This window comes from Mustelus asterias, chromosome 11 (assembly GCF_964213995.1).
Source record: "Mustelus asterias chromosome 11, sMusAst1.hap1.1, whole genome shotgun sequence".
Classification (NCBI taxonomy): domain Eukaryota; kingdom Metazoa; phylum Chordata; class Chondrichthyes; order Carcharhiniformes; family Triakidae; genus Mustelus; species Mustelus asterias.
The window spans coordinates 13,283,809-13,427,987 of NC_135811.1; the positions used below are offsets into that span (position 1 = coordinate 13,283,809).

A 144,179-nucleotide genomic window follows, 5' to 3' on the forward strand; every position below is an offset into this window, starting at 1 on the left:
GAATCTCTCTGCTTACGTCACTACAGATCACGTGACGTTATACTAGAAGAGATGAAACTACATTAACCACATTAAATACATAATATAACTTCTCTCCATTATTTCATTAAATTTTATGACTTTCTACTGAGATAATCGGGTCGTTAAGGGTTAAGGTAGTTTTAGTGTCATTTGTTTGAGATAAAAGAGGTACAATGTCAATAATACTCAGTGATTAGGCTCATCATCCCAAGTGCCTAATTGATATATAGGTATCAATATTGTATGTCCTGTAAAACTCTCATTAAGATATGTGCTTATCAGTGCGTTTTGGTTGAGAGAACTGCCTGCTGGTGTGGAGTTCTAGAGTGACTGCTGGTACTTGGTACAAGTTAATTAGAAATAGTACAGGAGTATGAGTGGCATACAGCCTCAACAAATACAGAAATGACAAGATTCATGCATAAAACTTATACAAAGTGAATATAAAGTCAATAAATAAAAATGATCAGCGTGTTAGATCTGAGATAGCGGGATCAACTTACAAAATACAGCATGATACATTCAATTGAATAGAGTCATAAGGACTACATAGCTATAAAAACTGATTACAGAACTTAATCCTCAGCAAAGGATACATAGAGCTGTTATATAATTTAACAGAAAGTGACTGCTCTTTTAAAGCATCACAAGTTAAAAACGACATTAATTTGGGACATAAGACTGAATGGTTAAAGCCTCATAGCTGTTTACTTCATATAACAAGTTTTTGAATCTTAGGGGAATATAGATGTATTTGTTGTGTTCGTTGCTAGGGAGTACAATGGTTCCATATTTGGATCTGCTCAACCTTAACTGACTTCACAGCAGTTGCTTCAGTAATGAAAATTTAAAAGTGGACTTTTCATAGGCCTAGGGCCATGTGATGCAATTCACTTCTCAACTATAGACAAACAGAACAACTGATCTTGGGTCCTTCAAAAAAAATGTCCCCTACCAACCCACGCAGGGTCCCTCCCATGATCTCTGTCCCACCTTGACAACTGGTTCAACTTGGGACCAGGCCAATTTCTCATTCTCTCTCAACCAGTGAGCTGGAGCAGAGTATCTACTTTGTGCCTGATTCGGGGAGAAGCTGAAGATTGAAAATCAAACACAATTAAATATTTGATAACAAGATCTGTGAATATGATTTGGATGAATGCACACAAAATTATAAGTTGGACACAATGCAGAATCTTCCAGTAGTGCCCAATATAGCAACATTCTAAAACCAATGTAGCCAATGCAAATATAACCAATCAACCTGTAAAACATTGTGATACAAGGCAGTATAGTCTTTCTGTCTATTTTGTACTCAACAACATGACCGATAATAATTAACTGACACAAAGTCACAGCCACCCCTGAAAACTCCATGTCATAACAATCAACAGAAAATATGTTAGATAGCTGAGGATATATTTTCGAACATATGGACAGGTGCTTTACATTTATTACCCCTTATCATTGTGGTGATAAGACAAAAAATGGTGTAATTGGAAGGAAAACCTGCAATGACAAACATAATTTTGCATATTTCTCATCCACAAATACCTTTAGTCTTATAGTCACTGTTTATAGAATATATCAATTTCCCAGACTTCATGCATGGAGATGACGTGCTCTGTCATTAGTTTCAGTCACAGACACAATGACAAACTTGAACTGATGGCATGTGGTACTGCAGCAATGAGCCATTTCAGACATCATTAAAAAGATAATGAGTGTTCCTTGACTGGAAGGGTTCCAGTTAGACCTCATTTAGATATGTAGTGCCACTGCACTGATGTGTTTTCTGTAGTGCTATCAATGATGGATTTTTATTTTTGTCAAGTGAGATGGCTCCATTATTTTGTAACTCCATTATAACTTTATAAGAGAAATGGTGGGTCAGTTAGGATCCGTGTGTCCTTTAAGGAAGAAAATGAATCATGGAGTTCTTATGCAGAGCGGTTTCAGTACTTTGTACAAGTGAATAAAATTGCAAGTTCGTTTTTCATACCGACTTTTCTCAGTACAATAGGAAGTGAACCTTCAGTTTGCTCCAGAACTTGGTTCATCCAGCAAAACAAGGAATCAAAACTTACAATTACTTGACAAAGATCGTTGAAGAGCATTACTCCCCAGAACCTCTGATCATCGCAGAATGGTTCAGATTTCACCGAAGGAACCAAATGGAAGGTGAAAGCATTGCTCGGTTTGTGGCAACCTTAAAAAGGCTGGCACAACATTGTGAGTTTGGCGAGTCTCTTTGAGATCGTCTAATTTGTAGACTTCAAAATGAGACTATCCAAAGAAGATTGCTTACTGAACATGCTTTGACTTTGAAGAAAGCAATAGAAATTGCAGTGTTGATGGAACTGGCTGCTAAAGAGGCTTCACAATTTGGTGCAGGAATGAAGATCCACAAATTGGGAACTGCACATAAAAGGGTCAAAATAACAACAAGCATGTCACAGATATGCCAAAATGGGCCATTCAGAGAGTAAATGCTGAAGCAAGTCTAGTCAATGCAAGAATTGTTTCAAAATGGGTCACATTGCAAAAGCATGTTGGGCTAGATCAGCTTCTCCTGAGGAAAATATTCAGAAGAAGAATCTTGGTACCTTCAAGAAGAAGAACAAGTTGCACTCTACAAAGAATTTACAACATGGAAGAAGAGAATTACAACCGTGAAGAAGAGAATGTCCAGAAATATGAAGAGCTCCAACTGAACATCTTATCATAGAGGATGAATCACATTGATTCTGAACATATGTGGACAACCTATTAGGTTGGAGGTTGAGACTGGTGCTGCTGTATCTTTAATTCCTGAGGCTACAAAAAAAACTGAAGCATCTTCCTTTAAAACCAGTTGATGTAATTTTAAGGATCTACATGGAAGAGATTCATGGTCAATGTAGGGTTGAGTGGAAAAACAGCAGAGTTGCCTCCCAATGTGTTCCATGGTAATTTTCCCGCTCTATTTCCCGCTCTAGTTGGAGAAGATTAAGCTTAACTGGAGTGCTGTCAACAGATTGGTCGATATCAAAACAGACCGACAGCACTTTTGCATATCTATGTGTATTTGAAAATACACTTGGCTCAATGAAGGGAGTTCAAGTGAAACTCAAGATAAAGCCTAATCGTCAACCAAAAAATCTCAAAGCAAGAGCGGTGCCAATGTCAAAGAAGCATTAGTATGACTTGTTAACACTGCTTTGAGCTGGCTACAATGAGTGACTGGGTTACCCCCATTGTATCTGTCATGGAACCAGATGGTACAGTTTGTATTTGTGGTGATTTTTAAAAAATCATAAATCCAGTGTTGTGTACTGATCAATATCGAATTCCTTTAATTGAGGATTTGTTTGCTGGGTTATCAGGTGCGCAGAAGTTCAGCAAGATTGATCTTTCACAAGCATATTTACAGATGCTTATAAAAGTTTGCCTTTTGGAATAACATCCACACCGGCCCTACCCCAAAGATCGGTGGATCAGACTTTCTTACTGACTATGTATAATGATTGATGTTGCATGGTACTGTGTTTAGAATATTATTGATCCGATGCATAACATCATAATAATTTGTGGTCATAACCATAGAAGTAAAGAAAGAGGGATATTATGTATTTAAGTTGTTGCGGGATTAATTTAAGAGCGGATGACATGATTTGCTGATGATGTCATTGGGATGTTTCAGAGGCTCCTGCTTTTAGTTTCAGTTTGTATTCTGTACAGGCAACAGCTTTCAAAATAAACCTTGTTATTGTTATTTTGAATCTATATGTGAAAACTATGTGTTTTTCTTTTTGTTTAAAACCCCCGACCTCCAACATAGCACATTACAGGAGGTCACGTAATGAAATCTGCCCCAGAAATACATTCTGTTGGCACCCCTAGGGAATTCACAAAACTGGAGAGGTTGGTGTCAGACAACAGCAAGCCGGGCTGATATGGCAGAGCCTGGAGAAACATCCCTGCTCCTCCCAACCGTACTAAAATAAAGATTACCCCCAGGCATCCCCTTTAGTAGAGTGGTTAGTTCAATGCAAAAGTGATCATCGGGGAGGGGAGGGTTATTCCTATGTATGGCATAGAAATTTGCATTTTAAATGGGCCTCCTACCTCAGTTGGGATCGCTCTACTTCCCCCCCATCCCACAGGAATATGCCCAATGGAATGTTGCCATTGCTACAGTGCTGGCACAATGGAGCAATGGGTCCATTGTCCACTATATTCAGGGTGTCACCAACCTATTCCCATTGCTATTAAGGGAAGAGCGCAAAATCCTACTTCGGACAGAATACACATCAGAGCCTTGAGGATTCATTTCTCACTCTCCTTGCGAGCTTATTGATTTCCAGCACTTCATGAACTTCAGAAAGGTCCGAATTACCCAACTACAGTCTTTGCCTACATTCATTCCACAGAAGCATGAGGTAATTCAAGAAATAATGACTGGAGGTTTCACAGTTGCCGATATTAATGGCTGGATGTTAGATGGATCTTAAATGTTAAACTAGTGGGCGTTTGTGCGAATGCTTTAAGGTTTTGCTAACATCGCTAGCACTAATTTCTAGACTTTAGCCTTTAAATGCCTGGTGTAGAAAGTAAAGGCTTAGAGAACTGAGGAGTTCAACAGGTTTTGAAGCCCTGTCTATCACAGAACAGTGGAAAATTTAATTTTGCCCTCTGGTGTCACACAGCAAAGCTGTGCTATGAGTGTGAGGAACCAAATAGGGCTGGCCACTTCCCTAAGGGAATGGAGATAAAAATATAACTATAATGCAGGATGAGTCATTCTGACACACTCTTGCACAATATGTAACAAGGAAAATGTTCTTCTGTAAAAAGCCAGGATAGACTGCAGTTTGTTAATGCATTACAAATTATTTATCCTAGAACACCAACAGGCTGCAATTGAATTATTAATTAATGCTCTGTGTATATTTTTTTGTTTCCTTCTTTGAGTTTGGTAAATTAATTAAGGAGAAATTGACAATCATGAATATGTCTCCTAGGCTTAAGTAAAGAGACCGGTTGAGGTTGCGTGTCCCTGGACACATTGTCCCCTAAGTGTACTGCTGACTGAATCACAGGAATTCTATTCAATACTGTTCCCCAACAAGCTTCAAAAAGTAATTCATAGCATGAAATGCATCATGAAAAAGAATCTGTTCTATTTAATTTTTAAATGATCCACTAATTCCGTTGAATGTCTCACAGCGACACATTAATGTAGATTTATTTGAGAAGCAAGTGCTCCTAGGCCCCTTTTAATTTAACATTGGTCAATACTTGCAAGAAAGAAAACCCTACAATCCACATTTGAACAGTACATCCAGTACTGTGGAATGGTGAATGGAACAACCAAACAGCAACAAAGCATCACCAAGTAGAAGTCGTAAGAGGGGATATTGGGTTGACTGGGCCTGTATTCATTGAAGTTTGGAAGAATGAGAGGGATCTCAGAAATGTACAAAATATTGACAGGGCTGGACAAAACTGGATGCAGGGATGTTGTTTCCTCTGGTTGGGGGTCGAGAACAAGGGATCACAGTCTCAGGGTATGTGATAATCCATTTAGGACTGAGATTAGAAGAAACTTTTTCATTCAGAGGATGGCGAATCTGTGGAATTCTCTTCCACAGAAGGCTGTGAAGGCCAAGTCACTGACTATATTTAAGAAGACAATACATCGATTTCTAGTTTCTAAAGGCATCAAGGGGTATGGGAAAGCATAGGAGTATGAGATAGAGAATCAGCCATTATCATATTGAATGGTGAAGCAGGCTCAAAGGAGCGAATGGCCTATTCTTGTTCTTATTTGCTGTGTTTCTATGTTTTTGAGATGAATACAACTTTCCAGTTACTGTGTGATATTATAATCAAAAATATGATTTAAAAGCTGTAACACTCTGAAGTCTCTGACTATAACACAGAGTTGGAGACTTTTTCAGAGACGTCCAGAGGCAAGGAATTGCTCATCCGAAATTGAAACTCCCTGGGCAATTCCCATAGTGTTCTTGTGTTGGGACTTCTAAGGGTTCCCCCAGCATTTATTTCAGGTATGTCCACAGTATAACTATCTGGAGACGGAGCCATTTATTTGCATATCCATATTTAGTTGTTGGATTTGACTTGTCTTATATGTTGCACACCCATTGGTGACCATACTTTCAGCCATCTCCAGAATTTTCTCCCAAACCTTTGCATCTCTCTCTTCTCCTTTAAGGCACTCTATAAAACATTTCTCATTGGCTAAGCTTTTGGTAACCTATCCTAATGTTTCCTTCTTTTGTTCAGAGCCAATAGAGGGGGCTTGGGTGACATGGATAAGACCTTATGATCTTACCTTTCAATGTCTTCTGAGCCAACTCAACGATAACAGAACTTTTAGTATCAAAAATATGGAAAATCAGGGACAGTGGGAAGGAATAGTGCTCAGAATAAAGATTACATTTGGCATTTTTAAATTTATTTTGCACATCACTAAACATCAAGAATGTGAATGAATAAAACCTTTATTAAAATCACATAAAATTTCATTTGTGACTTTAATAAGAACTGTTATGCTGCAGAAAACTCATTGGAGGCATTCAACCATGGAGTTCTGCAAAAGATGGGTTTGCAATTGGGAAGTGATAACATGTTCAAGGACTTTGGAGAAGAAAGAGGTTGGAGATGGGTCAATAGTTCGTAAACATGTTAGGTTCAAGAATCATTTTTTCTGAGGAAATGATGGCAGATTTTCAGGAGAGAGGCTCAGTGTCCCAGCTAACATAGGGATCAGGAGGTAGCCAGCTGTTTAGTAAGAATAAAGTTGAGAGAGCAGGAGGTGGGCCGCATGAAAAAGGTGAGTTTGGAAAGGGCACGAGGGGAGATAGGAGAGAAACTAGAGACAGTTGCAGGTTCACAGCTAGTTTGATTGAAAAGCTTCATACTAATTACTAGAATTCGCAGGCGATACCAAACCATATACTTCATGCATTGATCAACTTTTTGATTGTCATAGTCCTGCTGATGGTGATGTCAGGGACAAACTTTGCATAAGTTCTCAACTGCTTTTCACGAGCAAAAGCAGTAAATGAAGAACTGGTTCTACCTGTTGTAAGTCATATGACAAGAAGCTATCAACAAATAGACTTGCCTAAACTGATTTCAACTCCATGATTTGATGTAGAAAGCGAGTTCCAGGGTGCACCTGCATCACATTAGTGATGTCATCATGTACATTGGTACACACGTAATAATACCACACGTGTGATATTGTCATCACACATAAAAACAGAGAAGAAAGACTTGCATTTTGATAGGAGCTTTCATGATAGGAGCATCTCAAGTTGCTTTATAGCCAATTAAGTACGCTTGAAGTGTAGTTACCGTTGTAATGTAGGAAACATGGTAGCCAATTTACGGACAGTATGCTCTCAAATCCAGCAACATGATAATAGTCAGATGATCTTTTTTTGTGTGTGCTGTTGAGTGGGGGATAACTTTACTGCTCTTTTTCAAAGTAGTGCCATGAAATCTTTTATGCCCTACTAGGAGGGCAGACTTTGTTTGAAAGGTGTACCTCCAAACTTGCAACACCCTCTCAGTTTTGCACTGGAATGTCAGTTTTGACTTTTGTTCTCAAGTAATTTCCTGTACTTTTTTTTCCTTTTCTCTATCGACGGAGTACAGGATAGGGATAGTGAATCTGGTGAAATGGTGCAACGACAATAATCTCTCGCCCAATGTCAGTAAAGCAAAAGAGATAATCATCGAGTTCAGGAAGGTTAGTGGAGGACATGACCCTGTCTACATCAATGGAAGTGAAGTAGAATTGGTCGAGAGCTTCAAGTTTCTAGGTGTCCAGATTCAGTGACATTCCATGGAATGACATTGATGGAAAGGGTGACATTCCAACCATGGGTTGTGAATGTCACCCTTTCCATCATGCAAACCAACTTCCCATCCATTGACTCTGTCTACTTCCCGCTGCCTCAGAGAAGCAGCCAGCATAATCATGCACCCCCGGACATTCTCTCTTCCACCTTCTTCTGTTGGGGAAAAGATACAAAAGTCTGAGATCGCATACCAAGCCTCTCAAGAACAACTTCTGCCTTGCTGCCATCAGACTTTTGAATGGACCTACCTTATATTAAGTTGATCTTTCTCTATACCTTAGCTATGACTGTAACACTATATTCTGCACCCTCTCCTTTCCTTCTCCCATGTGTACTCTATAAGCGGTATGCTTTGTATAGTGCGCAAGGAACAATACTTTTCACTGCATACCAATACATGTGACAATAATAAATCAAATCAAAGCCTGTTATATTGAACTAAAGAAAAAACAGTTTTTAACATTCTTTCCGAAGTTCTCAAAACTCTAGAATTTATTATTTCTCTACCTTTTTTTTTCTATAGTTTGAAAAAACATTTTTTTACTTTTAAAATCCAACCTTGGCATCAACTGATTCCACTTTATCTCATAGAATCATTACATAGACTCATTCTGGCATGCAGGAGGCTATTCAGCCCACTGAATCCATGTCCATTCCATCTTTTTTCTCTAGTTTTAACCTTGGTGTCAAGTTGAACCAGGAGCCTTGGTCCATCACTTTGATTTCTGAATATAAAACTTGCTCAGATCTTGCAATACATCCCCCATATCCATCCCTGACCACATACATTTATTCATTTCCCACAATACTGCTATTACTATTCTGCATCTTCCCATGATACTATCCTCCTGAACCTTTCATTAAACATCCATTATGTCGTCATTGACTTTCCATGTGGCATGGCTAATCTGGCATGATGAGTTGGCATCTTTTAAGTAGAACTGGTGTCAAACATCTAATTTACATCTACAGAAACAGCAACTATTCCCATGGAAATATTTGTGTTCTTCCGAAACATATTAATCATATGGAGATGCCGGTGTTGGACTGGGACGGGCACAGTAAGAAGTCTCACAACACCAGGTTAAAGTCCAACAGGTATATTTGGAATCACGAGCTTTTGGAGCACTGCTCCTTCATCAGGTGAGTCGGCTTATTAGGGATCACGAACTTTCGGAGCGCAGCTCCTTCATCAGGTGAGTCAGTGATCTGAAAGCTCGTGATTCCAAATAACCCTGTTGGACTTTAACCTGGTGTTGTGAGACTTCTTATTGTAAACATATTAAGGCTGGAAATTTATTTTCCTTTTCTCATTAAAATTAAATGGCAGTCTCTTGGTTATTCCCTTAGCTGGTTTGTATTGGAATTCAAAGGGTAAAATATTTCTACAGAGACATTAGGTTACAGATCTTCCCCTAAGGTTAATATGAGAACTAAAATTATACCACATATTTTACTGGAAAAGATAGATAACAGCACTTTTCCTAATTGGTTTAAAATATATGACAGGACCCTTCAGGAATATAATTTGCTGCACACCTCAAGACAGATATGAATCAATAAACAATATATATATTTTTTTCATCCTACATTTTAAAAAATCTTAAATATAAGTAATTGGTAAATTCTTACCTACAAATATAACTTTACCATTGTTCCCTGAAATTTTGATGTTCCGCTTCTCAAATGAAACTTCATAGAATCCTACAGTGCAGAAAGAGGCCATTCGGCCCATCGAGTCCGCACCAACCACAATCCCACCCAGGCCCTATCCACATATCCCTACATATTTACCCACTAACCCCTCTAACCTATGCATCCCAGGACACTAGGGCAATTTAGAATGGCCAGTCAACTAGCCCGCACATCTTTGGACTGTGGAAGGAAACCGGAGCACCCGGAGGAAACCCACGCAGACACAGGGAGAATGTGCAAACTCCACACAGACAGCGACCCGGTCGGGATTCGAACCCAGGTCCCTGGAGCTGTGAAGCAGCAGTGCTAACCACTGTGCTACCGTGCCGCCCTTAGAGGAATTGATATTGACTCTAATATTAAACTATGTTAGATTGCATGTGCATCCAAAACGTTATTGCACATGTTTGAATTGGTTCCTTGGGGTCATTTTGCTGGCTGGAGGATGTTTATTTGTGCAATAGCTGTGATTTGAGTTTCTTTAAATAGCTTCCAGTAGAATTATGGGTAGTTTATTTTCCCTCGGGAGAAGCTCAGCCTCTCATTTTAGATTAGTCTCACTGAACATCTCCTCCAAACATCACAGAACAATTAGCTTATGTTAGATTATTACATTTCACACTTGAAGTCAATGAATAGTTCAATCCCATTTTCCCTGCACACTCATAATACCTTGTACATTATTATCCCGATTCCTACAGCTATGTGTTTAGCAACTATCATTATCCAAGTGCATCATTCCTTTGCTGCAAAACATATCCTAAATCATACTTAGAGTGGAATTGCGTAATGCCAGTTTCAAAGTTAAGTTTATTATTAGTCACAAGTAAGACTTACATTAACACTGCAGTGACGTTACTGTGAAATTCCCCTAGTTGCCACACTCCGGCGCCTGTTCAGGTCAATGCACCTAGCCAGCACGTCTTTTAGACTGTGGGAGGAAAGTGGAGTACCCCAGACATGCAAACGCCACACAGACCTTAGTGACCTAAGCCAGGAATCGAAACCAGGTCCCTGGCACTGTGAAGCAGCAGTGCTAACCACTGTGCCACCATGCCGCCCCAAAGCTTCAAAGATAACTATGTAGAATATTGCTCAAGGCCTGAATTGTTACAATTTGTAATTAACTTCATTAAACCATATTTTAAAAAAAATCAAAGTTAATATAAACACATGCCATTGTTTTTTTAATTGTTAATAAATAAAATGAATTAATATTAAAGGCCTTCAAATGTAAGTAATGATCTTATAATGTGATACATGCTGTTACAAACTGCTTTTATATCAATATAACATATTACTAATATAAACACTTTAGTGTGTTATATACATTTAATGTGTTCAATGCTTCTGAGGGTTTTAAATTATATTGCCAATCTCACATTTTATATCAAAGCTTTTCTTCTTCTCAAACTTATCTCTTCAAATTACCAAAATAAACTACAAGTATTTAATGTTTTAAATTAACATGCAATGTTAGAAAATGCCATTAATTGTTTTGCTAATATTTGTGCAAATTATGCATTTTAAGTATTTTAACTTTGCTTAGGTCAATTTAAATTTGTCTCAGAATTAACATGCATTGGTGTCAGATAAAGCTCAGCACAACATCGTGGGCCGAAGGGCCTGTTCTGTGCTGTACTGTTCTATGTTCTATTTGTGTTCAAGAGTATGAGGGAATTTAATAGGAAAGTTAGGGAGAAACAGCTTACACTAACAGATGGGCCAGGAACAAGAGGGCAGACATTTAAGATATTTGTCAGAAATGTCAGAGTTGAGGCGGCATTTTCTTTCTCTCAGCCAGTTGTTATGATCTGGAATCTGAATTATGATCTGAAACTGAAAAGGTGATGGAAGTGGATTTAATATCATTTTCAAAAGATAAAGGGAAATATACATTAAAGGGAAAAAAAGTGTAGGACTATAGAGTATGTGCAGAGGAGTGAGACGAATGATGGTTCTGTGGTAGGCACTATACAACGTGGTTCAAATGCTCCTTTTCATTGAGCTTTGAAATTGCCTTTAGTCATTTTTACATAGCAGATAACATTATGCAAAACATATTGGTCCTCATCATCATTTAGATTTCATGAAAATAAATTATTCTTAAACAAAATGGATATTTAGCAGGGCCACTGATTTCTGTGGTGACTAAGTCAAATTCTCCTTTTATTACATGAAGTTCCAGGAATTTTTCATTGTTTTGGTAATTACATTCTGCTGGGGCACACCCTTTGTTTGACCGTTGCTATTCTGCCTCTGCATTTCCCATTTGGTACTTAATGACTGTTCCTGTTAATGCAGCAGCCCCTCTGCTGACCTTTTTTCTTCCAGTGAATTCAGCTGATGCCTTTCCCTCCCATCACACTCGCCCTGTAAAACTGATCACATGCAGTCCATATATCTCTCTGTCCTTGGGCCCCTAAGTAGCAGATCAATGCTCATTTATGAACATTTAGAAAACATGAAAAGATAAATCAACTCTTTTAGACTGAAAACTGCTGTTAAACAGTATTTTCCCTTTACTGATGTTGACTGCCAAGCTGTCTGTTATTTCAGTACCTTTTGATTTCACTTTAGATTTCCAAGCTTTCCTGCTTATGGCACTCAGTTTTCTTTACCACCCTGTCTCTCCTTATGTAGCTAGATAAATCTACAGCTTTTTTTAGCTTGTCCTGCCTGAAGGATACATTTAAGCTTCAAATCTAGGCATCAGCAGTGACTCATTGGTAGCACCTGCGCCTTTAAGTGGGAAGGTTAAAGGTTTTAATGCCCACTCCAGAGATTTGGGTGCATAATCTGGGGTAACACTTCAGTGCGGTACCAAGGGGATGTTGGACAGTTAGTGATGCTGTTTTCCTGATGAGATATTAAACCTGCCTTCCTCGGTGGGTGTAAAAGATTTCATGGCATTATTGGAGGAACAGGACAGCTCTCCCAGTTTCCTGGCTAACATTAATCCCTCAACTAACATTGCTAAAAATAGCCAGATTATCTGGTTACTTATCTCATTGGTGTTTGTGGGACCGCGTGGTCTGTGAATTGGCTGTTATATATTCCTGATTTGAACAAGGATATACTACAAACCTGTACAGAAAATTCCCCAATTTCATTGGTTGGCAGGTGTTTTGGGATATTCTGAGTTCATGAAAAGTGCTTCATAGAATCATAAAATGGTCAGAGCATCTCAGTGTCAGCACTCAGCAAGAGCAACTTTTTTTATTCTGTGATAGGATATGGGCATCACTGGCAAGGCCAGCATCTGTTCCCCACTCCTTACTTCCCTTGAACTAAGTGACTTGCTCAGCCATTTCAGACTGCAGTTAAGAGTCAGACTCATTACTGTGTCAGATGTAGGCCAGACCAGGTGAGGATGGCAGAGTTCCTTCCCTATAGAAACACGAGAGAACCAGATGGGCTTTTATGGCAATCGACAATTGTTGTCATGGTCACCATTACTGAGACTGGCTTTCAATTCCAGATTTATTAATTGAATTTAAATTCCACCATCATGACCCCCAGAGCATTAGTGTGGACCGCTGGATTACTGGTTCAGCGAATTTACCACTACACCACTGTATTCCCCCCTCCATCTAATCCCACTCCCATGCTTTTTCCCTGTAATTCTGCAAATCGTTTCTCTTCAGCTAATTATTCAATTCTTTTCTGAATGTCACAACTGAATCTGCCCCCATCACACTCTCAAGCAGGGCATTCCAGATCCTCACCACTCATTAAGTAAAAAGGTTTTCCCTCATATCGCTATTGCTTCTTTTGCTAATTAATCTAAATAGATTTCCTCTGGTGCATGATTATTATGTGAACAGTTTTCCCCAATATACTCTGTCCGGGCCTCTCATGATTTTGAACACCTTTATCAAATCTCCTCTTAATATTCTCTTCTCCAGTAAGAACAACCCCAGCTTCTTCAATCTATCCACATAACTCAAGTTCCTCATCCTTGGAACCATTCTCATTAATCTTTTCTGCATCCTCTCTAAAGTCTTCATATCCTTCCTCAAGTGTGGTGTTCAGGGTTGCACACAATACTCCAGTATTGATGCTGAACCAATGTTATATAAAGGTTCATCATAACATCCTTGCTTTTGTTCTCTATGCCTCTATGAAGCCTATGATTCCAATCGCTTTATTAACTGCTTTCTCAACCTACCCTTTCGCCTTCAGTTATTTGTGCACATTAACCCACAGGTCCCTGTGTTGCTGCAGTCCCTTTATTTTATATTGCCTCTTCTCATTCTTCCTACTAAAATGAATTACTTCACACTTTCTGCATTAAATTTAATCTAACTCTTGTCAGCCCATTCCACGTCTTGAAGATTATCACTATACCTTTCATAGTTCACATCATTCCAAGCTTTGTGTAATTGGCATTTTTTGAAATTGTGTCTGGTCCACCTAATTCTAGTTCATTGATCTACATCAAGAAAGTAGTGGTCCTAATACCAGCCCAGGGGAAGCCCTCCTATATACCTTCTTTTAGTCTGAAAAACTACTGTCCATCACTACTCTCTGATTCCTGTCACTCAAACAACATTATGTCCATGCTGACATTGTCCCTCTTATTCCATGGGCTTTAACATTGCTGACAAGCCTGTTATGTGTCAAATGCCTTTGGGAATGCTGATGTGCACCACACCAACCACAGTGCCGTCATCAAAAAGCTCAGTCAAGTTAGTTATGCTCTTACCAATTCTTTACTGCTTTTCCTTAATTTATCACATTTATCGAATGTCTGTTAAATTTTTCACGATCATTTCTAGAAGCCTTCCCAACACTGAGGTTATATCGACTGACCATTGTTGCTAGGCTCATCCTTACACCCCTTTTGTTATAAGGATGCTACATTTTAAATTCTCCATTCCTCTGGCACTATCCCTGTATCTAAGGAAGTGCAAAGAGGACCCAGAGGCAGTGACCACCACCTAGAAGAGCAAATGGAAAGAGTATCCTGAGGCAGTACCCACGATCTAGAAGAGTGGGTGAAAAGAGTGTTCTGCTGTCAGCATCTCAGTAAAGCAGCCTGGGAACCTGCTAGGTAGGGACTGGCGAGTATCAATTCTACCATTTAATAGTAGAGTACGAATACAGGTAAGGTCTATTGTTACAGAGTTAGCACCTGGAGCAGAAGAAGGTCCTTAGGGTTATTAATATTCTTAAACTTGCAAGTAGGAAGGGGAGTGATATAAGGACAAGTCATGGCAGGACAGCTTGGTCATGTGGAATGCTCCTCTTGTGCTAGGCAGGAAACCAGGGACACGTCCAGTGTCCAGGATGAACAGGTGTGCAGGAAATGTCTCCAGCTGCAGCTACTGGAAATCTGTGCATCAGAATTGAAGTGGTGGCTGGAGTCACTCTGGAGTATCTGTGAGGTTGAGATATTCGTGGATAGCACATTTGGAGAGTTGGTCACACCCCAGGCTAAGTTTGCACAGGCAGAAAGGAAATGGGTTACTGCCAGATGGCGCCATACCCCTCTCAAACAGATATGCTGCTTTGGATACTGTTGGGGGTAATGACTTCTCAGGGGAATGGAGTGAAAACCAAGTCCGTGACACCAAGTCCGTGGCGCAACTGCGCAGCCTGGAAGGAAAAAGCAGGGTAGGGCTATGGTTATTGTGTATTGGAGATGTGAAATGCAGGATAGAATTTGGTTAAAAATGAATGGAGCTTTATTAATGGTGTGTGATCTCTTCATTGGCTGCTTCTTCTCTTTCAGTTTCACGCACTAGGTCTGTCACACCATTTTCAGTGCATACATTAATACAGTATAGCTCTGCAAGCACCAATAGGAATAAATACAAATTCACAACAATAGTGATACGGGATTCAATTATAAGGGGAACAGATAGGTGTTTCTCTGGCCACAAAAGTGATGATGTGGAGATGCAAGACACAAAAGTGATTCCAGGATAGTATGTTGCCTCCCTGATGCTAGGGTCCACGATGTCACAGAGCGGTTGTAGAACATTTTGGAGGGGGAGGGTGAAGAGCCAGCGGTCATGGGAAACATTGATACCAATGACATAGTTAAAAAAAGGAATGAGGTTCAGAAAGCTGAATACAGGGAGTTAGGTGATAAATTAAAAAGCAGGATCTCTGGATGACTCCCAGTGCTATGCTCTAGCGAGAGCAGGTATAGGAGAATAGGTAGGATGAACAAATGGCTGGAGGGGTGGTGTTGGAGGATGGATTTCAGATTCCTGAGGCATTGGGATAGGTTCTAGGGAAGGTGGGACCTGGATGGGCTACAGCCCCAACAGGAACTGCAGGTGTTTTTGCCAGTGCTGTTGGGGAAGTTTTAAACTAATATGGCAGGGGGATGGGTATCCGTGGATGTGGTGAATGTCCCTTTAAGGGAAACTCATACTTGAGCAGGGAGTTAGAGGAGATGGAAACTGGGTTAGAAACAAAAGGCTGAAAAAGTGAAAGCAAGGGAGGATGACATGGGAATATAGGTAAAATACAAACAGTGGCTCTATTTGTCCCGAGAGATTGACTTAGTGTAAGGAAAAGTGGAAGAAAAACAACATTAAGAATTCTGTATCTTAATGCATGTAGCATTCTAAACATGATAAATAAACTGAGGGCACAAGTAGAGTTAAATGGCTATGATCTGATAGCCACTATTGAGACATAGTTACAAGAAAACGAAAGTTGGGAGATCAATATTCATGCTATTTGATTTTTAGGAAGGACAAGCCGAAAGGAAAAGGCAGTGGGATAGTTTTGCTAATAAGAGAGGAAATAAGTAAAGTTCTGAGGGACGATCTAGACTTAGAGGATGTGGAGTCAATTTCGATGGAAGTGACAAATACCAAAGGAAGAGAGTGGTAGGAGTAATTATATAGGCCTCTGAAAAGTAGCGACACTGGGAGAAAGAGTTTAAATCAAGAAATAACAAGATTAGACTTATCAAATTGGGAATGGCAGCCAAGAGAATGAATTCAGAAAGTGCATTCGGGATGGTTTCCTAGAACAATATGTTCTGGAGCTAACTAGGAATCAGACTATTTTGGATCTGGTAATGTGTAATGAGGTAAGTTTAATAAATATTCTCAAGGTTAAGTATCCCCATGAAGTAATGATCACAGTATCATAGAATTTAGCATTTAGATTGAGTGTGAGAAAATTGGGACTGAAATATCGGTGTTAAATTTAAAGAAGGGGAATTATGAAGGTATGAGGATGGAATTGGCCAAAATGAACTGGTCAAGTAGATTAGTAAGTTAGGCAATAGATGAGCGGTGGCACATTGAGGGTGATAATTCATGACCGCCAGCAAATATACATCCCAAAGGGGAGGAAAGACTCTCAGGGGAGGAAGAACTTACCATGGATAACCAGGGAAGTTAAGGAGGGTATTAAGTTGAAAGTGGAAACATATAAGCTGGTAAAGGTTAGTGGTAGGCCAGAAGAGTGGGATAAATTCAGAAAGCAGCAAAGATGGACTAAAAAAAAATCAGAAAGGGGAAAATAAACTATGAGGGCAAGCTAGTGAGAAAACAGACAAGAAGAGCTTTTTTAAGTACATTAAAAGGAAGAGAGAAGTAAAAGGAAGCATTGACATCTTCTAGAATGAAACTGGGGAAGGAAATGGCAGAGGAGTTAAATAGATATTTTACATCGGTCTTTACTGCAGAGAAATAGTAAAATATATGGAGGAGGAATTAAATGCAGTCACCATTACCAGAGAATTTGTTTTAGGCAAACTAATGGGGTTAAAGGCTGTCAAAGTACCCTGGACCTGATGGTTCGCACCCCAGGATCTTAAAGGACATAGCTACAGAGATTGTGGGTGAATTGGTAGTCAATTTCCAAAATCCTTGGATTCTGCAACTGTGTCAAAGGATGGGAAAACTGCCAAGGGGATATGCTTGTTCAAAAAGGGAAGGAGGCAAAATGCAGGAAACTACTAGCCAGTTAGTCTAACTTCAGGCCAGTTAGTCTAACTTCAGTTATTTGAAAAATATTACAATCGATTATTAAGGGGAGAATAACAATGTATTGGGAAAGTCATAATCTGATCAAGCAGAGTCAGCATGGTTTGGTGAAAGGGTAATCATGTCTGACAAATTTACTAGCATTCTTTAAGGAGGTATCAGTCAGAGTAGATAGAGGAGAACCAGTCGATGTTGTATATTTGGATTTTGAACAGGCATTTGTCAAAATGGTTCACAAAAGGCTACTATACAAGACAGGAGCTCATGATGTTGGCGGTAATATTCTGGCATGGATACAGAATTGGCTGATTAACATGAAGCAATGAGTAGCGATAAGGGGGTCATTCTCAAGTTGGAAGGCAGTAACCAGTGGAGTGCCACAGGAATCAATGTTGAGACGACAGCTCTTCATAGAGTCATACACTGGAATTTCACCCGCCATGGGAATCGTAGCGGATAGGGGGGAGACAAGCAAGGCCATAAAATCCCGTCCATAGAGTCTTGCAACACAGTAAGAGGCCCTTCGGCCCACCCTGTCTGCACCAACCATCAAGTACCACAATGTATATTAAAGACTTAGAGAAAGGAACAGAGTGCACAGTGGTCAAATTTGGGGAGGATACAAAGATGAGAGGGAAGGCAGGTTATAAGGACTATACAAATAGCTTACAGAGAGATATTGACAGGTTAAGTCTGCAGAAAATTGGCAAATGAAATTCAATGTGGGATAATGTGAAATTGTTCATTTTGGAAGAAAGAATGAGAAGGCGGATTATTATTTAAATGGAGGGAGACTTCAGAAAGCGCTAGCACAAAGGGACTTTAGGGTCCTTGTTCATGAAACCTAGAAAGCTCGCATACAGTTGCAGAAGGTATTAGGAAAGGCAAATAGAATGCTGGCTTTTATTTCAAGGGGGCTGGGGTATAAAAGTAAAGAGGTGTTTCTGCAACTGTAAAAGTACCAGTTAGGCCACACTTAGAATATTGTGTACAGTTTTGGTCCCCTTATTTAAGGAAAGTTACATTATCATTGGAGACAATACAAAGGAGGTTTACTAGGATGATTCCGGGTACGGAAGAACTGCCATATGAGGAAAGATTAAACAGGTTGGGTCTGTACTCCTTGGAGTTCAGGAGAATGAGAGGTGTTATGATTGAAATATGTAAGATCCTGGGGGATTAGATAGAGGAAATGTTGGGAGGATGTTTCCACTCATGGGAGAGTTTAGGATCGGAGGGCATAGTTGCAGAATAAGGGGGTGCTCATTTAAGATGGAATTGAGGAACAATTTATTCTCTCAAAAAGTGTTGAATCTTTGGAATTCTTTATCCCAGGAACTTGTGGAGGCCGAGACTTGAACATTTTCAAGGCTGAAATTGGTCGATTTTTAATCAATAGGGGAATTAAGGATTACGGAGATGAGGCAGCAAAGTGGACTTAGTGAGTGTTAGATCAGCCATGATCTTATTGAATGGCATAGCAGCTCAAAGGGCTGAATGGCCTACTCCTGTTTCTATTTCTTATGGTCTTGTGAAAATTGTTTTTGACTAATACATGAAGATGATTCTTTTTTAAAAAATCAGCTCATTGCCATGCACCCATACCCACTTATTGGTGCTCACACCCACTCACACACCCGCCCACTCACTCACTCACACCCACCCACACCCAACCCACATTCACTCACTCAGACCCATACACACTCACTCACTCACACCCAACCCACATTCACTCACTCAGACCCATACACACTCACTCACTCACACCCAACCCACATTCACTCACTCAGACCCATACACACTCACTCACACCCAACCCACATTCACTCACTCACACCCAACCCACATTCACTCACTCACACCCAACCCACATTCACTCACTCAGACCCATACACACTCACTCAGACCCATACACACTCACTCACTCACACCCAACCCACATTCATTCACTCACTCACACCCAACCCACATTCACTCACTCAGACCCATACACACTCACTCACTCACTCACACCCAACCCACATTCACTCACTCAGACCCATACACACTCACTCACACCCAACCCACATTCACTCACTCAGACCTATACACACTCACTCATTCAGAGCTATACTCACACTCACCTACTCACTCACTCACTCAGACCCATACACACTCACTCATTCAGAGCTATACTCACTCCACCCACACTCACCTACTCACTCACACCCACCTACCCACATTCACTCACTCAGATTCAGTAACATTCTATCCCCCACAGCAGGGTGGTCAGGAAGTAACGGCCAATCAGGGCGCAGGCTCTTGGGCGCCGCCTCCGCCTGCCGGCCAATCTAACCTGCTGACACCCCGGTGGCTTGGTCCCGCCTCCCCACTGCACGCCGATTGGCTGGCGGGGCGCGTCCGGGCGCAGCTGAGTGGCGGAGCGGCCTGTCAGTCAGTGCGGCAGTCAGGCAGGGTTCGGTTGCAGTGTGTGTGTGGCTGGAGTCAGGGTCGCCGGGCAGGAGATCCGCATTGTATGTGTGGCCAGGGGCGACCAGCAGACAGTGCAAGGCAGGTCAGTAAGTACCTCAATAACCCCGAAGTGTTTGTCAGTGAACAATCCAGGCCAGTAGTTTAGTTTTAATTATTCAGGCTCTATCCTTCAGTTGACAGTCTGACTGCTCTTATCAACCTCAGAGCTTTATCAATCTAATTATTGTATTAGGAAATGCACAGCTTTGAAGTTTGGTCATTGACTTTTATTTACAATTCATTGCTGTCTATTTCTCACAGAGACTTTGTTGAAGGTGCTTTGCTTCCGACTTGAAACTCAAGGTCACAAGTAATGAAATGCCTTGCCTCACTCAGTTCAATGTTACAGATGGCCATTTAATCAGAGTACTGGGTTCATATCTGCAGCTGGTTATCAATCCTTTCATGAAGCAAGGAGCACGCAGGTTTTCATGTATGCACTATTTATTTTATTCATAATCTACAAAAAACAGATTTCCACCCCCACCAAACAATCCCAGCAATGTTTTACAACCTTCTGGTCTCAACAGTGATTAGCTCTACCCCACCTCGACCCCTTTCTTTTCATTTCATTTAATTTTTAACTGTTCTCCTGTTTTAACCTTTTACTTTATTGTCTTTCTTTATTTTTATTTTCCCCCACTCTTTCCCCCTATTTTATCCCCCCTTTCCTTATCCTTTTTACCCCTTTGCTTCCCCCTTTTCTCCATTTTATCTCAGTCTCACCCATTCCCCCCTCCTCCCACATCTTCATCTGTCACAGCTTACCCTCTGATTTCAGCTTCTCTGCCTTTCGGCTGTTCACACCTTTTATTCTCTCTATGGACTGCCATTGGCAGCCTTTCCCCTTGTTTTTGTGGCTATGACTCATCTTTCATTCCTTCAACCTGTTGTATAAATATCTCCCACTTTCTATGCCTTTTAGCTTTGACAAAGGATCATCTGGACTCGAAATGTCAGCTCTTTTCTCTCCTTACAGATGCTGCCAGACCTGCTGAGATTTTCCAGCATCTGCAGTAATTTGCTTTAATCCAGCAACATTGTTACTTGAAGTAGGAACTGTAAGTAGTCCCACAACACCAGGTTAAAGTCCAACAGGTTTATTTGGTAGCACGAGCAACTCCACATCATGAAGTAGGAACCAGCAACAGCTTGAGATTGGTTTGCTCTTTAGATTGTTGATGAGCTTTCACAGGGGTTGTATGCATGGATTTTAAAAAAAATGCCCCATTTGTGTAATCACAATGCCTTTGTTGATTCAGTCTCCTGTGATTAACCTGCTTTGTATGCCATAATTAAAAACCTTGCACTAAAGCAATTCTGTGGTTGCAATGATGGCAAAAACTGACTTTGCTGTCATTGACATTGTGAAACTGATAGCAATGTTTTGTAGCTGCAGTTAAATGTGGAATGCTATTTGTGAACATCTGCTTATCCACAGGGCGTGGTGTTGAATAATGAATGGTAATACTCAGAATTTGCTTGAATTTTTTTTTCTTTCATGGGATTTGTGCATCAGAATATGTTGCCTATTGAACTGAGTGGCTTTCTTGGCTATAGAGTCATCAATATTACTATAAGTCTGGAATCACATGTAGGCCAAACCAAGTAAGGAGGTGGATTTTCTTATCTGAAGGACAGTATAGTGAACCAGACGGGCTTTAGAACAATCTTTAATGGTTTGTGACGGTCACCATTACAAGCTTCACATTCCAGATTTATAACTTGAATTTGAATTCATACCTCTAGATCAGTTAGACTGGACCATCAGATTACTAGTCCAGTGACATTACCACTGTACCATTCCTTCCCCCCCATCCCCATGCCTTTGAACCTTCACTTTTATGCTGTATTTTCACTGTTAAAAAAAATCCCCATAAAATGTTAGATGATTCAAAGAGGTGCATCTGGGTGTTGGATGCCATGCTAAATCATAACTCTGCTGAATAACCCCTCGAGTTATGAAAAACTAATATATTTGCAGGAATGTCAAATTTCAACATTATAATAAAAATGAGGCCTGGAACCAAAGTCCTGACAGAACCCAAACTGGGCATTAATGAGTCAGTTGTTGGTGAGTAGGGGTTGCTCTATTTATTTATTTATTAGTGTCCCAAGTAGACTTGCATTAACATACATAACATTACATTAGTAGTCGCCACACTCTGGTGCCCGTTCGGGTACACTGAGGGAGAATTTAGCATGGCCAATGCATTTAACCAACACGTCTTTCAGACTGGGAGGAAACCAGAGCACTGAGTATATAGGTGGAGTCTGATGTTGCAGCTGTATAGAACGCTGGTTAGGCCACATTTGGAGTACTGTGTCCAGTTCTGGTTGCCGCACTACCAGAAGGACGTGGAAGCTTTCGAGAGAGTGTAGAGAAGTTTTACCAGGATGTTGCCTGGTATGGAAGGCCTTAGCTATGAGGAGAGATTAGGTAAACTGGGCTTGTTCTCCCTGGAAAGACGGAGAATGAGGGGAGACGTAATAGAGGTGTACAAAATTATGAAGGGTATAGATAGGGTGAACAGTGGGAAGCTTTTTCCCAGGTCGGAGGTGACGATCACGAGGGGTCACGGTCTCAAGATGAGAGGGGCGAGGTAGTGCTGGCGGATTGGAAAATGGCTAATGTTACGCCGCTGTTTAAAAAAGGAAATAGACAAAAGGCGGGTAACTACAGGCCGGTTAGCTCAACGTCTGTAGTTGGGAAAATGCTGGAATCCATCATTAAAGAAGAAATAGCAGGCCATCTGGATAAGAATGGTTCGATTAAGCAGACGCGGCATGGATTCATGAGGGGAAAGTCGTGCTTGACGAACTTGTTGGATTTTTATGAAGATGTGACTCGTGCAGTTGACGGAGGGGAACCGGTGGATGCGGTGTTTTTGGATTTCCAAAAGGCGTTTGATAAGGTGCCTCACAAAAGGTTGCTGAAGAAGATTGGGTCACACGGAGTTGGGGGTAGGGTGTTAGCATGGATTGGGGATTGGCTATCCGACAGGAAGCAGAGAGTCGGAATAAATGGGTGCTTTTCTGGTTGGCAGATGGTAACTAGTGGCGTGCCGCAGGGATCGGTACTGGGCCCTCAACTATTTACCATTTATATAGACGATCTGGAGGAGGGGACTGAGTGTAGGGTAACAAAGTTTGCAGATGACACAAAGATAAGTGGAAAAGTGAATCATGTGGAGGGCGTAGAAGGTCTGCAGAGAGATTTGGACAGGCTGAGTGAGTGGGTGAGGATCTGGCAGATGGAGTATAACGTTAACAAATGCGAGGTTATTCACTTTGGAAGAAATAATAGCAAATTGGATTATTATCTAAATGGAAAGAAATTACAACATGCTGCTGTGCAGAGGGACCTAGGGGTCCTTGTGCATGAGACGCAAAAACCCAGTCTGCAGGTGCAACAGATGATCAAGAAGGCAAATGGGATGTTGGCCTATATCGCAAGGGGAATAGAATATAAAAGCAGAGATGTCTTGCTGCATCTGTACAGGGCATTGGTGAGGCCGCAGCTGGAATACTGTGTGCAGTATTGGTCCCCTTATTTGCGGAAGGATATATTGGCCTTGGAGGGAGTGCAGAGAAGGTTCACCAGGTTGATACCAGAGATGAGGGGTGTTGATTATGAGGAGAGACTGAGCAGATTGGGTTTGTACTCGTTGGAATTTAGAAGGCTGAGGGGGGATCTTATAGAGACCTATAAGATAATGAAGGGGCTGGATAGGGTAGAGGTGGAGAGATTCTTTCCACTTAGAAAGGAAACTAGAATAGAGGGCACAGCCTCAAAATAAAGGGGGATCAGTTTAGGACAGAGTTGAGGAGGAACTTCTTCTCTCAGAGGGTGGTGAATCTCTGGAATTCTCTGCCCACTGAAGTGGTGGAGGCTACCTCGTTGAATATGTTTAAATCACGGATAGATGGATTCCTGATCAGTAAGGGAATTAGGGGTTATGGGGATCAGGCGGGTAAGTGGAACTGATCCACTTCAGATCAGCCATGATCTTATTGAATGGCGGGGCAGGCTCGAGGGGCTAGATGGCCTACTCCTGCTCCTAGTTCTTATGTTCTTATAACTCATATCAGAGGGACGTTTTTTACACAGCGAGTGATGGGGGCCTGGAATGCGCTGCCAAGTAGGGTGGTGGAGGTAGACACGCTGGCATTGTTTAAGAATTACCTGGATAGTCACATGAGCAGTTGGGAATGAAGGGATACAAACGAATGGTCTAGTTGGACCAATGAGCGGCACAGGCTTGGAGGGCCGAAGGGTCTGTTTCCTGTGCTGTACTGTTCTTTGTTCACTCAGAGGTGCCCACACAGACACAGGGAGAACATGCAGTCTCCACACAGACAGTGACCCAAGACGGGAATCGAACCCAGGTCCCTGGAGCTGTGAAGCAGCAGTGCTAACCACTTTGCCACCTATATCATTGTTGATGGCTCCTTTCATCATTTTGTTGATGATTGAGAGTAGACTGGTAGAGCAATTATTGACCAAGCTGCATTTGGCCTCTTTTTGTGGACAGGATAAACCTGGCAAGTTTTTTACATTGTCAGGTAGCCGCCTGTTTAAGCTGTACATGAACAGTGCCGAGAGTTCTGGAATTCTGGTCTTCAGGATGTTGTCAAGGTGGTTGCTTTTATTGTGTCTGGAACATTCAACTGGCTATTCCTTGATGCCATGTGGACTGAAACAATTTGAATTCAGGATTCAAATAATGCAGTGCGAATACACATTAAACAATACACTAACCTTGCCCAATGCTGACATTCTCAATATAGCCCAAACCTACAAAATAAGTTCAAATCAAATAGTTTCAAATTCAAACCAAAGAGAAAGTTTTAATTCAAAATCTAAAGGCACATCTTCATGTTTGGTGAAAGTTCAGCAGAACAAGAAAATTGGGCATGTATATTTCAGCTGTGATGGTGGTGACCCCAGTTGGAGGCCAAGAATGATCTGATACTTCAGCCTTGTCCTTTACACAGATGCAGGGCCCTACCATAGAGAAAAGATGGATCTATTTGTGGAACCACCTCCTTCCATTAGTTATAGAAATAGAAAATCCTTGATAAACTCAGCAGGTCTAGCAGCAAATGTAGAGCGTTAACATTTCGAGTCCTTATGACTCTTCAGAGTTGGTCAGGGATAGAAATGTGATGGATTATGTAGTTGGGGAGGAGGTGGAGCAGAATGGAAGGTCGAGTAACACATTCTGCTATCTTACCTTTATGTCACTATAGCACCTTTTTCAGTCCTTGATGCTACCATTAACACCTCCTTTGTCTTGTGTCCATGACATATTTGTCAATCTCTCCTTAGCCCCGACCTATCCCTGACCTGGAGGGGTGGTGAGAGTGACCGCCCCTGACATCAAGGCAACATTTAACCAAGTGTGGCATCAAGAAGCCCTAGCAAAACTGGAGTCAGTGGGAATCAGAGTGAAAATTCTCTATTGGTTAGAGTCATATCTAGTGCAAAGGGAGATTATTGTAGTTGTTGAAGGTCAGTCATTTCAGTTCCAGGATATCGCTGCAGGAATTACTCAGGCTAATGTCCTCGGCCCAACCATCTTCAGCTGTTTCATCAATGACCTTCCTTCCATCGTAATGTCAGAAGTGGGGATGTTTGATGATTTGCTCAGCACCGTTCACGACTCCTGAGATACTGAAGCAGTCCATAGAAACATAGAAAATCATAGAACCCTACAGTGCAGAAGGAGGCCATTTGGCCCATCGAGTCTGCACCGACCACGATCCCACCCAGGCCCTACCCCCACATATTTACCCGCTAATCCCTCTAACCTACACATCTCAGGACTCTAAGGGGCAATTTTTAACCTGGCCAATCAACCTAACCCGCACATCTTTGGACTGTGGGAGGAAACAGGAGCACCCGGAGGAAACCCACGCAGACACGAGGAGAATGTGCAAACTCCACACAGACAGTGACCCAAGCCGGGAATCGAACCCAGGTCCCCGGAGCTGTGAAGCAACAGTGCTAACCACTGTGCTACCATGCCGCCCTTGAAAGTCCACATTGAAAGACCTGGACAATATCCAGGCTTGGGATGATGAGTGGCAATATTCACGCAACAGAAGTGTCCCAATGATCATCTCCAACAAGAAAGAAACTAACCATCACCCATTGACATTCAATGGCATTACTATTGCAGAATCCCCCACTATCAATAAGCTGGGGGTTACCATTCACCAGAAATTGAACTGGACTGATATAAGTACTATGGTTGCAAAAGCAGGTCACAGGCGAGGAATCTTGTGGCAAGTAACTCCCCTCTTGTGTCCCCAAAGCGTATCTACCATCTGGAAGACATAAGTTAGGAATGTGATGGAATTCTCTCCACTTGCCTGGACAAGTGCAGCTCCAACAACACTCAAGAAGCTGGACAACATCGAGAACAAAACAGCCCTGTTTATTGACACCTCTTCCACAAATATTCACTTCCTCCATCACTGACAAATAGTGGCAGCAGTGTGTTCCCTCTTCAAGATGCATGGCAGGAAGTCACTAAGGTTCCTTAGGCAGCATCTAACTCGTGACCGCTACCATCTGGAAGGACAAGGGCATCAGATGCATGGGAACACCACCGCTTGGGAGTTCCCCTCCAGGTCACTCACCACCCTGGCTTAGAAATATATTGCCGTCCCTTCACTGGGTTAAAATCCGGGAACTCCCTTCCTCACAACTCCGTAGGCACACGTCCAACCACAGGGACAGCAGCAGTTCAACAAGGCAGCTCACCGCCGCTTCCTCAAGGGCAATTAGTGATGGGCAATGCTATGATGGCCACAAAGACCACGAGCTCCCTTATTGAGCAGACAGAGGCTTGCCCAATAGGAAGCGTTCAGTGGGGGCTTTTAAACCTGTTCCTTCATCCGGACCGTTGTAGGTCCCGAGGTGTTGAACTACCCTAGCTGTGTGCCGCAGGAGCGGTCTCTTTTTTGCTACACAAAATAGGTGAGGGGAACTGGCGTTTGGCTGAATGACCACAATGGCGACGAGGGACAACCTCTGCAAGTCAAGAATCTTCTCTGGTAAGAAAAGGCTATTATGCCTCTTTTCGGGAAACTTGGACCCTATGACACCAGCGGGGAAGACAGGGCCCAGTATACTGGGCGCATCTGTTACTTCTTCCATGCTAACAATGTTGAAGGAGACTAAAATCAGAAGGTGATATTGATGATGGCCCCGGCTTTCAGTATGATAAAAATCTTACCTATCTGGATGCTCCTGACTCAAAAACTGGTAGATCTGTTTATAAAAAAAAAAATTATGACCCAAAACCCTCTGTAATCCTTCAGAAATACCACTTCAACCTGGCTGGGAGAGCTCCTGAGGAAGCTGTCACTGAGTTCTTGGCTAGGTTGCAGAAATTGGCCGAAGATTGTGAATTTGGACCGCCTCTTAATGCGAGACAAATTGGTATGTGGCAGAAATGACCTAACCACCCAAAATGGGTGGGTGAGACCTTTCATTCTGGCTATGCAAGAGATTCCACTCCCCACCTTTTCTTTAGATGTGACCTTCTCAGAACATATTTCAGTGTTGTACGCAATTGGAAATTTATTGATTCCTCAGTTCTGTATTTGTTTGCAGCGAAGTCTGAAGGCGGTACCAGAATTATTATTGGACAGATATGGGGATTGGAAAAACTAGCTCTTTAGATGTTGAGGATCGGAAGTGATTTAATTGAATTGTTTCGGGTGATTAAAGGATTTGACAGGGCAGATAGGTAGAAATTATCTCCTGTGGTAAAAAGTCCAGAAAGAGAGGACATAACTTGGGGTGGTGTGGTGGCACAGTGGTTAGCACTGCTGCCTCACAGCGCCAGGGACCCGGGTTCGATTCCCCACCTCGGGTCACTGTCTGTGTGGAGTTTGCACATTCTCCCTGTGTCTGCGTAGGTTTCCTCTGGGTGCTCCGGTTTCCTCCCACAGTCCAAACATGTGCAGGTTAGTTTGATTGGCCATGCTAAATAGCCCCTTAGTGTCAGAGGATTAGCGGGGTAAATACAGAGGTTGACAGGGATAGGGCCTGGGTGGGATTGTTTTTGCAGGCTCAATTGGCCGAATGGCCTCCTTCTGCACTGTAGAGATTCTATGAAAATAAGCTATTGGCAGAACCCGATTTGGATTTAAAGATAGCCATTGAAATAGCCTTATCACCCGAGGATGCAGAAAAGGGTGCACAGGAACTACAGGGGACATCAGGCAGCAATGCCTTGTAACTAGGGGAGGGACCTCGTATGTGTAAAAATGCCACAGTCGCAGATGACCATAGGCTGCTCTCCCCTTTTGAGGGGCAGCGCTGACTTGAACGGTAGTGATTTAACCCCAGGCTAGGGGTAAGGTTGAGAAGGCGGACCTTCATGCATAACCTTGTGTCAATCAGTCCTCAAAGGAGAGTGATTGTGTAAACTAGGTATTAAAGGCCCTCTGTCGCTATAGGAACCCTAATGTCCCCACCTGTCAGTCAAGGAAAGGCAGTGACGACACTCAGAGTATTAGAGAATATACTGCAGAATGTTGTAATTGCCAGACGATGGATTATTGCAAGCTCTGTCAAAGGACATGGCTGAGGTGAAGTTTTAGGAACAGGTAAAACATGAGCTGCCTAGGGAAAAAGCCAAGGCCAGTACCTGACCATACCACACAGGTATCCCCTCTTCCAGAGACAAGGATACCACAACTTAATCAGAACATGACGACAAAAGTTGCCCCAATAATAGAACATAGAACATTACAGCGCAGTACAGGCCCTTCGGCCCTCAATGTTGCGCCGACCTGTGAAACCAATCTAAAGCCCATCTGACCTACACTATTCCAATATCATCCATATGTTTATCCAATAACCATTTAAATGCCCTTAATGTTGACGAGTCCACTACTGTTGCAGGCAGGGCATTCCACGCCCTTACTACTCTGAGTAAAGAACCTACCTCTGACATCTGTCCTATATCTATCATCCCTCAATTTAAAGCTATGTCCCCTCATGCTAGCCATCACCATCCGAGGAAAAAAGGCTCTCACTATCCACCCTATCTAATCCTCTGATCATCTTGTATGCCTCTATTAAGTCACCTCTTAACCTTCCTCTCTCTAACGAAAACAGCCTCAAGTCACTCAGCCTTTCCTCGTAAGACCTTCCCACCATACCAGGCAACATCTTGGTAAATCTCCTCTGTACCCTTTCCAATGCTTCCACATCCTTCCTATAATGCGGCGACCAGAACTGTACGCAATACTCCAAGTGCGGCCGCATCAGAGTTTTGTACAGCTGCGACATGACATCATGGCTCCGAAACTCAATCCCTCTACCAATAAAAGCTAACACACTGTACGCCTTCTTAACAACAATAATGGTGGAATTACTAGTGAATGACCATTCTTTAAAGATGGAGGTGCACACGTTATTGCAGAACAAAATTATAAGCATCTCCAATCTGACATCCAACTCCTAAGGTTGGACAATACGAAGGCCAGACTAACCACCTACACGGGGAACCTTTATAGATAAAAGGCACCACAATGGTCCCAGTAACGTACAGGCAGCAATCAGCTCACCTCCCACTTATTGTTGTACTGGGCTGCGGAATCAAGCCTTCTGGGGAGAAATTGGGTCCAGCAGATCTGGCTGAACGGATCCGGCTGAACTGGTTGGAGATCTCCAGGCTAGGTCTGGGGGAATTGTACAAAGTTATTAGTAGATACCCTGAAGTTTTCCAAAAAAGCTTGAAAAGGAGCCAAGGCCAAGATCTATGTTGACCCCGTTGCTACACCTAGGTATTTCAAAGCAAGACGAGTCGCCTACTCCATGCTGGAGAATGTTGAAACTGAACTTGGGAACGTTGAAAGTCTAGATATACGGTAGCACAGTGGTTAGCACTGCTGCTTCTACAGCGCCAGGGACCTAGGTTTGATTCCAGGCTTGGTCACTGTCTGTGCGGAGTCTGCACGTTCTCCCCGTGTCTGCGTGGGTTTCCTCCCACATTCTGAAAGCCGTGCTGGTTAGGTGCATTGACCCGAACAGGCGCCGGACTGTGGGCAACTAGGGGAATTTCATAGTAATGTCATTGCAGTGTTAATGTAAGCCTTACTTGTGACCGATAAATTAACTTTATAATAAGGCCCATGCAATTTGCGGAATGGGCTGCCCCGTCGTCCCTGTTCTTAAGCCCGACAAATCAGTTCACTTCTGTGGGGACTATAGATTAACGGTCAATTGGATCTTCAAACTCGATCGGTACCCCTGAATTGAAGATTTGTACACTAAGTTAGCAGGCGGCAAGACGTTTTCCAAGTTGGACATGAGCAGGCCTATCCTCAGCTTGAATTGTACGAGTCCTCCTGGAAATAGCTGACGATCAGCACGCATAAGGGACTCTATGAATATACCCACTTTTAGGGTCTCATCAACACGTACCATATTCCAAAGAGTTATGGAGAACATCCTTCGTGGGATACTCAAGGTTGCAATAAACTGAGATGACGTCTTGGTCATGGGGGCTTCAGAACAAGAGCACCTGGCCAACTTAGAAGAAGTCTTGCAGAGATTTTCAAGAGCGGGGAGTTCGCTTGAAGAGAGAGATATGCGTTTTTCAAGTGGTTGAAGTAACCTACTTAGGCTACTGAGTAGATGGCGAGGGGTTACATCCAGTGGAGGATAACGTGAAGGCCATCAAGGAAGCACCAACCCCATGAAACACCATGGAGTTAAAATCCTTCTTCGGACTAGAAAACTATTGTGGAAAATTTATCCCAAACTTGGCTTCTATGCTGGCCTACTTGCATGCCCTATAGTGAAAAAACCCACGATAGTCCTGGGAAGCTCCACAAGCAGAGGTCTTTTCTAAAGTTCAACATCAGCTACTGTCAACTAACCTACTGGCCCATTTTGACCCTAAGAAAGAGCTTATATTGACTTGTGATACTTCCCCATACAGGGCTGGGATGGTGCTGTCACATCAATGGAAAGATGGGACAGAAAAGCCCATTGCGTATGCCTCCAGGATCTTTTAGGACGCAGAGCAGCGGTATTCTCAGATTGAGAAAGAAGAGTTGGCAGTTGTATTGGTGTGGAAACGTTCCATCAATACATCAGTGACATGATTTTATAGTTACCCAACTATAAACCCTTTTGGGTCTTTTCAAAGAGGACAAGGTAATCCCCCTTATCGCCTTTGCTCAGGTCCAGCGCTGGGTCTTGTTGTTGGCGGCCTACGAATATCTTCTGGAACACTGCCCTGGAACCTGGGTAGTTAATGTTGATACATTGAGTCACCTCCCATTGCCCAAAAGCCAGGCTCCTTCACCAGCATTGGAAGAGGCTGTAATGACCATGAATTTTTTGGAGACTTTGCCAGTGTCAGCGAGGCAAGTTAAAGCCGGGACCCAAAAAGATCCAACCCTATCTAAAATTAGGCACATGATCCTGCACAGGGGGGTTCCAAGGACGAGCCTCCGAAGAAATGAAACCCTACCTCAGTAAGAAAGATGAACTTGTGTTGAGGACGGGGTCCTTCTTTGGGTATCCAATATTAATGGAATTACGTCATGGCCACATGGGAGTCTCAAAAATGAAGGTGCTGGCCTGAGATTATTTCAGGTGGCCTGGCCTTGACTCTGACATCACAGACTTGGTAAAGTGACATGACCTGTGCCAGGAAAATCAAAAACGCCCTCCCTCAGCCTGCCTACACCCATGGGAGTAGCCTGGCAAGTCTTGGGTGCGTGTACATGTGGACTTTGCTGGGCCCTTTATAGGTTCCAAGTTTTTAATCATGGTGGACGCACACTCCAAGTGGTTGGAGGTATACTGCCTGAGCTCCACAACTTCCCAGGCTACAGCAAAGCTTCAGTACACACTGAATACCGGAAGTCCTGGTTTCCGATAATGGTATGACATCTGTTAGCAGTGATTTCCAGAACTTCGTGCTCTCTAATGGTATCCAACTGGTTTGACCTGCACCTTATCACCAGTCAAACCTTCTGAGGAAACCACTGGCAGCATCCATGGAGACCAGACTGGCATGGTTTTTGTTCGACTATAGGACCACACTGCACACAACATCAGGTGTTGCCCCACCTGTTCATGCTGTTAATGGGACAATGACTTTGTGCCAAATTGAGCCAGCTAGTCCCAAATATGGCAAGGAGGCTGGAGTTCCAACAAGAAAACCAAAAAAGAAATTACAATTCTGCAAGAACAGAAAGAACTTTCTCAGTGTGTGATCTGGTTCACTTGAGAAATTTTGAGGATAGTCCCAGTTGGGTCCCTGTGATCATTATGGAGAAAACAGGATCAGTATCATATAAAGTCAAAGTCCAGGTAAAACCTTGAAAACGATGCAAAGGACTTTCTCACAATGGGGATGCTGGGAGAAACTCTGACCTAAGATGGGAGGATGTTATGATGGCCATGAAGACCACGGGGGGTCATCGATAGATCTCCCCGTGGGAGTCATAGAAGTTTACAGCATGAAAACAACTTGTCTATGCTGCCCAATTTTTACCACTAAGCTAGTCCCAATTGCCCGCGTTTGCCCTCTATATGACCCATGTAACTGTCTAAATATCTTTTAAAAAAACAAAATTGTACCTGCCTCTACGACTGCCTCTGGCAGCTTGTTCCAGACGCTCACCACCCTCTGAGTGAAAAAAATGCCCCTCTGGACCCTTTTGTATCTCTCCCCTCCTCACCATAAACCTATGCTCACTAGTTTTAGACTCCCCTACCATTGGGAAAAGATGTTGACTATCTACCTTATCGATGTCCCTCATTATTTTATAGACCTCTATAAGATCACCCCTAAGCCTTCTACGCTCCAGGGAAAAAGTCCCAGTCTCTCCAGCCTGTCCTTACAACTCAAACCATCAAGTCTCGGTAGCATCCTAGTAAATCTTTTCTGCACTCTTCCTAGTTTAATAATATCCTTTCTATAATAGGGTGACCTGAACTTTACACAGTATTCCAAGTGTGGCCTTACTAATGTCTTGTACAACTTCAAGACGTCCAAACTCCTGTATTCAATGTTCTGACCAATGAAACTAAGCATGCCGAATGCCGCCTTCACCACCCTGTCTACCTGTGACTCCACTTTCAAGGAACTATGAACCTGTACTTCTAGATCTCTTTGTTCTATGACTCTCCCTCGTGCCCTACCGTTAACTGAGTAGTTCCTGCCCCGATTCAATCTATCAAAATACATCACCTCACATTTATCTAAATTAAACTCCATCTGCCATTCATCAGGCCACTGGCTCAATTGATCAAGATCCCATTGCAATCCTAGATAACCTTCACTGTTCACTATGCCACCAATCTTGGTGTCACCTGCAAACTTACGAACCATGCCTCCTAAATTTTCACCCAAATCATTAATATAAATAACAAATAACAGTGGACTCAGCACCAATCCCTGAGGCACACCACTGGTCACAGGCCTCCAGTTTGAAAAACAACCCTGTGCAACCATCCTTTGTCTTCTGACGTCAAGCCAATTTTGTATATCCAATTGGCTACCTCACATGGATCCCGTGAGATTTAACCTTGTGCAACAATCTGCCATGCAGTACCTTGTCAAAGGCAAGTACGAGCTCCCATAATGAGCAGGTGGAGACATGCCGAATAGGAAGTTTTCAGTGGGAGCTTTTAAACCTGTTAGTTCACCTGGGTAGTTGTAGGTCTCCAAGTATTGCACTTAACTAATTGTGAGCCACGGGAGTGGTCTCTTGGTACACAAAAAAGGGTGTTTGGTGCTGGGAAACTGATGTTTGGCTGAATTATTGCATGATGTGGAGATGCCGTAAATTGAGTCTGTGTCTTTATATGCTCTGTTTGTGAACAGAATTCCCACTCACCTGAAGAAGGGGCTTGGAGCTCCGAAAGCTTGTGTGGCTTTTGCTACCAAATAAACCTGTTGGACTTTAACCTGGTGTTGTTAAACTTCTTACTGAATTATTGCAGGCAATGAATACTTGTCTAGCCAGTGGCACCCACATCCTGTATATTAATTTAAAAAATCTATTTGCTTCAACCACTTCCTATACTCTGAGTTCTGTATTCCTCTGAATTCCCAACCGGATTTCTTGGTAACTATCTTATATTGATGGCTGCTAGTTATGTTCTTCCCCACCAGAGGAAGCATTCTCTCTGTATCCACTCTATCAAAACCTTTGATAATTTTAAAGACCTGTATTCGGTCATCCTTTGGTCTTTTTGTCAAGAGAAAAGAGATGCAGCCTGCCAATTCTTTGCTTTACGTATACCCATGCATTTCTGATATCATCCTTGTTAATCTTCTCTGTGCCCTGACCTGTGCTGCTGTATACTTTTTATAACCGGGTAACCAGAACCTCTTATCACTTTTGTAGTGTAGGAAATGTAGCAACCAATTTGTGCATAGGAAGCTTCCTCGTGTGTCGGTGATTCAGCAATCCGTTTAGTAGTGAAGTTGATAAAGGTATTAAAAAGTGACCGGGAAATCAGAGGGAGTTCCTCTCTTCCTCTTCAAATAGTGCAATAGGATATTTTACATCCACCTGGGACTGATCCTCGGTTTAATATCTCCTCTGAAGGATGGTATTTCTGACAATACAGAAATCTTTTTAGATTTGAACCCAGAACTTTGTGACTCAGATGAGTGTTATAAACTGAGTAACTGCTGACTCTGGGATCAGGAGGTTAGAAAGAAACATAGATCGGCCAAGTGACTGCTCAAAACATTGGCAAATAGAGATCAACGTGGGGAAGTGTGAATTTATTCACTTTGGATTCCAAGAAAGAAAGATGGAAATGCTTTCTTAATGGTGTGAGACAAGGGATTCAGGAGTCTATGTACTCAACCACTATAAGCTATTGCACAAAGATGCTGTCCTCTACTGCAAGATGGTGCGAATACAAAAGTGAAGAAGTGATGTATCAGCCATCCAAATCTTTGACCAGACCCTATCCAGATTTATTTGTTCAGTTTGGGACCAAACCTCAGAAAACATAGAACAGAAAATTCTGGAAAATCTCAGCAGATTTGGTAACGTCTGTGGAGAGAGAAAATAGAGTGAATGTTTTGAGTTTGTGGCTGGAATTTTACCGCCCCGCCCGCCACGGGAATCGAAGCGGACAAGGGGCAGACAATGGGAAGCTTCATTGACCTCGGGTGGGATTTTACGGTTTCGGGACGAGCGAGGCCATAAAATCCCGCCCAGTACGCACAATCCTCAGAAAACATAGTTTAGATATTGGAGAGGATGCAATGCAGCAGTGCCCCACAGTTTCCTTCTGGGGCATTGGAGGAAGACTCCTATTGCTTATCTCTCTCCCTCTGTCTCTTCTATTCTCCAGTTCCTGTTCCTGGCAGGGTTTGGCCCGGCAGGTGTTACCAGCTTGGGGCAGATGTCCTGGTTGCGTTGGAGTGACATAGGAAGAGACAAGTCTCCTGTTCCATTTTAAACAGAGTTAAAATCCAGGCGTTAATGTCTTCAGTTTCTTCATTTAAAGTAAGAGGTCAATTTAATTGTTTGTTATCTTCTGGTAATCATCAAGATGGGCTTCTTGGGATGTTAAAACAAAGATCATTATGTCATTACATCGGTAGTGTCCCTTTGAAAAAGGATCTCAAAGGATAGTTCATTAAGAGATTTGAAATTCCATAGGGTCCAAGAATAACACCATTATAATTAGCTGTCTGTGTGATGTAATGTTATCTTGGGGTATAAAAAATTAATTTGATTGTGGCTATTAATAGCAAAAAAAGATCCCTGTTGTTAAGATGGAAGAGTTAAGAGGATGATCCTGCAATTGGATAGTAATTAGATATACTCAGCTAACATTCACTAAAACTTATTTGCAATTGAGTATTTTCAGAAGAGTAAGTGCTGATTCCACTGAATGTTTATAAAGACAAAACAGAATGATGCATTACTCCCCTCGGTACAACTTTAGTAATTTCAATGTTATTATACTGGCCATTCACCTCAACCTGAAATCTCAGCACCACAGGATATGTAAATCATAATTGTTTCTGTTGTATATGTGCAGTATAGGGGTCTTGTTGCACAGTGGTAGCATCCCTAGCTCTGAGTTCAAATCCCATTCCAGACCTCAGTTGGCAGAAATTGTGTTTATAATGTGGTCAAACAGGTTGATTATCAGACTGTAAATCCCTCCAATACGCATGATGGTGAGTTTTCCGGTCAGTCACACCATAGAAGGCAGTAGAATTTTGCTGAACATAATCATGGAACCGCCTGCATTGCCCTCTCAGGAGAGGAGGATGGTGCTTTATGAATATGGATCAATATTACTGGCGCCAACAAATAATCCTGATATTGTGATACTGTTCTCATTGACCTGTCAGTCTTTGTTTTTTTTTTAATTCATGGGATCTTCAGTGATAGATCTAGTGGGTATCACTGGCTGGGCCAGCATTTATTGCACATCCCTAGGACTGGGGTTTATATGACAATCATTAGACTTTTAATTCCAGATTTTTATTGGATTGAAATTTCACCATCTGCAGTGGCGGGTTTCAAATGCAGATCCCCCGAGCATTACCCTAGATCACTGGTCCAGTGATAGTACCACTTTGCCACCACCTATCCCGACTGCAGCTGACACAACACTGAAAGGTTACACTTCAACTGGTGCAAGGAAAGGGTTGATAGATTGGTGGTGTTTACATTTGCAGTCCAGAAAGACCATATCTACTAAAAATGGTGGAGAGGATTGGACGGTTCAACCCTATTCCTTTGTATCCTGTGCCTGCTTTCAGGGAAGAATGGATAATATTGAAGTTCTCCATGTATTAAATTATATCTACATTGAAGAGTCATCAAGATGAGCAATTGTGTGTATATCTGATGAATCAGTTTTAGAGCCAGATTTTCATCTAGGTGTGGATGCGGTGTTTGGTGCGTGCATGACTACCTTTTCTCAGATGGGAATACCTAGTGTGTAAAACTCATACCTGCCCCTGCTGTGTTCGGGTCCTCATTTTAAGTGGGAAAACAAGGGTCAGAGTTCCTCCCGAATGTCATTTTTAGTTGGCGGTGTGGGATTTTGGATGACCATTAAAATTAGGCCAGGTTTGAGAGCTCATGAAGAAAATGAAAAGCTTCCTGAGGATTCCAGAACAGCCAATGGTAGGCTGCCTCTACTGCCACGAAACGCATGGTGGGTTGTGTGGAAAATTCCACCCACTGTGCTGGAGAACCTTGGTGGGCCCTTAAGCTAGCTCGCCTCCACACCCACACTCTGAAAGGTAAATGTGAAGTGATTTCACACCTTCAAGTGTCACTATTAGGTGATGTATTGTAATGTGGATGCGTTTTTAATGTAGTCATTCATAGAGATCTATTCTGTAAAGATAAGCTGATCCATACAATGAAGAGCTGTGTGTATTTGTTCACATCCATTGTCAAGAAAATGGTTGACAGTGGCGTAGTGGTACTTCCGTAGGACTAGTAACCCAGAGGCTCATGTCCTGGGAACATGGGCTCAAAGCAAGGTTTTTTTTCACATGTCAAATGTGTTGTTTCTCCGAGTCAGTTACATGCAGGCTTTTAATGGATGGTGCATGGTGTATATTTTTCCCCAAGGAATGTAAAAGTTTTCCAGTGATATTTCCTGTACTCTGAGGATTGTACATAGTGCATACTGAGTGAGTGGCAATGGAGGATACACGAAGGCATAGAGGTGACTTGAGGGAATGTGAGGGGACATGGAAGATTCATGGGAATGAAGAGGTGGCATTGGTGATCTGAGGGGGCATTGAGCATATGGGGAGGATACATGGACATTGGATAGCATGGGCTATCTGAGGCAATAAGGGCTGGCATGGGGAGTTGGTGGGGAGTGAGTGAAGTGAGGGTGAGGTGTAGGGGGTCTTTAAACACTGTTAGAAACTGATATACTGGCCGGAATTCATGGCAGGATCTTCTGGTTCCACTGACAGTGCACCCTTGCTGCTGGTTTCCCAGTGGCAAGGGGTGCATTCAATGGGAAACCCTGTTGGCAACGGAAGGCATGATTTGGAGATGCCGGCGTTGGACTGGGGTAAGCACAGTAAGAAGTCTCACAACACCAGGTTGAAGTCCAACAGGTTTATTTGGCAGCACAAGCTTTCGGAGTCTCAGGCTCCTTCTTACAGTGAGACTCTGAAAGCTTGTGCTGCCAAATAAAACTGTTGGACTTCAACCTGGTGTTGTGAGACTTCTTACTGGGAAATGGAAGGACCAGAGTATCCCGCCACCAGCCAATGGTAGGCTGCCTCCACTGCCGCGAAACGCATGGTGGGTTGTGTGGAAAATTCCACCCACTGTGCTGGAGAACCTTGGTGGGCCCTTAAACCAGCTCGCCTCCACACCCACACTCCTCTTGTGCTCCAGGGAGGCTCGCAAGCTGTGCTGCAAACCCAACCCCAGTGTGAAAAGACACAAATGACTGCGAAGTCAAACATGGGCTGGGAACCACAAAACTGCGCAAGTCAGGATCTCCTGAGCCCAGAGGAAGATCAACCCTTGGTCTCCATTCTAACCATAAGTAAACCTTTCAATTTTGAAATGAAAGTGGGAAATGCTGGCAGCATGTGTGGAAAAGCAAACAGAGCTAAAATTTCAGATTGAGGATCAACCTAAAATGTTAACAGTGTCTCTTCACAGATGCCATTTGATCTAATATTTCCAGCCTTTAGTTATTCTATTTCATATTTTCAACATCTGCAATATTTAGCTTTTTGTTTTATGTATTTTAATATCTGCCTAAAGGAAAGTAACAATTATTTTAAATTTTGTTCTCTGTCACATTCAGCTCAATATGTAGGACTTGCTCCAGATCAGATCCATATTTTGAATTTAGCTAGCAAGATACTTGCCTCTGCAAATAAATTTAGTTTTTAGAACCTGTTAAAAGTAGATATGCTTAAACTATCTGACATAACGGCTTACTTTATTTTGTGGATGGTCCAACAGTGCCAAATAATACACATCAGTGACACTTTTGGGTCTGCATTATTTGATTTTTGAGAGATATGTTTTTGATTTCACAGGGTGCCAGCGCTACATCTTGGTTTTGCATTGTTAAGAGTTTGTATCTCAATTTGTCTTTCAAAGAGTGGTAACTTTGGATTATGTCTCTTATTTTCTATATTTGAGGGGAGATAGCTGCATCTGATGAACTGCTGTAAACCTGCTGTGTTGCTGCTTACCTTTGCTGAATAAATCTGCCTGATAGCCTGCGCCCTAGACTGATGGTGCTTGTTCTATTGCTGTCGGAAATATTGGAGTCTGTAAGCAGGCTTATGACATATCAAGTAGAATAAATAGATACTCTGTTTGGCCCCTGTGTTCATTGCATTACTGAATAGTTGGCTAGGAGGTAAACAAACGCACATCCTGGAGCCAGGATGAACACAAGTAGCACAAATAATTATGTATAAATATATGTGTGGTTCACATAATATGTTTTATATATGTAAAGCTTCTCAAATATGGCATGTGCTTGAGAAATTGAAGATTTGTAATATATACATTAAAGAATTAGGGTAATATTGCAGTTTGATAACTGTTATGTTTTTATGTATCAAAAGTTGAGTACAATTTGCCTTCAAAGATTAAATTAATTTTACTAATGTTTAGTAACTGTAGCACCCAAAAAGCCAAAAATATCCAAGCAACCCAAAACCTTGCCTGATTTCAAGAAGAAATTAAAGATAGCACTTGAGGCTAAAAATATCAAGGGATATTGGGGGGAAGGTGGGATCAGGATATTGAATTTAATGATCAGAATGAAAGGCAGAGCAGGCTCAAAGGGGCTGAATGGCCTACTCCTGATTCTATTTTTTATATTTCTATGATCTCAATTTGGATCAGCTTGTAAAAAAGGAATTATGTACTCAGCTGAAGTTATTGTAGCTTGTGACAGCTTGCCACTAAGTTTTTTGAATTTTGTTTCTTCAGTAAAAGATGTCTCAAGACATGAGGTCTGATATCAATTTAAAGGAGCCACGATGGGACCAGGGGGCCTTCATGGGACGAGCAAAGCACTTCTTCATGGTGACTGACCCCCGCAATGTCCTACTCTCCAGTGAAGCATTAGAAGCAGCAAGGACCATTGTAGAGAACTACAAGTAAGAAAGACCCTGGGAAATATTAGCATCATGCTCTTGTCTCAACACTTCGCTTTATCAGCTATAATAAGAACATTGTGTCAAATCCGATGCAATGTAATTCTATTTAAGATACACTTAGTTTTCTATTCGATTGGAAATCTTTTTGTTCCTCTGTTTTGTTGTCTGGCCTCCCCCTAAATTATTTGTGTTGATGAAGGTGATGTGTTGCTGCACGGGAATGGAACACTATCACTGCGGACACCAAGCACTAAGTCCACTGTAGTATGGTTTGGTGGACAGAAAAACACTTTATTCTGCCCCAACCCATGCAGGGCACCCTGAGCTAGTCCCACGTTTTCCATTTAGTAGCTGCAGTTTTGAGATTAATAATTTTGCATTAAATCAGGATGGCTTCTGCAAGTGTCAGCCATTGCGCACCAGAATAAGATCAAAGACTCCTGAAACTCACCTCCTGCTCAGACTTTCATCCCATCAGTTTGGCAGCATTAAAACCCATAGTCCCAGATGCAGATGGTTCCTGTGCAACGCAACAAAACACAAACAATCTGGGTTTGGGAGGACAGTCAGGAAAGTCCCTAGATCTGCAAATCCAATTTGAAAGAATGTGCACCAAATGGTCTATCTTGCATTCTGCCCTTGAAAAAGAAAGACAAAAGCTGACCTGATCGCCATGGATCCAGCCTTGGCAGCGTTTTTGGGCCCCACCCTCAGGGATGACGGCATAAAACACGCTCCCTGCTTTTTTTGTGACAAAATATCAGGAGACCTGGAGGGAAAACCCATCTGTTTCTCTGGTGAGGAACACATTGGTTTCTCTGGAGAGAAAACCCTGCCTGTTTATCTGGGGAGAAACACATCAGTTTTCAATCAGTACCTGACATTTTTGGGAAAATTCTTCCCAAAGTGTCAACTCGGCCGGGAATTGTGTAGCCCGCTGGCTATGCTGCTGGCTTTTCCCGCCAAATTTCTGAACATTTTGGAAAAATAAAATCCAGGAGTCAGGTATCATGTGGCGGGACGGGCTCTGAATGAACAATACCGGCTTTCAAAGGATCGGGGCATCCTTCTTAAGTTACTGGTGGGGGACAATCGAGCGAGGAAGTCTCAATGGTGTAAATGCTGTTTTGGGATTCCTCTTCGATTCTCCGTGCCACCTCCATCTGCCATTCCCACCTGCTGAAACCAGGGGTGGAGAATATCCCCATTATCAGTGGCCATAATCATTGGGAATTCTTCCAATTCTCCAGGCATGACCGTGACTGGCATGTTCTTGTATAATGCCAATTAAAATCTATTAATTATTAAATACAAATAACTCACATTTTTGCAGCAGCTTTCACATCTTGGGGGGTCCCAAAATACTTTGCGGCCAATGAATTACTATGAAGCTTAGCTGCTTTTACTTTATTGGAAAATGTAGCAGCCAATTTGCATATAAGGCACTGGAAACGGCTGTTAGATAAATAACCAATTTTCTTTTGATGGGTTTGACCGCAAGTTGTATATTGGCCAGGACACTGGGGGAATTCTCCTGCTCTTCATCTTCAGGTAGTGCCATGAAACCTTCTAATGTTCTCTTCAACATCAACAGCATTGTTTCAGCACTGTACTGAAGTGTCAGCCTAGATTGTGTGTTCAGGTCACTGAATGGGACCTATGATCTTCACATTCAGTGTTGAGCCAGCTGACACTGAGCAAGAACTGACGCCAGTTAATTAAAATTAAAAATGAATCATAAAATTACTTCCCTTCCCCATGTCTCAGCTGATTAAGATACTGAATAGCTAAAATAGACCATTGGTTGATCTTGGCAAAGTGGTCAATGAGGTCACAACAAATATCCTCAGCACGCCATGGCAATCTAAGGAAAAATGGTTCAAAGGTCCCACTTCTGTTGGCTATCCAAACACTCCTGCTCAAATAGCATGTTAGCTGAGGTCAGTATTCTGACTTCCCTGGCCAAACTGCCTACCAACACTTCCCGTCTAGACTTGCATAAATAGTTATCTAGGCCTGGAGCCAGAGGACAACCAGCACTGAAGAAATTATATCCCAGCTAAGGAAGTGGAGATTAGCAGGAATGACGTCTGGCAAACTGGATACGAGTTACCACGTCGAATGGCTAAGTGTGAGGTTTCAGATATAACTAATCTGCTACGGAAACTCTTAACATTAAGATAATTCAGTCATAACATGGAATACATCTTGGCGGTTCTATGTTGCTATTGTCCCTCATTACTAGTGCCTGTTAGCTAACAGAAAGAAATTTGACCGAGTGAACATATATCATTTTGTCCACTGTTTACTATATAACTAACAGCTAGTGCCTAGCGGTGAGTTTAGGAGTAATTCGATCCTCTGGTTCTGTCTCAAGCAGTCAAATTTATTAACTGTCTTGAATCTAGGAATTAGCCACTCTTTCCCAGTGGGATGGCTGGATACATTAATGAAATTTTTAGAGGTTAACACACATTTATTGATGGGAATTTCCGTTATTTGTGGAAGCTGTGAACTGATATTTCAAAATATTTTACATACAAGCTTCCATCATCTGAAACCCTGTAGTTGGCAGTGCAGTATTTACACAACTCTGCCAGTTGCAGTATTTCACACCCTATTTTTAAAAAAATTGAAGTCACTTGGCTTAATTTCAGTAATTATAGTACAGTAGTACGCAATTCTGCCCGTTGCAGAATTTTACAAGCAACCTTTTTTGTTATTGAAACCACTTAAATTCAGTCATTTTTTTAAAAATGTGGTTGGTGTATTGAAATCTCACTGAAAGGGGGACTGTTAGGCCACCGGACAGGAAAAGTCTTTCAGTTTCATGTTCAGTTTCAATTTCAGTCAGGTCTATTAACTTAGCTACATTTTATCTTGCTCTCAAAGCATGCCACAAAACATTGTGATTTAGTGTGGCTTAACTTAAGACGTAACGTTAAAGTTAATACTATTTTAAAGTTGAAATACGCTAGAACAGGTGAAAGGATTGTCTTTGTTTTGTCGGTTGCAATAGCGCATCTTCATTACCCTGCACCCCAAACGAAAAGCCAGGGACAACAATTACCCAGAACTTGAGAGACTGCCGGTTGGGATTCATTCACGACCTTATTTTATATATCATTATATTGGAGGACTGGCTTAGATACTCGACTGCATGATGTTTGTTTTTTAGGTGCTAAACAGCCTCCTGTATGGGGAGTAGGAAGAGCACGCTGTTAATAAGCCAGAAGTGTGCCACTCGCCCTTTGATACGGGAATTTCTGAGTCCCCACTCCACACCTGTGACAGGCGTTTGCCCCTTTTATATGTGTGAATAAGGACCCCTTGATATCTGTTTGAAGTCCTTAAACAGAACGCTGCATACCACAAATGATACTTAACTGAATGTGTAAGTGGGGGATGTAGGAGTGCCCTTCCAGACACCATATTAATAGAACACAGGTCTTTGCTGGCCACAGCCAATTTCTCTCATGCCCACATCCATGCTCCTATTCACGACTTCTGAATGCTGCATGCAAAATATTGATACAACGCTGTTAGCTTTCAAATGTTTTTTTTCATAAATTGTGACCAAAATCTAGATTTGAAAAGGTTCAACGACTTAAAAATGTGAAAACTTGAAGATTTTTTGTTTTTATTAATAAGTTGGGGATTTCCCCCCCCCCCCCCCCCCATTTCCCCTGCAACATGCTCCATGGGATCCATATTTTGAGATGCATTATAAATGGGACCATGTTATTCCATAGCTGGCAGCTAACACTCAGGATCGATGCCACCAGTGCCAGGGCCAATATTGAATGTATATCTTTGCAGTTTATAGTTCTCATGCTCTAAACTAAATGAATGAAGTGGGCGCTTCGTAAAACAGCAACTTTTAATTTCCCTTTTTTTCAAGTAAGTGACAGTGTTCATAGTGGCAGGGTGGGGTTTGGGAGAGAGCTTGTGGCTACGTTTGCAGAATAAAAATTTTGGGTTCCAAGGCAGACCCCATATCATATCGAGTTCCAAGATCTAGCAGAGCCCAAGTGAATATTAAATCTGTGATAACTTTATCCAGCACAGCTCTGCATACAATTCAGTGTATTGGATTTTTCAGGCAAGGCAAAGTCCAACCAGGCCTAACTGAAGATGAACTTTGGCGAGCAAAATACATCTATGATTCAGCTTTTCATCCAGACACGGGTGAAAAAATGCTTCTGATTGGGCGGATGTCTGCACAGGTCCCAATGAATATGACCATCACCGGTTGCATGCTGACATTTTACAGGCAAGTTTCGAAAACAAAATATGTGCTTTCGTGGGCAGTTTATAATCTCATCCACTGGTTGAAGGCACAGCACTTGGAACAAACCAGTTCTATGTTTAGTCATGAATTAAAGGCCCATATATACCTACACATTATATCAGCAATTTTGGTTCACTAATGTCCTTTCGGGAAGGAAATCTGCCGTCCTTACCTGGTCTGGCCTAGTTCAAGTTACACCTCAGTGGCATCAAATGCTATTGGCAGTATGAATCTGGCTGAAATATGACCCGGATTTTTACGATATTTTTATTCTTAGTTATTTCCATTGACATAACAAATTAATAAATATTTTGCATTTATATACTGTCTCACAGGTCCTCAGGATACCCCAAAATGGCTTGCACATGTACTGTAGACAAATAAGAACACTAATCTGCACGCAACAAAGTCCCAAAAGCAGCAATAAGACAAATGATTTGTTAATCATTTTGGTAACATTGGAGGTTATGTACTGAGGGAATGTTTCTACTCGTTTGGATTAGTGTCCTGAAGTCTGTTCATGGTGGCACAGTGGTTAGCGCCGCTGCCTCACAGTGGTCAGGGACCTGGGTTCAATTCTGGCCTTGGGTGTCTGTCTGTGTGCAGTTTCTTTCCGTGTCCATGTGGGTTTCCTCCCGGGTGCTCCTGTTTCCTCCCACAGTCCAAAGATGTGCGGGTTAGGTGGATTGGCTGTGCTAAATTGCCCCTTAGTGTCCAAACATATGTAGGTTAGGTGGATTCGACATTATAAATGGGTGAGGTTGTGGGGATGGACCTAGGTGAGATGTTCTTTTGGAGCGATGGTGCAGACTCGATTGCCTGAATGGGCTCCTTCTGCACTGTTGAGATCCTATCATTCTGTGAACATCAGAGGACAGCTGACACCTCACTTTAATATCTCATCCTGAAGACAGCACCTCCGACAAGGTAGCACCTTCCACAGTACTGTAATGAAGTGTCAGCCTCATCTTTTGCTCAAATCTCTCAGCATAATTTTTAAAAACAAAAGTTGTACTTTTTTCCGATATTTGTTAATCAAAATTTAAATTGGAAAAGGTGGTTTGCTTTTGCGTCCAAAATCTCTTGTGTTTAATTTTGTTGAAAAGCCAAAACCAGGTAATTTTAATGCTTGTCTTAGCTTGATTAAGAATTAGATGTGATGCCAAAGTATTTAAACAAATGCCTTGCAAAATTGAGCTTTTGTTTTGTCAGTTTTGCTCTTTCCTTTGAGCACTCATTTGAAAAAAGGTTGGAGATAGTTGCATGGATGAAGAAGCTCTTTAATTGCTTTGCGTATTTCTTTTGCTGTTGTATTAAACAAAAATGTAACATAAATAGCATTCTCTTAGTCACTTGAGCTATATCTTCTATATCTGACTGGTTTCAGATTAATTAAAAAGTCAATTTTCTAAACAGACCAAAGTTGCCTTCAAAACAGGCTATTGATTGGTCTTTTTTAATTGTATGTCAGTTAGGTATTAATTATATTCAGGTACTGGACATTAATTGCTTATATAATGTGCAGATATATATGTATTTGGAATCAAGAATTATGGTTGGAGGTGCACGTAATGTGTGACTGTAAATAAACATTTGTCAGTGTATAAAGACTTCACTTCAGTTCTACTGTCTGTTGCCCTGGCTGAATTATACCATGGCCTTGAGACAAATTAAATATGAGCCATGAAGAAATAGAGCCTGTAATAGCCGATGTTCCTCGCATATGTGCTTGTGCATTAAGCCCTGCTTCTCTGCTCAGAGCAGAATGTCATTGGCTTCTTAACTTTTACCCTCTTTTTGACAGGACAACTCCAGCAGTAGTCTTTTGGCAATGGGCCAATCAATCCTTCAATGCAATTGTCAACTATACCAACAGAAGTGGAGACGCACCACTGACAGTGGGGTAGGTAACTCTGGATCACTTCCAGATGCACTCATGAATAATAACTGACCTCTGTGGTTTTATTTCAACTGCTAGGACACTGATTACCAATTTTTATAGACCTCTTTCATACAGTATTTGAGTGGCACAGTGGTTAGCACTGCTGTTTCACAGCACCAGGAATTCGGGTTTGATTCCAGCTTTGGGTGTCTCACTGTGCGGAGTCTGTATGTTTTCCCTGCGGGTGGTCCAGTTTCCTCCCACAGTCCAAAGATGTGCAGGGTAGGTAGATTAGCCATGCTAAATTGCCCCTTAGTGTCCCAAGATGTGTAGTTTAGGGAAATTAGTGGGGCAAATACATGGGGATATAGGAATTGGGCCTGACTATGATGCTCTGTTGGAGAATTGGTGCAGACTCGATGGGCTGAATGGCCTCCTTCTGTACTGTAGGAATTCTATGATTCTATGATCCCAATGAGCTTTTTACATCGTAGAATAGAATCCTACAGTGCAGAAAGAGGCCATTCGGCCCATCGAGTCTGCACCAACCACAATCCCACCCAGACCCTACCCCCATATCCCCACATATTTACCCACTAATCCCTCTAACCTATGCATCCCGGGATACTAAGAGCAATTTAGAATGGCCAATCAACCTAGCCTGCGCATCTTTGGAGTGTGGGAGGAAACCGGAGCACCCGGAGGAAACCCACGCAGACACAGGGAGAATGTGCAAACTCCACACAGACAGTGACCCGAGCCGGGATTTGAACTCAGGTCCCTGGAGCTGTGAAGCAGCAGTGCTAACCACAGTGCTACCGTGCTGCCCGCCCGGTTTTTACCTATTTGAAATAAATGCATATAGGTGTCAGAACAAAGGAAATTAAATCCTGTTCGGTCGTAGCTGCAATCCTAATGTTTCTGGAAGAAAAGTGCCCTCATTCATTTCAGTGACATTGCAATTCACATTCGTGCTTTTGTTTCTCTCTTAGTTTCCATTGATCTGAGCATTTTCAGCCCTGCTCTAACTACAGTACAGTACTGTCAATATATCTGGACTTTTCAATTGAGAAAGTTAATCAGCTGGTGACCAATGTGATTTTCTACATTTGTATTGTTGCGTAGAATGACAGTCCAGTGGTCCAGTGGGTAGCGTTCCTGCTTCTGGGCCAGAAACTGGATTCAAGTCCCACCTCAGAATTCGATAGTCAAGGAAGATGTGTTCATAAAATGGTCAAATACGTTGGGTATCAACTTGGAAATCCTTCCAACACATGCCAATGGCAGGTAGCAAGAGTGGGGGCGATTCCTGGTCAGCTTTGTGATGGAAAGAATATTGGAAGTTCAACCATAGCTCCACACTATAACACGCATGTAAAGTGCACGTTACCACAGCAACTAGGACTCCCTGAGTGAGCTCTACCACACAGTAGTGCATGGAAAAAAGCTGGTTGTACACTGGTTAGTGTGATTCTAAGGTTCTTTTAAAATTTGTAAGCCAAAAGATGTTTGTTCTGCCTGAATTGTGATAATCCATTAGGATATAGTAGAACATGTGAAAATCAGAGAAAGTAACTTGTGTGCATCATAGTTTGCATTTTTAAAAAGTAACTGAGCAAGAGACTAAGTCCATTAGGGCTAATGTACTGCCAAGTTACAATCACAGAATCACAGAATACTACAGTGCAGAAGAGGCCCTTCGGCCCATCGAGTCTGCACCGACGCATGAAAGGCCCTGACCTGCCCACCTAATCCTGCTTGCCAGCACCTGGCCCATAGCCTTGAATGTTATGGTGTGCCAAATACTCATCCAGGTACTTTTTAAAGGATGTGAGGCATCCCGCCTCCACCACCCTCCCAGGCAGCGCATTCCAGACCATCACCATCCTCTGAGTAAAAAAGTTTTTCCTCAAATCCCCCTAAACCTCCCACCCCTCACTTTTAACTAGTGTTCCCTCATACCTGGCACTTCAACTAAGGGGAACAACTGCTCCCTATCCACCCTGTCCATGTCCCTCATAATTCTGAACACCTCAATCAGGCCGCCCCTCAGTCTTCGCTGCTCCAACGAAAACAAGTTTACCCCAGTCCAACGCCGGCATCTCCACATCATGGCCAACGACAACAACCCAAGCCTATCCAACCTCTCTTCATAACTGAAATGTTCCATCCTAGACAGCAATGAACACTTTATATGTAGGATGAAACCCCATCTATACTACAATAATACACATTACCTTAACCTAAAAGGGCAACCTGTACTTCATGTAGTCAAAGCATCTCGGCTTAACGTTGTTTATTAGTGCTGAATATGAACAGTTTTGATTGGTGGCTCCTCTACTCACTTGGGACTGGATTCAGTCTTGCCAAACTCATTCCACACAGGGCTCTTGATATAATGAAAAGACACCTATCTTCTATACTGGTCTGAATTAAAGTTCAGTTCCGAAAGAACAATCTACTGTACCACTCCATTCCAGAACCAAGCCCAACTTAAAATAAATCTTGCTCCGGGTATCCTGTGACTTTGAGAAGTTTGAACGATTCTATATTCATTCTAAATGTTTACTTTCTTTGTAACTCTTTACAGTCAACTGGGTACTGCGTATGTCAGTGCAACAACTGGTGCCGTTGTCACAGCCCTTGGACTGAAGTCTCTCACTAAGGTAATCTTCATAAACTCTTTTAAACCCTGCAGTCTTGTTGGAAAATTTAGCAAAATGTTTTTTTTAAGTTACTATTTTCTTCTTTGTGCTGCTTTGTAACACACTGGTTAACGAATCTGCACAATTTACTGTCTTTGTTCTTGGTCCCTTCATGATCACGAGGCCAGAAGCCTGGAGTTTGCTTCTTGCCCCCATCACGGGAGCACTATCGTCACAAAGGCTGCTGCAATTCCTGGGAGGATGGTGGGGGGAACTGAAGATGCGAAATACTCGCCAGTTGGCCAGCATTGCCCACATCCTGAAAGCAAATGGTTTTGTTCGGGTGGTTTAAAGCAGCGTAGCTCGGATTGTCAAAGGAGCACAGACAGTAATTGATGGAAACCTGTTACCCAGTCTGTCAAAGAAAGTTACACCAATCGCTAATAAGTTTGCTGCAGATGGGTAGAGTTAAACAAAGCCTTGTTGATAGAATCAGTGGCATTAATGCTGCTCAGGAGGATTATATTTCAAACCTACATGTCGGCTGATAATTTAAAAAAAGTGAGGACTCTTGTAATTGCTTCATGCACCCAACTGAGTAAAAGTAACAAGAGACTTTGGGAGGAATTCTCCGGCTGTTCACCCTGAGGGAGGGGCATTCTCCGGTCCAGCTGGCAGTGCACCCCCTCACGTGAGTTTCCTGGTGGCGTGGAGTGATATCAATGGGAAATCCCATTGACAGCGGCGGGACCAGAGAATCCCACCGCCAGCGAGCCGCACGCCACCTCCCGTCTCCCACCTCTGAGAAGCACAAAAGTGGGAGGCCGGAGAATTCCCCCCCCCCCCCCCCCCCCCCTTTATTCTTTTAACCATTGGATCCTGGAAGGGAAGAAAGATCCATTGTAAGTACAGTTCATTGTTCTGTACATATTCACAAAAGCATTATTGATGGAAGATCATGAATGGAATCGGTGGCAAATTTCACCTTTAAATTTAGTTGCTCCAAGGTCAGGATAGATCCAGTTTTTTATAGCACTTCTATTTAATGTCACTTAGTAATAACTTCAGTATAAGTCTGATAGTTTAATTTGCAGTTAAATCTGTATGATGATCAGTTTCATTCTTTTCATCAAAACGGAGACCCTGGGTGGAATTTCCCCATTTAGGTCCAAATCCCGTGGTGGGGGCGGGAGCTTGGAGTGTTTCCTGCTGATTTGATTTGATTTGATTTATTATTGTCACATGTATTAGCATACAGTGAAAAGTATTGTTTCTTGCGCGCTATACAGACAAAGCATACCATTCATAGAGAAGGAAACGAGAGAGTGCAGAATGTAGTGTTACAGTCACAATTAGGGTGTAGAGAAAGATCAACTTAGTGCAAGGTAGGTCCATTCAAAAGTCTGACGGCAGCAGGGAAGAAGTTGTTCTTGAGGCAGCTGGTATGTGACCTCAGACTTTTGTATCTTTTTCCCGATGGAAGAAGGTGGAAGAGAGAATGTCCGGGGCGTGGGGTCCTTAATTTTGCTGCCTGCTTTGCCGAGGCAGCGGGAAGTGTGGACAGAGTCAATGGATGAGAGGCCGGCGGAAAACCACGCTGTATCGTCTGACCCCAACCTCATTAATTATGCACCTAGGGGTTTAGTGTCGTATTCTGGGGTGGGTATGATGGTGCGAGTTGCGGGGGACGATTGGGAAATTTTCAGATGATACAAAAATTGGCCATTTAGTGGATCAAGTAGAGGATATGTGTAAGTTCCAAAATAATATAGATGGGATGGTGGAGTAGGCAGGAAAGTGGCAGATGGAGTTCAACTCTGATAAGTGTGAGGTAATGCATTTAGGGAGACCAAGCAGTAAAGGGAAAGGATGCAATTGCTCTGGAGAGAGTGCGGAGGAGGTTTACAAAAATGTAGCCAGGACTGGAGAATTATAGCCAGGGGGAGAGATTGGAGAGGTTGTGGGAATCCTGAGGTAATATCTGCTGTCAATAAATGGGAATATACTGAGAGGGGTGGATGAAGTGAGATATCTTGATGTGCAAGTGCATAGGTCCCTAAAGGTAGCAGTACAGGTAGATAAGGTTGTAAGGAAGGCATATGGAATGCTCTCCTTCATTGGCAGAGGTATAGAATACAAAAGTAGGGATATGATGATTAAACTGTATAAGACAATGGTGAAGCAACTGGAATATTGTGTGTAGTCCTGGTCACCACATTACGGGAAGGAAGTAATTGCTCCGGAGCGAGTGCAAAGAAGGTTTACAAGAATATAGCCAGGGCTGGAGAATTTTTGCCCAGGGGAGAGATTGGAAAGGTTGTGGGAATCCTGAGGTGATGAATGGAGGTCAGCAACTGAACAACACAAGGTTCATATTCCTAACACTGATACTTGCTGTCAAAGGAACTGTAATAAGCCAATGGGGGTTTCCTCTGGAAAGCTCTGGGGAAGGGGGATGGGGTGCATGCAGTTGGGGCTCTCCATGTATATGTGTGTGGGGCGGAGGGGGGGGCGGGGGGGGGGGGGGCGTGGTTGGAGAGGGTGAGGGGACAGGAGATCAGGGTGCCGTTTAAGAATCGTTGCTGGCTTTTTCCAGCCCTACCAGCCAGGACAATATGAGCCAAGCTTGCAGATTTATTTTGCACAGAGTGCTGCACCATGCGGCAAGAAAAGCCGGCTATGCAGGTGGCGAGCTGAGCGCCGGTTTTCTCACCTCAACCAGCACCCTGTGCAAAAAAGGGAAATTACTGCTCTGATTCTAACTGGTCTGTGGGATGGAGTGGGGATGAGGAGTGCAGGCCAAAGGCACCCAGGTTTCCTTTGAAGACAGGAACGAACGATCACAAATTCCTCGGAACTGATCTTGCCAGATTTGATTGAGTTAGTGATCCGTTAAAGATTAACAGTGTTTCTCTTTTTCTTCTTTCCTGCAGCGTTTGCCCTCCCTGGTTGCACGTTTTGTGCCCTTTGCCGCAGTAGCTGCTGCCAACTGCATCAATATCCCCCTCATGCGACAGAGGTAAGACCACCGCAAAATGAAAGTCGGGACAAAGGGGCAGCGGGCAGGGTGATGGGGAAGGAACCACAAGTGCTGGAAATCTGATACCAAACTAGAAACAGTGGAAGTATGTAGAAGGTCCATCAAACTCTAAACAAAGAGATGACTGTTTGTACTTCTGACCCTTTGTCAGAGCTGCAGTCTGGAGAAAGAGACAGCCCTTTATTAATCAAGCAAAGAATGTAGGAGAGAAAAGATAGAGGTCTGCAATGGCAACTATCATCAATAAAATGCAGTTTAATAATTCATCAGCTTCTTGTTTAAAAACATGGAAAGGATGACGACATGTTAGATGACGTTATGGAAGTAGAGTTCTATTTGTACTCAAATTTCAAATAGAAAATTTCCACAATTCAAAGAATTTTTAGGAAATAAAATTTTTTTTTTTTCTGGACCAGAATCTAATTTTGTCATTTGGATGTCATATAGTTAAAGAAAGATTTGCATCTTATTACTTCTTCTCCGAAATGGTATAAATGGCTTTGGACCACAATGTTCAACATCGCGATGAAGAGAAAAATGACCTTTTATTCCATTTTTACCAAGTTTGTTTGAGAGTTACATGCTGGCCCAAAATATTTCCCTCTCTTCCTTGACTAATGCTTTTGACCTGAACCAATATGACAGGGAGGCAGAGTAAATGAGGTCTTGGTTTATCATCTCACCTAAAGGGGTACACTTTTTACAGTTTGCAACACTGCCTCAATGCTTAAATTTAGCATTAAAAATATGTCGAAGTCATGGAATGGGGTTTGACCCGACTCTCCTTGACTCGAGCAAAATCAATATCAAAAGGTTCACACAGTAGCAAAACTGGCATTTGTTTGAGCTCCAATGATATTGGTTTGTATCTAACAAATCTGATCAATTTCTAAAGCATTTGGGAACATTTTGAAGGTTCAGGAACTTGGGAGTGGAATTTCTGCATGGTTTCTTCCATAAGATCAGCAGGAAACCCAGTGAAAAAACGGTGTAATTTTCTCCAGTATTTCAACATTCACTGGAAGATTGTGAAAAGCTCAGCAATCATTTTTGGCATTAATGTGTAATTGAAATTTTTGAGCAGGACCCTAGGGGACTCCTGCACTACTTCATAGAAATCATAGAAACCCGACAGTGCAGAAACAGGCCATTCGGCCCATCAAGTCTGCACCGACCACAATCCCACCCAGGCCCTACTCCCATATCCCTACACGTATTACCCGCTAATCCCTCTAACCTATGCATCTCCAGACACTAAGGGGCAATTTTAGCATGGCCAATCAACCTAACCCGCACATCTTTGGACTGTGGGAGGAAACCGGAGCACCCGGAGGAAACCCACGCAGACACGAGGAGAATGTGCAAACTCCACACGGACAGTGACCCAAGCCGGGAATCGAACCCAGGACCCTGGAGCTGTGAAGCAGCAGTGCTAACCACTGTGCTACCGTGCCGCCCCTACTTGCCTAGTTCGGGCGGCACGGTGGTTAGCACTGCTGTCTCACAACGCCAGGGACCCGGGTTTGATTCCCGGCTTGGGTCACTGTCTGTGTGGAGTCTGCACATTCTCCCCATGTCTGCGTGGGTTTCCTCCGGGTGCTCCGGTTTTCTCCCACAGTCCAAAGATGTGCAGGTTAGGTGGATTGACCATGCTAAATTGCCCCTTGGTGTCAAGGGGACTAGCTAGGGTAAATGCATGGGGTTATGGGGATAGGGCATGGATGGAATTGTGGTTGGTGCAGACTCGATGGGCTGAATGGCTTCCTTCTGCACTATAGGATTCTATGATTCTCTTGGACTGCTTGGTGATCACCCATTCCCACTCTGCCTCCAGGCCTTAAGCTGCAGTGTGATCACTTCTCTGAACATGCTGTCCACATAGCTTTCAGCCAATTGGATGCGCCACAATGGCTGCAGTTGCCGCTTTGATTTGATTTGATTTATTATTGTCACATGTATTCATATACAGTGAAAAGTATTGTTTCTTGCACACTTTCCAAACAGACAAAGCATACCGTTCATAGAGAAGGAAACGAAAGAGTGCAGAACTTAAGCTCTGAAACCTGGAGCTCAAGTTTCTGCAGTAGGCAGCATTTCCTGCACATAAGTGTGCAGACTCCACACAGACAGTGATCCATCTCGGACACCGGTAGCATCCATGACTTTACACGTATCGCAGGATATGCATTTCACTCAACTGAGCTGCCCTGCCATGTCTTAAATTTTGCATCTGAGTCAGCAGGCTTTTGTGCACACTGTCTGAGCTGACAGCAATGAGGGAGTGCTGCAGTGTAGAAATGCAGTCCTTCAGATGAGATGTTAAACTGAGGGTCTGTCTGTCTACTCAGGTGGCATTATTTGAGGAAGAGCAGGGGGACTCAACCAGCCAACGTTTACCCTAACTATATAAGCGGATGATCTGATCAATTTTCTCATTGTTGGCTGCCATTACAACAGTGGTTATACTTCAAAGTACTTTCCTTTGCTGCAAAGCAGCACGGTGGCACAGTGGTTAGCACTGCTGCCTCACAGCACTTGTGTTCAATTCCCAGCTTGGGTCACCGTCTGTGTGGAGTTTGCACATTCTCCCCGTGTCTGCGTGGGTTTCCTCCGGGTGCTCCAGTTTCCTCCCACAGTCCAAAGATGTGCGGGTTAGGTGGATTGGCCATGCTAAATTTCCCCTTCGTGTCAGGGGGACTAACTAGGGTAAATGCATGGGGTTATGGGGATAGGGGCTGGGTGGGATTGTGGTCGGTACAGACTCGATGGGCTGAATGGCCTCCTTCTGCACTGTAGGATTCTATCTTAGATGTTCAGAGATTAGGAAAGGTACGATGTAAGTACAAGCTGTTCTTTACATTTGAAGTCATATCTGGTTTGATTACTCTGCTTATATCAACTTGTCAAGCATAAATTTGCCATCATTTGGATACAAATTTATCCTCGGGGATGACATCCAGTGCCTGCTGTGTTGGGATGTTTATGTTTCTGAAGACATTGCTTCACTATTGCTTACACATAACGAATACAGATTCCTGCTGCCGCCCACTAAATAGGGTCTTGCACCTTATCCTTTACTTTTGCAGAGAACTTAAGTTTGGGATTCCAGTCACAGATATCAACGGGAATCGACTCGGGGAGTCACCCAAGGCAGCACAGCAGGCCATTTCCCAGGTGGTGGTATCTCGGATTGGTATGGCAATACCTGCCATGGGTGAGTCAGGACTCAATTGTGAGGGCTGTTGTTCTTCATTTATTTTAAATTGAAGAGGTGACGCTTGGTTGGTAGGATTGGTTCCTGAGCAGGTGTGACTGCTGGGGAGAAGCCTCCTCACCGGGGTTCCCCCCATGGCCCTGCATTGAGATAAACTGAATGTTTTTTCCACACTTTTGTTGCAAGTTCCAGCTTTGAGAAGCACTATGTTAGCTACTTTAGGTTCTGGAAAATTGACTGCAGCATGGCAAGTCACCGACTGTGGTTGGTTGCAGTCAAGTGTGGGAAAGGGGACCTGTAGCTTATATTAAGCCCAGGATTTGCATTGGAAATGGGCCCCAGCTTTGCGCCCTGGTAGACCCATCGATTTGACATGCAGCATTCTCCCAACACAAAACTAACATAAGCACTTTACATGCCATATTAGATCTTTCAGTGCATCTTTTCACCTGTAAAATGGAGTGGGAAGGGGCACAGCACAATCTGAGTTCTAGGCCATTTTAGTACAAACTCTTCTCTATAGCATAGTTACACCATGCTCAGATTAACACTAGAAAATCAGCAGTGTTTGGTTTTATAAGTTCATAAGATCTAGGAGCAGAATTAGGCCATTCAGCCCATCAAGTCCACTCTGCCATTTGATCATGGCTGATATGCCCCTCATCCCCATTTTCTTGCCTTCTCTCCATAACCCTTCAACCAATTAAAATTTGGTTTTGGTCAACTATTGGAAGCACAAAGCACTTCCTTCATGTGTAGCCTGACTGGATGCAGAATAAATCTGTCTCCACTGTGCCCTAGCAATGTACTTTTAGTTTCTGTTCCTAATGGCCATTTCCTTTACACCCTTGTGATATTTTATCTATTTCCTCCATCAAAATTCCCTATGGATGCAATGAGTTTAACTCCCTGTTTGTGGACTGTTTGCATCAGCACGCAGTAATGTCTACTGCCCGGAGTGCCACTGACAAAATCAACCAATGTCTCCAAAGAGTGCCTAATCCCACCTGAGAAGGATGGTATGGGGTTGGGGAGACAATACATTTTCCTTAAATATTAAAATTTCTATTAACTTTATCTGTTTGTCAAAGCCCCATTGAAAACTTCCTGCAGTGTGAAAAGTTCAATGATCCATCTTCAATTTAAAAATGTTTTAGTTGAACACGCTGTCCCCAAACTCCATGGGTGGGACTTTATGGCCTCACTTGACCCGAGACCGGAAAATCCTGCCCGAGGTCAATTGACATTTGCATTGTGCGCCCCTCGCCACTCCAATTCCATGGCAGGCGGGATGTAGAATTCTGGCACATATGTTGTATATCACAGTCACCAACAAAGAACTTTATAATGTATACAAGTAAATCTTGTCCAGGGTGGAGGGCTATTTATTTTAAGTTTATTTATTAGTGTCACAAGTTGGCTTGCATTAACACTGCAATGAAGTTACTCTGAAAATTCCCTAGTCACCACATTAGACCATAAGACATAGGAGCGGAAGTAAGGCCATTCGGCCCATCGAGTCCACTCCACCATTCAATCATGGTTGATTTCAACTCCATTTACCCGCTCTCTCCCCATAGCCCTTAATTCCTCGAGAAATCAAGAATTTATCAATTTCTGTCTTGAAGACGCTCAACGTCTCGGCCTCCACAGCCCTCTGTGGCAATGAATTCCACAGACCCACCACTCTCTGGCTGAAGAAATTTCTCCTCATCTCTGTTCTAAAGTGACTCCCTTTTATTCTAAGGCTGTGCCCCCGTGTCCTAGTCTCCCCTGTTAATGGAAACAACTTCCCTACGTCCATCCTATCTAAGCCGTTCATTATCTTGTAAGTTTCTATCAGATCTCCCCTCAACCTCCTAAACTCCAATGAATATAATCCCACGATCCTCAGACGTTCATCGTATGTCAGGCCTACCATTCCTGGGATCATTCCAGCGCCTGTTCGGGTTACACTCAGGGAGAATTTGGCAAGGCCAATGCACCTAACCAGCACAGTTTTTCAGATTGTGGGAGGAAACTGGACCACCCAGAGGAAACCCACGGAGACACGGTGAGGACAGCACAGACAGTGACGCAAGCCGGGAATCGAAACTGGGTCCCTGGTGCCGTGAGGCAGCAGGACTAACCTTTGTGCCACCGTGGTATCTCCAGTGAATAATCCAACCTTAATGTAAAGTAAAAAAAGTAAAGTTTATTTATTAGTCACAAGTAAGGCTAACATTAACACTGCAATGAAATTACTGTGTAATTCCCCTAGTCTCCACACTCTTTCGCCTGTTCAGGCCAATGCACCTGACCAGCACGTCTTTCAGATTGTGAGAGGAAACCCACGCAGACACGGGGAGAACGTGCAAGCTCCACACTGACAGTGACCCAAGCTGGGAATCAAACCTGTGTCCCTGGCACTGTGAGGAAGCAGTGCTAACCACTTTTCTACCGTGCCACCCCCAGCATGTGGCCTATGGCACTCTAATGTCTTTTAGTCAGGACTCTCCTAATTGAAATATCATAAGTAAAGGGGCTAAAAGGGCATCATCTTGCTATCTTGACACTGGTAATGCAGTCAAGGTAGAATTAGTGCCCGCACCCAGTGCAGATGTGATCCATCCAACCTGTATTTTAAGCAGCAGTTGTTTTTACAAAGGGAACTTGACTGATTCACTTGTTTTGCAAGTAATTTCTGTTCATTTGAGGAAAAAACAATCTGCATCTTCCTTGAAAATGTCACCAGGTTTTTCTTAGTTGCTGAATAAATCACAAAATCTGCAATGTATTTACACTTGATCGGTAAATGCCCATGATCCTCCTGTAAAGGTGTCCTGTTTAAACTGATTGAACCCATGGATTCAGTCCAGCTTTTTCGGAGTTAGCAGTTCTTTTGCAGTCATGTCAGAACCATGTGGAGAAAATGCAAGATTCCTTATCCATTCCATGGAAATATTCTGCAAATCCCGACACTTCTTCCATTGGACTCTGCTGAAGTTCAGATTACATTAATTCACGACTGGTGGGCAATAACAACTCCCTGGATTAGGGGTGATGTTTGAATGCGTTCCAGATCATTCCTGTAGGATTGATGCCATTGACAAAATTGCATTAAAAATATTTGATTTGATGAACAGGATTTCCCAGGGAGTGCAACACGTGCTCACCCTTCTAATACAGTCAGTGTTCATAATTATCTGCCCCCGCCCACCATGGCATGTTTTCTGCTGGCGGAGGTGGTTTGTTATTGATCGCTGGTACGATTTTCCAGTCCTACCAAAGTCTACGGTTTTTGTGTGGTTTGCCCGCCCGCCCTGCCTCCTGGGAGACGTCATGGGGGATTGCCTTTGTCCCGCTAGCAGAAAGGCTGGAAAATCCCATCCAATATCTACAAAGCACAAGTCAGGAGTGTGATGGAATGCTCTCCCTTTGCCTGGATGAGTGCAGTTCCAACAACACTCAAGAACTCGGCACCATTCAGGACAAAGCAGCCCACTTGATTGGCACCCCATCCGCAAGCATTCACACCCACCGCAACTGACAAATAGTGGCTGCAATATGTACCGTCGACGAGATGCACAATAGGAACTCACTAATGTTCTTTAGACAGCACCTTCCAAATCAATGACCACTATTATTAAGAAGGACAAGGGCAGCAGATACCTGGGAACACCACCACCTGGAGGTTCCCCACCAAGTCAGTCATCATCCTGACTCAGAAATATGTTACCAATCCTTCACTGTCGCTGGGTCAAAATCCTGGAACTCCCTCCCTAACAGCATTGTGGGTTAACCACACCACATGGACTGCAGCGGTTCGAGAAAACAGCTTACCACCACCACCTTCTCAAGGGGAATTAGGGATGGCCAATGAATGCTGTCTTAGCCAGAGAAGGCCACATCCCGTGAATTCACTTTTTTACAAAGTAGAAACTTACAGTTGTAGTCTTGCGAACTGCTAACCTGTGATCATCACCAGTGGTGCTCATTGATGAGAGCACTTGGAAACAGGATCAATCCAGGCAGTCAATGTAATTGTAATTTTCAGTCAGCACTTTATAATTTAAGAAGACATAGAGATGGTTCCACAGAATCGTCATGGGAGAGGTGAGAACATTGATTGTTGCCCTCCAAATCAATTGCGATTGGAAGCCAAGGGAGTGAGATATTAGCTTTATTGCTTTGTAGCAACAGTTTTATTCCCCAACCTTTTTTAAAATATGGAGGTCGAGCAGCTGCAATATTTCCCTCTTTCATGTAAGATTGTTTTCCAGAAGGCTATAGATGCACCCATGGAATTGTTGGTGATTGTTTAAAGTGTACACCAAAGCTAATTATATTAGAAAACCCATCCAAAGATTGTGAAACATTATCATTGGCCATAGCCATGATTGGAATATTGCCACCTGCCTTTTGAGAAGAGTCAGTTTAATACTCTCTTTGGAATTACAGAAATCTTTTGTTTATAATAAGCAAATACAAAATGGTTCAAGTGGTGTTTCAGAATCAAAGACAGTAAATATGCTTCACAATTATGAACAATTGATATTCTGATCTGAATGGCAGAATGATCGTATGTTGCACCACTGTTTCAAGAGTACTTGTATTTGGGAGTGGAATTTTGTACCTGTATCACTGGTGACAAATTTTGTTTGAGTTATCATTTGGTTTGGGCTGAACTTTCGCCACCAAGCTGCGTAGTTTGAGTTGGGAAATTTTCCGATTCATTGGACCTGCCTCAGTAGAAAGGCCCCCAAATATCATGGTCTTCACTCTGGAGCAGATGGTATAGGAGGCATTCGGCATGCTTGGTTTCATCGGTCAGAACGTTGAATACAGGAGTTGGAATGTCTTGTTGAAGTTGTACAAGACATTGGTAAGGCCACACTTGGAATACTGTGTGCAATTCTGGTCACCCTATTATAGAAAGGCTATTATTAAACTAGAAAGAGTGCAGAAAAGATTTACTAGGACGCTATCGGGAGTTAATGGATTGAGTTATAAAGAGAGGCTGGATAGACTGGGGCTTTTTTCTCTGGAGCGTAGGAGGCTGAGGGGTGATCTTATAGAGGTCTATAAAATAATGAGGGGCACAGATCAGCTAGATAGTCAATATCTTTTCCCAAAGGTAGGGGAGTCTAAAACTAGAGGGCATAGGTTTGAGGGGAGAGATACAAAAGTGTCCAGAGGGGCAATTTTTTCTCACAGAGGGTGGAGAGTGTTTGGAACAAGCTGCCAGAGATAGTAGTAGAGGCGGGTACAATTTTGTCTTTTAAAAAGCGTTTAGATAGTTACATGGGTACGATGGGTATAGAGGGATATGGGCCAAATGCGCCAATTGGGATTAGCTTAGGGGTTTTTAAAAAAAAGGTGGTATGGACAAGTTGGGCCAAAGGGCCTGTTTCCATGCCGTAAACGTCTATGACTCTATGACTATGACTCTATGATAGAGTTGGGCCCAGTGACCTTGGCAACAGAACCTCAGTGGCTACAGGGGTGGCTGAGTGCTGAGGCGGGTTGGTTAAAGTTGTATGAAAGTCTGTTAAGCCCACGAGACCTCATCACCCACTCCCCATGCCACCTCCATGCCAACTTGTGCCAACACTTACCCCAGCCAACACCATGGCCACTTATAGCCCCCGGGCCATCCAGTTTTATCAAAATGTATTATTATGCATGTTTGGCTAAGAGCCCTGACTCAGAAAGGATTATCTCACAAGGGTTTGTTTTGACAACTGGAGAGAACTGTTGACTTTCTTTGATTGACATCTTTAAATGGTTACAATAAGTTCTTTCTGTGATCTCTATTGTCAATGTCTCAGTGTTTGTTTGCAAATGATTAAGAGATGTGAAGTGTTTGAAGCCGTTGTTATTGATAGTCTCTTGGTCGTCTGATTGAACTTTTGCAGTGTTTGAGGAACAGCAGTCTTTTCGAAAAGAGAATGTGTGTTTCTTTTTTCTGAGCCGTTTCACATGTGCCGTTGTTAATATATGACTCATTGGTTCTGTACACAGAGTGTATGCTGAGTGATTTGGCATTGAAGGACTGTGAGTTGGCATGGGTGTTATAAGGGACCATGCTGATGGGTGGGGGTGTTCATTAATTGACATGGGGAAGTATTGGAGCTATGGCGGTTGGTGGAGCATGAGTTGGAATGGAGGCAACATGGAAGGAGCATGGGGACATGAATCAGACCGTATGAATTTATCTTTCAAAAGGTTTTCAAACCCAGACTATGGTTCACAACTTCTGTGAGGTGGTTACAAATACAGTAAGAAGTCTCACAACACCAGGTTAAAGTCCAACAGGTTTATTTGGTAGCACAAGCCACTAGCTTTTGGAGCACTGCTCCTTCATCAGGGGAGTGGGAGTTCTGTTCACAAACAGGGCATATAAAGACACAAACTCAATTTACAAAATAATGGTTGGAATGCGAGACTTTACAGGTAATCAAGTCTTAAAGGTACAGACAATGTGAGTGGAGAGAATAAGCACAGGTTAAAGAGATGTGTATTGTTTCCAGCCAGGACAGTTAGTGAGATTTTGCAAGCCCAGTCAAGTTGTAGGGGTTACAGATAGTATGACATGAACCCAAGATCCCAGTTGAGGCCGTCCTCATGTGTGCGGAACTTGGCTATCAGTCTCTGCTCAGCGACTCTGCATTGTCGTGTGTCGTGAAGGCCATCTTGGAGAACGCTTACCCGAAGATCAGAGGCCAAATGCCCGTGACCGCTGAAGTGTTCCCCAACAGTAAGAGAACGCTCTTGCCTGGTGATTGTCGAATGGGGTTCATTCATCCGTTGTCGTAGCGTCTGCATGGTCTCCCCAACGTACCATGCCTCGGGACATCCTTTCCTGCAGTGTATCAGGTAGCCAATGTTGGCCGAGTTGCAAGTGTATGTACCGTGTACCTGGTGGACTCGTCAACTCAACAGACTGATCAAGACCTTTGATCCGGACCTTCAGAGCATTCTCTGTGCTCTCATCCCATGTACTCCCCGCGTTGGAGATCTCTATTGCCTCCTGAAGATACACGAGGCAAACACACCTGGCCGTCCCATCGCATCGGGCAATGGGACCCTGTGCAAGAACCTCTCCGGCTACGTCGAGGGCATCTTGAAACCCATTGTACAAAGAACCCCCAGCTTTTGTCGCGACACTATGGACTTTCTACAGAAACTCAGCACACATGGAGCAGTTGAACCAGGAGCACTCCTCGTCACAATGGATGTCTCGGCACTCTACACCAGCATCCCCCACGACGATGGCATTGCTGCAACTGCCTCAGTACTCAACGCCGACAACTGCTAATCTCCAGATGCAATTTTACAAATCATCTGCTTCATCCTGGACCACAATGTCTTCACCTTCATCAACCAGTTCTTTATCCAGACACCGAACAGCCATGGGGACCAAATACGCACCTCAATATGCCAATATCTTCATGCACAGGTTTGAACAAGACCTCTTCACCGCACAGGACCTTCAACCGATGCTACACACTAGATACATCGATGACATTTTCTTCCTTTGGACTCATGGACAATCGCTGAAACAACTATATGATGACATCAACAAGTTCCATCCCACCATCAGACTCACCATAGACTACTCTCCGGAATCGGTTGCATTCTTCGATACACGCATCTCCATCAAGGACGGTCACCTCAGCACTTCACTGTACCGCAAGCCCACAGATAACCTCACGATGCTCCACTTCTCCAGCTTCCACCCTAAACACGTTAAAGAAGCCATCCCTACGGACAAGCCCTCCGTATATACAGAATCTGCTCAGATGAGGAGGATCGCAACAGACACCTCCAGGCGCTGAAAGATGCCCTCATAAGAACAGGATATGGCGCTCAACTCATCGATTGACAGTTCCGACACGCCACAGCGAAAAAACGCACCGACCTCCTCAGAAGATAAACACGGAACACGGCGGACAGAGTACCCTTTGTCGTCCAGTACTTCCCCGGAGCGGAGAAGCTACGACATCTTCTACGGAGCCTTCAACATGTCATTGATGAAGACTAACATCTCGCCAAGGCCATCCCTACACCCCCACTTTTTGCCTTCAAACAACCGCACAACCTCAAACAGACTATTGCCCGCAGCAAACTACCCAGCCTTCAGGAGAACAGTGACCACGACGCCACACAACCCTGCCACAGCAACCTCTGCAAGACGTGCCGGATCATCGACACGGATGCCATCATGTCACGTGAGAACACCATCCACCAGGTACACGGTACATACACTTGCAACTCGGCCAATGTTGTCTCCCTGATGCGCTGCAGGAAAGGATGTCCTGAGGCATGGTACATTGGGGAGACCATGCAGACGCTACGACAATGGATGAATGAACACCGCTGGACAATCGCCAGGCAGGAGTGTTCTCTTCCTATTGGGGAACACTTCAACGGTCATGGGCATTCGGCCTCTGATCTTCGGGTAAGCGATCTCCAAGGCGGCCTTCACGACACACGACAACGCAGAGTCGCCAAGTAGAGACTGATGGCCAAGTTCCGCACACACGAGGATGGCCTCAACCGGGATCTTGGGTTCATGTCACACTATCTGTAACCCCCACAACTTGACTGGGCTTGCAAAATCTCACTAACTGTCCTGTCTGGAGACAATACACATCTCTTTAACCTGTGCTTAACCCTCTCTCCGCTCACATTGTCTGTACCTTTAAGACTTGATTACCTGTAAAGACTCGCATTCCAACCATTATTTTCTAAATTGAGTTTGCGTCTTTATATGCCCTATTTGTGAACAGAACTCCCACTCACCCGATGAAGGGGCAGCGCTCCGAAAGCTTGAGGCTTGTGCTACCAAATAAACCTGTTGGACTTTAACCTGGTGTTGTGAGACCTCTTACTGTGTTTACCCCAGTCCAACGCCGGCATCTCCGCATCAGGGCTACAAACCACAGGTCATGGAGAAGTTGGGCTGACTCGAGGAAAATTCCATTATTGGATCTCACTTGCCATTATTAAATGGCTATGTGAGACTCCACAAAAATCATCATTAATAATAAAACAAACTACTTTAAATGTTGGAAATCTGAAAAAAAACAGAAATAGCTGCAGATATTCGGCAGGTGGAGAGAAGAATGTTTCAGGTTTCCCAGGAGCTGTTTGATTGATGAAGCCAATGTGTAGGAACTTGCATTTAAGGAATGTGCCAGAAAAGCCTTAATTAGCGAGGTATCGGGTTCATGTTTTCTGGATCCATGCAAGAAACAAGTCTTGCATTATTACCATACTGAATGTAGAAAGTGCTCATGGTGTTTTGGACGAGTTATTACTAACACCTGTTAATGTATTCTGCACGTGGGTTTAGCACTTGGCAGCACATTTAAAATATCTTGAATACAGGTATTAAGGTGCATTAAGGTAATTAATATCAGGGTGGCACAGTGGTTAGCACTGCTGTCTCACAGCTCCAGGGACCCGGGTTAAATCCCGGCCTCGGGTCACTGTCTGTGTGGAGTTTGCACATTCTCCCCGTGCCTGTGTGGGTTTCCTCCAGGTGCTCCGGTTTCCTCCCACAGTCCAAAAATGTGCAGGTTAGGTTGATTGGCCATGATAAATTACCCCTTAGTGTTAGGGGGAATAGGAGGGTAAATATGTGGGGTTATGGGGTAGGACCTGGGTGGGATTGTGGTCGGTGCAGGCTCGGTGGGCCAGATGGCCTGCTTCAGCACTGTAGATTCTATAGTGTTCCTCACCCTGCACCTGTACTTCCATAGCATCTGGTGACAGCTCATTCTCTCCCTCCACCTGACTACTTTGCATTATTGTTTCTTACTCGAGCAAAAATGTTTAATCAGTTTGCAGATCTCTAGCACCATAGCAATGACCTTGCTGCCTCGTGTTTAGGTTTATGTCAATATTAATTTTTATGTGTTTTAAATCAAAGCTAATATTACTTTGAAGAAGAATTGTCAGTCGCACGCGTAAATTAGTCTGCATGTGACACGTTTATTGATTTTGCATGTAAATCAAATTAAAGTCTGATTTGACAAGCTGATTGTTGCATTGTGTTAGGTTTCGCTTTTGATAAACATTAATAGTCAGTAATTGGATGTTGACCCATATTGGTGGCAGTGATTAAACTTTATTCAGCACAAGCAAGATTTGATAAATTACAGTATCTGAGCAGTAGTTTACAAAGTATAATTAGGAGTTATATTACCCTGTTTGTGCCATGGATAAAAGTTGTGGTAACAAGTAGCTGAAACCTGGCTTGTCCTTCATTGTTTGGGCAGTACCCCTGGCCTGGACTCTTTGGCTCATCCTCCGAGTATCTCTTGAGTCCTCTACACCTTCTGTGTGGTCAGCCTCTCTTTTATATCCCTTTCTACAGTACAAAATCACTGACGTTCCCTCGACCAGTTGATAACTTACAGCATTAACTTATTATCCAATTATAAGGATGGCATGTACAAAAGGCTCTATTTTTACTTTGGTTTTGATCTAGTAATTACTGACATCACCTTTTTCTTACTGTAAAGTTATCAGAACAGCTGTAGCAATACAAAGGGACATCTTTCACGTTGGCCTTCATGGGTTTAATAACTCTGGTTGAAGATACCCCCTTCATTTTGTCTTGAACGAGAGTCCTCCCTTGCTCCTTGAGCTGGATTTTACACTTCCCTGCTGGCTAGTTTTTTCAGGTGGGGCATGGGACATAAAGAATTCAAAATGTTCAACTAAAAATACATTGAATTCCATTGTAAAGAGAAAACAATCCATCTGTGGCTTACTGAGGAGGCTAGGATGGAGAAGAAGAGGCTTTTAAAGCTGCAAAGATAGTAGTAACTCTGCGGATTGGGAATGTTTTAGAAAACAGCAAAGGGCCACCAAAAAGTTGATAAGAGGCAAGAAATAGAATATGAGAACTCACCAGGAATATCAAAACCGATTGTCAGAGCTTTTACAAATATGTGGAAAGGAAAAGATTAGCTAAAGTAGACATTGGCCCCTTAGAAACAGACAGGAAAAATTATCATGAAGAATGAGGAAATGGCAGACATTGAATAAATATTTTGGGTGGAATTCTCCCATTTTGAGACTAAATGCTGCGGCAAGGACGGAAATGGAGGCTGACAGGAAAACACCGCCAACTCCTTCAGCCCCGACCTCATTAGTTATGTACCTGAGTGTTTTAAGCCATATTCCGTGTGGGGCAGGCCTGGATGGTGTGTAGTCTGCTATCCTATCTGGGTGCCATGTTGAAAGGGTGCCCAACATCACTGATGTGCTATTGAAGGAAGAAGGTGAACGGTCTGACAATGCAGATAGATCTCCAGGGGCACTCTGAGACCGGAAGATGGACTTCCCGAGAATGAGGATGGATCTCTAGGAACATTCTGAAGCTGGAAGATGGGCTCCCTCCAGAACATCAAATCTGGAAGGTCCATTTGCAGATGTTCCCCCACTGCACTGCTGTGGTATTCCAGGGTTGTGGGCAGCTCTATCCTGAACTCTGAGGGCAGCCCCAGGTTTTGTTCCAGTGAGACCTGACATCTGCTTGCCACGTTGTTCCAAATGTGTTTCACGCCGGCATGTTTTGCCACTGACATCGTGATGAATCTGACGCAGTGGGTTGGGCCTTCACCTGCACCCCATTAACAGGAGTATCCCATCATAGTCTCCCCCACATCTGCCTTTGAACCCACCGGTGGGGTCTTGGGAGATTTCTGCCATCTTCACAGTAAAAGAAACATGTTATACACCAGAAATAGAGGCAGAGTTAATGGTAATGAGAGTGAGGAAATTAAGGTAATTGATATCAGCAAAGAAAAAGTATTGGAGAAACTCAAGGGACTAAAATCTAACAATTCCTCACAATCTGATGATCTACTTTTAAAAAATTCTTTCATGAGAACTGGTCATCACTGATAAGGCCACAATTTGTTACCGATCCCTAATTGCCCTTGAACAGAATAATCAGCTAGGCCATTTCAGAGGTGAGTTAAGAAGCAACCACATTTCTGTGGGTTTGAAGTCACATGTAGGCCAGACCAGGTAAGGATGGCAGATTTCCTTCCCTAAAGGATATTAGTGAACCAGATGAGTTTTTACAACCCCCGGCACTGTAGCAAATCCACCATCTTTGTATCATCCGCAAATGTACTAATCAGACCACCCTATCTCCAGATCATTTATATGTACAATAAAAAACAGAGGTCCCAGCACTGATCCCTGTGAAACACCTCACAGATATATTTTCTAATTAAGTGTTTATCCTAATAAGCAATTCATGAATATACTGGAGGACCCTCCAAATACCCAAATGTCTGGTTTTAATAACCGAATAAACCTTTAGTTAAAATAAATGTTCAGTGGTTTCAATTGCATGCACTGCCTGTAAATAATCCTCTGTTCTGATTTGCAGCAATACCTCCAGTTATCATGAATGCTTTGGAAAAGCGTGCGTTTTTAAAGGTAAGGTTTTCAAATACTTGTAAGTGACAAGTGAAAGATTGTCTTCATATGGGACTGAATTTGTTGAATGTACCATGATGGCAACTAGACTAAAATGAATGCCTTTGCGTCATGCTCTTTCTTACATAGCTTCCCCTTAAATGCATCTGTGCTTTTTATCACAACTGTTCCACTCGGGTAAAAAAAAATGGTTTCACCTGAACAGCTTATTGGAGATATCAGTGACTGTCTCATTATTCTGATCTAGTTTTGGGTCCACTCACAAACATAAATGTTTTCTCTACATCTACCCTATCGACCTCCTCCATAATCCTGAAGACGTCTCAGTCTTTTCTTTTCTCAAGAAGATAGCCCCATCCTCTTCACTCTTTCCTGATGGTTATAACCAATAATCTTTGGTGTCACCCTTGCAACCGTACACTTCTTTCAGTGCCTGAAAAGTATAGCCTCTTTGTTTTACAGAGAGCAGAACTTGTGCCGCCAAGTGTGGTGTAACAAGGTTCTATCCAGACTTAACAAAGCCCCTCTGCTTGTTAATTCTATTCCTGCAGAAATGAAATTTCTGTTTGAGAAGCCTTAGTCCATGACTTCACAGAGTGTGGAGATTTTAATGAGGGGATACGATAATGTTTTGTTGAACAATAACTGTTCAGTGTTAAATCCTTTGAATGACCTCCTGGATCATAGAATCATAGAATCCCTACAATGCAAAAGTAGGCCATTCAGCCCATCGAGTCTGCACCGACTACAACTCCACCCAGGCCCTATCCCCATAACCCCATGCATTTACCCTAACTAGTCCCCCTGATTATTTAGCATAGCCAATCCACCTAACCTGCACATCTTTGGACTGTGGGAGGAAACCGGAGCACCTGGAGGAAACCCACGCAGACATGGGAAGAATGTGCAAACTCCACACAGACAGTCACCCAAGCCGGGAATCGAACCTGGTTCCCTGGTGCTGTGATGCAACAGTACTAACCACTATGCCACCGTGCCTCTTCACTATCCGTTATGAAAATCTTAACTGCTGATAAACAACAACTGTTGAGCAGTGATGATCACCCCTTCCGCAATTATTCTTCCAGTGTACGAAAGTCTACTATAACTCTCTTGTCCTTATGGTGCATGTGCTAGTGATACCTCACATTGCTAGATGTTTGGTTTGCTTCCAGTCTTATCGCAATTACAATTCCTAAATCAGAGCTGAATCCTTATGGCTAAATGTAATATTTTCCCTCCCCTTTTTTTTTGTTGCAGCGTTTCCCATTGCTCAATGCTCCTATTCAAGTCGGGCTGGTGGGCCTCAGGTGAGTTTGCTTCCCAGTGAGTTATTTCAAGCTTAAAATTCTTTTGAACTTTATTTTGGCATTTGCTGATCTTAATGTTTTAGGTATAAATAGTTTGTTACAAGCAGTGAGAGGCATACGGGGAGAGAGCAGGCCTTTGGCTGGCCCTAGCGGAAAGCCAAAGACAAAATGGACCAAACAGGTTTTTTCTGTAAACCTCTGTGCTCCTAATGATAAATGGCAAGCACGAAGGAGATCTTTAAGTACGTCAGTAAAAAATATGCAAGAATTTTAGTTCCACGACTATAACGCGAAATTCAGGATGGGCTGGTGGGCCTCAGGTGCATTTGCTTCCCAATGAGTAATTTCAAGCTTAAAATTTCAATAGTGGAATATGTGCCCTTTGTCCATTTATTTTTGGTTGAATTCTGTTATACCTCCGAATTTACAAACGAATGGAAAGAAAGGCGGTAAATATATGACAATGCCAACTTGAGATTTTTAAAAAAATCACAGTGACCCTGCAGAAATCCCACTGTAAAAATACATGGGGGTTGTAATCATAGGGCAGAATTCTCGCACAAAATGACTGAGTATGGTGAGTAAACAGGAGTGATCTGTGGCGGTCTCAGGTATGGCCGCACTGCAATTGTCCAACACGCAGTTGCTTTTTATGGAGAGTGGCGAGTTGCGTTGAGTGCTGGGGGGTGGTTTTGGACCTAAACACAGCAGAGAGCCTGGCTTCAGAGCACGTGGGCACCTTTTCACGATCTCGCAGTGCACTTGGGAGACCACCCTCTCTCCCCCACAGAAGTCAGGAACCCCCATCAGTGACATGTTCTCCCAACCCCTCCCTGATACAGCAACAGAGCCCTCTCGATGGGTCCCCCATCATGACCCCTGACATGCCACTCCATCAGGACCACCAACATGATCTACTCCTGCATGGCCCCACCCTGCACACGCCCCCCCCCCCATCATAGCCACTCTGCACAGCCCCCTCGTCATAACCTCCTCCCCGACACCACTTCTTTGACGCTTACCATGGTGCACTGGTGGTGCCCGACTGGCACTACTAGGGTGCCAGGTTGCCACTACCAGTGTGCCAGGTGGGCACTGCCCAATGGGCACCACCCAGTCATGCCCCCGACCACCCGGGGGCTTCCACAGCCTCCAGATCCCCTACCGTGGCCATTGCAGCAGGTCTCTGCTAATGAAGACCGGCAGTGATTCGCGCTGGTGTGACCGACCGCTGGAAAGGCGGGAGCATTCCGGGAGGGCAAACAATCGTGTGCCAAACTCACTAATGAGATTGAAATCCAGTCAGTGTCGTGCTAATCGGCTTTGCGACCTTTCTGGCTGTGATCCGGTTCAGGCCTTTGGAAAAAGGCTGGGATAATCACAAACTGGCGCCGGGTGCAAAACCGATTCCTGGACCTGCACACTCTGCTCCAGGATCAGTGTGATCTGTACCAGGCGTGGGGAGGTCAGAGGTCTGAGCATAGTGTGATCTCAGCACAGAGAACACATATAAAGTTCCCCTGTTTGCTATTTTAATCAATGCAAGATGATATTTGTTAAACTATTGGGCAGAAACATTTTGTATGTACATGTTAATGTAGTTGTTATCAATACTGCACAGTGCAACTTCACCTTCCCTCTTTACAATGCACAGTCCTCTTATTGCTAATACTCATGCTGCAGTTAAAGCTGAATAAAATTCCTTCCATTCAGAATTATCATCTTTCTTTCTGAGTGCTTAGCTCTGAAATTAGCATTTTATTAAACCCACTGCTGAGGACAATTTTATTTTTGACTTTTCCTTGTACAATGATCTCGGTGCAAATGGTCATATTTAAATGTGAATATTTTGCAATGGAAATTTATTTTTTCATCATGTACCGGGTGTTGAACTGGTAAAGTCGGGCCCTCTGACTGGTAAGTAGATGACAGTAATGCAGAAATGATACCCTCGGGATTACAGGACTGAGTGGTGTTGTGCTTGGAGCCAGCTGAAACTGAATTGTTCAGCCATTTTAATCGAGTTGTTAGTGACTTGCAGTCAGTATTTTGCTATATTTATGTAATGCTGTTATCATTAGCAGCACATTAAACACTCAATAAACTGCATGACCAACACATTAACACTCAAGAAGCAGCGTTAGTAACACACCACATACTTGAAAGCTGCATGATGTCAAAGAGGATTAATTACAGACAGTGTTATATTGTTATGCAAAGTAAGTCACATCCTTCCAAAAGGAAATCGTTTAGGTGGTGGTAAAAATAGCCCCCAAGTGTATACCACAGGTACAAAGGGGAAAAACCCCCCACTACAGATCAGACCAATTCCTACTTCTACATCACAAAATGGGGGCCAGTTGGCCCATCGTATTTCTGCCAACTCTTTGAAAGAGCTGAAAATGCTGGAACATCTCAGCAAGCCTGACAACCTTTGTGGAGAGACAACAGAGTAAACGTTTCGAGTCTGGCTGACACTTCATCAGAGCTGGAGAAGGACAAAGGGTCACCGAGACTGATACATTAACTTTGTTTCCTCTCCACCGATGCTGTCAGACTTGCTGAGATTTCCCAGCATTTTCTGTATTTGTTTCAGATTCCAGCATCCGTAGTAATTTACTTTTATCTTTGAAGAAGCTGTCTGCTTAGAATCATAGAATAGGATCATAGAATCCCTACAGTGCCGAAGGAGCCCATTCGGCCCATCGAGTCTGCATTGACCACAATCCCACCCAGGCCCTATTCCTGTAACCCCATGCATTTACCCTAGGTAGTCCCCCTGACACTAAAGGGCAATTTAGCATGGCCAATTCACCTAACCCGCACATCTTTGGAGTGTGGGAAGTAACTGGAGCACCCGGAGGAAACCCATGCAGACACGGGGAGAATGTGCAGACTCCACACAGACAGTGGCCCAAGCCGGGAATCGAATCCGAGTCGAAGGCACTGTGAGGCAGCAGTGCTAACCACTGTGCCACCGTGAAGGCCAGTTCCACCTTCCTGTCCTTTTCCTGTGCAAATGTTTCCTTTTCAAGCATTCCCATTAAAAGCATTGTTCATATACTGTCCACTGTCTATTGTCCAAAGATGTGCAGGTTCGGTGGATTGGCCATGCCAAATTGCCCCTAAATGTCCCAAGATGTGTAGGTTAGGAGGATTAGTGGGATAAATATGTGGGGTTACGGGGATAAGACCTGGGTGGGATGCGAGTCAATTCAGACTTGATAGGCTGCCGCCTTCACTGTAGGGTTTCTATGATTCTGCTTCCGTCATTGTTTATGGTAGAGCATTCCATATACTAGCACCCCTCTGCTCTGTCCTACTCTACTGTTTCCCCCCCCCCCCCATTGCCATCATGACACATTATGGTCAGAGCAAATTATTTATTATTAGAAATTTGCATCTCGATCGTCTCCTTGACTTGTATATAAAACTTATGCAGGAATTAGCACGTTATTGTTGCCCATAGAAATTCTTTGATTTGATTGAGGATATTGTACCAAATTCCTACTCTTGGTAACCAAAAGATGCATTTATTTTTCTAACGATACTTTGAAGTTAATTTAACAATTAACATTAAAGTGACCTGAGAATACTTCTGGAGATTTACACTCAAATTTCTAAGGTTGCTTTAAACTATGAGTGTGGTCCACCAGCCATGGCAGTTTGACCATGAAAGCCCAGGCAACTGCAACCTTTGTGTGCAGTTCTTCAGTGGTTTGTCCTGAATGCATTCTGTGGAAGGTTGTTGGTACTGTTGTCTCGTTAGAAGATAAATCCTAAATCAAAATCTGTTTGCATAATCCACTTGAGATCAGAATTAACACGGCATGAATTTAACTTTGACTGCCACAGAGACAAAGAGCTGGGATGCTCTTGGGTTGCGACATCTTCCAGGAATGAATGAGGGTTGCACCTAGACGTTGTGGATGAGAACTAAATCCTTTGAGGCTCCATTCAGTGTCCTGTCGTCATCATAGAGACAAAATAATCAACTATTCATTTAATCTCCCAATTGACCCACATTAACATTTAGAAACATTGAGCTGAGATTGCTGAGTTATGAGGATAATCCTGAAAATAATCTGCATTTAAATATCTTTGTTGCTGCTTGCATTTACTCTCTTTGTGTGAAATTCAGAAATATGTGCAGTACATTTTCTGAGTGCTGCTTACGCTGCCAATTTAAGCGTCCCATCGAATATCATGTGCCCATCCAAAATTATTCCCACCCTGATTTCAAATTCTGGCCTATTGCACATCCCTGATTTTCATCGCTTCTCTTTTGGCATCCATGCCTTCAGTTGTCTAGACTTTAATCTTTAGAGTTCTGTTCCTGAAACACTCTGTCTCTCTCTTTTCCTTTTTAAGCCTTTTCCCTTTGACCAAGCTGTTGGCCATTTGTCCTAATATCTCCTTGTGTGACTCATTGCCAAGTTTTGTTTGATAGTATTTTTATGAAGTGCCTCAGAGTGTTTTATTGTGTGAAAGATGCTATATGAATTCAAGTTGCTTTTATAGAAATACAGTATGGGCAACTTGCATCTCCACCGAGGGGAAATTGCAGCCTCTTGTCATCCAGGTTACTTTAGTCTGCTCCTTTTTCAAAGCTCTCAAATGCTGTACCTGGAGAGACTTACGAACAGACTAGGTGTCGATAGGTTCAGAATAATATTGTTCACCAGTTTTTATTTGTTTCTCTCTTCAGCTTGGTGTTTGCCACTCCACTGTGCTGTGCACTTTTCCCTCAAAAAAGGTAAGTAAACCTTCTAGTGTCAAGTTACTGTCAGATCTGTTGTAAGCAAGTGGTGACTAATTGTTTTAACACATTACAGAGTCTAATTATTCTGCAGTTCCAGCCCCTTTAGCATTTTGGTAGGAATTGACAGGTAAATAGAGAGATTTCCACCCTGTTAAAAAAAGTTAAACTTAAAAGTTTATTTATTAGTCACAAGTAAGGTTTACATTAACACTGTAATGAAGTTATTGCGAAATTCCTCTAGTTGCCGCACTCCGGTGCCTGTTCAGGTCAGTGCACCAAACCAGCACGTCTTTCAGACTGGGAGGAAACCGGAGCACCCAGAGGAAACCCAAGCAGACATGGCGAGAACATGCAGACTCCACACAGACAGTGATCCAAGCAGGGAATTGAACCTGGGTCCCTGGCACTGTGAGGCAGCAGTGCTAACCTCTGTGCCACCGTGTCCTGGTGAGGGAATCAAATGAGAGTCAGGCCATTGAGGAGATAATGTAGGAAACACTTCATAGAATCATAAAATCCCTACAGTGCAGGAGGAGGCCATCAAGTCTGCACCGACCACAAGCCCACATATTTACCATGCTAATCCCCTGACACTAGGGTCAATTTAGCATAGCCAATCCACCTAACCCACACATCTTTAGGCTGTAGGAGGAAACCGGAGGAAACCCATGCAGACATGGGGAGAACACTCCACATAGACAGTGACCTGAGGCTGGAATTGAACTTGGGTTCCTGGTGCCGTGAGGCAGCATTGCTAGCCACTGTGCCTGACACAAAGGGTTATAGAATTGTGGTAAACTCTCCCACAAGAACAGTAGATGCTTACTCTATCAGTAATTTTAACTCTGAACTCAGTAGATTTCTGCTTGGCCAGGATAGGGAAGCCAATGAGTGTAATCGGAGTTTGGATATAGATCAGCCACAATCTGATTGAATGGGAACAGGCATGGGCGCAGCTGAACGGCCTTCCCCAGTTTCTACGTTGATTGTTGTAAACATTTGTCGATATTGGACACATTATATTTTGCATTTTCATTTACCTTGGATGTTCAGTGTCCCTGCTGACTGGAGCACTAATGAACTGTAATACAACAGGGCCTCAGTCCTCTACTCCCCAGTCTCGACAAAGCTCAGTACAGTGTTTTTCTGAAAGAGGAGCTGGGTGGCTACATTGTTGGTTTGGTTTCATTTGGTGATAGAAAAGAGGACATTGACAGAACTCTGTCTATCTCAGCAGAGGCACAGGCCCTGAGTAATCTTGAAAGGTTAAAATACTAATGGTGCATTTCCTTCCATGGAGGGAAAATTGCCCTGACCTTTCCCTCTCTATCCTATTTTAAATTGTTGAGTGTAAATGCAGCATTCCCTTGGAGACTCCCATGTCAAACTCTCCGAGGGAACTATTAAGTATCTGCAGTACCACATCTGTAATCAGGGGGTGCTGTGATAGTCAATTCCCATTCGATATGTCACTTAAAGGCCAGCAGAAATTCAGAGTAAAGTACTGCAGATGCGGGAAATCAGAAATAAGAAAAAATACTGTAAACACAATGAGTGAGGCAAGAGCAAGGTAAGGTCAACGTTAGCCACTAAACCAGTTCTGATGAAAGGTCATTACCAAACCAGAATTTGATTTGTATGAATGGATTCGTGAATCCTCCCACAGTTAGTCGCCATGGCCATCTGATTATTCTGCATCTGCTTGTTCTTTCAAGCCATCCAGCTGTTACATAGTTGAACAAAGTGATCCCACTGAGGCCTTGAGGTAAGAAGTCCCAGCAACACATTGCGGAAAAGGTAATCCTTTTTTGGAGCCTCACCAGCAATCCATAAATTCATTGCTGAACCCAAAGTTGCTCACTGGGAGCTTTTCTACTCCCTGCTCAAATACTCAAGTTATTGCTTAATCTAAAAGGCCTGGTACATTTTCTTCTCCCACTGCCCCACTTCTCACTTAAATAGAATCCCTACAGTGCAGACGTAGGCCATTCGGCCCATCGAGCCTGCACCGACATCAATCCCACCCAGGCTGTAACCCCGTAACCCCACGAATTTACTCTGCTAATGCCCCTGACACTAAGGGGCAATTTAGCATAGCCAATCAACCTAACCCACATAACTTTGGACTGTGGGAGGAAACTGGAGCACCCGCAGGAAACCCACGCAGGCACGGGGAGAACGTGCAAACTCCACACAGTCACCCAAGAATTGCACTTGCGTCCCTGTGAGGCAGCAGTGCCAACTACTGTGCTGCCATGCCAACTCCGCCCTCCCCCCTGCCCACCCCCACCCCCCCATCCAGCTGTTGTCTTCTCTGACTTTCTGTTGAGGAGGTGGAGGAAAACAAGAGGAGGAATCAATCAGATTATCTGTGTGAACCATACATTTCCAGTTAAACATAGCACTGGCTGAAGCTGAAGCCAAATTGTTTGAGCATAGAGTTAGTTAGCAAATTGTCAATCATGAGGTGCGATCTAAAGGAAAAAGTGATGTTACAGTCAATCATAGTCAATTTGTATTGTTTGTTTATTATTTCATTTCACAGCTCCATGAAGGTCTCCCGCCTGGAACCAGAACTTCAGGGTCAGATTCAGGCCAGCAATCCTGACATTGATGTCGTTTACTTCAACAAGGGCTTGTAGATGAGCCAAAGAAAAGCAATGATGCCAAGACAGTCAACAATCCAACTCCACAGCAGCAGTAACCATCTCTTAAATTGTCTATAATAACTGTTCTGGAATCTGTCCCTCGCAGTTACTTTTCAGAGATGCTGCTTTTAAAATTTGTAAGACACCCCAGGTGGGTACTGGGCAATATCCTTGTACAAGCTGCGGAGGTAATTACTGTGATTTGGATCATTGACTGCTGACACTTCCACTCATTTTTGCAATTACACCAAGGCAAGTTGTTGGTGTTTGGTCAAGTGGAAACTAAAATATAGATTGGTTTGCCCAGGAGCCAATAATTTTTTTGTGGCGGAGGGGGGGTTCCTTCAGATTTCAAAACTGAATCGCTAAGATATTAAAATTCCAGTTATTTAGAGTGGGAAGAAAAAGGTAATACCAAACCGCGCACTAATGGCCACGGTGAGCACACATCCTCCAACCTCTACAGCCTCTCAGGGAATCCATGATTCTTCTAGACCAACCCATGCTCATAGGATTTAAGTTAGAAACTCATGATTTCCATATGCCACCCAAGATTGCCCATAATAAACCCAGGAAAATGTTCGCTATTGTTAATATTCCTTGCACTCCGTTGCTTTTGTTTGCTCTGTGTAGCTACAGAAGTTTGAGATTGATCATTTTGGAATTTATAATATCACTCTGTTTGAGAGGGTGCTCCTTTTCCTGCCATTTCAGGATTTGAAACAGTTTTCTATGGGAATTATCTGCCATAATAGGAAACAAGGTTCAAATTAAAGCTGTGCTCTTTTTCTGCTTTTAATTAGCTCCATAATCTATCCTGGCAGAAACCTTCCTGGATCATTTTCTGGTACCTTATCCTATTATAGATTGTGAATTCACATCCAACACTATCTCCCCTGTTTTATGCACCTAAACAAAGATTCAACTGGTAATATAACCTTCTGTGTGCTTCATGGTCCTGGAAATTGGAAGCTTTATCATATTTTAAAATTCTGATTAACTGAGGTGGGTGTTTTATGGATGACACAGTGAGGTATTCAGAGTACAGTGCTTGGAAGTGAAAACAAGTCTCCCTTCAGACCACCGCCTTGTCGCTTGTCACATGGCAGTCGCCAGACAGGGTTTCGTCAACTTTGTTGGTGTCTGTATTAAGGGCCTCGGAAACATGTAAAAGTCTCAGATCTTCTAATTCTACCAAATAATAAGCTGAAATTTTGGCCTAGTTTTGTTTTAATCCTCAGTTCTGTCATTTGTAATGTTAAAATGTTGGAATCGCTTGCCTAGCACTGGCGTTGCAAGAAAAGTGGCTGACACAGTCAGTAGTCAGTCAGTTACTGCACAATAATGATTATGGTATTCCAGTTATCAGCATGTGACATTATTTCATCAGTTTTCAAAACCAACTACTTCTCATTTCACTCCTAAGCACCCAGGAGAATGATTCATCTTCCCTTTAATGGCAATCCAAATAGAGAAGCTTTCAGATATTCTCTCTCTCAAAATAATTTTACTTTTGATGAAATAGCAAAAGGCACAGAAGTATATTTTTATTTGTTATCGATGCCTTGTGAGCACTGAATCTTCTAAGTATGGTATCTTTTTATCTGTAATATGTTTGCAATTATGAAGTAACTTTTAAAAGTTCTTTTTTTATGTGACAGTGATGATTATTACTACACAATATGGAATTAAGTGAAAAATGATTTATAATGTTCATTAGCATATCGTAATAGTATGCCTGAGCACTTGTGAAGTTCACTCATCGTTGAATAGGCAAACTATGCACAGCTTGGTTCCATAGAAAGCAAACTGGTCAATAATTACAAATGTCCAGACATGCAATAGAATTTAGAGTGGGCCTGTTAAACTGGAGCCACTATTAGGCAGTGACGGTGGAGATTTTTGAGACTTGTGAACACAAGATAATGTAGAAATCCTTTGACAATTGAGCCACCAGGTCCCAAAACGCTGGCCATAGGTTTCCAATAATTGTTTGGAGATGCAATTTTTAATTTTGTTTAAAATGATTGCACTTCGGTGTTAGGGTGTAAACCTACAAACCTGAACCGTGGCCGATTTGCGTTCATACATTTTCTTGCACTGAAAACAATAGTGACCATGTGAAAATCATTCTACTCAGGGTAAGGTGGATTTTCTCCTTGCTATTGTCCCTGAATTGGATGGATGTAAGGAGTATGTGGTAAAACAGGTAATGAACATCTCCGGAGCATCACATGTTTAGACATGCTGAAATTCAGATGTACATCAGCAGTACGCGGGTTCCCCCAAGTTTGAGTGAGGATGGGTGAGGACTTTGCAGAGCAATTCTAGTTCAGATACTGGGCCCTGTTGAAGCCTCTATCCAAGTGCAATTCTACACTTGCTACTCGAATGGAAAATAGTATTGGAAATATTGTGTGATTTTAAAATTAGCCACCTGGATAATGAATATAAGTGACTTTTAGATATTTGCATTACTGGCTGTTTAGCATTGTTCACATTATTATCCGTGTGAAGCAGTAAAATCAATCGTAGAAATTAGGAATTCATTATTAAGAGTAACTAAATAAAGTCAGCTGTGTTGTAAACAGAGTTTTACTCACATAATGACTTAAGGTGTTCAAAGAAGGATCGAAGGCCTGGAACTATATGCTTCATATTAGATTTACAGCTCAGTCAGTATAAACAACTTCTGCTTTCAATCAACAGTTGAATAAAATAAGCCATAACCCATCTGAAAACACTGCAGCAGCAGCTCGAGATGAAAGATGGTGCATTTTTCTAAGCGCAGTTAAGATGTCTGAAGACTTTGCCTGTTTTTTTTAAATGTGGATTTTCTAAAGTATTTATTTTCTACATTCTGCATGAGGTGTGTTTCCCAAATTTTACTCTTTTAAGTACACTCCAACCTTCTCACGAAAGTCACTTCTGTTTTCTGAGCCTTCGTGCAAGGCAAAACTGTAAGATCAAATCAATAAAGCAGCTGCGTAGGTTTTTCACTGCAAGCGTTTTCTGATGAGGGAAATCTCGAGCTGCCTCAAAGATCCAGACTGTTACACGCTGGGTCTACACACTGGAAAGCAAGGGACTTCCACACAGACGGGTTAATAGAACTCCCACTATTATCTCAAGAAGGCGCCTCTTTCCAATGTGCTTCTCCCCGCTGTGGCAGCCTGCAGCACATGCCTGATACACCTGTGAGGCACCGTACACTCTCTGAATGAGTGATGTTCAGCTGTGGTTTGGACTGTCCCTCCCCAACAGTCGTGAAGAGCACTCCTTGTGGACAGCACACTCCATTCCATCATGGTTAAGGCTCAGGGACCAACAGCAAATAAGTTGTTTAAAGCTTTAAACCCATAAGCACTACCCTGCCAAATAATTCTTATTTCTGTTATAAACATTAACTATCAAATTTGTGAAGGCAGCCCTGAAAATGCAATTGAAAAAATTGAAGGCATAGACAGAGGATTTAAAAGTTGAAACCTTAGGGTCAATTAAAATGCACATAAGTGCACATGCCCTATTAATGTATATTCTAGTTACCTAGTTATATAAAATTACAACTGATCAAAGAGGAATGTAACATCCATTACTCTGGATGTCTGGTTTATTATTTTGAGTTGTGTTAGAACTATTCAGATATACACTACCAAAAATGCCATTGGCTCAGGGACAGCTCTCCCACAGATGTACCATTTCCACTCTGACTTCACCTCACAAGATATCTGTTAACTTGCTTTTAGCACTCCCACCCGCAGATCCTGACTTATAATTGATGGAACAATCACAAAGGCTGCAAATCAAGTGTGCAAACCTCAGCAAAGAGCTCTTCACCTCTAATTAGTTTGTAAGAATTTAAATGAAAACCGAAAAAAAAAGTTGTGTGGAGAAAGTTGAAGAGACAATCAGGAGAAGGTTCATGCTCTCTCCGCTTTAACTTATTAAGTGGTTCTCTATTAACATTTCATGTAAAAACTGTTGAAAATATATGTTGAAGAAATATTGCTGGATAATGATGACCGCCTGATGCAGCACTGGTGATTAGGGAGTTCTCCATCCTGAAAAGTACACGGGAGAAATGCACATCATGTGCAAGAGATACTTGAATATTTTGTTGTGTGTGGTTTAGATTTCTCCTCCAGTTTTTGCATTGTTTTTCAACACATTGCGCAAGTGATTGGAAAAGTATTCCCATGCACTGCTTTACAACTGCCGTATGACTGTCGGGGAGTGTAACTCAGTAACTCATGAATCGGTCCATTTAAACTGGATTTTGTAGCAAGGGCTTCCTTTTGGTGAGGGCTTTCCGGGTGTATCAAGTCATGAGCTTGACTTTGCAGAGTATAACAATGCACGTCAAAGGCTAAACTCACCGATAGAATCGATTCCATATTACAGCATGTGCTTTTTTAAAAAAATCACCCTTTGGATGCCAGGCGTCACTGCCAAGGCTGGCATTTATTGCCTGCCCCTAGTTGCCTTGAGTGAGCTTGCTAAGCCCACATCAGAAGAGCAATTGATAATTCATCCCTTTGATACTAAAGAGTACAAAGCCTGGTATATTCTGCTATTACAGGGTTTATTAGAACTCTGAAGGGTTGTAATGAATGTTGAAACTGTCACTCATAAATCCATTTAATGAAAAATGCCTGTTAACGGAACGAATTAATGTATATTCTGGTTAACTGATCAAAGAGTGATGTTCCTGTTGGTTTAATATTTTGTGCAGTGTTAGAACTATTTAGATATGAACTATCAAAAATGCCATTGGCTCAGGGATGCTTCACAGATTCTTGCTCCATTCCGTTTCGGATAGTCCTGGGTTACCACTCCGAACTTCCTTGCATCAAAAACTATAGACAGTTTTTGGGAAACATGAACAGAGATTTCCAAGAGCTACCAGTCAAAATACCATGCACTGCTGCTTTAGCTTAATGAATTACTGCATTGCCATGGTATAAATCCATGTCTACTTTGTCCCATTTGAGTTTATATTTTGGAAGTGTCCTGTCATTTATTTGATACAATGGTGTGTAGTAAAGACCTTCATGTAATTATATATGTTGCAGTGTGGAGTCATTTTCTGAATATATGGAAAATAAATCCTATTTTAAAATTGATAGCACTTACGTCTGTTCTCTTATCACTTTTCCTCCTCTCCTGAAGTTGGTGATTTATGATGGAGTAGAATTCCAATTGCAGTAGCACTAATTCACTAATGTCCTTTAGGGAAGGAAATCTGGTCTGGCCTCCATGTGACTCCAGAGCCACAACAGTGCGGTTAACTCTCAGCTGCCCTTGGGCAACTAGGGATGGGCAATAAATGCTGGCCAGCCAGCGACGCCCATGTCCCATGAATGACTAAAAAGAAAGCAGCCCTTCTAGTACTAACTGGGCATTCTTCAGGTACAAGAGTTTAAGGCAAGGGTTGAACATCAGCAAGAGAACCGAGCTCAAGGCAGTATGTAGTGCTGGAGCCTGTCTGGTCCACAATCCATTGCCTTGCTGGTTGCTAAGTGGAGATGTATTGCTTCAGAAGCAACCTATTGGAACCTCTGTGATCACGTTAGTTTATCTCCCTGTTATGGAAGCTTGTATCGTTGCTGGTATTGGTAGCTGTTGCAGAGTTGGTGAACTGTAAGCTGTTCTCCCAACTGACCTTGAGTATTAGGGCAGATTACTGCCCAGAAGAAATTATTGCTGCATCGATTTATTTGCCGCCACACTAGTCAGAACCAGTGTTAATTCAAGATTCTTCATTCTCAGGGTATTAATTTTTTGTATCACTTAGACTAAGCAATTTAAGCAGTCTGAATAGTTAGAATATCGCATGGCAAGGACCCAAGCCACTGACTAAGCAACAGATAGCAAAACAGAAGTTTGAATATACCCCCTTTGACATCTCTATGTTCCAAGTGTGTTACATCCTCCCACATATACTGAATACGTACTGTGTAAATTAACCTGCAGCACGGACCTTTGGTATATAGTTTATGGTACTGTTTAACCACACAGCAGCCATCCCTGCTGTACTTCTATATTCTTCAATTTTGTGAAGGGTTTATAAATTTGTGGCCTGGCAAGGGTGTGTGCCCATTGCCTATTGGCTTCTGGTATTTTACCAGCACCGAGGGAGGCTTGGGTTGCATGATCTTTGGGCTAATTGAGGCCAATTAATGGTCACTTAAGGACCTCCTCCTGCTGCCACTGGTATACCCTGTTGACCTTGTGTGGAAGGGGAAGGGGGTTCCTCCTGTACAGGTACCTTTTGATCCATCCCCCTTGTAATACCTCTCTACCACCCTAACAGCAGTCTCCCACTGGCCCCCCACCTTCCCAGCCCTGGCAAAACCGGCAGGGTTTCACTCACCTTAATATCCTGCTCCAGTGACGGGTATCATTGAGGACTGGCTGCAGTCTCAGCCATGGCTACTGCTCCCCGTGGTACTGCTGGAACTGGTGAGCTGCCAACCATTTGATTGGCCACCAGCTCTCAAAAATGGGGTATTCCTCCCCCCCCCCCCCCCAGCCCATCCGAAATGGAAGCACAAGTGTGGACTTGAGCCAAGTAATGGGCCCAATTCCAGTTTATTGGGCAGATGCTTATATGTCATCTCTAGAATGAAGATGATCCTACTGGGTAAGTGCATGGAAATCACTCATTGAATGAAGGAAAATGTGCAACTTGGAGGACAAGTCCAAACAATGTATTGTAATGTAAAATACAGCACAGCAACTGGCATTAAAATGTATTAGTAGGATATTGGTTTATTTTTGAAAGTGTTTCATCTCATATACTCAATAAGATAGTGAATGACACTCAGTGACCTTATCAGGTAACTACATCGTAATGATAGAAAGCAAAGCTCAACTTTTGCCTAAAAAGGGAAACTTAATCTTCTCATGACCTCAGGATGCTCAAAAATGCTTTACAGCCAATGAAGTAAGGGCGGCACGGTGGTTAGCATTGCTGCCTCACAGCGCCAGGGACCCGGGTTCAATTCCTGGCTTGGGTCATTGTCTGTGCAGAGTTTACACATTCTCCCCATGTCTGCGTCGGTTTCCTCCGGGTACTCCGGTTTCCTCCCACACTCCAAAGATGTGCGGGTTAGGCAGATTGGCCATGCTAAATTGCCCCTTAGTGTCAGGGGGACCAGCTAGGGCAAATGCATGGTGTGATGGGGATAGGGCCTGGGTGGAATTGTGGTCGGTGCAGACTCAATGGGCCAAATGGCCTCCTTCTGCACTGTAGGATTCTATAAGTATAAGATAATTTTAAATTGTCACCACTGCTGTAATGTGGCAGCCAATGAATACACAGCAAGGCTCCACCAGCAACAATCTGATTAATAACTATTTGTAAAAACCCAGACTAGGTCACTTTGCACTTCTTTGAGATAATGACATGAGATTTTTTTTTAAAGTTCACCTTCAGAGGTCAAACTGAGCCTTGTTTTAACATCTCATTCAAAAAAATCCAACACCTGTGAGGGTACAGTGTGGACTATGTACCTCACATCAATTGTTTTCAGCACATCTTGATGCACGAGCGAAATTGATCATATACAGTCTGTCCTGACCTTGTACTTCTGGGCTCAAAACAAATATTTAGTTGGCTTTCTATAATGTTGGTGGCAAGGATCAGGACAGCGCAGAGTCTGTTCAAACCTCTGCTGCGACCCAAACAAGAGAGAGGAGGCTGTTACACAGAGTTGGAAAGGTCAGTGTTTGAACACACTTCATTCCCTGTTCCTTAAACACAGCCCGCTTCCACCAACAGTCACAGTCAGTCAGCAAGAATCGTACCTCTATTTTAAATCATACCTCGAATGGGTTTTCAGTCGGGATAAAGAGATCTTGTGGCGTAGTGGGTAGCGTCGCTGCCTCTGGGCCAGAAGCTCCAGGCTTGAGTCCCACCCCAAGACTATATGGCCAAGGAAGATGTGTTCATTAACAACATCAGTGTGTCAACCTGTATATCCTTCCAAACAAGTCAATGGCTGGCAGTAAGAGCGGGAGAAACTCCTGATCAGCCATGCTTGATGCGGAGTAATGTCCCTCAAGCTATATGAAAAGGTAAAGTTGCCATAGTCCAGATGACCATAGGCTGACTAGTGGTGATTTTAACCTGAGGACCACCACACCTCAGACAAGGGGCAAGGTTGAGAAAACGGGGCCTTAATGAATAACCTCAGCTGGTACCGGGAATGAAAAGCTTGACGTACGAGGAGCGCCTGAGGACACTGGGTCTGTACTTGACGGAGTGCAGTACGGATGAGGGGAGATCTCATTGAAACTTACAGAATAATGAAAGGTCTGGATAGCGTGGACGTGGGGGAGATGTTTCCATTAGTCGGAGAGACTAGGATCCGAGAGCACAGCCTCAGCGAAAAGTAAAGTTTTAAAAGTTTTATTTATTAGTCATAAGTAAGGCTTACATTAACACTGCAATGAAGTTACTGTGAAATTCCTCGAGTCACCACAGTCTGGCGCCTGTTCAGGTCAATGCACCTCACCAGCATGTCTTTCAAAATGTGGGAGGCAACCGGAGCACCCGGAGGAAACCCACGCAGACATGGGAAGAACATGCAAACTCCACACAGACAGTGACCCAAGCCAGGAATCGAACCCGGATCCCTGGCGCTGTGAAGCAGCAGTGCTAACCACTGTGCTGGGATAAACCTTTAGAACTGAAATAAGGAGGAAGTTCTTCAGCCAGAGGGTGGTGAATCTATAAAATTCATTCCAACAGAAGGCTGTGGAGGCCAGGTCATTGAGTGCATTTAAGACAGAGATAGATAGGTTCTTGATTGGTAAGGGGATCAAGGACTACGGGGAAAAAGCGGGAGAGTGGGATTGAGAAACTTATCAGCCATGATTGAATGGTGGAACAGACCCGACGGGCTGAATGGTCTAATTCTGCTCCTAAATCTTATGGTTTTATGATATGGCAATTGAACTCATGCTGTTGGGGTCACTCTGTATCACTATAGAACCAGCCATCCAGCCAACTGAGCTAAATAATTCCCCAAGCTAATAGTCTCTGTTGACAGACTAGTGACCTGTTCTGGGAATTACTAGCTGTGGAAGCAGACAAAAGTCTGCCTTAGTGCACCATTTGGTGTGGGAAGAGAATTGAAATCAATAGAGATGCTCCGACTGTTACACATCACATGCACTTACCTTTGCAGAACCAGTCTGGAAGATCAGAGACCCCACCAAGGCAGGTAGTACAGCAATTGGATACTGCTGTTATTCATTACCTTCGGTTCAATAAACTTATGAGAAGACTCCTATCCTGAAACAGCCTGCAATGAGAGCTCCGTTCATGATCCATTGATTTGATTCCTGCACCAGCAGATGTTATATTTTTAAAGTTCATTCTTTTTATTAGTGTCACAAGTAGACTTACATTAACGCTGTCATGAAGTTACTGTGAAAATGCCCTAGTGGGCATACTAAGGGAGAATTTAGCACCTAACCAGCACGTCTTTCGGACTGTGGGAGGAAACCGGAGCATCCGAAGGGAACCCGCGCAGACATGGGGAGAATGTGCAAACTCCACACAGACAGTGACCCGAGGCCGGAATTGGACCTGGGTCCCTGGCGCTGTGAGGCAGCAGTGCGAGCCACTGTGCTGCCCCTAAATGATCCCTCAGTGTACCCAAACAGGCACTGGAGTGTGGCGACTAGGGGATTTTCACAGTAGCTTCATTGCAGTGTTAACGTAAGCCTACTTGTGACACTAATAAATAAACTTTAAAAAAAAACTAAGTAAGGAATGCCGGCGTGAATTTGTTAATTCTGGTTAATTAACTGAATCGAATTGTTTTGCTGAGGCTTATAAAGTTGATGTGATGTACATGGATTTCCAAAAGACTCTACTTCTTGGAATTCCTCTGGGTTTTCCTGGTACTCAATCTAATAATAATGCTTAAGGCTTATCATGCCAATATAGTATTTTTTCTTCAACCCTGATTCCAATATGAGAGGGATGGATGGAGACTACAGCATAGAAACGGGCCACTTGACACAATGGGCCAACATTTAAGCTCCGCATTCTAATTCAGCTGAGCTTATCAGCATAATCTTCTATTCTGTCCTCTCTCATGTGCTCATCTGGCTTTCCCTTAATGTTCTTAGCTTTGCAGTAACATCACACTCACAGTGCTCTGAGCTACATCTTGAAGAAATAATGCAAGTGGCTGTGGAGTAATTGGTTTCCCAAGGCCAAGGTCTTCCTGCCCATTTTTTCTAAATGTACTGGATAGAGGCAGAAGGAACATGTTTGGGAGTTTGTCATCCTCCAAGGGCTTTGTTTCCACAACACAATCATATGTGAAACACATGCAGAATAGGAGAGGGTGGTGAATGTCTGAAATTCACTACCACGGAAAGTAGTTGAGGCCAAAACAGTGTCTGATTTCAAGAAGAAATTAGCTACAGCTCTTGGGCTAAAGTGATCAAGGGATGGGGTGGATCTAGATATTGAATTTGATGATTAACCATGATCATAATGAATGGGCAAGCAGGCTTGAAGGGCCGAATGGCCATCTCCTGCTTCTATTTTCTATGTTTCTAGTTACTATGTTTAATATGTAACTATTGCCAGTTAAATGACACTCCTCATATAAAAAAGACACCTAAATACAGGAGGATTCAGAACCCTCTTCCCTTTTTATATCGTCTCTCGTCAAATGTTAAGATCTCAATGATTGGTCATATTCTTTGAAGACGATCAGGTCGAACTGCTGCCGTTGATTGTTTCCTTAGCTTCTTTTAAACTTGAGCTTGCTGCATTTTCCCGGGAAGAACTTTCTGGAATCACATTCTTCGTGGTGGAACCTGCCAAACCATAAACACTGTCATTTTCTAAAAACTTCATAACAATTCCACGTTCCACAATTAAAACAGCTCAACATTGAGTGTAACAGTTTAAAGAGATCTGCGCTCTTTTAACTCAGCCAACTCAAACAGAGACAGGGCCTTGTAGCCAAAAGGGACACCCCTCCCAGGTACTTGCATTTTGTCGGCCGTAAAGCGACCCACCAAGGCTCCATTGACTCCACCTTCCAAACACACGAGCTCTAGCACCCAGAGGGGCAAGGCCAGCAGATGCATGGGAACACCAACATCTTCAAGGGCAGCACGGTAGCACAGTGGTTAGCACTGCTGCTTCACAGCTCCAGGGACCTGGGTTCGATTCCCGGCTCGGGTCACTGTCTGTGTGGAGTTTGCACATTCTCCTTGTGTCTGCGTGGGTTTCCTCCGGGTGCTCCGGTTTCCTCCCACAGTCCAAAGATGTGCAGGTTAGGTTGATTGGCCATGCTAAAATTGCCCTTAGTGTCCTGAGATGCGTAGGTTAGAGGGATTAGTGGGTAAATGTGTAGGGATATGGGGGTAGGGCCTGGGTGGGATTGTGGTCGGTGCAGACTCGATGGGCCGAATGGCCTCTTTCTGTACTGTAGGGATTCTATGATTCTATTCTATGATTCCTTCCAAGTCAATAATGGAACTGTATTGCCGTTTCTTCACTGATGCTGGTTCAAAAACTGGGAACTCCCTTCCCAACAGTACTATGGCCAAAACTACACCACATGGCTTGCAGCAGTGAAAGGAGGCGGCTCACCCCCACTGTCTCAAGGGAAATTAGGGATGGTCAACAAATGTTGACCTAGCCAACAATGCTCACTGCCCATGAAAGGATCAAGAAACATTTCAGCATCTTATACAGAGCAAGTATACAGCTCAGTGATGGGGTTGGGGAGGTGGAGAAAGAGCACTAGCAAAGGGAAAGGATAGAGAAAACAGTTTTATGCAGCGAGTCGCTACAATCTGGAATGTGCTACTTGAAATTTGGATGTAAATTCAATAGTAATTTCCAAAAGGGAATTGGATGAAGACTCGCAGGGAAATAATTTGCTGAAGTATGCAGAAAGAGCAGGGAGGTGGGACTGATTTGAATAGCTCTTTCAAAAGCCATCCCACGTGCGAGGGACTGAATGGCCTTCCCCTGTGTTGTATCATTCTCTGATGGTTCCCCTCTGCTTTTGGCAAAACAGTGCAGATGAGTATAAAAAAAGTATTTGTGACCTTGCCACAATCAACAAATGAAGGAAATTGTCTCCCAATTGGAAAAACAGGGCAAAAGCCAAAAGAGGAAATGCTGGAAAATCTCAGCAGGCCTGGCAGCATCTGTAAGGAGAGAAAAGAGCTGATGTTTCGAGTCCAGGTGATCCTTTGGAAAACAGGGCAGTCAGTTCTAAATGTATGGGAACACTTGCAGTTTATCAGTTAATAGAGGTTAACTCTTACATGTGTCTAAAGGATGATATGTATAATCCAGACCGAATAAATGATTGAATAAAGAAGACAGGACAGCAATGGAAATCGAGGGATATTGATGTAGCTAACGGCTGGAGATTTCCCATCCTGCCCACCTTGGGAATTGTAGTGGGCGGAACAGAAGATTTGATGGACTATTTAAAGGCCCGTTGACCTCAGGTGGGATTTTCCGGTCTTGGGACGAGCACGGCCGGAAAATCCCACTCAATGTGCCAATTATGCGATTCTGAATGGCATGCCAGCAGATGAAGACCACAGCATAGATTGATTCCAGAGATGAGGGGTTTGTCGTATGAAGAGAAATTGAACAGCTTAGGCCGAGACTCTCTGGAATTTAGAAGAATGAGGGGAGATCAAATTGAGGTACTCAAGATGATAAAAGATATGGATAAAGTAGACGTGGGGCAGATGCTTCCTCTTATGGGGCATTCTAGAACAAGAGGTCATAGTCTTAGGATAAGGGGTAGCAAATTTAAAACAGAGTTGAGGAGAAACTACTTCTCCCAAAGGGGTGTGAATTTGTGGAATTCGCTACCCCAAAGTACGGTGGATGCTGGGGCAGTTTAAGGAGTTAAACAGATTTTTAATTGGTATTGGGTTGAAGGATTATGGGGAGAAGGCAGGAAAATGGGGATGAGGAGCAAATCAACCATGATCGAATGGCGAAGTGGACTCGATGGGCCGAATGGCCTAATTCTGCTCCTGTATCTTATGAATATAGAAGGCTAAATTCAACATGTCTTAACACTCAACATATAATAACCTTTGATGGAGAAAATACAAATTCCGGCGCTCCGCCTAAAAGCCTAATATGCCTCATCCTAAAAGTCGTCAAGTTAATTCAATCCCGAGACGTTATTTTCAATTCCTTCCATCCATATATCCCCTGTCAGATAAGAACATAAGAAATAGGAGCAGGAGTAGGCCATCTAGCCCCTTGAGCCTGCCCCGCCATTCAATAAGATCATGGCTGATCTGAAGTGGATCAGTTCCACTTACCCGCCTGATCCCCATAACCCCTAATTCCCTTACCGATCAGGAATCCATCTTTCCGTGATTTAAACATATTCAACGAGGTAGCCTCCACCACTTCAGTGGGCAGAGAATTCCAGAGATTCACCACCCTCAGAGAAGAAGTTCCTCCTCAACTCTGTCCAAAACTGACCCCCCTTTATTTTGAGGCTGTGCCCTCTAGTTCTAGCTTCCTTTCTAAGTGGAAAGAATCTCTCCACCTCTACCCTATCCTGCCCCTTCATTATCTTATAGGTCTCTATAAGATCCCCCCTCAGCCTCCTAAATTCCAACGAGTACAAACCCAATCTGCTCAGTCTCTCCTCATAATCAACACCCCTCATCTCTGGTATCAACTTGGTGAACCTTCTCTACACTCCCTCCAAGGCCAATATATCCTTCTGCAAATAAGGGGACCAATACTGCACACAGTATTCCAGCTGCGGCCTCACCAAGGCCCTGTACAGATGCAGCAAGACATCTCTGCTTTTATATTCTATCCCCCTTGCGATATCTATCAGTAGATCTATCAGTAGAATCAGTAGTATACAGCTCAGCAAAAGTTAAACCATAAATCATTGATTATTGATGTCGGAATTTGAACTGAAGGATAAATTGGACATTCCTGGAGCTGAGGATTAAACTAAAATCAGACATCAGGTGGTCAAATCCCACAGTGCTATCGAGAAATTAACAGAGAAAACCTATCCAAAATTCATGTCAGAGTAACCCATTCTGAATCATAAACTGGGATTTCAGTGAATGTTTTTTAAATTACAAGTTGCTTTGGATCAAGCAAAACCTGACTTAAAGTACTTGGCTTTCACCTCACATCGATTTAATCAGAAATAAATTAGATCTCTGTCTCTCTTTCTGCATAAAACCTTCTGGAATTTTCCCTACGGACTTAATAAATGGTGAAATGTAATGAATAAAGAGTTGTAATTATGACTAGGTTCAGCCAACCAGAACGCATCTAAACTATTTCTTTCCAATTCACTGGGACGGTAGTATTGCATATTTAACATAGACTTAGAGAAGACTTACATCATAGATTTCATCTGGGTCTGTTTCGACTGGAGTGCTGGGTATATTTAAGCGGAGAGAAGCAGGAACTGCGTATGTCGAATCCAAAGATACATTATCTGCATGTAAATGAACAGAAAGCATCAGACCGTAAGAAATGCTCCTGAAGGGATGACTATAGCATTTATTTGTTCAAAAAAGCAATTTAAAGAAAACTAATGGAATATTGCCTTTTTAAAGCAAGGGGATTGGAATATAATGGTGTGAGCTACATCACTGCATGTCCATCATCTTACGTTGTTGGAACGATGACAAGCATGTTATACAAAGGTTTGGTTCGAATCCATTTAGGAAACTGCACCACATCTCAGGAAAGGCATAATGGCCTTGTAGGGGGGTGCAGCAGATTCACCAGAATGATACCACATTTTAAAGGATTAGATTATTTTTTATTCATTTGTGGGACATGGGCGTCGCTGGCTGGCCAGCATTTATTGCCCATCCCTAGTTGCCTGAGGGCAGTTGAGAGTCAACCACATTGCTGTGGCTCTGGAGTCACATGTCGGCCAGACTGGGTAAGGACGGCAGATTTCCTTCCCGATAGGACATTAGTGAATCAGATGGGTTTTTTCCGACAATTGTTTCATCAGTAGATTCTTCATTCGAGATATTTTTATTTTATTGAATTCAAACTCCACCATCTGCCGTGGCGGGATTCAAACCCGGGTCCCCAGAACATTAGCTGAATTTCTGGATTAATAGTTGAGCAATAACACCATAGAACCATAGAAAATTACAGCTCAGAAACAGGCCTTTTGGCCCTTCTTGTCTGTGCCAAACCATTTTTTGCCTAGTCCCACTGACCTGCACTTGGACATATCCCTCCACACCCCTCTCATCCATGAACCCGTCCAAGTTTTTCTTAAATGTTAAAAGTGACCCCCCATTTACCACTTTATCCGGCAGCCCATTCCACACTCCCACCACTCTCTGCGTGAAGAAGCCCCCCCTGATATTCCCTTTAAACATTTCTCCTTTCACCCTTAACCCATGCCCTCTGGTTTTTTTCTCCCCTAGCCTCAGCGGAAAAAGCCTGCTTGCATTCACTCTATCTATACCCATCAAAATCTTATACACCTCTATCAAATCTCCCCTCAATCTTCTACGCTCCAGGGAATAAAGTCCCAATCTATTCAATCTCTCTCTGTAACTCAGCTTCTCAAGTCCCAGCAAAATCCTTGTGAACCTTCTCTGCACTCTTTCAACCTTATTTACATCCTTCCTGTAACTAGGTGACCAAAACTGTACACAATACTCCAAATTCGGCCTCACCAATGCCTTATATAACCTTACCATAACACTCCAACTTTTATACTCGATACTCCGATTTATAAAGGCCAATGTACCAAAGGCACTCTTTACGACCCTATCCACCTGTGACGTCACTTTTAGGGAATTCTGTACCTGTATTCCCAGATCCCTCTGTTCAACTGCACTCTTCAGAGTCCTACCATTTACCCTGTACGTTCTACTTTGGTTTGTCCTTCCAATGTGCAATATCTCACACTTGTCTGCGTTAAATTCCATTTGCCATTTTTCAGCCCATTTTTCTAGTTGGTCCAAATCCCTCTGCAAGCTTTGAAAACCTTCCTCACTGTCCACTACACCTCCAATCTTTGTATCATCAGCAAACTTGCTGATCCAATTGACCACATTATCATCCAGATCATTGATATAGATGACAAACAACAATGGACCTAACACCGATCCCTGCGGCACACCACTAGTCACAGGCCTCCACTCAGAGAAGCAATCCTCCACAACCACTCTCTGGCTTCTTCCATTGAGCCAGTGTCTAATCCAATTTACTACCTCCCCATGTATACCTAGCGACTGAACCTTCCTAACTAACCTCCCATGAGGGACCTTGTCAAAGGCCTTGCTGAAATCCAGGTAGACAACATCCACCGCCTTCCCTTCATCCACTTTCCTGGTAACCTCCTCGAAAAACTCTAATAGATTGGTCAAACATGACCTACCACGCACAAAGCCATGTTGACTCTCCCTAATAAGTCCCTGTCTATCCAAATATTTGTAGATCCTATCCCTTATCACACCTTCCAATAACTTGCCCACCACCGACGTCAAACTTACTGGCCTATAATTTCCCGGATTTCTTTTGGAACCTTTTTTAAACAACGGAACAACATGAGCCACCCTCCAATCACCGGCACCTCCCCCGTGAATACTGACATTTTAAATATGTCTGCCAGGGCCCCTGCAAGTTCAACACTAGCTTCCCTCAAGGTCCGTGGGAATACCCTGTCCGGTCCTGGGGATTTATCCACTCTGATTTGCCTCAAGACAGCGAGCACCTCCTCCCCTTTAATCTGTAAAGGTTCCATGACCTCCCTACCTGTTTGCCCTATTTCCGTAGACTCCATGCCCGTTTCCTCAGTAAATACGGATGCAAAAAAACCATTTAGTATCTCCCCAATCTCTTTTGGTTCCATACACAGTCTACCACTCTGGTCTTCAAGAGGACCAATTTTATCCCTCACTATCCTTTTGCTCCTAACATACCTATAGAAGCTCTTTGGATTTTCCTTCACTCTGTCTGCCAAAGCAACCTCATGTCTTCTTTTAGCCCTCCTGATTTCCCTCTTAAGTAGCTTCTTGCACTTTTTATACTCCTCGAGCATCTGATCTGTTCCTTGCTGCCTGTACATTTCATACAACTTTCTCTTCCTCTTAATCAGTGTTACAATCTCCCTCGAGAACCACTGAGCCATCGCCTCCCCCACTATTATGAAAATAGGTTTCACAGGCCAGGTTTGTTTTCGCTTTACTTTAGAAGATTAAGGAGTGATCTAATTGAGATCTTCAAGACAATCGATGGCATTAATTGGACAGAACCAATTTCCTCTGGGTGGATTATTGAGAACACAAAGTCATAACATGAGAATCAGATTGAGGCCATTCTGGGATGCGATCAGGAAGTATTTCTTCATACAGAAATGGAGTGAATTTTCTCCCCCAGAAACCTCCTGTGGCTGAGTGAGGCTCAATTGAAAATTTAAAAATTGAGATTGATAGATTCCCGACAGGCGAAGGTATTAAGGGAATGAGGGAATTAAGGTGGGTAGATGGAGTTGAAATACAGATCATCCATCTAACTGTATTGTAGAACAGGCTTAAGGTGTTGCGCAGTCTATTCCTGCTCCCCTGTTTCCTGTTTCTCATTAATATTTCATACTCACACACAGTCCACTTCTCCAGTACAAGTGCTCACTTCTCCTTCAATTGGAAATGGGCCATGAATCCTTTAAAACTTTTTCCTGTCCTCCAGTTTTCTCTATTGGCTCATTCCCTTATAGAGGAATGATTTTGGTCTACTGCCCATTATTTGCCTGTGTTCCCTGACAAGAAGTGGGCGAAGCTCTCTGAGTGTGGAAGATGTCAATGTGGATCCTGATCCTGATCTCATCACTCCTCTCTGCCCATCTATTCCATTCACAGTCGGAGTTGCAGTGCAGAGATCAGGAAAATTAACTCTAGACCTGAATTTCCTTTATCTCTTATGCAGGAATACCTATTCAATATGCAATTGCTGAGATAACTTGGGGTAAATTTGATTAAGAAGTGATTATTTACCTCTGATCCTCCCAATTTCCCTTCAACCTCCCTTGACCTCTTCTCTCCTCTCCCTCCCTCCCTCCATATCCCCTTTTCTCCTTCTCTTCCCCTTTTTCTTTTCCCACTTTCCCTACCTCCCCTTTCCTTTCTCTCCCTGATGCTGTCCTTCTTGCCCGTATTTCCCACCCTTCCTCTTCCTTCTCCCCACTCTCTTCCCCCACCCCCCCCTCCCTCTCTGCTCTACCTTCCCCTCTTCCCGCCTCTCCCCTTTCAAACTTGCTCTTTCTGCCCCCTCACCTGCATTTTTTCTTCCCCACCTAGGTCCAATATCCACATTGTTCCTCCCACCCTCTGGCCCTGTTTGAACTGAATATGACATGGACTTGGCTGCCTCATCTTGACTTAACTAATGGGAGATGAAAATTAATTCACTCACTATGTGAGGGAAAGCCTGTCTCTTTATTCAACGTTGAATTTGTTTCTGGCTGTTCCAAGTCTCACCTGTCTACAGTTTTCTTTTATCTGTCAAGTCCTCACATTGAAGAAATCTGGATGTTTTAAGTCCTATTTGCATGGATATTTAGTCATCCTTCTCAGACTTACAATGATCTTTAGCTTCACAAGAAGCCGGAGTTGGACACCAGACCCTTCAATCCTGTCCTGCCACTCAATACCATCATGGCTGATCTATGCCGGCCTCTGCTCCTTTTCTGTGTCATTTCCCCATAGCCCGCTATGCCTCAAACTATCAAATATTTATCCACCTCCACTTTAAATGCTTCTAATAGTCCAGCCTCCACCACCCTTTGGGACAGAGAATTCCAGAGATTCACCACCCTCTGCGAGAAGAAATCTCCTCGCACCTCAGTTTGAAATGACCGGCCCTTTATCTTGTTGCTTTATCCCCTTGTTCAAGACTCTCCCACTAGTGAAAACATCTCACCATAAGACCGTAAAACCATAAGACATAGGAGCAGAATTAGGCCACTCGGTCCATTGAGTCTGTTCCACCATTCAATCATGGCTGATATTTTTCTCATCCCCATTCTCCTGCCTTTTCCTCATAACCTCTGATCTCCTTATGAATCAAGAACCTATCTGTCTCTGTCTGAAAGACACTCAGTGACCTGGCCGTCCCAGCCTATTGCGGCAAAGAGTTCCACAGGTTCACCACTCCCTGGCTGAAGAAATTCCTCCTCATCTCAGTTTAAAAGGATCGTTCCTTTAGCCTGAGGTTGTGCCCTCTGGTTCTAGTTTTTTCTACTAGTGGAAACATCCTCTCCACGTCCACTCAATCCGGGCTTCACAGTATCCTGTAAGTTTCAATGTGATCCCCCCTCATCCTTCTAAACTCCAACAAGTACAGACCCAGAGCCCTCAACCTTTCTTCATACGACAAGTTCTTCATCCCAGGGATCATTCTTGTAAACCTCCTCTGGACCCTTTCCAAAGCCAGCACATCCTTCCTTAGATATGGAACCCAAAACTGTTAACAATACTCCAAATGGGGTCTGACCAGAACCTTATACAGCCTCAGAAGTACATTCCTGCTCTTGTATTCCAGCCCTCTCGACATGATCATCTACCCTGTCAGGCCCCCTCAGGATCTTATATGTTTGAATAAGGTCACCCCTCTTCTAAACTCCAAGGAATACAAACCAAGACTATTTATTCTCTCTTGATAGGACAACTCTCTCATTCCAGGAATTAGCCTGGTGAATCTTCTTTGGACTGCCTCCAATGTTACTGTATCTTTTTTAAGGTAAGGGGGACCAAAACTGTACGCAGTATTCCGGGTGAGGCCTCACCAACACCCCGTACAATTGCAATAAAATTTCCCTATTTTTAAACTCCAACCCCTTTCCAATAAAGGCCAAAATGCCGTTTGTCTTCTTAACTACATATTGGACCTGCCTGCTAGCTTTTTGTGATTCACGCCCTAGAACACCCAGATCCATCTGTATTTCACTCACCTGCAGTCCCTCTCCATTTAGATAATAATCTGCCTTTGGATTCCTTCCACTAAAGCACATGACCTCACACTTCCCCACATTAAACTCCATTTACCAGGTTTCCGCTCAGTCACCTAATCTATCTATATCCCATTGCAGGATCACAATAACCTCATCACAAGCTGCCCTTCCATCTACCTCCGTAGAAGGGAGTCCTGGGGCAAATCTTCACTTTGATCCAATGATGGAGAATGAAGCCATCCTGAAGAAACAAATCTAGGATCTAATTTCAAGAATTGTGTCGGTATTTTTACGGAGGACATGGTCTTTCTTACCTATTTCTTTGACGCATGGCCTGGGCTTTGGCACAATATATGGTTGCGAAAGGTTATTGGTGCATTTCTGGCTTACATTTATGCGGTGCGCGTGGTATTGATGATTCCTATGTGGAACAGAGTAAGTCATGGTAAGTGTCAAAACCAAAAGCAATTAAACTACCAGATGTCTGCCTTTCCAAAAGAATGTAGAGTCTCTGATTGAGAGCTCGGAGAATATCGTGAACTGCCAGTGAAACTGGAGAATGGTTTATAGTCATTAAAATGATCCAACATTCAACAGGTCTGCTGCTTCCTACCTAATCTGAAAAAAAGGACAGCGGATTTTGGAACCTGCAAGGAACATGATGTATGTGAGGTCGGTATACTCACATGGTATGCAGAGTAAATTCAGAACCTCTTGTGCCCACCCACTTCCCTTCATCCTAGGAACTTATTCCTGGCCAATCCACCCTATGAAATACTGTCAAAATCTGACCTTCTCCTTTCATTGCTGCCCAGCAACTGAAAATCAAGCATTCAAATGGCCTCATTATGAATGCTTGGCTGAGTTCCTAGAATCATTACCAGATTAGCTCAGCGGGGGACCACTTTTCACAGGCTGAAGTGGAGTGTTGGCTTTGATTGATTGACATCTTTTTGTGGTTATAAGAAGTTATTCCTTCCTTGAATTGCTTTTTCCATGTGTATAATCCTTTTGTTTTGACTCTGAATGCTCCCACCAGGGTCAAAACGAGAGTGCTTCGCACTGCTGCTGGCAGCACCCAGCAGATGCCATCCACCATATTTAAATGGGCCAGCCCAGACCCCGCGACAAACACGGGGATTCTCCGATTCCGATTCCAGCGGCTGCTGATCTGTTGGGATTCACCTCCAGGACCAACAAGCGGGAGGAGGATATAATTGCTCCCCGCAGACCGCACATTCACTGCAGCAATGAAGGCAGCAGGAAGAAGAGCCGCCCCAATATTTCGCAATGCTGACGTGAACCGCATGCTGGACGCCATTGAGGAGAGGAGGGCCACCATATTCCCCAGGGCAGGTAGGAGACTTCCTTCCAATGTTGTCCCAGCAGCCTGGGAGGCAGTGGCCGAGGCAGTCAGCAGCAACAGCATGACCAGGAGAAACACTGTTCAATATCGGAAGAAGCTGAACAATCTGTACCCGCACTACCCACCTGTCCTCCCCTGGCATCATGCCTGTACCCAACCTCTGCCATCTGACAATCTACACCTCCAGCCACCGGCTATCAGCATCTTCCTCAGAAATAGCCCCTTCCCCCCAACCGATCTCCATCATTATCCTTCACAGATTTGTCTCACGTCCTCCACATGCCTCCGATGTCAAGCTCCCATTCCCACCTGGCCACCATCTCAAAATGTCCTTTTTGTCCCCCTGCCCCCGAGGACAAGGCCACACACTCCAAGAGGGAGTGAGGCAAAACAGGTGGAGGTATACCAGAGCTATGAGTCCTCACACCACCTGAGGGAATTGCAGGTGGGAGGCCCCAGAGCGGGCATTGTCCAATTGCAAGGACAGGCTGACCCAAGAAAGTGAGAGCCCAAAACACCTTTATCATGACGACTTATATCATGTGAGTCATGGGGCAGCACGGTGGCACAGTGGTTAGCACTGCTGCCTCACAGCGCCAGGGACCCGGGTTCGAGTTCCGGCTTGGGTCACTCTCTGTGTGGAGTTTGCACATTCTCCCCGTTACTGCGTGGGTTTCTTCTGGGTGCTCCAGTTTCCTCCCACAGTCCAAAGATGTGCGGGTTAGGTGTATTGACCATGCTTAATTGCCCTATAGTCTACTCGGATGCATAGATTCGATGGATTAGTGGGATAACAGGGATAGGGCTGAGCTGGGATTGTGGTCGATGCAGACTCGATGGCCCGAATGGCTTCCTTCTGCATTGTAGGGTTTCTATGAGTCTAATATTCTCCTCACCATTGAGATTCCGAAAAGCTGACCATGTGGACGGGATTTTACAGCCCCGCTCGAGTGAGACTGGAAATTCCCCCCTGAGTTCAACGGACATTCCCATTGTCCACCCTGCCACGGAATGGGAGCAGGCGAGGCAGTAGAATTCCAGCATATGTCCTTTCTCTTCCAGGTTCACCATCGGAAGAGGTCAGGCTCCTGGGGCATTCTCTGGTGAGCACGACACAGCTGCTGCTGCACATTGGGTGGAGGTAGGAACTTCCAGGCGAGCCGAAGTTTGGAGGATTGCTGGATCCCAGGAGAAGGCTGACTTCAAGGCAGATGTCTATCTTCTGGAACAGCTCATCCCAGCACTGGTGCAGATGCAAAAGAAAAGTCAGGCTTTCCACTGTAGCCGCCACCCTTTCAGTATTGGCCTGGATATCACACATTGCCGGCACTATTGCCAGCAATGCATGGTACTCAGGCCAACACTGAAAGGGTGGCCGCCACAGTGGAAAGCCTGGGGCAAGAGGTCCGAGCAATGCCTGATGACGCCCAAGGCTTGGCTCACTCAGTGCTACCCATTGTTGAGGCCCCAAGACAGCAGGTCCTGGTATCAAACGGACATGTCAAAGGCACAGATGGACATTGCAGCGGTGTTCCAGAGCTTGCCCCAATCTTGGAGGATCATGGCTGAGGGGATTGGCCGCTTGGCTCAGGCACAGGAGACCATGTCCGACAATGTCACCAACGTCGCTCAGACTATGGCAGACCTCCAGGACGGGCAGCGCACGGTGACACTGAAGCATCTGGAGCTCACTACAGCCGCCCCTCTGTCCCACGGAGTGACCTGGGGGCGAGCAAACACCCTGAGGGAGGAGGAAGCACTGCAGCAAATTCTGGGGCCTCCCACTACGGAACTCCTGGCAGTCTCCAGCCCTTCTGCGTCCTGCTCCTCCCCTCTCCTGACACTGGCACATCCACTGGAATTCGGGAAGAACGAAGTGTCAGGGCAGCACCAGGAATACCTGAAAGTTGGCCAGGCTCCTCCAGGCCCAGGCCCTCCAGAGGCTCTCCGCCAAGAGCATCAGAGGCCAGAGAGCGTGGAAAACAGCAGCCTGCCTCCACCTCCGATGTGCAATCTGGAAAAGCATCTGGAGTGAGCAGGAGACCTCGGAAAGTTAAGAGGTTGCAGGAGCACTGAGTTGGCACAGGCGAAGTTTCACAGAGTTAGTTTGGGAGAGCGGGGCACCAAATGATCAAATCCATGATTAAAGCTTATTTCTCGAGTAGCCTTTCAGTTTGTGCATTCAGCACCATCGGCGGGGAATGGGGTTGGCCGCCTCTCCTATCTCTAAGCTGCGACATCATCTTCCCACTGGCCCTACAGATTCACCCTCAAGTAGGAGGCCAAGCCAGGCGTAGTTACACATCCTGGTTGACAACTAAACCAGTCTATCACTTGAATTCCCTCTCACTTCCCTAAACCCCCATCCTCCCTGACTAACAATTGCCCAGACTAGATGGCCCCCGTCGCACACTCTGAAATGAACCCAGAGGTCAGCAGGATGTCAGGGAAATCATAGAAACATAGAAACCCTACAGTGCAGAAGGAGGCCATTTGGCCCATCGAGTCTGCACCGACCACAATCCCACTCAGGCCCTACCCCCACATGTTTACCCGCTAATCCCTCTAACCTACGCATCTTAGGACTCTAAGGGGCAATTTTTAACCTGGCCAATCAACCTAACCTGCACATCTTTGGACTGTGGGAGGAAACCGGAGCACCCGGAGGAAACCCACGCAGACACGAGGAGAATGTGCAAACTCCACCCAGACAGTGACCTGAGCCGGGAATCGAACCGGGGACCCTGGAGCTGTGAAGCAGCAGTGCTAACCACTGCGCTACCGTGCTCCCGTACCGGGAGGAGTCAGGAGTCAGACATTTTGTGACAATGGGGAGCACCACAGCTCTCCTCACAGCGAGTCCTCATCACTCTCCATAGTGAGTCACGCTGTGGCCCACAAAATGCCTCCATGACCTGGCAGATGCCCCTGTGCACGGATGATTGAGAGATCCCGCACAGGTGCCTGCTCGAGCCCTGGAAAGATCCAGTGGCAAAAAATCTCAGGGCAACCGTAACCTTAGCGGCCACTGGGAGCTGGTGTCCTCCTCCTCCTCTTGGTGCCAGTGTGCTAGAACCTGGCACAGGTGCCGCACTCTCTCCCTTTGAAGGCATAGTCTTCTGCAGAACATGGAGTCCGGCAGCTCCTCAAAAGACCATCGCCTCCTGTAGCTCTGGTCTCGGCCTGGCTGCATCCTTCCTCCCTCCTCAGCCCTGATGGACATCGGCACTGAGTATCTGCGGTAGCCCCGTTGTCTTTTGGCGCAGGGTCATTGCTGGGTCGGCCCTGGTGTTCTCGCTATCTCCTGCCTGCCTTGGTGCCAGTCAGCAACACTAATGCAAGCTGGCCTGGTTCCAAACCAACGTTCATCTTCAATCTATGAATGTAAAAGGGAGAGAGGGAGAGAGAGATAGTCAGCAATGTTATTCATCTTTTTACTCGAGCGTCCTCCCTCATCCCTACCTGGCTGGAGGCTGACCAACCCTGAGCAACCCTGCGCACGGCTAAGCAGCTGCTGCCCACACTGATATGGCAGATACCCCATGCCCCCTCTTCCTGCTTCATAGCTGTGGTGGACTTCAGTTGCCTCATGTCCCCATCCATCCCTCCCTTCACAACACCTATGGAATGCTTCATGATCATGGTTACCCCATGCCCGTTAGCCTCATGACCCAGCCAGTGACTGCCTCTAAACCTGACCCTTGACTTGGAGTTGCCGCTGAGGGATTGCAGCCTCCTCAAAGATGAGGGACAGGAGGATGAGTGATTGGATGAATGAGAGAGGGCATGTCTTGGGTCTCACAGGGACAGGTATAGCTGCTATCCTTCTCACAGGAAGGATGCCAGCTGTGCCCCCCTTGGGTGAGAATCACTGCACCTTATCTGGGGCGGTTTGGGTGGCTGCCTGGAATCAGCTGCAAGACCTGGAAATTAGCAGTCCATTGACTGTTCTCTGTTTCTCCAATGCACCCAGCACCCCTTCTCAAAACCCTGACTCCTTCCAGGAACTACAGAAGACTCTACAGCCCTGCAGCCTTCAAGGTGCTGCTGGACAGCCCTTGCTTTGTAAAGCTTCAGTTCTCATAATCCCTCCCTCTCACATGACAAACATGGGGGCTCAGCGTTGGGAGTTCGTGAGCTTCACTGTTTCCCTTCCCCAGTATCTCTCAAGGGTTCTTTGGGTGGGGGGCTTTGATGAGGTGCCTTTGTGGATTCCTGTATGGCTGTGGCAGGTGACTGTGTAGACTGGGTGTTTATTCTGTGCAGCTAAGCGTTCCTTCGTGAAGAGGCTACAATGCTGCCACAGATTGAAGGATTCCTTTAGTGAGAGATGTGAACCTATGACGGAAGCTGGATGCAGTGAGTGATGCAGTCACTGCCTCAAATGTGAGTTCCATTAGACAGCTTGGCTGAGATCCAGCAAGGTTCTGAAAGGGTTAATGTTCGCTGGTGGGATACGGAGGAGACCAGAGGGAGCAGCTGCTAGCCAGGGATAGAGAGCAGTGTCCTTCCTGGAGCATTCCCTGACTGTCTCAGCAATGTGGATTTTTATGTGCTATGAGCTACCTGGCAGCACATCGTTCACCTGTTATTGAGCCACCCGATCCTGTGTGCAGTAACTGTCCCGAATTCCCTCCCTCAGCTGGTGGGACAGTCAGCGAAGGGGAGCTCCATGGTTTGCTACCTGCGTCAATATAGGCTTTCAATGGGGGCCCGCCCTGGGTCCCTGACACTTGCTGTGTGTGGGGTGAGTTAAGGGAGGCAGGCCTGAGGTTGGGATTTCCCCATGAAACCAAGACTAGGCCAGACTGTGAGTGGATAATTGGTTCAAGTATATAGGGGAGCAGATGGCCAGAGTGCAGAGGTTTATATTGAGCTTGAAGCTCTGAGCTGAGAGAGGGCACACAGAGAATTGTCCCATTTTAACACAGGTGTCTGAAACTAAGCTGGATGGGGTTACCTGCTGGACACTGAATGAACATGGTCTGCCAAGGCCCCCCCTAACCACCCCCCCGCTCCCCCCGCCCCCCCCACCACCGCGCCCCCTGCCCCTGCCCTGCCCCCCCAGCTCCCCCCCACCCCCCCACCACCGCCCCCCCCTGCCCCCGCCCTGCCCCCCCAGCTCCCCCCCCACCCCCCCCACCACCGCCCCCCCCTGCCCCCGCCCTGCCCCCCCAGCTCCCCCCCCCTCCCCTAGGTCACCCCCTCTCCTTCCACTCGAAACCCCATTGGCGCCAGTTGTGATGCAGACCCCTCCGCCAAGCTAAGTAACGCAGTTTTTAAATGTTCACTTACCGCCTTGTTCCCCTTCGGCTGCCTGGCCGCCAGGTCCCCAGTGGGTGTTTGGGGGCACTGCTGCATGGGCCATCCGACCCGCTAATGACATTCAAATCAGCGGCTTTGCATGATTATTGGGTTGCTGCCCACTCTGGGTGGGACCCCAATCAGGGCCAACACAGGTCGTGTGAATCGCGATTGCCTTGATGCCCGTTGGGAATCCTGATTTTTTCCCTGATGTCCCATTCTGTGGAGCATCGGGATTCCCGCGGGCCGTCACAGGAGGCTGGAGAATCCCACCCTCTGTGTTTATTTGGACAGGATTAAGATGTAAAGTTTCTGTTATTGAAACTATAATGGCTCTATCTGATTGACACATTTATGGGGTTTTAAGAACAGAATTTACTTCAAAGGAGATTTTTGAATGGATTTTTTTTGAGTGCATTTCATCCTGCCATTATTATCATATGACTCATTGGGTCTGATGGTATTATTGCTAGACTGTTAATCCAGAAACTCAGCTAATGTTCTTGGGGCCTGGGTTCGAATCCCACCACAGTAGATGGGGTGGCACAGTGGTCAGCACTGCTGCCTCACAGCGCCAGGGACCTGGGTTCAATTCCGGCCTTGGTTCACTGTCTGTGTGGAGTTTGCACATTCTCCCCGTGTCCACGTGGGTTTCCTTCGGGTGCTCTGGTTTCCTCCCACAGTCCAAAGATGTGTGCATTAGATTGATTAATGTCAGGGGTCATGGAGATAGGACCTCGTTGGGATTATTGTTGGTGCAGGATTGATGGGTTGAATGGCCTCCTTCTGTGTTGTAGGGATTCTATGATACTGGGCATGGAGGATGCTGGTGGGCCACGGAAGGGGCATGAAGAGAATGCATGTGTCTCGGGGCATAGAGGTAGCATGGGGAATTGATGTGGCATTGCAAGGGAGTCTGGGGGATGAGGGCAAGAGGACCTAACAAGCCCCTTTTTACAACTGAGATGGAGTCGTAGAGAAATTATCCAACTTGAGCTTCCTGCTTTGATGGTGGAAATTTGCACAGGTATCTATCATTGAGTTAGTTTCCTTATTAGGAAATTTCCAAAAGCAAATATCATACAAAAGAAGCTCTCCACCTTTCAGCACTTTACTCTCAGTGGGAATGTTTTACTGACATCTAGTGCTGGCACTGTGTCTTTCCCGAGATGGGAGCACAGCAAATCAAAACACTATTTAATGTCAGCACTTTACTTCCACTGATGCTGGGCCAGGCTTCAACATCAATCCCAGCCTAAATTTTCGGCTGGAATGTTTGAATTTTAGGGGGGATTCGATGGGACTGATTTAACCCTCGAGTGACCAAAGTTAAATCTGGCTCCGAAATGGACATAGAATCACTTCCTCTTGAAAAGTACAAAGGTAAGTGTGCAGAGACACATGCTCACCATCTTGCTTCCCCCTCAGCCCTCTCACAATATCCTCGTTCATCCCCAAGTGTCATATTTACGATGCATTTCGATGCTATGTGAGGAGATATGAGGGGGAATGGAAATGTGGAGTGAGAATCCCTCTCTTTTATGTGATACATTGGAACTTGCATGTGAAGGTGTCCTGCATTGAGTATTTTAGGACATGTTTGTAGTTTCTTTAGAAACACCAAAACGACAGAATCTTCACCAACCCATTGACCCATCTGTCACACATACTGGAATCAAAAAATTCTTCCTCCATTGCAAAGAGTGTTGATGAATTCTATACCTCCAATTTTCACAACAACTTCTTTGCAGTGTTAATGTAAGTCTCCTTGTGACACTAATAAATAAACTTTAAACTTAAACTTAGATTTCCAGCTTTCAGAGTATTTTGCCTTTGGTTGATGCAAAGTATTCTTTTATTACAACAGTCATGCCCTCTGTCTCCATGAGTAAATCTCCTTTTTGGTTCACAATCATTTCCTTTTGCCATCCTTTTATTATTCATATGCTTAAATAAGACTTTTGGATTCTTTTTATATTAGCTGCCAGCCTCTTTTCATAATCTCGCTTTGCTCCTCTTATTTGTATTTTCAATTCCCCTCTGAATCTTCTTTATCGATTTCCGACTTGGGTCACTGTCTGTGTGGAGTTTGCACATTCTCCCCATGTCTGCATGGATTTCCTCCGGGTGCTCCGGTTTCCTCCCACAGTCCGAAAGACATGCTGGTTAGATCCATTGGCCATACTAAATTCTCTCTCAGTGTACCCGAACAGGAGATGGAGTGGGATGACTAGAGGATTTTCACAGTAACTTCATTGCAGCGTTAATATAAGCCTACTTATGACACTAATAAATAAATAATGAATAAATGTGTTTTTTTTGTGCTCATGATATCAGGGATCCCAAGGTTAAACACTGGAATGCATCTTTCCACTTTGTGGTTCCAATTCCTGCATTTACAATCTTTTGGGGATTGCACAAACAGATGCAAAATGAAACCCAGCAATACTTGATAATCCCAACCTGAGAGCAGTAGCGTCTCCGCCAGTGCTTATGGAATTTCCTTTCCATTTCCATTTGTTTGTGATCTCTCCTCTAATTGAGTTTGGAATCCAAAGGTTGATCCAGAGCAGGAGAGCATCATTTCAACTGGCACATCAACACATTGTCTCAAATCAGCTGCAATTTAATTTGTAATTTGGGGGATCCTTCTGTGTGGCAATTGGCCGCACTTAAAATTGAATTCATTGACTACGAATTATGATTTTGACTTGGGATATCCTGAGGATGGGATAGGCGGCTATATAAATGTCAGATCTCCTCTTTCTTTCCCTAACGGGAGAGAAAGGGCGACACGGTGGCACAGTGGGTTAGCACTGCTGCCTCACAGCGCCAGGCACCTGGGTTCGATTCCTGGTTTGGGTCACTGTCTGTGCGGAGTCTGCAAGTTCACCCTGTGTCTGCGTGGGTTTCCTCCGGGTGCTCCGGTTTCCTCCCACAGTCCGAAAGATGTGCTGGTTAGGTGCATTGGCCATGTTAAATTCTCCTTCAATGTTACCTGAACATGCGCAGGAGTGCGGCAACTAGGGGATTTTCACAGTAACTTCATTGCAGTGTGAATGTAAGCCTACTTGTGACACTAATAAATAAACTTAAACTTTAAACAATGCATGTCCTCATTGAGTGGAATTCCCATTTTAACATCAATTGGAGTTCAACAGATATGAATAAAGGTTCTGGTAACATAAATATTAACTAAGCAAGTGCAGAAAGGTTGGAATGTCAGTCTTCCTCATTAATTGACATAGATTGAAGTTAATAAATAAAACAAAATTACTAATTTTCTGCAGGCTGGGCTCAGCAATGATCACAAAATCTTAGAATCTTAGAATCCCTACAGCACCCTAAGAGACCATTCGGCCCATCAAGTCCGCACCGACCACAATCCCACCCAGGCCCTACCCCCATATCCCTACATATTTACCCACTAATCCCTCTAACCTACGCATCCCAGGACACTAAGGGCAATTTTAGCTTGGCCAATCAACCTAACCCGCATATCTTTGGACCTGACTTATTGGCTGCTCAATGTTGCAGGTACTTTTTCAGCGTATCGTCGCACCCACACTTTGTTTTGCCCTTGGAAAAACTGTGAAGGAAGTGGTGAAAGAATTCCTGAACTGATCATACCTTCAGTGAACTGTCCTATCAATGCTCCTTCCATGGTCAGCAAGTCCTGACAATGGACCTGGGCACAGAGATTCTGGTCCAGAGGTAGGGGCAAGACTGTTCTGCCACAAGATCTTTGTCATAGATATAGGGGGTAATTTTCCCAGCCCGCTGCACTCCGGACCGGGAGACTCTACCGGAGGCCGTTTTGCAGGCTCCCCCTGGGCGCCACAGCCTCCGCATGTATCCCAGCGCCGGATTTCCGGCACAGTCAGCTCCGCGCTAGTAATTGGTGTGGAGCTGCATAATATATGCAGATGCTGATTTGAATGTAATTGTAATACTATTAGTGGGCCTGGGACTGAAGTCACCGGGCCCGCTAACCTCTTCCCACCCGCCATGAGTGGTTCACTCTAGTGGGGTTTAGTATAGCTCCCCACTTGCGGGGAGCTGGCAGCCTGACGCTGCTGGAGTGAAGGGGGGGCAATTGAGGCCCCCCCCCAAATGTTGGGTTCCGTGGGGGTGGGGGTGCCCCCTGGGCATTGCCATCTTGGCAGTGCCAACCCGGGCCCCTTGGCACTGCCCAAGGGTAAAGTGCCAATGCTAAGGGGGTGAGGCTTAATGGGGGCAGTGCCTGATGGTGCAGGGCTCGAGAGGCGATATGTGGGGGTGGGGGAGAAAGGTGCGGGTCGGGGCTGCAGGGGGGAGGGCAGGGGGAATTGTGGGGGGATCTGGAGATTGGGGCTGCGGTGGTCGAGGCTGGCCCGGGCATGTTCTGGGGACCAACGAACAGGCTGTGGTGGGGTGTTGCATGGCCGGTGATGCAGGGGTCGCGGGGCTGGCCAACGATCGGGAAGCCAGCAGACAGGGGCCACCGCACATGCGCCAATCTTGGCACTGACAGCTCGACGCATGCGCAGTGGCCCACTTAGTGCTATGCTGCCGGCCTCTCCAGTGGGAATAGGCCCTGCCTCCTGGTTCCTGGAGTGATTCACGCTGGTGCACTTTGCACTGTATAGAGTGTGAGAGTTTCATTTTGAAAATCCCGCTCAAAAAACCAGTGTGTTTTACTCATTTCTTTACATGAATTCGACACTTAGAATTTTTTTGGGAGAATCGCCCCATAAAGAGAGAGAATGTAGCTGTGGCTTCTTTCAGAACCGAATGGGTGGAGGAATGAATTGGAAGAGAGTCAGTGAATGGATCTTGCGAACAAAGGACACAAAGATCAAAGATCAATAGTGTAGGGATCTACAGACAAAGGGATCTACAGACACAGGGATCTACAGACACAGGGATCTACAGACACAGGGATCTACAGACATAGAGACCTATAGACACAGAGACCTATAGACACAGGAACCAATAGATACAGGGACCAATAGATACAGGGACCAATAGACACAGGGACCTATAGACACAGGGACCTATAGACACAGGGACCTATAGACACAGGGACCTATAGACACAGGGACCTATAGGCACAGGGACCTATAGGCACAGGGACCTATAGGCACAGGGACCAATAGACACAGAGACCTATAGATACAGGGACCTATAGGCACAGGGGCCAATAGACACAGAGACCTATAGACACTGGGACCTAGAGACACAGGGACCTAGAGACACTGGGACCTAGAGACACTGGGACCTATAGATACAGAGACCTATAGACACAGGGACCTATAGACACAAGAACCAATAGACATAGGGACCTATAGACACAGGGACCTATAGACACAGGGACCAATAGACACAGGGACCAATAGACACAGGTACCTACAGACACAGGGACCAATAGACACAGGGACCTACAGACACAGGGACCAATAGACACAGGGACCAATAGACACAGGGACCTACAGACACAGGGACCAATAGACACAGGGACCTACAGACACAGGGACCAATTGACACAGGGACCAATTGACACAGAGACCAATAGATACAGAGACCAATAGACACAAGGACCGATAGACATAGGGATCTACAGACACAGGGATCTATATAGTAGGAATCAATTTTGGAAGGGGCTTCTGGGTTAATTAGCAGAGCCACAGGCAGATTCTTAGTTTTAGCAACAGCTGGGTAGGAAAGAGTTAAGATTACTTTCACCTAACGAGATAATGTTAACAGTTTGCTCATATGTGAATGCTAAACACTATTAAAAGTGAATGAGAGATGATTTTATTGTTAAGTATCTATATTCATTTGTTAAACAAAATCTGATATATTAATATATATTAAGTTTGATTGAAGTATCGGTCGACCTCTCAAAATGCGGCAGAGACTATGAAAGTTCAGGAGTTCAGCAGATAAAAGTCATTTAGTCAGTCGTGTAGGATTCAATAGTGTAGGATTAATTGAAACAATAGAGAAGTTACAGCGCAGAAGGAGGCCATTCGGCTCATCTTATCCATGGCAGCCCAAGGATACCCCGGTGCCCTTTCTAATCCAATTCTAACCTGAATTGTAGCTCCGGTGTACAGGAGGTTGAGAGTAGTGAGGTCATGGATGAGGTTTCAGAGTCGCAGGAGTGTACTGGCAGGCAGGAAGGCGGTTTGAAGTGTGTATACTTCAACGCCAGGAGCATCCGGAATAAGGTGGGTGAGCTTGCAGCATGGGTTGCTACCTAGGATTTCGATGTTGTGGCCATCTCGGAGACATGGATAGAGCAGGGACAGGAATGGTTGTTGCAGGTTCCAGGGTTTAGATGTTTCAGTAAGTGCAGGGAAGGTGGTAAAAGAGGGGGAGGTGTGGCATTGTTAGTCAAGGACAGTATTACGGTGGCAGAAAGGACATTTGATGAGGACTCGTCTACTGAGGTAGTTTGGGCTGAGGTTAGAAACAGGAAAGGAGAGGTCACCCTGTTGGGAGTTTTTTATAGACCTCCGAAAAGTTCCAGAGATGTAGAGGAAAAGGTTGCAAAGATGATTCTGGATAGGAGCGAAAGTAACAGGGTAGTTGTACTGGGGGACTTTAACTTTACAAATATTGACTGGAAAAGCTATAGTTCGAGTACTTTAGAGGGGTCGGTTTTTGTCCAGTGTGTGCAGGAAGGCTTCCTGACGCAGTATGTAGATAGACCAACAAGAGGCGAGGCCACATTGGATTTGGTACTGGGTAATGAACCAGGCCAGGTGTTAGATTTGGAGGTAGGTGAGCACTTTGGTGACAGTGACCACAATTCGATTACATTTACTTTAGCAATGGAAAAGGATAGGTATATACCAAAGGGCAAGAGTTATAGCTGGGGGAAAGGAAATTATGATGCGATTAGGCGAGATTTAGGTGGCATAGGTTGGGGAAGGAAACTGCAGGGGATGGGCACAATTGTAATGTGGAGCTTGTTCAAGGAACAGCTACTACGCGTCCTTGATAAATATGTACCTGTCAGGCAGGGAGGAAGCAGACGTGTGAGGGAACCGTGGTTTACTAAGGAGGTTGAATCTCTTGTGAAGAGGAAGAAGGAGACTTATGTTAAGATGAGACGTGAAGGCTCAGTTAGGGTGCTTGAGAGTTACAAGTTAGCCAAGAAGGACCTAAAGAAAGAGTTAAGAAGAGCCAGGAGGGGACATGAGAAGTCTTTGGCAGGTAGGATCAAGGAAAACCCTAAAGCTTTCTATAGGTATGTCAGGAGTAAAAGAATGACTAGGGTAAGATTAGGGCCAGTCAAGGACAGGAGTGGGAAGTTGTGTGTGGAATCTGAAGAGATAGGAGAGGCACTAAATGAATATTTTTCGTCGGTATTCACACTGGAGATGGACAGTGTTGTTGAGGGGAGTACTGAGATGCAGGCTGTTGGACTGGATGGGATTGATGTTCATAAGGAGGAGGTGTTAGCAATTCTGGAAAGGGTAAAAATAGATAGGTCCCCTGGGCCAGATGGGATTTATCCTAGGATTCTCTGGGAGTCTAGAGAGGAGATTGCAGAGCCTTTGGCTTTGATCTTTGTGTCGTCATTGTCTACAGGAACAGTGCCAGAAGTCTGGAGGATAGCAAATGTTGTCCCCTTGTTCAAGAAGGGGAGTAGGGACAACCCTGGTAATTATAGACCGGTGAGCCTTACTTCTATTGTGGGCAAAGTATTGGAAAGGATTATAAGAGATAGGATTTATAATCACCCAGAAAGGAATAATTTGATTAGGGATAGTCAGCACGGTTTTGTGAAGGGTAGGTCGTGCCTCACAAACCTTATTGAGTTCTTTGAGAAGGTGACCAAAGAGGTGGATGAGGGTAAAGCAGTTGATGTGGTGTATATGGATTTCAGCAAAGCGTTTGATAAGGTTCCCCATGGTAAGCTTTTGCAGAAAATACGGACACATGGGATTGAGGGTGATTTAGTGGTTTGTATCAGGAATTGGCTAGCTGTAAGAAAACAAAGGGTGGGGGTTGATGGGAAATATTCATCCTGGAGTTCAGTTACTAGTGGTGTACCGCAAGGATCTATTTTGGGGCCACTGCTGTTTGTCATTTTTATTAATAACTTGGATGAGGGCGTGGAAGGATGGATTAGTAAATTTGTGGATGACACTAAAGTCGGTGGAGTTGTAGACAGTGCGGAGGGAAGTGGCAGGTTACAGAGGGACATAGATAAGCTGCAGAGCTGGGCTGAGAGGTGACAAATGGAGTTTAATGCGGAAAAGTGCGAAGTGATTCACTTTGGAAGGAGTAACAGGAATACAGAGTACTGGGCTAATGGTAAGATACTTGGTAGTGTGGATGAACAGAGGGATCTGGGTGTCCATGTGCATAGATCCCTGAAAGTTGGCACCCAGGTTGATAGGGTTGTTAAGAAGGCGTACGGTGTGTTAGCTTTTATTGGTAGAGGGATTGAGTTTCGGAGCCAGGAGGTCATGCTGCAACTGTACAAAACTCTGGTGCGGCTGCATTTGGAGTATTGCGTACAGTTCTGGTCGCCGTATTATAGGAAAGATGTGGAAGTGTTGGAAAGGGTGCAGAGGAGATTTACCAGGATGTTGCCTGGTATGGTGGGAAAATCGTATGAGGAAAGGCTGAGGGACTTGAGGTTGTTTTCGTTAGAGAGAAGAAGGTTAAGAGGTGACTTAATAGAGGCATACAAGATGATCAGAGGATTAGATAGGGTGGATAGTGCGAGCCTTTTTCCTCGGATGGTGTTGGCTAGCACGAGGGGACATAGCTTTAAATTGAGGGGTGAGAGATATAGGACAGATGTTAGAGGTAGGTTCTTTACTCAGAGAGTAGTAAGGGCATGGAATGCCCTGCCTGCAGTAGTGGTGGACTCGTCAACGTTGAGAGCGTTCAAGTGGTTATTGGATAAACATATGGATGATATTGGAATAGTGTAGATTAGAGGGGCTTTAGATTGGTACCACTGGTCGGCGCAACATCGAGGGCCGAAGGGCCTGTACTGCGCTGTAATGTTCTATGTTCTAATCCCAACTTCCTGCACTCGGCCCATAGCCCTATAGCGCTTAAGGTGCAGATCCAGATCAATCTTTTAGGAATTAATAGACACAGGGATCAAATAAAGTAATAGCCAATAATAATAATCACAATAATAAGTAAACACAGTGTTCAGCAGTGTGGGAAAGTGATCAATAGAATAAGGGCAATAGCATAGGACTGGATAGACACAGTGTTCAGTAATGAAGCAATGAATGTGCGCACAGATTAATAGCTGTCGGGGTTAATGGGCATGGTGATCAGTTGCTGCTGGGTTTAATGGGACAAGGTATGATTCTTCTGCTCAAGGGTGAAGTCCTGAGGATCATGGAAAATGATTTCTCAGACTTCATAGATGGAATAGCTGTGAGCTGCAGGTGCTGATCTGTGCATTGCAACAGTGATTACGTTTTAAAAGGACTTAAAGTGCTTTGATACATTCTGAGAGTGTGACTTGTGCTATATAAATACGTGCCTGTTCTTTCTTTTCCCCACCCTGGCCCTATCCCATGTCTTTGCCGATCTCCAATGGCAGGTGACTATTTTCCATGGAGCTATATCCTTGCACGAGGCAATTGAGAAGGAAAATGAGCAAGAATTGCAGGCCTTTTATCTGCTTTCCCAGCTGCAGGAAGTTGGAGGTAAGCTGACGGAAGGTTAACAAAAGAACAGAGAACATTTTAAACGAACAACTGTGTAAATTAAGGTCAGCGTGTGCCGTTTAATTAACACGGCTTTGGCATTTTTCGTCCTTAGCATTTAAACAACAGTTTAGGCTGAATTGAGTTCCCAGCAGGGCAGATCAGTACAATAGGCACTTACCAAGATGCTGTCTCCATCTTCTCTCGGAGAACTGAAAACAGTGAGTTGATATCAGTCAGGCATTACTTCGGTTAACCTTACAGCAGCAAGGTGACATTATTTCTCAAAACACCCACACGCCTGCCACACATGACAGCTCCATTGCAACAGTTAGCAATTTTACTCAGCCCTCGAGCACCTTGGAAATGATGCGTCCCAGTGTTTGGAGGTTGAAGGGGTGAGAAGGGAAATGATGAACACTCTAGGGCTTAATTTACTCAGTTTGCTATTTTTAATTTGCTCATTAACATGTTCAAGTAAATGATTGTCTGAGTTAGTTAACAATGTTAGTTTTGGCTCAATGATAGCCACACACCTGTCAAGCAAACATCTCTATTGGGAGCACTGATTTACAGAGTTGACCTCATTAACTGGAGTGCATTCAGTAGTTCTCGGGCTGTTGTGTTTCCAACAGCTACAATAAAAAAATATCTTTACACAGTAAAACCGGGACAGAATTTAACATCTCATTGTTATCTGGTTATTGACAAGGCGTGGTGGCAACTTCACAGATCAATAGCCAAATGGGCCCCCAAACCTAGTAGTCCATACGTCAGACTGGAGATAATTTGATCTGGAGGTGAATGGGAACTCTGAGATACAAGAAGAACCATGACTGTCAAAATCTACCTGGTGAAGTTTCACACCTTCCTGCCTTAGACATCACTGTCACTGGGTCAAAGTTCCAAAATTCCCTACCCGTCACCATTTGGGGAACGTCACATGCACACACACAGGCACACAAATATACATACGTGTACAAGTATTTGGACATGCACACACAGACTCACATGCTCATGCATGCATGGGGAGGCGATGACCTCATAATATTATCACTAGACTATTAATCCAGCTCTTGTTCTGGAGACCCGGGTTCAAATCCCATCACGGCAGCTATGAATTCAATAAAAAATGTGTGGAATTAAGAATCTACTGATGATCATGAAACCATTGACAATTGTTGGAAAAACCCATCTGGTTCACTAATGCCTTTTAGGGAAGGAAATCTGCCGTCCTTACCCGGTCTGGCCTATGTGTGAATCCAGAGCCACAGCAATGTGGTTGACTCTCAACTGCCATCTGAAATGGCCTGGCAAGTCACTCAGTTAAAGGGCAACTGGGATGGACAATAAATGCTGGCCAGCCAGCGACGCCCATGTACCATGGATAAATTTTTAAAAATGCACATTCGCACCTACACATTCATGCCATCACACGCACACAAACCTGTACATGAACATACCCTCACAATTGCTCGCACACGCTTGTGCATGCATGTTCACGCTCACACATGTTAACGCACACACTCACATATCAGAGCACTGCATCCTCATACTGTAATTGCAGTCTTGTTTCCTGTAATCACTCCCCTTCCATCCCTCCTTACCTGCTGCCTTTTTGAGGTCCTCAGCTTTTTTAATGTATGGCTGCACACTTTTATTGTCAGGCTTTGGACCTTTTCGCTCTTCATTAATTCTTGGTATTTTGTGTTGATTCCTTAATTATTGAAAGGAAAGGTTTATTAACAAAGAAACAGAAGAGAAGGCAGGGCTGGCATTGTCGAGGCTTTAATTACATTGCGCCTTAACACTGCAGCTAACAGAGAGCTTGATGTAGTGTAGAAACATTACATCAAGGACTACATGTCAGCTGAATACTCTGCGAAATGGAACAGCCACTTATTCTATTTAATGCAATTACTGTAATGTAAATTACATACAATTGGGACAAGTGGGAAAAATTCCAAGGACTTTATCTTGGGCGAAAATATTAAAGCATTAATAAAAAAAGAGGAAAAGTTCACCCATTATAGCAATGTATAAGAGAAGGGAATGTAATTAGGTTTTAAATTCAGGGGCTTCTGCTGAATATTTTGACCCTCAGGGACTGTGAATAAAGATGGATGCTGATAAAACATCCAATTAACTTTGCTGATAGAAACTCAATGTCATTATATTGAAAAGCATGCTGTCAGCTGTAAAGTCGGAATGCCCAAGGCTTTCATTGTCATGGGTTGCTTAATTGTACCTGAGTTCAATCCCCTGTCCCCTTTGACTTGGCTCTACCACAACTCAATGATAGCAACAGATCTTGTCGTTCTGGTTGAGGGTTTATCGGTGCACACTCCTTTCTAAATCGCGAGGCTCGCAGAATAGGGCGAATCATCAAACGTGAATGGACCTACCTTGCCTTAAGTTGGTGGCACGGTGGCACAGTGGGTTAGCACTGCTGCCTCACAGCGCCAGGGTCCCAGATTCAATTCTGGCCTCGGATCGCTGCCTGTGTGGAGTTTGCACATTCTCCCCGTGTCTGTGTGGGTTTCCTCCGGGTGCTCCGGTTTCCTCCCACAAGTCCAAAGATGTGCAGGCTATGTTGATTAACCTGACACTAGAGGGATTAGCGGGTTACGGGAATAGGGCCTGGGTGAGATTGTGGTCGGGACAGACTTGGTGGGCCGAATGGCCTACTTCTGTACTGTCGGGATTCTATGATTCTATGAAGTTGATCTGTCTCCACACTCTAGCTATGACTGTAACACTATATTCTGCACTCTCTCCTTTCCTTCCTTATGTATGGTATGCTTTGTCTCTATCGAGCGCAAGGAACAATACTTTTCACTGCAAACTAATACATGTGACAATAATAAATCAAATCAAATTAAATGGACCTTCCCATGCTCTGCCCCTCGCCGTCTCCGATTCCCATGGCGGGGAGACCGGTAAAATTCCGGCCATAGTTTAACAGTGGGACTGGTGCCACAGAGACATGGGACGGCACGGTAGCACAGTGGTTAGCACTGCTGCTTCACAGCTCCAGGGTCCCAGGTTCGATTCCCGGCTCGGGTCACTGTCTGTGTGGAGTTTGCACATTCTCCTTGTGTCTGCGTGGGTTTCCTCCGGGTGCTCCGGTTTCCTCCCACAGTCCAAAGATGTGCGGGTTAGGTTGATTGGCCAGGTTAAAAATGATGCGTAGGTTAGAGGGATTAGCGGGTAAATATGTGGGGTGGGATTGTGGTCGGTGCAGACTCAATGGGCCGAATGGCCTCCTTCTGCACTGTAGGGTTTCTATGATGTTCTCTATGATGATCTCATTGAAGCATGTAATATTCTTAAGCGGCTTCATAGGTTCAATGCCAGGAGGATGGTTCCACTGACTGGTGAATCTAAAACTAGGAGACAAAACCTCAGGATAAGAGGTCTGAAGTGAGGAGAAATTTATATACTCAAAGGGTTGTGAATACTTGGCATTCTCTGCCCAGAGAGTTGTGGATGCTCGGTCATTGAGCATGTTCAAGACAGAGATACATGGATCTTTGGATATTTGGGAAATGAAGGGATACAAGGTTCGGGTGAGAAGGAAAGATCAGCCATGATTGAACGATGAAACCTCCTCCAAGGGCCGAATGGCCTGGCCGAGCTCCTATTTCTTATGTTCGAAGTTCTGGGGCCTCATGGGTCTTCACACTTTGGAACAGTAACATGTGGGTTTCTGTCTGCAATTCCCTCCAAGGTGAGTTCTCAATTTGGCTACAACCAGAGAGCAAGTGACAGCAAGTGGTTAGTGTGAGCCACCTATGCACCGTCCAGTGGTCTGTCAGCCAGGTTGATTTCTTGGTTGGGAAAAGGCAAATGGGGTGGGCAACCCAACTGGAGAAAGTTGGGAAGTCAAAGAGGAGGAGGAATCGTATCAGCCAGCTACTTCTGCTTCTCTCCTCTCCCGAAGGCACAAATGGTCCATGCTTCAGAAGAGCCTGCTGGCTTCTGGAACCTCACCCAAGTGGTTGTTCTCCAGGGCAGGACAGAGCTCTTCAACCGAAGATGTGGGAGCAGAAATAGGCCATTCGGCCCATCAAGTCTGCGATTCAGTGAGACCATGACTAATCTGAGGTGATTATCCTCAATTCCACTTTCCTACCTTATCCCCATAACCCTTCATTCCCTAACTGATTAAAAATCTATCTTATAGAATCATAGAATCCCTACAGTGCAGAAGGAGGCCATTCGGCCCACTGAGTTTGCACCAACCTCTATACTACCAGCCCCTATCCCCATAGCCCCATGTATTTACCCTGCTGGTCACCCTGACACTAAGGGACAATTTAGCATGGCCAATCAACTTAACCCGCACACCTTTGGACTGTGGGAGGAAACTGGAGCACCCGGAGGAAACCCATGCAGACACGGGGAGAATCTCAGCCTTGAACATATTTAACGACCCAGCCTCTATAGCCCTCTGCGGAGAAGAATTCCACAGATTCACTCCCCTCTGAGGGAAGAAGTTCCTCCTCATCTCTGTCTTAAGTGGGTGACCCCGAACCCTTACCCTGAGATGATGCCCTCTGGTCCTAGACTCTCCCAATGCTAAAGCTAAACCTGTTGTTGACATTCACACACTGGCTGGGATTCTCCGACCTCGTTCACGGCTCGATGCCAAATTCTCCATTCTGGCTGACAGTGAGACTGGATAATTCCGACCATTGATATTTTCAAGCAGGGGTTTTTATGCTGCAACTGTACAGGACATTGGTGAGACCACATTTGGAGTATTGTGTGCAGTTCTGGTCACCTCACTACAAGAAGGATGTGGAAGTGCTGGAAAGCGTGCAGAGGAGATTTACCAGGATGCTGCCTGGTTTGGAGGGTAGGTCTTATGAGGAAAGGTTGAGGGAGCTAGGGCTGTTCTCTCTGGAGCGGAGGAGGCTGAGGGGAGACTTGATAGAGGTTTATAAAATGATGAAGGGGATAGATAAAGTGAACGTTCAAAGACTATTTCCTCGGGTGGATGGAGCTATTACAAGGGGGCATAACTATAGGGTTCATGGTGGGAGATATAGGAAGGATGTACGAGGTAGGTTCTTTACTCAGAGAGTGGTTGGGTGTGGAATGGACTGCCTGCAGTGATAGTGGAGTCAGACACTTTAGGAACATTTAAGCAGTTATTGGATAGGCACATGGAGCACACCAGGATGATAGGGAGTGGGATAGCTTGATCTTGGTTTCAGATAAAGCTCGGCACAACATCGTGGGCCGAAGGGCCTGTTCTGTGCTGTACTGTTCTATGTTCTATGGGTCACTAGATAAAGAGTGAGAACCAGAAACCTTGTTCTGTCCTCTCCTTAGCTTATTTCTGTTGTCCGGCTCAGCTAGATTAACACAGAGCAGGGGTGGGAAGGGATAGAAAATGCTGATTCCGCTGCCTCTGTGCCACACCAGCTCTGCATCAATCCACAGAGATATCACAGCACTGGTATAGCACCGAGGCAGCGGAAATATTTGCTATATTTTACATGGGAAACACAATGAAGCTAAATTCAGTTATCACATAACACGACACGGTGGCACAGTGGTTAGCACTGCTGCCTCACAGTGCCAGGGACCCGGGTTTGACTCCCGGCTTGGGTCACTATCTCTGCAGAGTCTGCACGTTCTCCCCAGATCTGCATGGGTTTCCTCCGGGTGCTCTGGTTTCCTCCCACACTCCAAAGGACATGCTGGTTAGGTGCATTGGCCATGCTAAGTTCTTCCTCGGCGTACCTGAATAGGCACCAGAGTGTGGCGACTGGGGGATTTTCACAGTAACTTCATTGCTGTGTTAATGTGAGCCTACTTGTGACACTAATAAATAAACTTAAACATGCTGCATTTTTGAAGGTGTTATGTTTCTATTTTCAGTTCCTTACTTTGAATTGTTTCTTGACAAGTTGCTGTTTTTGATTCTTGAGTTTGTCTTCTTGCTTCTCTGTACTGTGCAGAAAAAGAAAATATAAAAAAGGATTTTAATAAGTCACACACACCAAAAGCAATTCAATCAATAATCGAAACAAGGCATCATTGGAGCTGGCAAAACTTATATACAGGGTAACAGCTGTGTGCTCTCATGGTTTAAGTATAAAACTTATTTATTAGTCATGATGTGGAGATGCCGGTGTTGGACTGGGGTGGGCACAGTTAGAAGTCTCACAACACCAGGTGACTCACCTGATGAAGGAGCAGCGCTCCGAAAGCTCGTGATACCAAATAAACCTGTTGGACTTTAACCTGGTGTTGTGAGACCTCTTACTTTAATTATTAGTGTCACAAGTAAGCTTACATTAACACTGCAATGAAGTTACTGTGAAAATCCCCTAGTCGCCACGCTCCGGCACCTGTTCGGGTACACTGAGAGAGAATTTAGCATGGCCAATGCACCTAACCAGCACGTTGTTCGGACTGTAGGAGGAAACCGGAGCGCCCAGAGGAAGCCCACGCAGACACGGGGAGAATGTGCAGACTCCGCACAGACAGTGACCCAAGCCGGGAATTGAACCTGGGCCCCTGGCGCTGTGAGGCAGCAGTGCTAACCACTGTGCCACCGTGCCGCCCCCAGCCATGTGTTTTCGTTGGCTGTTGGTGCCCAGATAAATAATCACACTTTAACTTTGTAAAGATCAGAAACTCTTTATGTTTAATTGTGCCATGCTATCTGGTTCAAACAAAGGGCCAGACTGAACCGGTTATGTAGACATCACTTCAGGCTAGTGCAGCTGTGGAATGTGGCCCCTGGAAGAAAACACATCAGTTCCTAATTAAGTTGTTACTCGCGTACAGATACTTTTGGATAATACTACAGTAAATAATCGTAACTAACACCCAGAGAAACTGATAAAGAGTAACTGATATCAACCTAGCTGAAAGCAGGAGGTAACTGACACAAGAGTTAGCTGATACCAGCCTAACCAATACAACTGATACAGGAGGTAACCCACACTAATATAGTCAATACTGGGGCGAACTGATACCATGTTCTGAGAACTGAAACAGGATTATTTTTCAAATAGGAATAAATTATTTGGTTGAAGCTATTGGTCTGTTCATTATCTGTAGGTGGTATTATTGAATATTGCCTGTGGAATTTACAGTGACTAACCATTCTGGAGTATTGAATCTCCCAGTATTAACAACCTGGGGTTACCATTGACCAGAAACTGGACTAGGCACATAAATACTGTGGCTACAAGGGCAGAGTAAGAAGTCCCACAACACCAGATTAAAGTCCAACAGGTTTATTTGGAATCACGAGCTTTCGGAGCACTGCTCCTTCATCAGGTGAGTGGAGAGGTAGGTTTCACAAACACGGCATATATAGACAAAGACACAATTAATTGTAAGATAATTGCAAGATAATACCGAGATGAGTGCAGCTCCAACAGCACTGAAGAAGCTTGACACCATCCAGGACAAAGCCAACCAACGGGATAGGTACCCAGCCATCACCTCAAACATTTACCCCCTTTACCACCAACACTCAGTGGCAACCGTGTGTGCCATCTACAAACTGCACTGCAACAACTCGCTAAGCCTCCTTTGACTCCATCTTTCAAACCCACAATTTCTAGGACCAGGGCAGCATATGCAAGGGAACACCATCACCTGGGTGAAGGGTTATGGGGAGAAGGCAGGAAAATGAGGATGAAGAGCGTATCTGCCATGATCGAATGGTAGAGCAGACTCAATGGGCCAAATGGCCTAATTCTGCTTCTATATCTTATGAACTTATGAACCTGAAAGTCCCCCTCCTCAACCCACACATCATCCTGACTTGGAAATATATCGCCGTTCCTTCGCTGTTACTGGATCAAAATCCTGGAACTCCCTTCCTAACAGCACTGTGGGAGTACATACATCACATGGACTGCAGCAGTTCAGGAAGACGGCTCACCATCTCCTTCTCGTGGGCAATTAGGGAGGGGCAAAAATGCTAAGCTAGCCAGTGACACTTCACAAGAATGAATCTTTCTCATAGTCCCTCAAAGTGAGGAGGACAATTGTCACAAAGGCTGTCTGTTGCTAACACTAAGCAGGAACCTCTCCCACTCTACTACCTGCCATAGGCATCTTGGAGGGATTTACATCATAGAATCCCTACAGTGCAGAAGAAGGCCATTCAACCCATCAAGTCTGCACTGACTCTCCGACAGAGCACTTTACCCAGGCCCTATCCCCATAACCTCACATATTTACCCTGCTAATCCCCCTAATCAATACATTTTGGGACACTTAAGCAAAGGCAAACCCACCTAACCGGCACATCTTTGGACTGTGGGAGGAAATCAGAGCACCCGGAGGAAACCCGCCCAGACGTGGGGAGAACGTGCAAACTCTGCACACACAGTCACCCAAGGCCGGGTCCCTGGCGCTCTGAGGCAGCAGTGCTAACCACTGAGCCACCCCATGTTGACAACCAACCTGCTTGGCCATTGATATCAACACACCATCCGTGCTCACTGAGTCCTGGAGTGGGAATTGAACCCAATAGCTTCTGTCCTGGAGGTAGGTTGGGTCCCACTGTACCGTAGCACCTCCCATGAATCAATAAAGAAAAAAATCTGGAAGTGCTGGTCCCCACACTCCGAGATCGCCTGAAGCAGGATTCAATCCCCAGGCTTCCCGACTCCGGAGTGCTGCCAGTGAGCTGCACCAATGTTTGCTGAATATGCTGTCTATTGGAATTGAGTCCCAGCAATTGGCAGGATCTGATTTATCCATCGCTGTAAAGCCTTGTCTCTGGCTGCACTGGGCTCCTGTGTAACTGGGATAATGGCGATGATTTTATTCACACCGCGGTCAACAGTCTGCATGCAGATTCTCAGAAGTCAGGTTGCAGAAGCTGCAATGTTCTGCGGTTTTATTCCCAGGTTATTAATTATGGGGGGGGGGAGAAAAAGCCATTCTCCTATTCACCGTCAGAACTGCAACCAAATAGGTTGCACGTCACGATGTCATAGTGGTTAGCACTGCTGCCTCACAGCGCCAGGGACCCGGGTTTGATTCCCGGCTTGGGTCACTGTCTGTGTGGAGTTTGCACATTCTCCCCGTGTCTGCGTGGGTTTCCTCCGGGTGCTCCGGTTTCCTCCCACAGTCCGAAAGGCGTGCAGGTTGGGTGCTTTGGCCGTGCTAAATTCGCCTTCCAAACAGACGCTAGAGTATGGCGACTAGGGGATTTTCACAGTAACTTCATTGCAGTGTGAATGTAAGCCTACTTGTAACTATACAAATAAACTTTACTTAAAAAAAAGTCATCTGTCTTTTAAAAGCAACCAAATGCGAAATGCCCTGAAGGGACCAACAGATGGCACTGTTGCCATACCTTTGATAAACAGCAGCAGCAGCCCTGCCAACAAGAGGATGAAGAGGCAGGTTCCAATTCCACTCGTACTGCCGATTAGTGCTTGCAAATCCAAACTTGAACTTCCTGCTGAGGGTAAAGAGAAAAACAAACACATCAGACGGAAAGCGCCAATCAACCGCCTGAAGGAATGGAAGAACGTGATGCTGTGTGATTTTGTGAAACTAATTAATTACATTCCGATGTTCGCCAAACTTATTTTTAAAAAACGCAGAAGGTGCTGGAAATACACATTTCCGAAAGGGAGGATCTTTTAAGCATTATGTTGTCTCAGTGCTAACACGCTTCACTTCCAAGTCGACAGGTTGTGGGTTCAAACCCCCATTCTGGAGCTGGGCATTTATTCCGCCCGAACACTGCCGGATAAGATGAGATAAAAAACAGAGAAACTTGCATTTTTATAGCACCTTCCATGACCTCAGGATATCCCAAAACACTTTGCAGCAGCGACAAAGCACTTTTAGCTGCTGTAATGTGGGAAACGCACTAGCAAATTTACACACAGGACACGCCTGCCCTAGGTTGGAAACAGAACGCTCTGCGATGTTAACTGTTCAGAAGAAGAATCATAGAATACCTACAGTGCAGAAGGAGGCCATTTGTCCCATCGAATCTGCATCCAAAACAATCCCATCCAGGCCCTACCCTGCTTACTTCCCTGCTCTGAGGCAATTTAGTTGGCTGTTATTATTTGATCTTTTCAAGCACTCAAATGCTTTGTGCGCAGGGAGACAGGTCTTTATCAAGGATCTGATAAAAGGTCACAGATCAGAAACATTGGCCCTGATTTTACCGGCATGTCTGCCCCGGATTTGGGGCAGGCGAGGCTTGCAGGGCGGCATTCTCCGTTGGGGCCTCGGGCGCGATCTTATGAGCCTTGGGCGGGCGTGCCAGTAAAATTCCGGCAGTTAATTCTGTTTCTCTCGCCACAGATACTGCCTCCCCTGCCGAGTATTTCCAGCTTTCTCAGTTTTCATTTCCGAATCCCAGCATTAACAGTGCTATTCTTTTGCGCTGTTTTATTAAATCAAGGCTGTGATATCAGAGAAAATTCAAACACCACCAGGGCATTATCCGAGACAGTTTAAATCAGGAGATTTGACACACCATCAAACAGAGGAGCCCAGGGAATAGACGAACCCTGACAAGAAAATAGGTTGTGATAGCGAGACAATACTTACCAAACATGGCAACACTGTTAAGGTTCATTCCTCATGACTAATTGGAATTAAATACAAAATCTCAGACTGTGGGTAGCTGACAGAAGTAATTGAGGCACTGTGTACCTCAAACGTTTAAATTTTATTTATTAGTCACAAGTAGGCTTACATTAACACTGTAATGAAGTTACTGTGAAAATGCCCTAGTCGTCACATTCCAGCACCTGTTCAAGTACACTGAGGGAGAATTTAGCATGGCCAATGCATCTAACCAGCATATTTTTCGGACTGTGGGAGGAAACCGGAGCACCCGGAGGAAACCCACGCAGACACGGGGAGAATGTGCAGACTCCGCACAGACAGTAACCCAAGCCAGGAATCGAACCTGGGTCCCTGGCGCTGTGAGGCAGCAGTGCTAACCACTGTGCCACTGTGTCGTTCTTTGATGTGTTTAGTGCTGAAGATCCCATGGATCAGACTACAGTAGATCACGGAGTGGATCGTGGTAAATGTGAGTCATGACATACCCAACAGAGTGATCGCATCCTGAGGCTGAGTATCCAGAGTGGGTTGTTGTTGTTTCATTTCCTGCACCGAGTGGTGCACAAGGCAGACTTCCATCTGCTTCCATAGTAAGGTTTTTTCCAGAACTTGTCACCAGTTGTTTGCCAGAGGCTGATAGCTTGAGGGGGGGCGCCATTCCACAGCAAGAGTGGCTGAGCAGGAGTCTCTCCCGCTTTTATCACCTGCCACTGGCGTGTTGGAAGGATATCGCAGCTTGATACTCAACCTGTCTGGCTGCATTATCATCACAGCTTCCTTGGCCATCAAGTCCTGAGGTGGGACTCGAACCCGGAGCTTCAGAGGCTCAGAGGTAGGAATGTAACCCATTGCGTCACAAGACCTCCTTTGCCCAGGATTGGCATGGGAGTGATAAATGCTCCAGAAAGGATTAATAAGCAGGTGGATGCAACAATAGTGAGATCTGCACTGCAGTAAAAGTTTAAGTAGTGGTTGAACATTCACAGCGATAACAAAGAGCCAGGTTCATGGACTGGCATGATGGGGCGAAAGATTGGAGGGTAATAAAATCCATTGCAAGTAGCAATCGTGAGTCCGGAGCAATTCCTGTGTCACAGACTGATCACAAACTCAAGAAACAAACCCCAATTGCTCAAGAACAATCTCCCAGTAAGAATCCTTACAGAAGTAAAAGGTGAAGTAGGGGTGCGGAGCTTGAAGAGATCCAGCAATGAAATAAGGACATGCAAGAGTCTCACAACAAGACTATGTAGAAATCCTCATGATTGTGAAATATTGGTGTCTGCCGTCAAGATGAGCATAAATGATCAAGTGAGGCAAAACAAACACTGTGGGGCAGCACGGTGGCATAGTGGTTGGCATTGCTGTCTCACAGCGCCAGGGACCCGGGTTCAATTCTGGCGTTGGGTCACTGTCTGTGTGGTGTTTGCACATTCTCCCCGTGTCTGCGTGGGTTTCCTCCGGGTGATCCGGTTTCCTCCCACAGTTCAAAGATGTGCAGGTTAGGTGCATTGGCCATTGCTAAATTGTCCCTTAGTGTCAGGTGGACTAGACAGGTAAATGCGTGGGGTTATGGCGGCACAGTGACACAATGGTTAGCACTGCTGCCTCACAGCGTCAGGGACCCTGGTTCAATTCCGGCCTCACGTCAGTGTCTGTGTGGAGTTTGCAAATTCTCCACGTGTCTGCGTGGGTTTCCTCCGGGTGCTCCGGTTTCCTCCCACAATCTAAAGATGTGCAGGTTAGGCGCATTGGCCATGCTAAATTGTCCCTTAGTGTTGGGTCAATGAATTGGGTAAATACGTGGGGTTATGGGGAATAGGGCCTGGGTGGGATTGTGTTTGGTGCTGGCTGGATGGGCTGAATGGCCTCCTTCTGCACTGTAGGGATTCTATGATTCTATGAAAGGGAGTTAACCAGTTGGAGTTTATACTGAGGTATCACATCTGTCGCCAAGGTGGATTCATGCTGAAAGAATTCTTGCAGATAGGATTTAAAGGGCTAAAAGGAGGTTTGTAATCAGGGAGTTTGAGGAATCATAGAATCTCTACAGTACAGAAGGAGGCCATTTGGCCCATCGAGTCTGTACCAACCACAATCCCACCCAGGCCCTATTCTTGTAACCCCACATATTTACCCTGCGAATCCTCCTGACACGAGGATCAATTTAGCATGGCCAATCAACCTAACCCGCACATCTTTGGACTGTGGGAGGAAACCGGAGCACCCGGAGGAAACCCAAGCAGACACAGGGAGAACGTGCAAACTCCACACAGACAGTGACCCGAGGCTGGAATTGAACCTGGGTCCCTGGCGCTGTGAGGCAGCAGCGCTAACCCCTGTGCCACCGTGCCGCCCAAAAACTGGGTGATACAGATAGGAACATAGAAACATAGAAAATAGGAGCAGGAGGAGGCCTTTCGGCCCTTCGAGCCTGCTCCGCCATTCATCACGATCATGACTGATCGTCCAACTCAATAGCCTAATCCTGCTTTCTCCCCATAACCTTTGATCCCATTCACCCCAAGTGCTATATCCAGCCGCCTCTTGAATACTTTCAATGCTTTGGCATCAGCTACTTCCTGTGGTAATGAATTCCACAGGCTCACCACTCTTTGGGTGAAGAAATGTCTCCTCATCTCCGTCCTAAGTGGTCTACCCCGAATCCTCAGACTGTGACCTCTGGTTTTGGACTCCCCCCACCATCGGGAACATCCTCCCTGCATCTACTCTGTCTCGTCCTGTTAGAATTTTATAAGTCTCTATGAAATCCCCCCTCATTCGTCTGAACTCCAGCGAAAACAATTTATATGAGGGTGAACTCTCCCACTCATGGAAAAATAATCTTAAATCATTGTTACCTCTTCGATCGCATATTCCTGGCTTGGGTCAATTGATTTAAAAGCCATATTTCCGCAGGGCGATAGTTTTTAGAGAGAAACCACAGCAGTTGTAGAGGGAAAATGTATCGAAACTAAACAAGTGTGTCTGTGGCCTGAATGATGTCTCCAAGGTACAGTATTTTTCTGTTTTGATGAAAATAGGTTGTGTTCAACTAAAATCAGACTCTGAAAGATTTTATTGATGTCATGAAGGAAAACCTTCTGGCACCTCTATGCTGCATCTTGATATTTTATGGACTGGATGTGAGGAAGTTGAGAAATGAGTCAGAGAGAAAGATCAGAGTTTAAATTTAAAACTGGGAGTCAGGATTAGGATGCTGTTGTATATATTAGAATCATAGAATCCTACAGTGCAGAAGGAGGCCATTTGGCCCATCATGACTGCACCGACCACAATCCCACCCAGTGCCTATTCCTGTAAACCCATGCATTTACCCTAGCTGGTCCCCCTGACACTAAGGGGCGATTTAGCATGGCCAATCCACCTAACCAGCACATCTTTGGACTGCGGGAGGAAACCGGAGCACCCGAAGGAAACCCACGCAGACACGGGGGTAACGTGCAAACCCCAGTTAAGTACTTCCATGAAGCACCCCAAAGCAGAGAATGTTTTAGAAGCAAATCAAACATAAATCTGGATAAAAGCCAAATACTGCGGATGCTGGAATCTGAAACAAAAACAGAAAATGCTGGAAAATCTCAGCAGGTCTGACAGCATCTGTGGAGAGAGAATGGGGAGAGAATTCCCTTTGTCCCTTACCACGGTCCCCCACCCTCCCCAACCCACCTCACAGTATAAATCTCCGCTGATTCTCTTCCCAGCTCTGACGAAGGGTCGTCCAGACTCGAAACATTGGCTCTATTTTCCCCTCACAGATGCTGTCAGACCTGCTGAGATTTTCCAGCATTTTCTATTTTTGCTGTAAGCCTGGAGATATACATAGTTAGGTTTCCACACTTAGATGTCCTAAAGAACATGAAGCCAGTTATCTTTTACAATGAGACCATAAAAATATGACACAGGATCAGAAGTAGGCCATTCGGCCCACCAAGTCTGCATGATCTGGGCAGGTTGGGTGAGTGGGCTAATCAATGGCAGATGCAGTATAATTTGGATAAATGTGAGGTTCTTCACTTTGGAAGCAAAAACAAGAAGGCAGATTGCTACCTGAATGGTTGTAAATTGGGAGAGGGGAGTGTGCAGAGGGACCTGGGTGTCCTTGTGCACCAGTCACTGAAGGTAAGCATACAGGTGCAGCAGGCGGTAAAGAAGGTAAATGGTATGTTGGCCTTCATAGCGAGAGGTTTCAAATATAGGAGCAGGGATGGGTTGTTGCAATTATATGGGGCCTTGGTGAGGCCACACCTAGAATCTTGTGTGCAGTTTTGGTCTCCTTTTCTGAGGAAGGATGTTCTTGCTCTCAAGGGAGTGCAGCAAAGGTTTACCAGGCTTATTCCGGGGATGGCGGGACTGATGTATGAGGAGAGATTGACCAGGTTAGGATTGTTTTCACTGGAGTGCGGATGAATGAGGGGGAATGTCACAAAGACTTCTAAAATTCTAACAAGTCTGGTCTGGACAGGATAGATGCAGGAAGATGTTCTCGATGGTGGAGGAGTCCAAACCACCAGTCTGAGGATGGGGGTGAAACCATGGGGGGGGGAAAGGTCATGTGCACAGGCTGGCTGCAGAAGAGGATGTCTGTGGTAAATGATAATGAAGTGAAATAGGCGACATTAAGTGGGTGTATTGACATTGTTTTACTTTGTCAAGTGAGTCAGCACTAAGCAGGGACTTACTGCATAGGATTTGCAAAGTACCTTAAGTATCTTAAATATGGGGGAGTCCAGAATCAGGGGTCACAGTCTGAGGATTCAGGGTAGACCATTTTGGTCGGAGGTGAGGAGACATTTCTTCACCCAAAGAGTGGTGAGCCTGTGGAATTCATTACCACAGGAAGTGGTTGAGGCCAAAACATTGAATGTATTCAAGAGGCAGCTGGATATAGCACTTGTGGTGAATGGGATCAAAAGTCATGGGGAGAAAGCAGGATTAAGCTATTGAGCTGGACAATCAGCCATGATTGTGATGAATGGCAGAACAAGCTCGAAGGGCCAAATGGCCTCCTCCTGCTCCTATCTTCTACATTTCTATGTTTCATAGAATGGAAGTACAGTACTGAAGGCAGCACGTCCATTGAATGTTACGTAGATAATTGTTCAGTGTGGGATAATACACACACGACAAAAAGTGTGAGTGAGTAAAATTTACTGATAAACTTTGCTAACTTGAAACAAATGCTGAAGAGAAAGAACATTTCTAAAAGTAAATGGGTAATTTCAAGCCATCAACTGTCGGATTATTTTAATCAGAGGAACCTTTACAAAGGAACATTTACAAAGAAACACGCAGGGGTCGTGGAGGAGGATTGACTCAGAATTTAATATTTTATACCAAGTGTGAAAGTCTACTATTGTTTGTTGACATTTTAGTTGTACATATAAAGACTTATCTTACTTAAAGGGAGAGAAGTGAATTTATTAACATATATTGATTTTGCGTTGATTGTATAAATTCAGAATTCATGTGTTCACTTCACATAGGACCATAGAATCCCTACAGTGCAGAAGAGGCTATTCGGCTCATCGAGCCCATACCAGCAACAATCCCACCTAGATCCTATCCCCATAACCCCCTGCATTTACCCCACTAGTCCCCTGAAACTAAGGGGCAATTTAGCATGGCCAATCAGCACATCTTTGGACAAGGAGCATGCTATTTAAATCCAAGGCCCTATGTTCCAGCTCATAATGATTTGGGTGAACAGATCTGTTGGGGGATTCCCACCTCATACCTGAACCTTGGGCCAGATTTTCCAACCTCGCCCATGCCTGGGATTCTCCAGTTCCGCTGCAGTGAATGGAGTTTGGCTGAGGGCCACATTCTCCGTTCTGGCAGGTAGTGGCAGCAGGACACGAATGGCTGCAGAATTCTGGCCTATATCTAAAGTTTATTTATTAGTCTCACAAGTAGGCTTACATTAACACTGCAACGAAGTTACTTTGAAAGTCCCCTCGTCGCCACACTGCGGCGCCAGTTTGGCTACACTGAGAGGGAATTTAGCATGGCCAATGCACATAACCAGCACATCTTTTGGACTGTGGGAGGAAACTGGAGCACCTGGAGGAAACCCACACAGACATGGGGAGAACGTGCAGGCTCCACACAGACAGTGACTCAAGCTGGGAATTGAACCCGGGTCCTTGGCGCTGTGAAGCAGCAGTGCTAACCACTGTGCCACCGTGGCTTACTAATCCCAGTTTATCGCAATATGATAGGATGGCACCAATTGACTCATCCAATTTGACCATTTGTTATGCAAGATGAATATTACATGTGCTATACTCATGCAGAAATTTGTCAATCCATTCATCGTCTGCATTTTCACAGAGTTTATAATACTTCCATCAGAATGTTAGACAAATGAATTTCATCTGCATGTGTTGGCATGGGTAACATTTCTTAGCTTGTTTCGCCCTTCAAATGTGTGGGTTAAGCGTGACGTGTAGTGTTAGTGAATGAAGAATATTCATCGAATAATGTGAAATTAATTTCTATTCAACAAAGCTTGTCATATGTTTAAAATGTGCGTACTATAAAGCAGTTAATGTACTAGGGGCCACCCTGATTCAATTCAGCACTAAGATGTTCCTCTTTAGAGAGAAAATGTAACTTTATTACTTAAGCAAGGAGAGGGAGGGAAACCAGGAAATTATAGACCATTAGTTTAGCATCTGTTGTGGGGAAGTTATTGGAAAATCCACCATTGAGGACAGGGTAGCTGAGCACAGAGAAATTTAAGCTGACTAGAGAGAGCTAACATGGAATTGTGAAGGATAGATTATAGCTAATGAATCTAATTGAATTTTGGGGGGAATTAACTGAACGAGTAGACGGGGGAATGTCTGTGGATGTGGTTTAAATAGACCTCCAGAAGTCATTCAAAAAAAATCCCATGTAAGAGATTGTTCACTAAAGATGAAATTTGTGCAATTAAAGATAAATTATTCACCTGATAGGTTAGACAATGGGCGGCACGGTGGCGCAGTGGTTAGCATTGCTGACTCACAGCACCAGGCACCCAGGTTCAATTCCTGCCTAGGGTGACTGTGTGAAGTTTGCACGTTCTCCCTATGTCTGCGTGAGTTTCCTTCAGGTACTCTGGTTTCCTCCCACAGTCCAAAGATGTGCAGGTCAGGCGACTTGGTCATGATAAAGTGCCCCTTAGTGTCAGGGGGATTAGCAGCGCAGAGGAGGAGGACACAAAATGTCGGCATTTAAAACTTCTGCCCTTTGCACTAACCTACCCATTCTGTAGATGGATGCCCATGAATCTGTTGTGAACTGCACCATTCTCTAAGTACAAGACACGCTGCAGCAGTTCACCAAAGATCCTTAGACAGCATTTCCAAACCCACTTCCATCTAGAAGGTCAAGGACAGCAGATACATGGGAACACCAACACCTGCAAGTTCCCCTCCAAGTCACTCACCATCCTGACTTGGTAAAATATCGCCGTTCCCTCGCAGTCGCTGGGTCAAAATCCTGGAATTCCCTCCCTACCGACATTGTGGGTCAACCCACAGAACATGGGCTGCACCAATTCAAGAAGGCAGCTCACCACCACCTTCTCAAGGGCAACTAGGGATGGGCAATAAATGCTGGCCAGCCAGCGACGCCCATGTCCCATGAATGAATAAAAAATATGTAACTCATACTTTCTTCCCCCATTAGTGATTAAGTTTTTAATTTGTAACTTATGGTCCCTATCTTCAGGCTAAATAGTTCTCATCAATTGGCAGGTATCAAGGCTGCTGAGAAATGCCAACCATGAGGCTGGGAATTTTGAATAGAAAGGCTTTAGTGTTTAGTGCAGGATAAAAATTCGAGAAGAAAGACTCACCTGCTAAAGCCAACTTAACCTCATCACTCCATATTTCAAACAACCGTCCCCGCACATTGTGGCTGATGCCACACTCATAGGTGACACTTTGGTTCTCTGATAGGCTGGGAAGAGTAAGGTTTTGAAGGCTTTGATTTTGACTGCTGGATTGCAAGAGGACCTTGTCCTTCCTCCACCAGTACCCAACACCCTGCAGAGTGCCTGGCACTTGGCAGAATAAGTGGACAGGCTGACCAGCGCCAATGGCGTTTGCTGGAGGCTCCACAACGATGGCAGGCTTGGGAGGCCGTTCTGTTAAAAAAAAGAGACAAGTGACCATTGCTGACATTGAAGAGTTCAAGACACACAGATTCTGGTAGAACTACTGAAGGACTGTGAACACAACCTGTCGTTATTGTACAATCATCCACTTGATCAGGAAGCTGATAACTTGAAACAGGGGGTTTCCAATCTTGGAACCAGTAATGAGGTGAGGGAGGACAGAATGACATGAATTAAGCAGGCTGGATGGGGGGACCAATGGCTTTTCCTTGCTCCAGGACTAGTTGATGATTCCCACAATGAAGTGCCAGCTTGGCAGCTCTGGGCGGGACCATGAACTTATCAAGTCGACAGGTGCAAACCAAAGGGAACCTGAACAGTATATATGGTTTAATCTTCAGAAATATTGGCCAGAATTTTCCCAGAAAATGACTAAGTATCATAAAGGTGACAAAACTGGAGCCCGGGGGCGGGATTTTCCAGTCCCGCTTGCCCCAAGACTGGAAAATCCTTCCCGAAGCCAATGGACCTTTGCATGGTTCACCCCCGCCCGCTAGGATTCCTGTGGCAGGCAGGGTGGGAAAATCCTGTCCTCTGTCTCTGGGATACATAACAACAGCTATTTGCGTTTTATTTAACTTTAATATATCAAAACTTCCCTCGGTACCACACGGCAGAATTATCAGACAAAATTTGACATCAAACCACATAAGGATTAGGACAGATGACCACAAGTATAGTCAAGAGGTAAGTTTCAGACAGTCTCTTAGAGGACGATAAGGGAGGTTTAGGGATAGAATTTCAGACCTTGGTGGCGGGACGGCTGAAAATCAGGGAGGGGTGGCAGAGAGCAGAAATCCCAGAAGGTTGTAAGTGTGATGCTAGTGTATCTTTGAGAAAGTTTTTTAAAAAAAAAATCATGGTTTCTGCAGCTCACAGCCTCAGCTGATGCCATTACTGTTTCCGGGCAGGCTACCAGATGTCTTTTTATTGCTCCTCAAGTGGCTTGGATGGGAGTTGTTTGTTTTTACTTTGGGTTGGCAGGTTCGGTGACAGAAGTTCTTTCATTTTCAATTTGGAACTGCAGTTTGAGTTTTAGTTTTAGAAGGGACAGCAAGCTAAAAAGAAGTGTTTTCCCTCTCTCCCCGTTGTTTTGGAAAGTCTGCTGGTTATCTGAAAGAAAGGTCTTACCTTCCTGCAGTAAAGAATCTGCAACTGGTGGCTTGACCAGAGAGGCTCTCCCTGAGGTTCTGAGAAGCTGTTTTGACTTCAACTAGTTCTGAGTGAATCCAGAGGACTGCAGACTTCAACCAAAGGACTCAATTTCCAGTATAACGTGGGCATTAGTCTTTACTATGTTGAACTTGTTTAAAGGGTTTTGTCTATGGAAGGTTTTGGTTTTGATTGGAACACATTAGATGTATTTGTTAAGAGTTGTACGTTAGAGTGGTTGTCTTGGTTTCTTGTTCGTAATTGATAAAAGTTCTTGCTAATTTTCTTACTATACATGTTAACTATATTCTTAAACAAACTTTGTTTGACAAAAGCTCCCAAGTGGGTCATTTGAATCACACCTGAAGTGAAACCTATCATTCTTATCCTAGCCAAATTCAAGATGCAAAACTTATGATTCAGGCGGGCTCCATAGAACACTCTGGAGTTTCTGACCTGAACCATAACAGTAAGACTGCACAAATAGTGAGGAACAAGACCACAGAGGGATTCCTAAGTGATAATGAGAAATTTTAAATCAAGCTGGGGACCAATGTAGGCCAGTGGACACATGGACGAATGGGACTTGGTGAGGGTAAAGTTTCGGACGTCGGAGTTTTAGGTGAGATCAGGGTTACGGAAGATGTAAGGTGGGAACACAGCCAGGGACAGCATTGGAATACTCAAGTCGAGAGGAAACAATGGCATAGATGTCAAGGGGTATTGGGAGAGTGCGATAGTATGGCGTTGGGACAGAGAATCAGCCATTGTCATGCTGAATGGCAGAACAGGCTCAAAGGGCCAAATGGCCTACCCCTGCTCTATTTCTGATGTTTCAATGAGGGTTTCCACAGCAGATGAGCAAAGGAAGGGAATAAGACCTGATATGGAGATGAAAGTAAACACTGGCAAAATTTTCCCGTCCTGCCTGCCACAGGAATTGTAGTGGGCGGGACAGAAAATTCGACGGACCATGCAAAGGTCTGTTGACCTCGGGGAGGAATTTCTGGCCTTGGGTCGAGCGTGGCCGGAAAATCTCGCCCGCTGTTTTAAAATGAACTATGGGTTGGCACATTGTTAATCTGCGGGATGTCGCGTTATTTTGATGAAGAGATGGCGAACGTTATTCGCGAGGCTTTGTACCTGTTACGACCACCTCAACCAAATCGCTTCGTTCCTTCAGCTTTTTCTCGCTGGCCGTGTTCAGTGCGGCACAGTGATAGAACCCAGAGTCCTTGGCTTTGCTGCTCTCCACGGAATAATTCATCCCTTCCTGTATTTTCCTGACAATCCGGATGTCTGTCGGCTTGTGTTTGTACCAGTAGTATTCTATCGGGAGGGATCCCCAGGCAGACTGGCAGCTCAGATGGAAAGGATCACCCAGCAGAACGACAAGTTGCTCCGGCGTTTTAGTCACCACCGGCTTGGAAACTGGAACTTGAAAAGCACAAGTACGAGGTTATACATGACATTATTATCAGAACCCTGTGTGCACACAGAGGGGCCAAAAGGCCATCGAGACTGATTCGAGGACTGGCAACACATCACAGGGTGAGTTTCCAAACTCCAAGGAACTATGGTTGAAAAAGGAAGATCTGCAGATTTATCCTAGAATCATAGAATCCCCACAGTTCAGAAGGAGGCCATTCAGCCCATCGATTTTGCAACAACCACAATCTCACCCAGCCCCTAACCCACATATTCACCCTGCTAGTCCCCTGAACACTAAGTGGCAATTTAGCATGGCCAATCAACCTAACTTGCACATCTTTGGGCTTTTTGCAACCTCAAGATGTTTCAAAGCACTCTCCAGGCCAACTAATAGTCACTCTAGCAATGTAGGAAGTGTGGCAGGCAATGTGTGCACAGCAAGCTCCCACAGTCTCATTACAACCAAAGAATCTGTCTTTTTTCATAGAATCCCTACAGTGCGGAAGGAGGCCATTTGGACCATCGAGTCTGTACGACCACAATCCCACCCAGGCCCTATTCCTGTAATCTCACATATTTACCCTGCTAATCCCCTGACACCAGAGTCAATTTAGCATGGCCAATCAACCTTACCTGCATATCTTTGGACTGTGGAGAGCACCCGGAGGAAACCCACGCAGACACAGGGAGAACGTGCAAACTCCACACAGGCAGTGGCCTGAGGCCGGAATTGAACCCGGGTCCCCAGTGCTGTGAGGCAGCAGTCCCAACAACTATGCCACCGTACTGCCCTAAAGTATTGTTATTGTTGTAAAAGAAAGATTTGCAGATTTATAGGGCTTTTTGAAACCTCAAGACATTTCAAAGCACTCTGTAGGCCAACTAATTGTCACTGTTGAAATGTAGGAAATGTGGCAGGCAACGTGTGCACAGCAAGCTCCCACAGTCTCATTTCGACCAGAGAATGTGTTTTTTCCTGCGATGTTGGCTGAGGGGCGAATGTTGGTCAGGGCACCAGGGACAACTCCACTGGTCTTCTTCAAAACAGAGCCTTGGGACCATTTGCATCCACCTTAGAAGGGTAATAATGCCTCTGTGTCAGCCTTGGCTCAGTCGGTACCACTTTTACCCCTAGCATTTCAACTTTGCCTCCAGGATATAAGCACAAAAATCAAAGCTGCCACTTCAGTTGAGCACTGAGGGAGTGCTGCACTGTCAGAGATGCCAACTTCCAGGTGAGACATTAAACCAAGGCCCGCCCTGTCTGCTCTCTCAGGTGAGCACTAAGGATCCCTTGACCTGTTTTCAAGAAGACCAGGCGAATTATCTCTGGTGTCCCGGCCAGTATTTATTCCTCAATCAATTAAAATGACTAAAATACATTATCTGGATGTGGCATAGTGGTATTGTCACTTGATTAGTAATCCAGAGACCCAGGGTAGTGCTCTGGGTTTGAATTCCACCACAGCAGATAGTAAAATTTGAATTCAATAAAAAACTCTGGAATTAAAAGCCTAATAATGACAATGAAACCATTGTCGATTGTCGTAAAAACCTATCTGGTTCACTCATGTCCTTTGGGGAAGGAAATCTGCTGTCCTTACCCGGTCTGGTCTACATGTTACTCCAGAGCCCACAGCAATGTGGTTGACTCTTAAATGGCCTCACAAGTTGTGCAATTCAAGGTACAGGAGAGGAGGCCCAAGGTGGCAGGGGAGAAGGGCTGGATGTCCCAAGCTCAGGTAGGGAGGGGGCACCTCCTTTCAAGGGAGCTTGGCAGATGTGGAAAATGATCCAGTGAGGGAGGCCCCCCACTCCTTCCCACCTGACACCCAAGCAGGGCGACCTGCCAAGCTCCCCCTGTCCCCCCGTCCCTGACCTCTCCCACTGGCCTCAAAACTGTGTCCAGGCGGGAAGTGGCCATTAATTGTCATAAGTACATAAGAACTAGAAGCAGGAGTAGGCCATCTGTTCCCTCGAGCCTGCTCTGCCATTCAATAAGATCATGGCTGAGCTTTTTGTGGACTCAGCTCCACTTACGCGCCCGCTCACCATAACCCTTAATTCCCTTACTGTTCAAAAATGTATCTATCCTTGTCTTGTCCAATTAAGGGCTTCAATTGGGTCAAGGATGGATAGGCCCCACTAGGCCTCATTGTCACCCAGTAAAACTGAGGACAGTTTGAGGGCGGATGAGAAGGCCACCCGTGGAATTTTACAACTCACTGGCGATGAGTGCCCAAAAACTTCTGTCCCTTGTTCTGCACTTCAAATTCTGTGTCAGTTTGAAATGTTTATCAAAACCAAACAGCCGGGATGACCTGATTCCATGATAGGTAAAGACATTTGATCTAGCTACTCATTTTTGCCTGAATTTGCGTTCTCTAACATTGCTTAACCTATATTTATTAAGTAAAGGTTTGGATTGAGAAGGCAAGCTCGTTCTGGCAGCTACTTAAGTTTGATTAATCACCTAAGGCGCTATTTGAAATTTCCTCTGGCACTTCAACTTCACAGGTTTTGATTCAATATCATTTCAAGGTTTTCTTTAAATTGATAATTTAACATCTTAACATTGCAGTTGCAGTTAACAGCTTTTAAAGTATGTGGTAAAGCCGAGAAGAAAAGTTATTGGGAAATGTATTTCAAGTCTCACTGGCAATACTTACAGATCTTGGGTTTGGAGCCTAATATCGTGTTTAGTTGCTAAATGAGCGTCTTTTCTCTTAAGCGAACTTCTCAGATCACTCCCTTGTATGGGATGCCTAGGTAAGTCCTGAAGGCAACTAGAGGCTGTTAATTATTGGCTATAGGAAGTGTCTCTACACTGGTTGATGCTTGACCTGTTGTTATCCCAGCCTTAGCTCTGTTGGTAGTTCTCTCATCTCTGAATGAGAAAGTTTGACATTCCAAGGCTCCACCCCAGGGAGGCAAAATCTAGGCTGCGTCTCCAGTGCAGTACAATGAACAAAGAACAGTACAGCACAAGAACAGGCCCTTCAACCCACCAAGCCTGCACTGACACATGACACCTTTCTTAACCAAAGACTTTTACTTCTACGCAGTCCATATCCCTCTATTCCCCGCCTATTCATGTATCTGATAAGATGCCTCTTAAACATTGCTATTGTATCTACTTCTACCACCTCCCCTGCAGCGCATTCCACGCACTTACCACCCTCTGTGTAAAAAACTTGCCTTTCACATCTCCTTCAAACTTTCCTCCTTTTACCTTCAACCTATGTCCCCTAGTAATTGACATTTCTTCCCTGGGGAAAACGACTCCGACTTTCCATTCTATCCATGTCTCTCATAATTTTGTAACCTTATATCAGGTCACCCTCAGCCTTCGACCTTCAAGTGAAAACAAACCAGGTTTTTCCAATCTCTCCTCATAGCTAATACCCTCCAAACCAGGCAGCATTCTGGTAAACCTTTCCTGTGCCCTCTCCAAAGCCTCCACATCCTCCTTTAAGTTTAGAAGTTTATTTATTAGTGTCACAAGTAGGCTTACATTAATACTGCAACGAAGTTACTGTGAAAATCCCCTAGTCGCCACACTCCGGCGCCTGTTTGGGTACACTGGGGGATAAGTTAGCATGGCCAATGCACCTAACCAGCACGTCTTTTGAACTGTGAGAGGAAACTGGAGCACCCGGAGGAAACCCACACAGACACCAGGAGAACGTGTAGACTCTGCACAGACTGTGACCCAAGCCTGGAATTGAACCTGGGTCCCTGGCGCTGTGAGGCAGCAGTGCTAACCACTGTGCCACCGTGGTAGTGTGGCGATCAGGACTGTACACAATATTCCAAATGTGGCCTAACTAAAGTTCCATATAGCTGCAACATGACTTGCCAATTTTTATATTCTATGCCCCAACCAATGAGAGAGTACAGAGAGAGTGCTGCAATGTCAGAGGGTGAGATGTTAAACCAAGCCTGCCCTCCGGGTGGATGTCGAAAATCCTACAGCACTCTCTCAAAAGAAGATCAGAGAATCTTCCCTGATGTTTTGGCAAATGTGCATCTCACAACTGGGCCTGGGGGAGAAATCATGGACTCTGCGGCTTCTCCTGCTTCTGGGTCCCTTATTCTTAAAGTCTCCTTCATCAGGTGACTCACCTGACAGTGGAGGCAGCAAACAGGAGCAGAGATTCTTCGCAGATATTAAAGCTCTTTCCCATGAATTTTGAAAGATATTTTAAGCAAGCGCAGGTTTTGTAAGAAACATCAGGTGAGACCCCGTCTCCAAACCCACAAACAAATCCACACTGAGCCCAACAACATTCACCCCACACCTCAAACACTGTCAGCCCTGCCATTTCAACTGATCTTCAGCACACACGCTGCCCCTTACTCAGAGCAATGTCCCACTCGACTGTCCCCATTCCTCCCATCCCAACCCGGCAACCTCCCCCCCCATACCAACCCCCCAACCGCCCCCACACCAAACCCCCAACCCCGCCCGCCCCACACCAACCCCCCAACCCACCCCCCACCCCAATCCCCCCAACCTCCCCCCGCTTACAAACCCCCCAACACCCCCACACCAACCCCCAACACCCCCACATCAACCTCCCAACCCCCCCCCACACAAACCCTCCAACCCCCCACACACCAACTCCCCAGGCCCCCCCACACCAACTCCCCAACACCCCCACACCAAACCCCCAACCCCCCCAACACCAACCCCCCCCACACCAACCCTCCAACCCCCCCACACCAACCATCCAACCCCCCCCCACACCAACCTCCCAACCCCCCCCACACCAACCCCCCAACCCCCCCACACCAACCATCCAACCCCCCCCACACCAACTCCCCAACACCCCCACACCAAACCCTCAACCCCCCCCACACCAACCCCTCCCACACCAACCCTCCAACCCCCCCACACCAACCATCCAACCCCCCCCACACCAATCCCCCAACCCCCCCCACACCAACCCCCCAACCCCCCCCACACCAACCATCCAAGCCCCCCCACACCAACTCCCCAACCCCCCCCACACCAACTCCCCAACACCCCCACACCAAACCACCAACCCCCCCACACCAACCCCCCAACCCCCCCACACCAACTCCCCAACCCCCCCACACCAACCCCCCCAAATCCCCCCCACACCAACCCCCCCAACCCCCGAACCTCTCCCTATACCAATCCCCCAACCCCCTCACACCAACCCCCCAACACCCCCACACCAAACCCCAGCCCCCCCCACACCAACCCCTCAACCCCCCCACACCAACCCTCCAACCCCCCCACACCAACCATCCAACACCCCCCCACACCAACCCCCCAACCCCCCCCACACCAACCCCCCAACCCCCCCCACACCAACCATCCAAGCCCCCCCACACCAACTCCCCAACCCCCCCCACACCAACTCCCCAACACCCCCACACCAACTCCCCAACCCCCCCACACCAAGCCCCCCAAATCCCCCCCACACCAACTCCACCAACCCCCGAACCTCTCCCTATACCAATCCCCCAACCCCCTCAAACCAACCCCCCAACACCCCCACACCAAACCCCAGCCCCCCCCACACCAACCACTCAACCCCCCCCCACACCAACCCCCCAGCCCCCCCAGCCCCCCCACACCAACCCCCCTGCTTCAAGAAGACGACCATCATCCCAATACCAAAGAAAAACCAAGCAGCGTGCCTTAATGACTATCGGCCGGTGGCTCTGACATCCATCATTATGAAGTGATTCGAAAGGCCAGTCATGACACGAATCAATTCCAGCCTCCCGGACTACCTGAATCCACTACAGTTTGCCTATCACTGCAACAGGTCCACAGCAGACGCCATCTCCCTGGCCCTGTACTCAACCCTGGACATCTAGATAACAAGGACACCTATATCAGACTCCTATTTATTGACTACAGCTCAGCCTTCAACACTATTATTCCCACGAAACTCATCTCCAAATTCCGTGGCCTCGGCCTCGGCTCCTCCCTCTGCGACTGGATCCTGAACTTCCTAACTTGTAGACCACAATCAGTAACGCCTCTCACACCAACCTCCCAACCCCTCACACCAAATCCCCAACCCCCCAACATCAACCCCCAGCCCCCCCACACCAACCCCCCAACCCCCCCACACCAACCCCCCAGCCCCCCACACCAACCTTCCTGATGCCCCCAATCTCCCCCAGCATCCCCTCACCCCAATTCCTCCCACACAGACCCCCAACTTTCCCCAACCTACCCCACACCAACCTCTAACATCCCCATCGCTCCAATACACTGCAACCACCCTGACCCCTCCATCAGCCCCCACATTGCCCCACCCCTGCAACAACCCTAAACCTCATATCACCCCTCAAACAGCTCCACCCCCAACAGCCCCCAACCTTAGCTCACCCTTCCAATATCCCTCTGAATTGCCCCACCCTTTCCAACAACCCCCACCCCTGCAACAGCTCCCGAACTCCCCAACCATTTCCCAGCCCCAGTATCCAACTGGCTCAGAAAAGGGATTTAATTCACCATTTTCCCACCAAGAGCACAGAGTTGTTGTGTTGCTGCTGATCTTTGGGCAGCTTCGTGGTTTGCTGGCGGGCTTTGTAAAAAAGATTCGACTCATGAAGCAGCTTAAATGTTGGAAGCAGCATCGCAGCAACTCATTGAAAATAACCTGACAGACCGGCTTTATATAAACAATTTAACTCAGGATAATGATTTGTATTTTCTTTTAAAAATCGGTCACGGAATCCTGCAGTGCAGAAGGCGGCCATTCGGCCCATCGAGTCTACACCAACCTAATCCCACCCAGGCCCTATCCCTATAACTCCTTGCAATATTCACAGACATCTTCAACCTCTCTTTACAACAATCTGAGGTCCCTATCTGCTTCAAGAAGATGACCATCGTCCCAATACCAAAGGAAAACCAAGCAGCGCGCCTTAATGACTATCGGCCGGTGGCTCTGACATCCATCATTATGAAGTGATTGGAAAGGTTAGTCATGACACGAATCAATTCCAGCCTCCCGGACTACCTGGATCCACTACAGTTTGCCTATCACTGCAACAGGTCCACAGCAGACGCCATCTCCCTGGCCCTGTACTCAACCCTGGACATCTAGATAACAAGGACACCTATATCAGACTCCTATTTATTGACTGTAGCTCAGCCTTCAACACTATTATTCCCACAAAACTCATCTCCAAATTCCGTGGCCTGGGCCTCGGTACCTCCCTCTGCGACTGGATCCTGAACTTCCTAACTCGTAGACCACAATCAGTAAGGATAGGCAACAACACCTCCTCCACGATCATACTCAACACCGGTGCCCCAGAAGGCTGTGTTCTCAGCCCCCTACTACACTCCTTATACGCCTATGACTGTGTGGCTAAATTCCCCTCCAATTCGATTATCAAGTTTGCGAATGACACCACCATGGTGGGTCTGAAACAATGATGAGACAGATTACAGGAATGAGATAGAGAATCCGAACTGGTGCTGCAACAATAATCTCTCCCTCAATGTCAATAAACCGAAGGAGATTGCCATTGACTTCAGGAAGCATAAAGGAGAACATGCCCCTGTCTACATCAATGGGGTCGAAGTAGAAAGCGTCGAGAGCTTCAGGTTTTTAGGTGTCCAGATCACCAACAACCTGTCCTGGTCCCCCCATGCCAACACTATAGTTAAGAAAGCCCACCAATGCCTCTACTTTCTCAGAAGACGAAGGAAATTTGGCATGTCAGCTACGCTTCTCACCAACCTTTACAGATGCACCATCGAAAACATTCTTCCTGGTTGTATCACAACTTGGTATGGCTCCTGCTCTGCCCCAGACCCCAAGGAGCTACAAAAGGTCGTGAATGTATCCCAATCCATCATGCAAACCAGTCTCCCAGTGTAGCGCGCAAGGAACAATACTTTTTGCATGTTAATACATGTGACAATAATAAATCAAATCAAATCCCCCTGACACTAAGGGGCAATTTAGCATGGCCAATCCATCTGAACCACACATCTTTGGAGTGTGGGAGGAAATCCATGCAGCACAGGGAGAATGTGTAAACTCCAAACAGACAGTGGCCCAAACCGGGAATTGAACCCAGGTCCCTGGTGCTGTGAGGCAGCAGTGCTAACCACTGTGCCACCGTGCCGCCCTTCCAAATCTACAGCTCCACCGTTAGCTGCTCAGGCTGGGGAATGACAAGAAACTCTGATTAGAGCAACAAGCTTGGGTTGGCTTCTATAAGGACTGCACTTCAGAAGTTCTTTATCTCTGTGGTGAGACCAGAGAATCCCGCTGTTAGCGAACAGTGTGCCACCTCCCGTCGCTGAGAAACATGCGGCTGGGAGGCTGGATAACTCCCCCCACGGTGATATCAGTGTTCTCAGTGACCTCTCTCTCTGATCTCAAAGGCAGGACAATATTGAGAAAGAACTGACTTTCATTCTCTCTCTGGAAAGTTTTTTGGAAGGTTGTGATTAGTTTTATATGAAATGTGGCATTTGGAATATGAAAGCTGCTCCAAATATAACTTTTATTGGAACATTTTGTTTGCTTTCTTGCACATTGGTTTTGATGGAAATGTCAGATGAGGGGAAGTGATTGTGACAGCCAGAGTATTCATCATTTTCTACTTTTTGAACACAGGCTGGTGTTTCTTTCAGGCTTTGGCTTGGTCCTCTGCCCAGAGTGGCCAAGTCATTACCCTGCGGCAGAGTCAGTACTCTGTGGTCGATACTCCGGGGACAGGGTCGATACGCTGTGGGCAGGGTCGATACTCTGGGGGCAGGGTCGATACTCTGTGGGCAGAGTTGATACTCTGGGGGTAGTGTTGATACTCTGTGGGTAGGGTCGATACTCTGGGGGCAGTGTTGATACTCTGTGGGTAGGGTTGGTACTCTGGGGGCAGGGCCGGTACTCTGTAGGCAGAGTCGGTACTCAGTAGGCAGGGTCGGTACTCTGTGGGCAGGGTCGGTACTCTGTGGGCAGGGTCGGTACTCTGTGGGCAGGGTTGGTACTCTGGGGGCAGTGTTGATACTCTGTGGGCAGGGTCGATACTCTGGGGGCAGTGTTGATACTCTGTGGGTAGGGTTGGTACTCTGCGGGCAGGGTCGGTACTCTGCGGGCAGGGTTGGTACTCTGCGGGCAGGGTCGGTACGCTGTGGGCAGGGTCGGTACTCTGTGGGCAGGGTTGGTACTCTGGGGGCAGGGTCGGTACTCAGTAGGCAGGGTCGGTACTCTGCGGGCAGGGTTGGTACTCTGCGGGCGGGGTCGGTACTCTGTGGGCAGGGTCGGTACTCTGTGGGCAGGGTTGGTACTCAGTAGGCAGAGTCGCTACTCTGGGGGCAGGGTCAGTACTCTGGGGGCAGAGTCGGTACTCAGTAGGCAGGGTCGGTACTCTGTGGGCAGGGTTGGTACTCTGCGGGCAGGGTTGGTACTCTGCGGGCAGGGTTGGTACTCTGCGGGCAGGGTCGGTACCCAGTAGGCAGGGTCGGTACTCTGGGGGCAGGGTTGGTACTCTGTGGGCAGGGTTGGTACTCTGCGGGCAGGGTTGGTACTCTGTGGGCAGGGTCGGTACTCTGGGGGCAGAGTCGGTACTCAGTAGGCAGGGTCGGTACTCTGTGGGCAGGGTTGGTACTCTGTGGGCAGGGTCGGTACTCTGTGGGCAGGGTCAGTACTCTGGGGGCAGAGTCGGTACTCAGTAGGCAGGGTCGGTACTCTGCGGGCAGGGTTGGTACTCTGCGGGCAGGGTTGGTACTCTGCGGGCAGGGTCGGTACTCTGCGGGCAGGGTCGGTACTCTGTGGGCAGGGCCGGTACTCTGTGGGCAGGGTTGGTATCCTGCTTCCTGGGTTGATCTATGGGCAGGGTTATCATCTATTACCCAGTCCAAAATTGGACAGGGAACAGAATAAAGAATGGATAATGATTTGAGTTATTTGGTTGGATTTTACGCCACTCTGCTGGAGGATTTAAGTGAGAGGGGAAGGCTCACATCATTCAGCCCCAGCGGTTCGTTTAACTTTACGTGAAAATGTTCCA

General features: G+C 44.8%; 1 protein-coding gene across 4 annotated transcripts; it reads left to right on the top strand.

Annotated features, from left to right (window-relative positions):
• The first annotated feature begins 19,990 nt into the window (after positions 1 to 19,990).
• sfxn3 (sideroflexin 3) lies at positions 19,991 to 81,580 on the top strand. Of its 4 annotated transcripts, none has more exons than XM_078223176.1 (12): positions 19,991 to 20,105; positions 35,433 to 35,587; positions 40,046 to 40,215; positions 44,318 to 44,488; positions 46,311 to 46,409; positions 48,979 to 49,054; positions 51,967 to 52,052; positions 55,160 to 55,287; positions 67,688 to 67,737; positions 68,998 to 69,047; positions 73,756 to 73,803; positions 76,355 to 81,580. In XM_078223176.1, the coding sequence occupies exons 3-12, from the start codon at positions 40,052 to 40,054 to the stop codon at positions 76,449 to 76,451; spliced, it is 969 nt and encodes a 322-aa protein (XP_078079302.1). In that variant the 5' UTR covers positions 19,991 to 20,105; positions 35,433 to 35,587; positions 40,046 to 40,051; the 3' UTR covers positions 76,452 to 81,580. The 4 variants fall into 4 exon arrangements, with proteins under 4 accessions (XP_078079302.1, XP_078079300.1, XP_078079299.1 ...); XM_078223175.1 differs by lacking the exon at positions 35,433 to 35,587 and adding an exon at positions 21,042 to 21,123 and having other exon boundaries at positions 20,000 to 20,105; XM_078223174.1 differs by lacking the exon at positions 35,433 to 35,587 and having other exon boundaries at positions 19,991 to 20,109.
• The last annotated feature ends 62,599 nt before the right edge of the window (positions 81,581 to 144,179 follow it).

Coding starts and splice junctions, on each gene's coding strand:
- sfxn3 (XM_078223174.1), top strand. CDS start 40,052: ATGTCTCAAGACATGAGGTCTGATATCAATTTAAAGGAGCCACGATGG. Junction 40,216..44,317: donor ACCATTGTAGAGAACTACAA/GTAAGAAAGACC, acceptor TGGATTTTTCAG/GCAAGGCAAAGTCCAACCAG. Junction 73,804..76,354: donor GCACTTTTCCCTCAAAAAAG/GTAAGTAAACCT, acceptor TTCATTTCACAG/CTCCATGAAGGTCTCCCGCC.